The following is a 102,537-nucleotide window of genomic DNA, read 5'->3' as shown; positions in this document are numbered from 1 at the left end:
CCTTCCCCTACAGGGTGTATGTCCAAAGTTTTCAGTTTTTGTAAAAAGCAAATTTTGTGTTTGTATAAAGGCATAAGCTTGAATTATCAATTTTCTTCAGTGGCATGTAGAAAACCCTGTGAAAGAGCAATTTTTCTGAATTCTGGAAGACATGGAATTTACTGAATTTTCATTGAAAACACAAATAAAAGATTATCAAATTTATATATATAATTTTAAAAAATGGGTTTGAAATTGAAATTCAATGGTACACGGTACGGGCAGGGAATTGTAATTAGCCTGGTGAAGGATTTACATAAATTTTGCATTTTTGCACTTTTTGAAATCCAAAATAAGTGTTTCTAACCCTTTTCATAAACCTATCCTCCAATTAGCCGCCTAAGAGTAATGCGGATAATTCAATAAAAATTGCGTTCACAAACTCTGAAAATAAGCCACGTTATTTTTACGAGCGCCCGTCCTGAAAAAGGCGGATAATGGTCATGACAACTGGACACGCCCCCTACGATGCGGTTGCGTTGGAAAAGGGTGACCTTGTGACCGCACCATGGCAATTATCCGCATTATTTGGAAATGCGTTCATAAACTCAAAATCTTGTCCCGATGCTGCTATTATGCGGATAATAGCAGCATCAAAATTATGCGGATAACTCTTTGTCCTCTGATTTTATGACCAAATTATGCTGCTATTAGCCGCATAATTGGGTTTATGAAAGGGATATTAGACACCTATTTTGGATTTCAAAAAGTACTTTTGGTACTCAACGGTGTGTATCAATAAAAAGTTTACACTTTGAAAGAGTCCTGGGAATTGAAAAATATGCAACATGGTGATCATTTTTTGTGTGCATGTATTCCTGGGTTTGGGTCTCATCTATGAAATGAAAGTGTAAAACTTTTGACAGAATTTTACACTTGAGTGAGCAAGTTTATCCTTATCTTTATCACAGAAAACTGGGACTCACTACTCTACATGCAGGATACATATTTATAAACATCAGTCGCTTTGGACCTAATTCACAAAGGTGGTTTTGGAAACCCATGGTTGAGTCTATGGTTTATGCACATTTCCTGTATAAATTACGCTGCATATATATATATATATATAGTTTTTATTTTCTCGAATTTTCGACGGACGTCCGTCTTCTTCAGGAGAATATACAATGTGTGGTATCAATCAGAGAGCGCATCCTCAGACAGATGTTGTTATGATGACTGGCTGAGGATGCGCGCCCTTCACAGAAACATACATAGTAACGCTTGTTTGTTATCTAATTGTTACGTAACAATTAATATTGCGCAATAACATTTCTTGTTACGCAACAATAAGAAATGAGATGATAGAACGAAGATCAAATTGGTTAAGAGAAAATGGTTCTCTCGAAAGTATTAAGTACGGATATAATTATTGAGCAATAAGAGAAATTCCTGTGTGATACGATCGATACCAAACATCGTGGCGCTTGTCAAAGTATTTTTTTCTTTTTAAGAACGAAACTAACGAAAGAATGAATATCCGCTTAGGAATCCCAGATCTCGGTTCATACCATCACCCTCAAAGCTCCTACATTTAACAATAATTCGTAGTTCAGCGGTTCTTCTCTCGTCCGCTGATTTGTATCCTCCCCCAAATATGCACACTTTCACATCCGCTAACGAATGTCCAGGAAGGCAGAAATGTCTGGCAACAGGAAGGTCGGTACGTTTCTTCTGAATAGATGATTTGTGGTTATTGAAGCGCATTCGGAATTTCGTGCTGGTTTCACCAATATAGATTGCTTGGGGGCAACGTGCGCAGAGCAAACAGTAAAGCACGTTACTGGCATCGCAGTCATGTCTCTGCGGGTGCAGGGTAACATTCTTAGCAATTCTAATTGTGGTGTCAGTAACGATATGTTTACAGATTTGACATCTGGGTTTGTCACAAGGTATGTTACCTCTTGGATGCTCAGGTGTCGGGAGTCTGGTGCTCACAAGCAATTTCCTCAGATTGGGAGGTTGACGTTGAGCATGAAGAGGATTTTCTCCGACTATTTTTCCTAGCTTGGGATCTAGAGCCAATGTAGGCCATTCCTGCCTGACCTGTTTTACGAATTTCTTGGTATCGGGATGGAAAGTGGTCACTAGGGGCGCATCCTCAGCCAGTCATCATAACAACATCTGTCAAACTCTGAGGATGCGCTCTCTGATTGATACCACACATTGTATATTCTCCTGAAGAAGACGGAGGTCCGTCGAAAATTCGAGAAAATAAAAACTATATTGGCTTTGAAAGCATTACCATTTATCTTCAGCATATTTTGTTACTATTAGAGAAGCCAATACGTGAAACTTTAAGATATATATATATGTATATATAGATAGATAGATAGATAGATATATATATATATATATATATATATATATATATATACAAAAGCACGCATCAGCATTGGACATTTTTTAATATATATATACATATATATATATATATATATATATATATAAATGTGTGAAGCTATACATGTACAACAGCTTTGGCAACTCTTTTATTTAAATATTGTAAAGAAAAATGGATGAAGAGAACAATGGTAGACGTAGCTTAAATCAAGGTTCCCCAGAGCTATCTACCCTTTGGAAAAATTGGCTATGCCGAAAAATGTCTCTGCCGGGAATCGAACCCGGGCCCCCAGCTTTGAACGCCGGTGCCTTAACCACTAGACCACAGAGACGGGCTAGTGGCTAGGCCGACCGAGATCCGATTGACCGTCAGAAAGACAGATTTTCGACACTATACCAATTACCTTTGTCGGGTGAAGGTGGGTTTTGAACAATGACAAGCCGTCATGCCTCAGCTGGATCAAAGCTATTGCTTCGATACAGTACACGTATGTGAGAAAGTATACAAATGTGTGAAGCTATACATGTACAACAGCTTTGGCAACTCTTTTATTTAAATATTGTAAAGAAAAATGGATGAAGAGAACAATGGTAGACGTAGCTTAAATCAAGGTTCCCCAGAGCTATCTACCCTTTGGAAAAATTGGTTATGCCGAAAAATGTCTCTGCCGGGAATCGAACCCGGGCCCCCAGCTTTGAACGCCGGTGCCTTAACCACTAGACCACAGAGACGGGCTAGTGGCTAGGCCGACCGAGATCCGATTGACCGTCAGAAAGACAGATTTTCGACACTATACCAATTACCTTTGTCGGGTGAAGGTGGGTTTTGAACAATGACAAGCCGTCATGCCTCAGCTGGATCAAAGCTATTGCTTCGATACAGTACACGTATGTGAGAAAGTATACAAATGTGTGAAGCTATACATGTACAACAGCTTTGGCAACTCTTTTATTTAAATATTGTAAAGAAAAATGGATGAAGAGAACAATGGTAGACGTAGCTTAAATCAAGGTTCCCCAGAGCTATCTACCCTTTGGAAAAATTGGTTATGCCGAAAAATGTCTCTGCCGGGAATCGAACCCGGGCCCCCAGCTTTGAACGCCGGTGCCTTAACCACTAGACCACAGAGACGGGCTAGTGGCTAGGCCGACCGAGATCCTATTGACCGTCAGAAAGACAGATTTTCGACACTATACCAATTACCTTTGTCGGGTGAAGGTGGGTTTTGAACAATGACAAGCCGTCATGCCTCAGCTGGATCAAAGCTATTGCTTCGATACAGTACACGTATTTGAGAAAGTATACAAATGTGTGAAGCTATACATGTACAACAGCTTTGGCAACTCTTTTATTTAAATATTGTAAAGAAAAATGGATGAAGAGAACAATGGTAGACGTAGCTTAAATCAAGGTTCCCCAGAGCTATCTACCCTTTGGAAAAATTGGCTATGCCGAAAAATGTCTCTGCCGGGAATCGAACCCGGGCCCCCAGCTTTGAACGCCGGTGCCTTAACCACTAGACCACAGAGACGGGCTAGTGGCTAGGCCGACCGAGATCCGATTGACCGTCAGAAAGACAGATTTTCGACACTATACCAATTACCTTTGTCGGGTGAAGGTGGGTTTTGAACAATGACAAGCCGTCGGCCTAGCCACTAGCCCGTCTCTGGTCTAGTGGTTAAGGCACCGGCGTTCAAAGCTGGGGGCCCGGGTTCGATTCCCGGCAGAGACATTTTTCGGCATAGCCAATTTTTCCAAAGGGTAGATAGCTCTGGGGAACCTTGATTTAAGCTACGTCTACCATTGTTCTCTTCATCCATTTCTTTACAATATTTAAATAAAAGAGTTGCCAAAGCTGTTGTACATGTATAGCTTCACACATTTGTATACTTTCTCAAATACGTGTACTGTATCGAAGCAATAGCTTTGATCCAGCTGAGGCATGACGGCTTGTCATTGTTCAAAACCCACCTTCACCCGACAAAGGTAATTGGTATAGTGTCGAAAATCTGTCTTTCTGACGGTCAATCGGATCTCGGTCGGCCTAGCCACTAGCCCGTCTCTGTGGTCTAGTGGTTAAGGCACCGGCGTTCAAAGCTGGGGGCCCGGGTTCGATTCCCGGCAGAGACATTTTTCGGCATAACCAATTTTTCCAAAGGGTAGATAGCTCTGGGGAACCTTGATTTAAGCTACGTCTACCATTGTTCTCTTCATCCATTTTTCTTTACAATATTTAAATAAAAGAGTTGCCAAAGCCGTTGTACATGTATAGCTTCACACATTTGTATACTTTCTCAAATACGTGTACTGTATCGAAGCAATAGCTTTGATCCAGCTGAGGCATGACGGCTTGTCATTGTTCAAAACCCACCTTCACCCGACAAAGGTGATTGGTATAGTGTCGAAAATCTGTCTTTCTGACGGTCAATCGGATCTCGGTCGGCCTAGCCACTAGCCCGTCTCTGTGGTCTAGTGGTTAAGGCACCGGCGTTCAAAGCTGGGGGCCCGGGTTCGATTCCCGGCAGAGACATTTTTCGGCATAGCCAATTTTTCCAAAGGGTAGATAGCTCTGGGGAACCTTGATTTAAGCTACGTCTACCATTGTTCTCTTCATCCATTTTTCTTTACTATATATATATATATATATATATATATATATATATTAAAAAATGTCCAATGCTGATGCGTGCTTTTGTCACAATTCTTCAAATGGACACCTGTTACCATGGTTATCCACGCTATTTTATTTATGAGTCCACTGTTTTGAAGTTAATGTGTCCACTCTTCAAACAGTGGACTCATGAATAAAATAGCATATCTAAATGTAACCATGGTATCAGACATCATTTTGGCACACTGACAAAAGCGTGCATCACCATTGGACTTTTTTATACAATCGCCCTATACATGCTAAATTAAGTTTAATTTTATACAGGAAATCTGCATAAACCATGGATTCAACCGTTGGTTTTCAAAACCACCTTTGTCAATTCGGGCCTTTATGTCTACATACCTGTGCAGTATAAAAGATGATTTGCAAAGTCATTGCTTGTTTTGCCTATCGTCATGTACATTACACATGTGCTGGTAGCGGGAAATGGATCTAGAGTTTTATTATTAGCCTTTGGATTGTATCACTATTTTATTGTAGAAACTATCATGTACATTTGAGTGTTATTTTTACATTTACATGTAGCAATAGCGCTACAAAGGTCAGCCTTTCTATTAGATTGCTTTTATTTTCATTGTGACTATGAAGTATATAAGCCTATCTAGTTTCGATCTATTCTGTAATTAATCTGCATCACATGTAAGTATTTCAGTTGATATTTTTGTAATAATGCAAGGAAACACTACTATAAAATGTACAATTTAAAGTGTACCGTTTATGTTTATTGAACCAATTATTCAAGTTTATCTGATTTATGATATCGATCTTAAATAACAACTCTGTTCTTCAATATTATCCTTGAAGTGGATGTTTGCATCCAAAGGTCGAGTGGATATTTGCTTTCTGTGGTCCAAATGTGATTAAAGCTGTGTTCATACTTAATATTTTAGAGCAGAATTAGTGTTTGAAATACATGCAGGATTTTTCCCCCACCTAGATGTGAAGAGATCAGAGAAAGAGAGAAATAACATTTCTGCCACTTAAAAAAAAACTTACAGTGGCATGAAACTGAGAATTCACAGGGAAATCAATCTTTTTTAACAGAGAGCACTCATCTCCCGTTCAGTAATTATTAGGATAATCTAGATACTAACCCAGTTTTTAAATTTGAAACACCTTTCCAGCTTTTAATTTGTGTAAACACACCCAATGTCAATTTTTTTTGTGTGTGTGCCCTAATCACTTTGGCAAACTTTTACACCTGTACAAGTACATTGTAGGTCTGAAGACGCTGTAATAATTATATGAATGAAAACGGGTATCGATCGTTTCTTTGATGTAATCTTGGTTTTAGTTTGTATCCTCTCTCCGCTGATATGTAAGGTACAGTAAAGTTTTCTATACCTTTCATTTCATTCTGATGTGACTATCCCTATGTGTAGAACATACATGTATGTTTAACGTTCATTGTTGCTGTTTTTGTGAATATTGTTTATTAGCACAGGCTAAAGTATTTATTTGCCTACAGGTACTCATGTGTACTCAACTTGTTAGTATTTAGTTTTAATCCCTGAAGGCTATGTTTTTACTTTGTTTTGTGAGTGTACACCTATTTTTCCTCCATTGTTAATAACCTGAATTCTGTCAATCCCACAGTTCTTACAGAGACAATCTGTTTCCATTCCTGGGACCATGGCCGTAGGGTTTTTCCAAAAAGGGCACAGATTGTCCCTCTGGCCACTGATACAGGGGCATGGTGTCCAAGTAGAATTGGAATATTTCCATTTTTTCATTAAAGTCAAATTACTGCAATTAGGTTGACCAAAACTTGATACGAAATGCATGTTTATGTATTAAGATTCTAATGGGGGCGTCATGGTCTAGTGGTTATGAGGCTCGTCTTTCAATATGATGGATGTGGGTTCAATTCCCAGCCGTGGCATGTTTTCCTTCAGCAAGGAATTTACCCACATTGTGCTGCTCTCAACCCAGGCGAAAATGGTTGCCCGGTAGGAAGAAGAAATTCCTCGGATGCTTGAGAGCCTATATGGGCAGTGCAGCTAAAGGCGGAGTAATAATCTCAGCGCTTTGTATCCTCATGCAAAAGGCACTTTAGCTTTATTATTTAAAAGATCCATTCAATGACTAAAGCTTTTGTAATTAAAGAGAAATTCCAGTAGTTGCAGTAAACGCTGATTTCATGAGAAAGTCTGTTAAACCAGGCTTAATTGTCAGTATATCATCGAGGATCTAGATCTGGTACAGTTATGTACATGTACATGTAAGCTGAACTTTGTGAAATCTTGAAATCTATGCTGAAAAATTTTCACACTGAAGATCACCAACACAGATAGGCACACGTGGGACAGTGTACATGTACTAATATTGCTGGAATAAAGACCCGACGGAAGTGACCAAATCCGCGCTTATTTTGCTTATTTCTCAGCAATTACACAATTTCTTCCAGAATCCTTTGGCACATATTTTTTATTCATATAAACAGACACTTGGGTGGTCATTATATTAGATTCTGTCAAAAGCCATTTTGAGATCGTTACCAAAACTGGAATTTATCTTTAATGTTTTATGATACTGGAGTATAGTTCACATCATTGATCCTTCTTAAAACAAAGCTTTAGACAAGCTTTAACACTGCCGTGCCTCACCAATGCTTTAATTTTCTAAGTGTTAACTTCTTCAAGGAGTACACTGTATAACATTCTTATCTTTTTCTCTTTTTCATAACAGGAAATTGATCTGAGACAATTATCAAGAAAGAAGGTGTAAACCCTGGGCCAAGATGGGTTCCCTGTACCGCAGCGAGCAGATGTGCTTAGCCCAGCTGTTCTTGCAGTCTGAGGCTGCTTATGCATGTGTAGCAGAGCTTGGGGAGTTAGGCCTGGTCCAATTTAGAGATGTAAGTTCTCAAAAGGCGGTGCTGCATCATCCCTAGTTTGCTCAATCTCGAGATTTTAGCCCGATTGGCCCTCTTCGCGATTAATCTCGAGATTCAAGAAACCCTGTCTCCACCACCGCAAGAAGAGCGATTCCTGCTCGAGTGAGGCATCGATGCATTATGGTCTGACGCCTTGAATAAATAATCACGAGTGTGTCTGCATCTACGAATTAGCGCGATAATTCGTAAAATAGCGCGTTATTTTGCAAATAATTCCAAGTTGACTTGGGATTGCAATCTCGAGATGAATCCTACGAACTAGCGTGATAATTTCGTCTCCATTGCAATTAATCTCAAGATTGTTCAGATTGGGATAATTTGCCGGATCAGAAATAGCGCGCTAATTTGAAAACTCGGGATGGTGCAGACGGCCCTAAATTATAAGTTTGATTTTAAGTTTAAAAACTCAAACCTCATGTGTAGGTAAAAAGATGAATGTTGTATTGGTCAAATCTAGAATTCATGATCTGAAGTTGCCCAACGTTTGTAACCCAAATAATGATCTCATTTGTTAAGGTTCTCGAAGGTAATTTTACCTGACTGCAATAAAAAGAAAGCAAAAACGAAAATAGCTGTAAGGACTGATGGTTTTGGTGGCTCTCCAAAAGATCCAGTAAGGATTCTCAATGCTTTTAATATCAAGCATCTTGGTTTTGAACTGTTCAATAATGTGTAAAATAAGTCTATAGAAACCCATTAAAGTAAAAGTGAAATCGATTTGGACATAAACCTATCTCTTTTGAATTATAGACAGTGGCTGTGAAGTACTTAATCGTTATCTTTAATTGAAGTTTCTCTTTCTGTATAAAATGAATATGAATTTGAGATTCATTTTAAATGCATTTAAATTTAATCACATTCATTATTTCATCTTTCATCTAGAGTACTTTTTTGTTTTCTAAAAATACTTTCTAAGTGGTTTTTATATCATTAGCGATCAATTTGCTATTTACTGTACATGTACATGTATTTGATAATATAGGCACAGATAATTAAGTAGTATCTTTGAAATTTTTGACAAGCAATAAAAACAGGACTAGTTTGAAAAGGATGTCATTTGTCTCATGTCATGCACCCCCCCCCCCACTGCTGCCCCCTCCCTACCATATTTTCTGCCTTTTTATGTCGTTTTCACAAGTTTATTATTCATATTTTTGGGGCTTTTTGTTTCAACTTTCATACTTACTCCTTGAATCCAGATGTGAATGCTTTCCAGCGAAAATTTGTCAACGAAGTAAGGCGATGTGATGAGATGGAAAGAAAGCTACGTGAGTATGGAACACTTGATACTTCTTTTTCCCAATCAAACTACCAGTAGTGATAATATATATATTTATATTTAATGATGTGAAGAAATCTAGAACAGAAAAAAAATGGAAATTTGTTCAGGTAGTCTCTTTCAAGTAACATAAAATTCCTATATCTCTCTTCAAACTGACATATTCAAGGACTATCATGGACTGCTATGGTGATTACGGTACGGTACTATAGGTTTTGGTTCATTTGATATTATGATTCTTATAATAGTAGAAAAAAATCTTATAAAAGTTTTAAAATCAAAGTTCATCCTACTACAAGTCTTTTGTGATGTTTTTATAATAGGGTAAATGATAAATGGTAGCGATTTTTTTTTTACCTGATAAAAAGGGAGGACTGACGGCTTAAGGTCTTCTCCGAGGGACCTGGTAATGAGGATTCAAATTCCTTACCAAAGGGCACTAGCGCACGAAATGGGACTCGAACTCGGGTCACAAGAATACAAAACCCCGCTCTACCGACTGAGCTATCATGCCTCTAATAATAACTTATTTCTCACTATTCTTTTATCATCAAATTGTAGAGTATATAATGTGCCTATTTAAGGCCTCCAAAAAACAAATATTGTTGTTGTTTTTGAAGAAAAACTGAAGAAAACGTAAATACTTTGGGGAAAGTCAAACCGAATGCTCAGTTTCCCCATGGCAACCATGGGGAAACACGCGGGGACGTCATGGTCTAGTGGTTAAGACTCTTCTTTCAATCTGAAGGACGTGGGTTGGATTCCAAGCGTGTTTTCCTTCAGCAAGAAATTTACCCAGATTGTGCTGCACTAAAGCCCAGGTTAGGTGAATGGGTACTGGCAGGAACTTGGAAGTAATTCCTTAAAAAGCTGTGTGCACCGGAATCGGTAGACTATCTTAGCCAGGGTAATAAGGAGTGCCTTGAGCACCTAGCAAGGTGGATACGCATGCTATACCAAGAAATCCTATTTTGGAGAAATGCAGTATCTTGTATTCTTATGTAAATAGTTGTTTTGTAAATAGTCTTTATTCTCTTCCTCATTTTTGATTCTGTTTTGATTGTAGGTTATCTTGAGAAGGAGATCCTGAGAGCTGATATCCCTGTTCTGGACACAGGAGAGAACCCTGATGCTCCTGCTCCAAGGGAGATGATTGACCTAGAGGTATGAATGAGGGAGGTCAGGGTCCTGTAACACAAAGGTTAGCGATTGATCGTGAGCTTGATTTTCACGATTGTACATTATAGTCAATGGAATCAATTGTAGAAAAAATGTTCTACGATCATTGCTAAGTTTTGTGTTACGGGCCCCAGATCCAGCCCGACCAGGCATAGTACCCTTTTAGGGGCCAGTGTTCTTGCATAATAGCCGGCCTCTCAAAGCTATTGTATATCTGGCTGTATCCGTGCCTGGAATGAATAGGGCTTTATAGGGGAAATGGGAAAACAAGTAATACACATCATTTATAAAACAAGTGATTAACATTTTTGTTTTGTTAATCTTGGGTATTCGCATAAACATTCAAAAGCCTATTGCAAATTAGATTCGAGTGTGCTGCATTGCCCACAATCATAAATGTGCATCATTTTTTTTTGTTTCATAAGGGATTCCTCCTCATTTCTGCATTTATTGAAAATTCAATATATGAAACACAATAATCATAATGAATATAAAGAAATACAAAAATAAATGAAAGAATTACAAATTGTGACGATTACATAATTGAAGAATAATTTACATAGATATAAATGTATGTAAGTAATAATATATAAAACAAAATGCAGTGGCCAGCTATCTTAAGTAAAATGCTCGAGAGAATAGCAGCCAGAGGAAGGCAGCTACATGAAAACCACTGTAGAGAAAAATTCACGGGTCTATGATAATGATGTCACATAATTATTTGAAATGTTAAGAAAAAAAAAGGGGAGAGGGTATAGGGGTCAGGTGAAGTGGTGCAGATGTGGGTGCACGTGCAGGTTAGATTTTTACAAATACTTTGATACAAGAAACCTAATTGCTAAGCAAGTGTGCGCTTGACATGCTGCTAAAAAGCTATGAATCCAGTGACCAGGTGATAATTGTGAAGCGCTTTGAGCATTTGTAGATTGATATAGCGCAATATAAAAGCCAATTATTATTGTTATTATAAACCATTGTTATGTGTTTTTTTCCCTACCTCCGTTCCACCCCTCCTTACATGTGATGCAGGCGTGCTTTGAAAAGCTTGAGAATGAACTGAAGGAAGTGAACACCAACCAGGAAGCCCTCAAGAGAAACTTCCTAGAACTGACTGAACTCAAGCACATCCTGAGGAAGACTCAGCATTTCTTTGATGAGGTATGCCTTTTCTTTTCAGCTGAAATTATCACATTTATTCATACGTAAACTTGCTCGGTGGAAATGCTGCGGTGTAGTGGTTCAGACTCTCGCCTTGTAATCAGAGGGTTGTGTGTTCAAATCCCACCGCGGCCTATCGTCCTTTGGCAAGGCATTATTCCACACCTTGCCACTTTCCACCTAGGTGTTAATTAGGTACCTGGTAGGATGCGAAAGCTTTTCTTGTAGTGTGCCTAGTAATAGAGTCTTGAAACTCATGTTGAAATGTTCTCCAGTGAGCGGATAAAGTGCGTAAATTGTGTGCAGGCATGCTAGGATCCAATGACCGAGGTAATATTTACAATGTTAGTGATTAGAAAATTAAAGATTAAGTGCTCCATAAATGTAACTTTTATTATTGATTTAAACCATGGCCCTGACCTTGGGTGGCCTATTGATAGGCCTCAGAGCCTCTCTCATTGGTCTTGGTTATTTTCTGTACCCTTTTAAATATATCCCCCATTTGTGCATTGATATAGAAATGGGACCTATAGAACAGTGGCCTTGCCCAGTAAATGTCAAAATTTAAAGCCTGATAGAGTAGGGAGCACATACTTTGTGTTCAAGATTATGATTATGGACTTGGTGCCAGGCTTTAAGATTTTGTAATGTCAAGCAAAGGATCCTAGAATGTCCAAGGGACCTTCCATTGATGATCCTAATAGATATTCAATGATCATAAGCATAAACATAAATTTATATACTGCAGATTTTATATGAATTCAAAAAAATCGAAAATCCATATTTTATTGTTCGAAACAGAAATCCTCTGTAAATTTGTTTTGCCCAATTGATATTGTCCTGGCAGCCAATGTGAAGGGCCAGATCGACGTAGCTTTATCCCTTGTATTGTTGAATGCCAAACAGGGTAGCAGCAACTCCCATCTTTTAATATCTTTTGGTCTGACGGGGCCGGGGTTTGAACTCCTGGCCTTCCAGGTGTGAGACGGACGCTCTACTAACTGAGCCAGCACACTGGTTATACATTCAGCTGTGCTTTATACTCAAAGCTCTTTTTCCTTAATTCTAGATGCACACAGTAATTTTCAGAACGATATGTAAAGAGTTTTTAAATAGATTTGGAAATAGGCAGAGGTGGAGAGCTTCTTCAATTTTATGTCAATTATATTCCTGTCAAGATTTTCAGACATCCTTGTCACCCCCGTCCATAATAAGAGCTTTGATGATTAAAGATGACAATTGCATGTATATTAATTTCTTAGAAAGATATTAACCCGTTGACTACTGAATTTTGAAGCGCCCATAGGCTTTATACAGGGAACACCCGGTTCCACTAGGTAACGGGTTAGAGTAGACAAACAGTCTACAGGCATGCGTGTGACAGGATGAATTTTGAATTGACAATAATAAAAAAGGGATGAATTTAAAAATTTATCTTAGTCTTAAGGTTTGAAATTTGAAAACAGTATAAAACCAGCTAAATTATTTTTAGGCTACCGACTGTATTGTCTTTTTGGATGGATGTACAGTACATGTATTATTTGGGTAGAGTAATGAAAATCAATTTGCCTCTGTTTAAAACAGCACTTGGGTTTTTTTTAGTAATGAGTTGTTTATACGCACTTTCCCATGATTTATTGAAATATTCTATTTCTTCTTTGGCATTCTTACAGCAATTGCTGAGCTTGTCAAAGGTAATGAATTATCAAAAATCTCTGAGCATGTTTGTCTGAATATATACCACATGATAGTATGACTTTGATAAATGTTTCTGTATGAAAGAAAAATTTCGAGATGGCACCACTTTCAATTTTCAATATCATCATTTATCAGATTTCATAAAGATCTCAATCGATTAAAAATATCACATTTCTTCTATTTAATAAAAAACCGGTCATTTGCCAACATGTTCAGAGAGTCAATCTGTTTACAAATTAGTTTCTGTTATTTACTTTCATTTATAATTAAACAGAGACAAAATTTGAGTTCAGTTGCAATACTTTGATTTGGTACAGTTTGAAGGCTTTACTTACATTACTTCTTTCCTTTTTTAGCTCCCCTTACGGTTGAAATTCAATATTATGTTCTTTGTGGTTGGTTCTTATGGCTTTTGTGGTTGTTGTTGTTAATCTTGTCTCTGGCAAGGGGTATCCTTTAGGTTGCCTTGCATGATCTTTTGTTTTCATTGATGATGTTGTCAATGTTATTGAAGCCATTTATTGTTTATGTGTATAGAAGAATATGATAGTTTATGCATCATCAGCAATCTGTGGATCCTAGAAATAATGTGGTTGACTTGAAACAAGCATCATTCACTGTGCCCTTGTAATACTGTGTCTGGTCCTTTTCTCTTTAATAGATTACAATATTTCTGAAGGGAATAATTTTGTTTTTCCAAATTTGATAAGTATTGTTGGTTGTAAGATGAAAGCTCTTGACGAACATATTTCTGTTCTGCCCTATGTAAAAAAAAAGGATAAAAAATCTGCTACTTTAAAAGACTTTTTTTGTAGCAGTCTTTATAAATGTGGAGCAAATTGCAATATAAATGTACAGGTACTATGAAAGATTTCCCTAATATAAAAATTCATTTTGTTTATAGTCATGTGACTTTGTGTTCAAGAGGACAATAAATTATTCTTTAAAAGGAATAGTATGTTTTATATGATTTGTCATACTAAATGCATGATTGCATGGTTTTCTCATAATTCATTTATACTTTTGCAGATTTGTTTTAAAGTAAAGTCTTTTCTTTAAGATACATGTAGTCCTTTATTATTGATAAGAGACACCTAATCATCTCGTTATTATTTTTATGAACCCAATATTTTTTTTTAATGAAAGCGGGATATATCATCATTAGACAATATATGTAGATCTTATGAATGTGAGGGGGAAAATGATATTAAATCTGTTTGGAATGTTATACATAAACATTCAGACTTTTTGACAATGACCCGTATTCTGAACTCGGCTTTAAATTAAACCCTGGTTTAAAGTTGTGGTTTAACTATGGAGAGCCAATTGGGGCACAAATCCCTAACAGTACACATCCAATTTATTAACTCATATGACACCCAACCTGTCTGGGAATGATAACTGAAGTCTTTTAAAGTATTTTTCTTTGCTGTGAAAGCAAAGGAAGCAGAGTAGAAAACATAAGAAATATACAATATAAACAGAATGTTAGATTTTTGGGCTCCCCATAATGTTAGCACAGACTTAGACCATGGTCTAATTCAAACCTGACTTCAGAATACAGGCCTACGTGTTTTAAGTCCTATTTCTTAGTTCTTACATGTACATTCTAATTATAAATACAACTGAATTTGGAAATGGTATCCTTGTTCTATCATCATAGTAGGAATTTCATAAAATATACATGTAAGTATGTACATGTATTTCTGTGAATTGTAAATTGTGATTTATCTAGTAGATTAATATAAGTAGTTACATCATACAATCTAAGTTGAAAATAAAAGAATAGCCTTATTTTTTGGGATCCATACTTTCAGCAATTCATTTTGACCAACAGCTTATGGTATTTAGAAACATATTCCTCATACCCAACATATATGTATACACACTGTATGTTTTATCATTTGTTTAATAATGTAATCCGTCCCGGCGTCTCCACCAACTCACTATATTCAAGTACATGTACAGTACCTGTCACTCATAATTAGGAAATTTGGATACCAAAAAATAGGCTTAAAAAGGGATATTCACAAAAATTCAATATTTCAAACATTCATGCTAAATGTATATTAGCCAATAAATTGATATTTTAATTCTAAAGATCTGTGGCTGACAAAACAATTATGTGTTGGCAATAACAATGTGTAGTTCCGTATACATGTACTTGTCAATAGAGCCTTGTAAAGGCAAATGTGTGGCACTTTTTATCTGATGTATGTACATGTGTTTTCACTGTGAGAAGTTTGAAGACGATTAGATTTCACACTGATATCATGGGACAAAATTGGTTTTATAAACTGAAACTGAATCAAAACTCAGGAAAATTATTTTTTATACAAGCGGATTAACTAAGATTGATGTCCGTACTAGTACTTTTTTAAATGTAATTTCGGGTGACACAACATTTGCTCCTGCGACAATTGCTCTGGGCTTTATTTCGTGTAAGATTTAGGTTCAGGGTTAGGGTTGCAATAAGATTTTATTTTAGGGTTAGGTTTAGGATAGAGTATAATGTTAAATCCAGGGTTGAAGTCGGCAATTCCATTAGTGTTTGGAATTCACAGCAGAGTAATTGTCGCCAGAGCATATGTCATGGAACCATATTTTAGATCCTCCATTCATTGCACTTCAACTGACATGATTTATTTTCCATTTTCTTTGTACCCCACCCACTTCACGTGTCTTCCTTCTCCACTTGTGTCGTATACCTACTTTTCGTTCTAATACTTTCACAATGCCTTTAACGATTCTCACTCATCACCCCCCCCCCACCCCCACCCCTAAACAAAATATGTTGCATCATCACTGCCTGAATTAAAATGCTTGCATTCATTTGAATGACAATCACTAATTCATTTTAATTCTTTGTTTATTTGCAATTTTTATTTAACACGCATCACATGTTTCATTGACTGCACTAAACCATTTTTGTTTCCATTTTCATTTAAATGTTCGTGTAATGTTCCTTGCTTCATGTTTATTCTGATGAAACCAAATTGACAAATCTTTTGTTTCGTCCTTCTTATGTCATTCGTGTTGGATAAAACTATCTTCCACCTACTTATTTCATTTTCTTCTTTTTCACTGTTGCTTGTGTTATCTTTGAATCAATCTCTTATGAAACATTTTATTTTACTTTCATGATGGATATTCAAAATGTTTGAAATATATTTTACTTTGCATATCTGGTGAATTTCATCGATCTTGCTTTGGTCATTGAATCATCATTTCAATATCTCCTCTTTCCCTTGTTAAAATGGATTATGTGTTGTGAAATTCTGAACCTAATACTTCATACTGAATGCATACCTTCAATGCCATACATCTATAACTGCTCGGCCTTCTAAAACCTGCGTTGTGTGAATTAAAATACCATTCCTGGTACACTGCTTTAAGTTATGAATATTCATGGTATTGTGGTTTCACGTTAATCTCGATTCTTTAATCTTTATGCATCGTGGTATAAAATATACCCTGCACCTTGCTATCGGTGGTGTCTTGTGATTTTTTTTCTAATCATAATTTGTTTTTGGTGTTGCTATATTCTCTCCTCTACACACTCTTGATAAAACTGCCTTGCACTGTAATGTGATGCATATTGCTTTTGCATCTTTCTTGTAAAAAAAAATGCTTCCACCTGGTACTTCCTCGAACACACCTTTCCTTGACACCTTCCTTTTCCCCCTTCAATACCTTTGTTTGTGGTCTATCTTCTTGATGTACAATGTGTTGCCTTTTCATCTTATCTGTACATAAAAACACCCAAATGCGTCCAATCTGCACTTCCCAAAATACCCCTTTTATGCTGACAACTCACCCCCCCCTCGTGCGTCTGCCTCTCCATGGAAATAATGCACCACTCTTCACCTCCCCCAAAAAACACTTTTCCCTGTCCACTCCCACCCCCCCCCCTCCTCCTCCTGTACATCGATCCATTGGGGATGGGGCTTCCAATTCCTACCTGTGTTTGCTGCGGGTTCTTGCTTGTTGTCTGTGTGTCTTTCCGTATGTCTGTCGGATGTGTGTGTGTGTGTCTGTCTGTCTGTTTGTGTGTGTGGAACATTTCTAAACTCCAGGCTGAATTCCACCACCAGCAGATGCACGATGGAGACGGCATGGAGGAGGCCCACAAGCTTCTTGGAGACGATGGACCGAGGATGGGACAGCCAATGAGACTCGGGTATGTAACCAAATGATACATTAATCTGTTGACTACTGAATTGTATAATTCCCTTATTAAAGGCCACTGCACACCTTACGACTGTTTGCAATCCGATTTTGGAATAAATCACATTTTGCTCATTTTCTGAAAAAGTGAATGGAACATATCATTTTATTTGAGGTTAAAATTAATTGAAAGAATAGTAATATAACCATTTTGAAAGATTACAAGCTTTTATTTTAGAGTAAAGGCCAAATTAGTTTCAAATCCTAGGCAATCTTACGACTGCTATGACGTTATTACGACTAGATATTGAATTTGCTTTTATTCTAAGAAGGATGATAGCACAGTCACAGATTTGAACACAGGTATTCGTACAATGATTTAGAACATTACACTGTATGATATTCCAAGTCTCAATATTAGCATAAAATTCTACTACATTTTATTCTGAAATCTGGTCACAGACCAATCGTAAAGTGTGTGGTCGCCTTTAGAATTTGTAGGCTACAGTACAAGGACCAACTGGCCCTAACTTGCCACTTTGCTCTAGTTCTGCTGTTTCTTCTTAATTTCTTTTGTCCGTTTTTCTCACCCCAACATGAGCCAATCTCAGTGGAATTGATGAACAAAATTAATCAGAAAATAAGCATATTTAAAAAAAAAAGGATGGTACATGTGCATGTGTAAATTTTTTTTGCTCTCTGATAGTGGTCTAAACCTTTGGGCCCAAATTCACAAACATGTTTTCGAAACCATCAGTTGAACCCATGGTTTATGCAGATTTCCTGTATACAAATTATGCTTATTTACCGTACTGTATATTTAAAAAATGTCCAATGCTTATGCACGCTTTTGTCACAGTTGGCCAATTTGACGCCTGTTGCCTTGATTATCCACGCTATTTTGTTCATTTGTCCACTGTTTTGAATTAATGAGTCCTCTCTTCGAACAGTGGACTCATGAATAGATTGATGTTATTACATGTTGATATCTATTTGTTATTCTAAATTCAGATTTGTTGCTGGGGTGATCCAGCGAGAACGCATCCCCGCCTTTGAGCAGATGCTTTGGCGTGTCTGCCGTGGTAACGTGTTTCTCCGTCAAGCTGAGATAGATGCCGCCTTGGAAGACCCAAGCACCGTAAGTTGGAAACCATTTTCAGGTTTAGTATTGTTTGAAGCTAGTAAGACTGACAACATAATGATTGCTCTTTAGTCAAATATTCCTCTCTTGATTACTCCAAAAATGTATAAGGTTAAATTGTGGTTTTGAAGGAGGTTAGAATTCAGATTGGTATGACATTAATTTTGGTTAGAAAGTGTTATTGTTAAGCGCAGGGTCAAATAACTGTTTGGATTGTCAATAGATGTAATATGGTGTTTCTGTGAATGATTTGAAGTAAAATTTATTAATTATTGCAATTTTTAGTGCTGTCTCATACATAAAGGTACTACATGATTTTATCTTGGCATGTCTAAAACCTGAACCTCAAAAGAGATTGTTATTGTCCACTTTAATTGAAAATAGCTAAAGCTGGTCCAATGAATTCCTGTTAAAGCTAGCTTTAATGACTACATGTACATGTATCTATGAATTATGTTTAATTAAAATATCGTCGTACGCACCACGAACCGCCCTCTCTGGAATAGATACGGTGCGCTATCGCGATTTCACCATGAACCGTCCGCTCTGTTATGATGCCCACTGTAGCGTAAATAATTCACTTCAAGAAAATATAAAGATACGGGATGGAACCTGAACTATCAAACGAAGACACCGGTAAATAATTTGCTCTCCTTGTAGGTGCACTTATTGCTGGTTTTAAAGAAGCTTTTCTTTAAATTTGTTTTCTGCAAAACTGACTTTCGCATCGAAGTGCGCAGAGAGGACTGTTTGTGATGCGTGCGACGATATGTTAAAATGCAAGGGAGCATTTGATAAATTTCTTTATCGGTGATTTTCACTGACTTCTGTAGCTGCTGAAATCGTTGCATCTAATTGGATGAGAGCAAGTTATCATTAAAAAAATTGGTGAGAAGATCTTTGAAAGACTCTCCCTTGAGTAATCCCTATTGACATGATCTGTTTGCAGGGTGACCAAGTCCAGAAGTCTGTCTTCATCATCTTCTTCCAAGGGGACCAACTCAAGAGCAGAGTCAAGAAGATATGTGAAGGGTAAGAATAATTTGGGTGAAGGCGTAGCTGTACAATCTTTTCCTTTTACACTGGGTGATTTCAAGTTCAGTGTTGACCATTTGGTGTTGGTGTTAGGTCAATTTTTACATGATTATAACACGGAACATAAAATGAAGGTGGTCCCGAAAATTCACTCACTAGTTGTTGAGATGTCGATAATGTGATCTGGATCAGTTTTACAAACTCTGAATAAGTTTTAGAGCTAGGGGAAGTAATCCAAATTCCAACACCAACACAAACACCAAGGCCAACACCGGACTTGAAATCACCCAATGAAAGTTGGGAATTTGGTTCCATGACATTTGCTCTGGCGACAATTGCTCTGCTGTAATTTCCACACACTAATGGAACGACCAACTTCAACCCCGACTGTAACGCTATACCTCATGCTAAGCCAAATATAAACCCCTAACCCTATTTCTCTGACGAAATAAAGCCCAGAGCGACTGTCACCAGAGCAAATGTCGTGTCACCTGGGAATTCAAATCCCACCAGCGCTTATATTTTTTGGCGAATCACTAATCCGTATATGTCACTCACCACACTTTGCCCTTGTTGCACAAAAGAAATTCCTCTGGTAACTTGCTATCCAATAGTAATTTCTGTTGAATCCTTGATTTCGACTAGCATTTCAGCATTGATAGTTTGGTAGTTACCATGGATGATACAAAATGGAGCGTTGTGGCCCAGTGGATAAGTCTTCTGACTTTGAAACAGAGGGTCGTGGGTTCGAATCCCAGCTATGGCGTAATTTCCTTCAGCAAGAAATTTATCCACACTGCTGCACTTGACCCAAGTGAGGTGAATGGGTTCCCCGCAGGATTAATTCCTTGAACGCATGAGCGCTGAAAGGCAGCTCGAGCTAAAGCCGGGGTAATAATACTAATAACAACGTGCCTCAGAATAGAATATTTCAAGATAGATGGCGCTATATAAATGCCTATTATAATAATACTAAATTTCATGCAATGAAGCCCTGGGGTGTTTCACAAAGATTAAGTATGACTTAGAGTCACACTTAAATGCTGACGCGTACATAGTTTGCAACGCATAATGTAATTGATCAATGTGAAGTAGTGCACATCTTCTTGGAATGATCTGACCAATGTAGTCATGCCTTTTATTCTGTATGCGACCAGGCATTCAAGTGCGACTTTAAGTCCTATTTAAATCTTTGTGAAACACCCCCAGGTGTTAAATTGGTAGGTAGTAGGATATGAACATCAGTTTGATTAGAATGGCATGATTGTGCTTGTAAAATGGTGGCAACAACCACATTTGATATATTAAGTGGTTCTCAACACAGTATTAAGTAGTCTGCAGGCACAGACCGTGATTAACTGATAAACAAGTGAGTATTCTATTAATACAAGGCTAGCAAAAAATATATGAGAGGGACATTCTTTATACAAACCATTGGAAGGGACTGTAGGCTTCATATTCAGACGACTATCATCAAGTGAAGGGTTTGCACAGTAAACTATTACATACACTAAAGGCCCCTTTTACACCTGTTTTGAAACTGCCCCTTGGTCCAGACTTGTCCTAATTTTTTACGAAAAAGAGAATTACAGAGCTGCCAATTAGTGCTTATATTCAGTAATTTGTACTGAAAAACGAGAAGAGTACTGTGGTTCTACTTGCAAAATACTGATTTCCAAAGGTTCAGTTTTATGTGTTGTCCTATGGTATTTAACAATACTGATTTCCTAATCAAAATGCTATGAAGCGAGGATGTCGGTTGCCATGGTGTCATGGCAACCTGGTTCTAAACAAATGAACCCGGGGCCATTTCATAAAGCTGTTTGTAAGTTAGGAAAGGCTGGTGGTCTTTTGTTACACGCTAAACCATTGCCAATTTATTATACCATTTACCACAAGAAAGGATCACCAGTCGTTCTTAAAGTCGCTCTTACTTTATACAAACAGCTTAATGCAACAGCGGCCTGTTATGACTCTCATAATGATGGTAACAACAAGGGACAAAACACATCACCATTTTTGCAAATACAAATGTGTATAGACAATCGTGCAGCTGCTACTCAGTTTAGAACCAGCCGGTTCGTTGTCATGACATCATGACATCATCATGTCATGACGTCACACTTCGGTACTGTATGTTATTTGTTGATAGGTTCCGTGCTACCCTGTACCCTTGCCATGAGACCCAGGCAGAGCGAAGGGAGACGGCCATTGGAGTCATGACAAGGATAGAGGATCTGCAAGTGGTGAGTCCTGAATGATCTTAACTCCACTGTATCATCATCATTGAATTGAATTGAATTGAAAATTGAATTGAACCTATTTCATCATGATTATTTATTATCTTTTTTTTTTGCGTTAACATTTGTCATGATTACCACATGACTTTTAGGTTGAATCACATCCATTGTCATTACCATTCCATATCATCATTTTATATATATTTATGCATATAACATATTTATTGTCATCATTTACCACCAACACTTATATGTCAATTCAGCGTATGCCATTATCATTGTCTTCTTTATCAAAAATCAACATTCTCATGCATTACCTTACATGATTACCATTACCATCATCATCATCATCTTCATCATCATCTTCATCATCATTATCATCATCATCTTCATCATCATCTTCATCATTATCATCATCATCATTATTATCATCATCATCATCACATACCTGTCAAGTGGTCCTATGAAATTTAAATACATGTAGGAATATTCCTATTTTACTTATCTGAGAAGAAAAATAATAAACTCCTTGTATTTTGTTAATACTGCCATCTTTCCCCAGGTTCTTAGCCAGACCGAGGAGCATCGTCAGCGCGTCCTGGTCTCTGCCGCCAAGAACGTCCGGGTGTGGTTCATCAAGGTCCGCAAGCTCAAAGCCATCTACCACACCCTCAACCTCTTCAATCTGGACGTCACCCAGAAATGCCTTATTGCAGAGTGTTGGTGTCCTGTGTCTGATCTGGACAAGATCCAAATGGCCCTCAGACGAGGCACTGTAAGTATCACTCAGGCCATAGCGTGTTTATAGCACAGTCGGTAGTGTCCGCCTGTAGCAGAGATGCCAACCCTCCCGATTTCATCGGGAGGCTCCCGAAAATTCATCCCAACTCCCGCCCTTACGATTACCATCCTTATCCTCCCGAAATTACGATTTTTTTGCATTGATCAAATTGGATTGGAAGGACATACTATCGTCTGCTAACTTTAGCATGTAGTAACTCCATTACGTTCGCTGCTACTAAATTCTGTGTGAAAAGTAGACAAATAAGGAGCAGCGAAAAGCTGGTGCATGTGATATGCCCAACGGGAATCCACTGTGCACCAGGCCGGTAGGCCCGGCTAGCTTCGCGAGGCGTGTGCGCTCGCGTCCACTGGATTTGTCGAGTCGTGCGGTGGAATATCGGTGTGTGATTTCGGATTTCGGTGGGTTGATATTGACACGAAATGGCGGAAAATCAACAAAAGAAGACCAAGAAATGGTCTCAGAAGTATGAGATTGAATACAGTCTCCAGTACCTGTGTGTTCGGAAGTCGGAAAGAGGAATTTACCATACATTTTGCGCAATTTGCAGCGTGGACATTTCAGTTTAGCAGGGAGGTCGTGATGATAATTCGGAAGCACTTTCGTTCGGGAGCAAACGGCATAGGCCTACCATGGATAGCTCTATGGGCCTACGGACATTGCGATGACAAGATCTTCATGATCTTCGAGCTCCACTAGTACCCTGTTGTCTTTATTTCACCAAGCAAGGGACCAGCGCTGAGCTTTTCTTTACTGGATTTATAGTGGAACATAACCTGCCTATAGGCTATAGCCGATAGTGATATTGTTGATTATTGTTGTTGGACAGGTACTTATGACTTTTTTTTGTCCCTTCATTTTTTATTTACATGTGAAAATGCATATTTGATATTTTTAATGTTAAAAAAGTGGGAACAATGTTTATTTCAAAACATGTGAAATGCCTCAAAATAAGGGTCAGATTGCACCAGAGAGCATCTAGAAACCCAGAGCTTCCAGGGCCCTAAGGCGGGCCCTGGACCCCGGCCGCAAGGGTCGAGCGCTCCGCGCTCGAGATGTGCGCTACGCGCACATAATTTGGTGGCGGTTGCAAATCCTCCCTAATTCTGATTTCCAAAAGTTGGCATCTCTGCTGTAGAACCAAAGGTTATGGGTACGAGTCCAACCTGGGCAGATGACTGAAGCCTGTATTGTGTGTAAATGTGCCCCCCCCCCCACTGTTCCATAGATGGAGGCTATATTACTATGGAAAATACTCCATCCCTCTGATAGTATGTTAAACGGAAGCCTGGTGTAGAGGAGAGGAACCACCTTTGCACGTTTAGAACTCACTGCACTATTCGTCTAAGAGTAGGAGGAAACCTTGGTGTACATATAGTTGTCCACCTACACTCCCCCAATCAGTTATATCGGGAGGAGAGACCTGCGGGTCAAAGTGATTCGGTTCGCTTGTCGCCTCCCAGGCACAGGTGACACAAAACAAATAATAATAATCTATCAAAACGCAAAAAAATTAAGAACGTAGTATCCTAGGGATGATCTGCTTGATGAAAGCATTTTTTTTATTTTCCTACCTATATTTTAAATGCTTCAACACCAAAATTGCTGGATGGCCAGCCAATGTCATATTTATAAAGAATTTTCAAGCTTTATACAACACCTCATGGAATTTACCTATTTTAATGAAGCAAATCTTGATCGTTAGTCCCAATTTCTTTGCATTGGGTTTGTCAAGTACACTCTACAACATGTCTGAAATCAGTCGAAGGCCGTGGACTTCGATGCCCTATCTACCAGCCTCGATACCCCTCACATTGTCCTGAGATATTCAGGCATGATATTCTCCCGACTAAATTCGGAATTCTGATCTTTTTTGATAATTTTTTTTTCAGATTTTTTTTTCAATTTTTTTTGTGAAATCCTTTGCCCAAGAACATTCTCATGCTGTTTTTTACTGCTTTTTAAAGTCTTGTAATAAAACTATCGTGCAGACTCACCTCGAAAAATTACTTTTGATTTCTTTACTTTGTAAGATCGAGCTTGTAACCCTGACTGAGGTGCGTCGATTGGACTTCCATTTTTGACTTAGTGACCCTTCGCTATTTTCAGATTTTTTTCAGAGGGGAATATTATGCCTGGATTTTTTTGGCGCCCTTCTTATTTATGCCACTTTTAATATAGAAATATTATGTACAAATCAACAGCTTTGCCTAAAAATATTGATATAATAATGCCCGATTCACATCTCCAATTCAAAGCAATTTTGATGGTTTATTTTGAAAATGCAGGAGAGAAGTGGATCGACAGTACCATCCATCCTGAATCGCATGGAGACCAGTGAAGACCCACCAACGTACAACAAGGTCAACAAGTTTACCACTTGCTTCCAGAGTTTGGTCGATGCGTACGGCGTCTGCACCTACGGAGAGGTCAATCCAGGTCAGAGGAATGTTAACCCTCGTTCACTGTCAATTTAGTTTGAAATCCGAAGAAATTAAGAATTGAAAGCTCTACATCCTGTTGGAAATTTCTGTCACCTCTGTGGCTCTGTAGCCGTTAAAATTACAATATGTAGCCTGCCTCCCCAGTCTAGGTTCTTTAAGGCAATAAGAAGACATAACTATCTCCCAAAATGCCAATAGTAAACTTATTTCCTGAGAAAGGGTTACATAGTGAACTGAGAAGCCTCAACTGACGTACCGTAAGGGCACTAGTATTCAACCCGTTTGGAAAGTTTCCTCAAATATATAGAAATATAGAATTGACCTGAATTTCAGACCCGTCTTATTTCCAAGAGCAAATGCTGGTTATTCTTTTTCCGTTATTTTTTTCTTCAACCAGTCGACTGTGTGCACGGGCGATGGAATTATACGGCGATGTTTTTTGGCACTAGTATTCAACCCAGCGATGAAAGATGGCCCTGTCTCTCAATCTGCACTTGTCCCATCCAACTATGGACTAGACCATTTGAGATGAGACCAAACGGAATTAATCAAAGCCAGAGACTTACATAGACCTAGATCTAATTTAGCAATCTAAACCCTTTTGAGATTTGCTATCTTTCCTCACTAGGTTGAATACTAGTGCCCTTCAGTGCAAAAGGCCATCGCCGCATAATTCGATCCTCCGCGCATACAGTCGACAGATTGATAAAAAAAATACCGACGACAGATTACCCTGGAAATAACAAAGGTATGAAATTAAGATAAATTCCCTATTTCTAAATATTTTCGGGAATCTTTCGACATCTTTGAATTATGCCAGGTTGAATACTAGTGCCTATACGGTATGTATGTTTACTGTTCATAGAATTATTAGGTTTTTATGTTTTTCAGGCCTGTACTTGAAAATGACAAGAGTAGCTTTGTGGACTTTTTACTTGATATGAGGTGCATGCTCACCATGGTTTATGCAAGAATATAAAGGTTGTTTTTAGATAGATCACAAGAATAAAAACCGTGAACAATTGGTGTACATATATGATATCAAATCAAAAAAATGTAAATCTCAACATTTTGTTAAACATATTTTCATGATTTTTTTTCAGCAAAGTTAATGATGTTAATGACTTGTACCTGTATAAAATGCACTAGTGGTTATAAAAAGAAAGGGATTTTCTTAGATATGGGCAAAATTAGCAAACACAAAACCATTGGTTGAATATCCACATATGCAGTGATGTTTCTTTTGTTTGGTCTCTGTCTGCAGCTCCTTTCACCATTATCACCTACCCATTCCTCTTCTCCATCATGTTTGGTGATCTTGGTCATGGCTTCATCATGTTTCTCTTTGGTCTGTGGCTGGTGGTGAGAGAGAAGCAGCTTCATGCCTCCCTGGCCAACCATGAGGTAAGTGTTGCCTTTGGGATGTTGTCAGGTCCTTTGTCTCATTTATCATGTTTCTCTTTGGGCTCTGGCTGGTGGTGAGAGAGAAGCAGCTTTACACCTCCCTGGCCAACCATGAGGTAAGTGTTGCCTTTGGGATGTTGTCAAGTCCTTTGTCTCATTTATCATGTTTCTCTTTGGTCTCTGGCTTGTTGTAAGAGAGAAGCAGCTTCACGCCTCCCTGGCCAACCATGAGGTAAGTGTGGCCTTTGGAACTTTGTCAAGTCCTTAGTCTCATTTATCATGTTTCTCTTTGGACTCTGGTTAGTGAACAGTTGTATGGCCCCTGACCCATCATGAGGTAAGTGTAGCCTTTGGATGATGTCTTCAAGTCCTTTGTTTTATTTATCATGTTTCCCTTTGGTCTGTAAGTGTGACCTTTGAGTGATGTCTTAAAGTCCTTAGTCTCATTTATCATGTTTCTCTTTGTACTCTGGTCAGTAATGGGAGAGAAACTGCTTTACAACTCCTCAGACATCATGAGGTAAATACAGCCTTTTATATCATGTTTGAGTCATGATTAGTGTATGTTGTGTCAGATAATAATTATTACTCTAGGAGTATTTGATTTTCTATACAATGTACTGTACATTTAAACTTCTCAAAGTTGATATAGCTTTACCCAGATCAGAGGGACAATTCACTATTAATCGACTGAATAAATAAATGAAAGTTGAAACTTAATATATTCAGTAAAACTGGTGAAGAAAAAAGTGTGTTAAACAAAAAGGCTGATAATGATATAAAGTCTCTAGGGTTTATTTGATTCAAGACAAAGGGTCAGGGCCATTTTTAGGTCGATGCGTAACCTTTTTGCTGGCTTCATGAAGACCTATTTTGTTTCAGAGATCAGTGATTTCTTGTCTTTTTAGATGTTTGGCACTGTGTATGGCGGAAGGTACATACTGATGATGATGGGCATGTTCTCAGTTTATACCGGCTTCATCTACAATGACTGCTTCTCCAAATCATTCAACATTTTTGGATCGTCTTGGAATGTATCTGCTGCGGGATACTCGTGAGTATTAACATGTACCATTAACAGGGATGGTTAAGAGGCCGGCCTTAAGGCCACATTTTGCTAGCTTTGGCTGCAGGCCGAGTCACGCACACAAAGTCTCCAGGAGAGGGTATTTTTTTTCTAGTGGCCTTGTGAATCAGACTCGACTGACTTAAAGAGGCATTTCTCTGGCCTATTAGTAGTTCCATCTGAAACACAAACAGGAATGGTTCAAGGCCGGCCTTGGCTTCGGTCTGAGTCATGTATACAAAGTCTATCAGAGAACGACCTGTTTTTCCAGTGTCCTTGTGACTCGAAACTGCTAGACTCGACTCCATCCCTGGACACAGATACTTTTCTCTCCAGAGCCTAATGTTTGTTCTATGTTTAATAACAGAAAGAAAGGAAAATAGTATGACTACAATGAAGCAAAGTTTAAGTGGTTTAATCCTGGGTGCATGCCTATGTATTTTTCCTTCTTTCTTTCTTTCTTTTTTGCTTAATAATTGAGTTTGCTTATGGATAGTATACAGTGCAACAAACTTTAATCTAAGTTAGTACAAAGTACCTCTAACCTTAATCTAACTTAGTACACAGTGCAAAATACTTAAATTGAAGATAATACACAGTGCAACAAACTTTTATCTGAGGTAGTTAGCAGTGCATCAATCAAACTTTAAGATAGTACAAAGTGCAATGAACTCTTGAACAAACATTTGACCATGTTGCACTATTTTTATTGTTGTTTTCATGTTTAGTGATCATCTCCTAGAACAGGACATTTCCCTTATCTTGGATCCCAAGACCACTTTTGAAGGAGCGGATCCTTATCCGTTTGGAGTCGATCCAGTGAGTACTTTTGATTTGTCACCTCTTGAAGACATGGGCCTGTATTCTGAAGCTCGGTTTAAAGGGGAAGTTCATCCTGACAAAAAGTTTATTGTAAAAATAGCAGTTATTAGAATTCCAATTATTTAATTTGTGACGTCATATGCGAGCAGCATTCCTACATAGCGAATGGTAAAAAAATCAATGAAATGTCATTTTCTCAGAAAATTGAAAATGGTTTTCACTGTACCTTTTGTATATCAATAGACAAATCATTTCACACTGGATCATGAATAGAAAACAAAGTTAAGTCATCAGGAACCATACAAAATTGGAAATTCATGCATTTTATATTACATAACACATGGGGCAGCTGCTCGTTAATGACGTCACAAATCCAAAACTTTGAACTGTAATAACTTTTTTACTCTTTAACGGAATTTCCTCAAACCTTCACCAATATTTGTTACTATTTTTTCTGCTATTTTTACAACAAAGTTTCCTTCAGGGTGAACTTCCCCTTTAACTAAGACCTCGGTCTAACAATGTGCTAACATTATGGGAAGCCAAAAATGTCAAATTTTCCTTGTATTGTGTGTTTCTTATGTTTACTATACTCTTTCCCAGTTCTTCAGTAGTGAAGACAACTATGTCATTAATTCTTCCCATACAGTTAAGAATGATTTGAGAGTGATATGAGTTGATTATTTTTTGAAGTCAATATTTAATTTTGTATATAGTGTAAATACATTTGTGTTACAGTGTTTATATCTATATAATTTTATAGAATTTTGCTGATTATTTTACTCTATTTGTGTTTTGATAGGGGGTCTACATTTTACAAGCTCTGCTTTTTAGTAGGCCCCTCCACTTTTTTTTCATTTCATTGCTACGTTTCAATCCTGCATATGTTATGCATTGTTTTCATTGTAAACATGATTACGAAATGTACTTTGATGATTGTGGAATATGAACATATCAATAAATAAAAAAATAAAAGATACAGTAAACCTCTGCTGTTAGAGATTTTTGTCACAATTTGCTGTCCATAGTTCAGCCACAACTTAAGACCAGAATTTAATTGTTTTTAAACCCAATAGAATACGGACCATTGAGCAGACAGGGATGTAGTTGAGGCCACATCTTGCTGGTCTTGGTCTTGATCTCGGCTGTGTTCCTGATTGTAGATATTCATATGTCTAACTCAATAGAAGACTTTCATATATCTACTCCATTTATAATCAAAACATTATGGCCCATACTCAAGTTGGTTTCAATCAGTCCATTGGTACGAAATCATGGACTGTGCAAATTTTTTGAAGACATAATTACGCTTGTTGCACCATGTACTCTGAGAAAAGTATGACTATGATAGTATGCTTTTGATGAAGGGTGCTTAATTCATTCTTGAAGGGCGATAATACGAAAAATCTGCTTTATCCCTGGTTTTGAGCACTGGTAATGTAGAATCCACCATTGTGAATTTGGGCCTATGAATTTTCACAGTTTAAAGGAAAGAAAGACAAAATGCAGTACTTCATACGTTATCATGATTACCACGATTTCTTTCAATACATAATGAAAAGTAGGAAAACACTTCGGATTGTATTCATGCCGATGGCAAATCGCCCGACGATATGGAAAGTATTTCAAATGGTTCAATGATATCCAGATTAAAGCTTCTCTTACGGTTATACATCCCTCCAAAAGTTTCAATTGATAGTACAATATATAAATACTTCATATGAATGTATATATGTCCTGTAGAAAATTCAGTGTGGATGCTATGAGACAATAGTACTTTGTAATTTTACACAATCCTTACCAAAATAAAAGTAATATAGTCATTGATAACTAGATAACTCCTAAACAAAACACTTCAAAAAACATTTTTAACAAGGCTGGATTCTCCTTTAATTGGCTTTTATGTGATCTTATTTCAGATTTGGCAGCTGGCAGCCAATAAGATCAATTTCCTGAACTCTTTCAAGATGAAGATGTCCGTCATTTTTGGAATTAGTCAGATGTTGTTTGGAGTTTGCCTCAGTCTCTTCAATCATATGTAAGCAACAGATGTATAATGTTCAGAACCAAAGAACACTTGACCTTGTATACGTACATCTATCTTTGCGACGAGCCTGCGCCAGGGAATTCCTAGTACCAAGTAGGAAAGCAGCCAATAAGGCAAATATGTCTAAGCAAATGAAATTTTGCTCATCGTAGCCTCACTTTCTATTCTTCACTTCGTCTGAAAATCAGTTCTTGATCAAATTCTCACTCAAGATGAGGATGAAAGGAGGCATAACAATGGAACTGAAACCCTAAGAAGCTGTGGGTGTCAAAAATAAGGAATAGTTTGAAATTGGCTTAAAAGAACATATTTCTGGGGAGAATTAAATCATGAAACTTTAAGGCATGACACATGATAATGAACTACCCAAACATACACAGGAGAATAGATTTTTTTGACATGTATGCCACTGTATCATTTGAATTTGCTTTATATGCTATGTACATGTCTGCTAATGTGCGTTGATTCAATTGTAAATTGCTTTCAAACCCTTGTTAAAATTTAAAGTGCTGTTATATAAATACAATGTATTATTAATATGATCATTTATTGTTATTATTAATGATAATATTATTACCATTATTATTATTATTGTTAGGCCTGGGACGATTGTCACTTTTACCATTCGATTATTTCCTGAAAAAATAATCGAATGATTCGATTGTTCGTTGGAATCACGTCTTTTAAGTCACAATAGTTGACCAACTTTATGGTGACATCCCCCCCCATGAAGAAATCTCCATCAAAGTCACATGCTTAGCATAAATGAAAGTAGCCCCTTTCCCCCTTCTCCATGATTTTTATATCAAAAGAAACTACATGAAATGAGATTAAATCTTTCAGTTTATTGTTCTAATGAAAATCTTTCCTAAATCAATGCTGGTACTCTGGAATTATGCATGCATCCCTCCAAGTGCCACACCCCTGCATATGAATGAATCAGCCCAGATCAGCCGAGTCCAAAGCCCAAAGACGTAAACAACTCATTTATGAAATGTTCTTTGAGACTGACCCCAGGTGGAGCATTTCACTTGAAAAATTTCATCCCTTGCCCACACCATGTCCCAGCCCCCACTTGTGGCACTGCCCTACGATGCTACACATGTATTTAAAAAAATTATTTTGCAAAATATTTCATTTGAAATACCTTTCAAAATTACGATTTTTTATCATTTGAACCTACATGTATAACTGGGTCTATTTTTGGAGACTAGTCGAGAAAGTACCGGTGAAAGCGGGCACGTGTTAATGTTGGAATGTAGTTTTCATTGTGTGAGGGGGATATAAAAAAGGTTGCATTGTTTTGAAACATGAAAGGAATTCTCCGGCTCCCACTCTTATCTTTCTCTCTCTCTCTCTCCCTCACACACACACACACAGATGGGGAGGGGTCAATTTATTTCTGAAGTCATGACCTTTCCTGATAAGGGAACCACGTGCCTTCTTCTTTGTTTCCAAAAAAAGTTTCATTGGCTATCCGAAGGTCCAATCAGCTCAGTGAGCTGGTTGTGTGTTTACTTATTGTTTTGTGCACGCAGACAATGACTCATTTTGTGTATCGAGGGCAAGGTCGGGTGGGATTAACATTTTCGGAGCGCTTTCATGTTGATGTGTAACTGTGAATGTGATACAATCATTGATAATTTTTGAAAAATTACCTCAGTAACATCATTTTTAAACCTGTATGAAGTATTCAAAAACCGTTGTCATCATTGTTTTTTGTCATTTTGTTATTATTACTTGGGTATTCAAGTTATCCCAACGTCATAATCGGGATCTGCCGAACATTTGATTAGTGTAAATTTTGCTAATCGATTGGTGATTGGCGGCATGCCAATGGAACCATTCGATCAATCGATGTTTACTCCCAAGCCTAATTATTGTTATTAATATCATTTTGTTACTGAAATTATCAGCAGCAGCTTGCAAAGATGATATCCATTTGGGTCCGGTGTCACAAACCCGAGTAACTGATTGTTCAAGTTATTGTTGTACATAATGATTGCAAAGTATCGGTGCTACAATCAATTTGTGAACTTTGTGTGACAGGGACCTTGTTCGAGTGCAGGATACAGAATGCTTCTCGGAATGGCAAATCGGTATTATAATTGATAATGAGCTGTTGTAAATACCCGTTACCTTTCAGCCACTTCAAGAAAACCATCAACATCTGGTGCGAGTTTGTACCCCAAATAATCTTCATGGTGTCCATCTTTGGGTACCTGGTTTTCCTCATCTTCTACAAGTGGCTCTTCTTCAACGTATATAACATGCACGGTGCCCCCAGTCTCATCCTCACCCTCATCAATATGGGCCTCATGGCTCCGCCCGATCCGGAAATGTTCGAGGGACAGGTAAGCGAGCATCGACCACCAAAAACTTTTTCTAAAGTCTACGTCTTTGTTGCTTACTATGTGACCTGCCACCCCCCAAACCAACAATAAGTTGCCCAGAATGAAATCTGAGATTTCAATTGAGCTGGAAAAAGGACATCCTGAGCTTTAAAAGGACAGATACCTTGTCAAAATTGATTAGAAATAAACCACACAGGTACTTGATTGAATGTAGAGGAAATTGCAAGAGCCTCAAAGAATGAAGGAAAAAGAGACTAAATTTCAGGGTGCACTCAAAGGGGAATCCAACCCAAAAAAAAACCTGTTCTTATAAGAAAAAGAAAAATCAGACAAGTTGATAGGTGAAAATTTTAACAAAATTAGACAAATAACAAGATAGTTATGAATTTTAAAAAGTTGTAAATATTGGTAATCACTATACTCATGGAGACTTCAAATTGGCCGCTTATGTGATGTAATAGTGATGTAAGGCAAGGACTACTCTTCCATGTACTCCAATACATATTCTGGCTAAAATGTCATTTTCCCCCAAAGTTTTATTTCAGATTATATTTTTCTTTCATGAGGACATTAAACAACTCCTACCTGGGTTATATTTAGATTATTGCCCCAGGGGAATGGGTACTTGTAGGAGAAAACCACAAATCCCTGATGGGAAAGTTGTCCTTGCCCCTTGTCATAATTTACTTACCCAGTTGCCAATTTGAAATCTACATGGTATTAGTGATCTCAATTTTAAAGCAGCTATAACTTTCTTATTGCTTGTCCAATTTCTTTCAAACTTTCACCATTCTGTTTAATTCATTTTTCTCCTTCCCAACACAACATTCTATGGCCAAGGCTGGATTCCCCTTTAAGCATGAGATGTGCTCTGTGTGCAAACGCGGTTAAACTTTGAAGAAGACCAGAAAAAAGTGCTGTCATAGAAAATTTTGTATCTCATATTTTCCTTCACTTTACATCAAATTTCGGCAGTATAAAGTATTCTTTCATTTAAACTAAATTTTAGAAATTGCTTCTTGAAGACCAGAATACAGTATTATTTTTGCTATTTACAGAGAACCTTCCCTGCCGACCTATTGTTGGTTTGGGGTTGGCATGTCGTATATTTGCAAAGAGTATGTTTGGTGAATCCAGTCTCATCCTAACCTCGATCAAGAATGGACTCGTGACACTGATAAATTCGTGATTGGTGGACACCTGCTTCGACTGCTTTCCATTTTGTCTCACCCTTATGGTCTAATCATAGTTGGTCTACCTACCACTTGGTCTAATTACCATTTGGTCTAATTACCCTTTGGTCTAATTGCCATTTGGTCTAATTAACATTTGGTCTAAATGCCATTTTGTCTAATTGTCATTGGTCTAATTGCCATTTGTTCAAATTGCCATTTGGTCTAGTTACCATTTGGTCTACCTACCATTTGGTCTAACTACCATTTGGGCTAATTACCTTTTGGTCTAAAATGCCATTTAGCCCTTTCATCATAACTCTCCACCCGCTTTGTTCGATAAGAGTTATATACAGCAGACTGCCATGTTTGACTCAAGTCACATTCTATTTTCTTTTTTTTGTTCCAAATTTTCAGGCGGAACTACAGAAGTTTTTGATCCTCGTAGGCTTTGCATGCATCCCATGGATGTTGCTGCCTAAACCTTTGATTATGAGGGCACAGCATAACAGGAAAGTCAACAAGGTCAGTTACTTCACATTTATCGTGGTCAGTGATGAGGGTGATGATTATCATGGTGGTGGTGGTGTTGATGGTGATGACTATGATGATGACGGCGATGGTGATGGTGATGATGATCGGTGATGATGAGGGTGATGATTATGGTGGTGGTGGTGGCAGTGATGGACAGGTGACGATGACGAGTATGATGACAATGGTGTTGATGATGATGATGGAGATGTTGGTGATGATGATGATCGGTGATGAATATGATGATAATGATGATGGTGGCAGCGGTGGTGTTGATGACAATAACTATGATGCCAGCAGTTTTGGTGTTGGTGATGATGATGAAGATGATGAATGATTATGATGATGTTAATGATAAATGATGAGGATGATGGTGGTGGATTGATCACAACTTTTGTAAAGTAGGCCCCAGATATCTGTGTTTGATACCAACTTTTAATCTCTAATGGTTGGTAACTTGGTATATTCTATCTTGCTCAACCCAAACTTTCTTAACCCGTTGCCAACGGGAGCCGGCTATATACGGTTCCCTAAAACTCATTCATGTACGGGAGCCGTATATAGTCGGTTCCCCAAAGGCTATTACTCGAATCCATTTGCAGGCCTTAAAAATACAATTTCATACTATGTTTCTGCCTTTTCTGTGTTATAATTACAATGTCCATTAATTAAACTACACATTCCAGAAAGTTATACGTTTTTACCTTTTGTTTCTATAGTTTATAGAGCATTATAAAACGAGTTATGCTTCGATGAGAGTCCAATATTCGCGTACAGTGGGCATTGCCGCGATGAAAGCTTGATTTCAATGATTTTCAGTTTCGCAGGACCACGTATACACCGTAATCAATAAGAGAGAGGGAAAATAATGGGAGCAGCGAAATGCAACCCAAAACGCACGCAGAGCTGCGTGCGTGCGCTGATATGATCAACGATAGATCGAAAACGATCGACATGATCGATACTATATTAGATTGCTTTCTCTAAATGGGAAAACTTAAATCTTAGACCATGTATTGGAGCCCAGAGCCAGTTCTCCACCGGATAGGGGATGGGGGTGTTCATGGGAGGGTGGGGGGGGGGGGGTAATGACAAGGGCTGAGTTTGTGTTTGAATTTATTTGGGTGAGGAGGCCGAGGTGATGGGTCAAAAATATATATGCTGATGGCTTCAATTCGTTTAGGTTTTAATAATGATTTATTTTTGTATTTGGAAAATTTCTCTTATGTTTTTTATGTTTTTTATTTGACACTGGAAAAAAATCAATATGTTGGAATTTTCTGTAGAAGTTTCTTCTTGATGCATATATCATAATCAATGTTATTTATAATTATGTATTGGAAGATGTCTGACATTGTGTTTTATTGTAACATTCATGAAAATATTATGTTTCAAAGTTTTATTTGTTACATATATTTTATTTTGTATATGAATTGAAGTTGTCAATAAAAACTACTCAATACAAAAAAAATTGCTAGTGAGGTTTCAAAATGGCGCCGTTGGTAGAATATAGGAAGAAAAAAATCATGATTTCAGTTTATAACACATCGATTTTTGTTTTCTTCTTTCATTTAGGTGCATTATTTTGCCTCTTGAAAATGGTTGTCATAATATTCAACTTCATGAACTGATCAAGCTAGATCAAACTAGAAGAGAGTACACGACTTTAAGTTGATATCGATTTCTATAATCCTAAACAAAAGTGTATACAGCTGGCTATTGAGAATACCTCGGATCGTACATACACTCTATTTTGTTCTAACGATACGGATGGGGTAATTGATGGAGGCATGGCCCCCTTTCCTTTGAAAATAACAAAAGGGCATCCAGCGAAGATCAATAAAGTTGCAACTTACTAACAATGTAAACGAGTGACTTGAAAGGGAAGGATGTACGGATGAATTCACCCTTTGTCAGTTTGGTTTAACACCAAAGAGTGATAAACACCGTGACATAGGCATAATCATGCTAATGAAGACTAATATGTGTTATTTACGATGTACAAAGTATATGAAGCATGTTTTATCCATATAATCTCATTATATGAATATTCGAAAAATCTAAGGTTTCCCCGATTGATTTTATTCTGACGCATGTTATCGTGGTTTGGTTTGACCTGCATATAAAAAATGTGATGCGATAGGAATCCAGAGCATGGAGTAAATATGCATTCCATGGATATATTATTCGAGAAGATAGAGGGAATGAAAAGCAGAATATATTAAAATAAAATATCTATGTTTATGTCTGCAAACAGGCCTATAATGCTTTTCACGGAACAAAATTGATGTAAGCCGGGTAATAAATAAGTAGAGCGCCTTGATCACAATGTTTAGTGGATATTATATGAATTATTAATCATTATCATCATGCGGCTCGTTTTATTTTTTTTAATTGCTTGTTAGAAGGGTGCGAGAAAAACGGCATAAAGCATATTGTGATTCCATATATACGTCCATTCGGTTATTTGTTTTATTTTTAGCCGTACTCCATAGACCATAACAGACGCTCAATTTGGATAAAGATATGAGATAAAGCAATCAGTACATGAATTAATTAATAAAGACAATATATTGATTAATTAATTAGAGATTATATGTATCAGTCAATATGAGCTGGAATATGATATTTAGGCAGGCGAGAATGGCCTTTCTATGTATCTCTTTTTAAGCACGCTCTTCCTCTTACAGTTCTCTAATTAACTCGTTATATTTGTATTTTCATCGGAGCTCTTATGGATTGTTGGCTACAAGGAAAAAGGAAGGGGAGAAATACAACATAAGAATTATTTTAATATATCGAAATTCTGTAAAGGTGAATGTACCGGGTGAGAAATTATATACACTTGCGACATTTTAGAATTTTACTTTGGCAATGCAGGTTATCATTTTCAGAGTCCTTTTCCATCTTGACGAAATTGTATATTAAAACAAAGTGAACGCAGGAAATAATAATTTCCAAAAGGAAAGTTCCTTAAATGTAATCAAATCATATTGTCCGAAAATTTGACAGTGAGTGTGGCGAATCAAATAGGGGGGGTGGGGGTTAGACGATGGAATATAATTCATATGCACTAGAATTAGAAAAAAGGGGTATAAAATAGTAATGGTGTAACTTGGGTTGCGATTTCATTGCTGACCTCTATTTCCTCCCCCCTTTGCTTGTCAGAAAAAAAGTAAAGAAAAAGTAGCGCATTTATAGTCCCCTCCACCGAGAATTCCTTGGTTCACCGCCGATCTCTAACAAACAGATTACCAGCAAAACCGAAAATGTCTTTCTGGTCACACTCATTTTTTTCCATTTTAAATTGTCCAACATATACTTATGTTATTCTTTCTTGCATTTTTCCATGCATTACTAATCATTTGTTGATCATTAAATCCTTTGCACATAAATGTCAAGAAAATAACCACACACGTTCTAAACTAGTGAAATAAACTGAGAATTGAGTAAATCCACAATAAATAAAACGGATTGCAGGGACTTATTGTATATTCTTGGATAATGAAAGAAAGGCAGAATGTCTTGTTTATAATACAAATTTAATTACTAGAATCATGTGATACATAATATTCATTTTTTTACACAAATACATGGCAACGTCTCCTTTGGATTTTGAATTAAGGAAATAATTTGGAGTTTTTTGTTGAACATTTCTAGACGACGTAAAATCTAGACATCATTTGAAATTGATTATGTGCCGAATATGCCGGGCACCTATCCTAAAATAGGTTCTATTTTTATTATGGGTTGGGCTTGGAGGGCCGGGTTTGGACATATTTCTGTGATGACGAGATAATACTAAGAAGGGAAAAAATAGAGAGAGGGCCGGGGGCACGGAACAAGAAATGAAGAAGAGAGGGAGAGCATAACCCACTTGTCTGCGCAGTGTTGTAGTACATTTTTTTTTCGATTAAAAGCGCCTCGTATGAAATAGAACCCTACCCCCCCCTGCGTAAGCTACTGATTGAAAAGAAGGGAAAAAGTAAAGGGAAAATAGAGGAGAGTAGAGGTTGACTAGAGGTAAGGGGATTAGAGAGGGTAGAGGGGATGGCATTCAGCGAAACTGATTCTTCTTTCGGGCTGCGCCAAACAAACATGACAATAGCAATAATATTTTTCAATCGAATTAAACTAAATTCTTTTATTCTTTACATGTAAATATTCAAATGTTTACATAATATCAATTATAACAATTATAAACATTACTATCACCACTAACAATGATAATAACAAATAATAAAAGAAAATATAACAATCGGATAATAAAAATAATAATAATGATTTTGACAATAACAATGATCAAGATTATGAATATAATAATGATAAGACAAAGAAAAAGATAACATAAAAAAAGCAGACGAAACAGAAAAAAAAGATGAAAGGAGAAGATAATGGTGATCATGGGGGATGGGGTGGGCTAACTTAAATAATTGGATGATAAATGATAAATAATCTTCAAAATAATTGTCGTATACCACCTTGCAAACTTTTGGATTGGTAAGAACTGCTCCCTATCGAGAAGATTATGATTTCTTGTTCAGAAAATATTACTTGTATGCATATAAAGATATTTTGAAGATTCATGTTTTGGCGGACATACTTTTAAAAAGAAATATCATATTCTTCATTTTTTTCATTTTGCAAGAAGAGAAAAACAGAGAGAGAACAAAATAAAGCAAAATAGGATGACGGGAGTAAAAGAATGAGAATAGGTAAGAGAAGATAAGACGACGAAGAAAAAAAAACGAAAAGGAAGAAGCACAAGCAAAATCATAACAAGAATAAATAGAAGGGAAATAGAAAAAAAAAAACTTAGGAGATGGAGGAGGTGTAGGATTGCACAATTATCAGTGAAGAAGAAGGAGGAGGAGAAAAGGAAAAGGGAGCATTATAAAAAAGAAAAAGGAAAAAAGGAGGATTTCATTTGCAAGAGGAAACAAAGCAAGACTATATCAAGGGAGAAGGGGGGGGGTCTATAAATAGGAAGTATAAGAACAAAAAGATGAGACACAGATCGAACAGAAGAAGAAAGGAAATGAGGATGATAAGATAAGATAAGAAGAATATCGAAAAAGAAGAATATGAGAAGAAAAGAAATGAGAATAATAATTTTGATAATAATAAGATCGCAAAAGAAGAAAAGGAAGAAGAAAGGAAGGGAGAATGATAATATTATGATAATAGTAATATGCAAAAAGAAAAAGTCCAAGAAGAACTTCAAAACCCACATCACAAACAATACATTCTCAAAGAAGTCACTTTGTGCGGACATAATTATAGTTCTTGAGCGACAGGTGAGCTCTGAACTCCGTGCAGCCAAAACAGGAAATGAACTACGCATGCGCGAAAACTATCGATCGATCAATTCACTCATCGTGGATCGCACACACGCTTTTGTAATCAACGATCCAGCTCGCACGCACGGAACAATGGAGCTGTTCGAACTTGACATGGTCGGCTGATTAATCTCGTTTGGGGTGTTAGAACCTATTCTACTATGCCGTCGCGAACGGGTTAATTTTTAAGCGATCAAGATAGTACTATATTAATTGTCACATCAGCATACCCCAAGTATATCAGAGCTTCCAGTAGCACCAAATTTCAGTGATTAATGCTGAAAACAAGAATACTTCTGATGGTTTCATGTGAAACGCTGATTTCTAAAGTTTCAATTCTGTGTTCTGTGGCATTTCTTTGAAAATACTGATTTCCCCACCAAAATACTGATTTTCAGCTTTATAAGTACTGAAATGTTCTTGTTCTGGATGGCAGTGATGATATATACGGAGTTTCTTGTGCAATTTGAATTTGCTTGTACTGATGCTTAAATAAATCTGTCCTGGGGGGTGTTTCACAAAGATTTAAGTATGACTTAGGTCGCACTTAAATGTCGACGCATACATGATATGCAACGCGCAATCTTATTGATCAATACGCAGTAGTGCACATCCTCTTGGCATGATCTGACCAATGCTGTCATGCCTTTTATACTGCGCGCAACTAGACATTTAAGTGCGACTCTAAGTCATACTTAAATCTTTGTGAAACACCCCCCTGTATTCATTTGTATGTCCAGGCTGTCATGTATCGTGATGTACGTATGCTGTCTGGGAAGAGTGAGGAGACAGCCGAGGTGTTACATCATGATGAACTTGAAGCAGAAACAAGTGGTGCTACGCATACCTCTCCAAAGGATGAGGTGAGTAATGGCAAGCTTATCCGTTATAAGACTGGGGAGTCTGATTCAGCCTCTCCCCTTGACATTTTTCGCGATAAGTTTGCAGCACAAAATTTTTGACCGTGTAGCTCTCTGACTTTTTACTTTCAAGTGTTGTGCAACTTTTGAGACTAAAATTACGATCCCTGGGTACGCGATTCAGAAATTACACATTTCGTAAGTGCATGAAGACCCAAAGTTGCTCAAAAATATGAATTCGTGTAGAAATCCAATGCAAATAGAGTTTTTAGCCAAAATTCACTAATACATTATTATTTTTCCTTGTATCAATTTTATATTGTTTATGGTCAAAATAAATTCGTGGACAATTTCCATTGAAAAACTAATAAAAAATAAAAAGCTGAAAACAACAAAATACATAAGAAATTTAGAAAGCAATGAAGTACACAAGGAAATAAATGTCATTTGGAATTATTTTTATAAGTACATTTGACCGGATTCCTATAAAGAGTCTGTGAGCCAAAAGTTAGCATTTTAGGGGCATATCTAGTTAATTAGAGCAAAATTTTGATTTTATGCATAAATTAGCATAATTGATTACAAATAGATTTTTCGCAGAATTTGACTTTATAGTTTTGTACATTATAATTATAAGTAATTTGTATTATCGTGTATTTTTTTTCTTCCATCCAGTTTGACTTTGGAGAAACTTTTGTCTACCAAGCTATTCACACCATCGAGTATTGCCTGGGATGTATTTCTCATACAGCTTCTTATCTACGACTCTGGGCTCTCAGCTTGGCCCATGCTGGTAAGGCTAGAACTGATGTTTGTGGTGGTGGTGCTTTGTGGCAATGATGGGTGGTATAGTGATCGTAGTGATGATGATAATGGTGTTGCCGATGATAATGTTGTTGGTGGTTCGGTTATAGCGGTAAGAGGTGGAAGTGGTGGTTATGTTGCTGATGGTTGTTTGGATAGTGGTTGTGATTGTAACAGGATTCCCAGCCCATCAGGGTAAATTATTTTACTTTTTTCCAGTCAAGGAAAAATCAGGGAATTAATTAAAAATACCTCAAATCTGGGGAAAATGCCTTAAATGAGGAAAGAATCAGGAAATTTTGATCAGCCCAAAAGCCGAAAGCACGGTAGTCAGTCAGACTGTTACGGTTTTTTTTTTTGCATATCAAAACAACATCCATTGAATGACTGGTTATGGTGGTACTAATTAGTTTTACATTATTGTTTTTATACTAAAAATACATGTTATTCACTGCAACAACTTAGAAAACATGCGACACTGGAAATGGGTTTAAATAATTCAATTATCAGGGAATTTTTAAACTTCATCAGGGAATATCAGGGAAACTCAGTGAATTTTGTTTTCTTGAAAGGCTCGGAAGTGTTTGGTAGTTGGGATGTCCTAGTGTTGGTGGTGGTAGACATGGTGATGTTGTTGGGGACAACAGTGGCAGAGATGGAAGTGGCAATGATGGTGATGATTGTAGAGATGGCAGTATTGGTATGGGGATGTGATGGTAGTGGTGGTAATGATGCCATTGGTAGTGGAGGAGTGTTTGGTAGTTGGGGTGTGTTGGTAGAGGTAGTGATGTCAATGGGGCAACAGTGGCAGAGATGGAAGTGGCAATGATGGTGATGGTGGTAGTGATGACACTATTGGTATGGGGATGTGATAGTAGTGATGCCATTGTAGTGGAGGTGAGTGTTTGGTAGTTAGGATGTCCTAGTGTTGCTGATGGTAGACGTCGTGATGTTGTTGGGGGCAACAGTGGCAGAGATGGTAATGGCGACGATGGTGATGGTGGCAGTGATGATAGTGTTGGTTATGTTGGTGGTAGTGGCTATGCTCATGATGGTTGTGGTCGTTGTGATGATCTCTAAGGTTGTCGTGGTGTTAATCGTCATAAAAAATTATTTTGGCATTGGCCGCAATATATCTTACATAGCCTACCAAAATTAAGATGATCGTTGAATGTTTTCATGGTCAACATATACATGTATAGTCAAGTTTACAGACACCATGTAATAATCCTGAAAATTATTGTTCGTAATCTTTCTTGATTGATTGTTCATCCTAAAAAGAAATGTTGATTAACATTTCAAACAGTACACTTTGGTCGTCATCAGGATTTGAAAAATTGCAGACATTTCAAAGATTCTGTGTCGGGTCTATCAGGTAACCTCGCCTTTTGTTAACCTCTATTTCTTTTAGAGCTGTCTGAAGTGCTATGGAACATGATGTTGGCTATAGGTCTGAGAATGAACGGCTATGTAGGAGCGTTTGCCATCTGGGCCATCTTTGCTGTATGGGGTGTCCTGACCATCAGTATCCTCCTGTTTATGGAGGGCCTCTCTGCCTTCCTTCATACGCTACGACTTCACTGGTAAGACTCATCGCATCCCTCCCCCTCCACGCCTCCGCCGCCCTCTCTCCCCCCATATTCATTCATTTTTCCTTTCTGAGCCATCTGTGCTATAGACGGCTAAATAATGGCATCGATTCGGCAGACTCAGTACCCAGTAGGGTTTATTTAGTCAGACTACACCTCATGAATCATTTACGCTGGTTCGAGTCTCGCCTTGAACAATCTCTCTTTTTTATATCAAAAAGAAGAATTAAGGCAAGACTCTGAAAAATTACAAGTCCAAGATTTGTAGTCTGATTCAAAGCCTCCCACACAAACTAAGCCCTTATCGTATTGTTATGAGCCTGCCAAGTCAACGCCAATATAGTCTTAACCGCTATAGACCTTGTTCATTGATGTCATCATGCCGCCATCTCAGAGGCTGGAGCCATTTCCTTGCATGCATTGGTGATGTGCAACTGGGGTATCTCTAACAACTCCATTTTCACATATTCCTATGTCCTCTGAGGGAGGGGGCTATGGGATTATGACATTATACTGTTTGCATAAGGTCTATACGGGGTGTCTATCAATTTCATGATCAACATTTTAACATTTTCCCAAATGTTAGGATTTTAGAGAAATAAAATAACCATTGGTTAATAAGATATTAACCAATGATATAATCAATGATAATCATAAGATTATCATTGGTTAATAAATGATTGTGCGCATGAAGATATTGTTACGTCACAATGAAATTGCACTGCATATTAGTTGCCAGGAGGTGTGGTAAAAGAGCGTCAATTTATTGAATTTAAATGCGCTTGCACTATACGCTAGCGCATCTTACCTCATTACAAAGATTTCTTTTTTAAAAATGACAATAGTCAGGTGCCATGCTGATAATTTACAGGATTGCCATAAATGATGGTTATTAAAACATTTTTTTTTGCTTCGTTACTTTTTTGTCTCACCTGCATAGCAGAGTGAGACTATAGGCGCCGCTTTTCCGACGGCGGCGGCGTCAACATCAAATCTTAACCTGAGGTTAAGTTTTTGAAATGACATCATAACTTAGAAAGTATATGGACCTAGATCATGAAACTTGGCCATAAGGTTAATCAAGTATTACTGAACATCTTATTAGAGTTTCATGTCACATGACCAAGGTCAAAGGTCATTTAGGGTAAATGAACTTAGACCATGTTGGAGGAATCAACATCAAAATCTTAACCTGAGGTTAAGTTTTTGAAATTTCATCATAACTTAGAAAATATATGGACCTAGTTCATGAAACTTGGACATATGGTTAATCAAGTATCACTGAACATCCTGCATGAGTTTTATGTCACATGACCAAGGTCAAAGGTCTTTTAGGGTCAATGAACTTTGGCCGAATTGGGGGTATCTGTTGAATTCCCATCATAACTTTGAAAGTTTATTGGCCCTAGTTCGTTAAACTTGGACATTAGAGTAATCAAGTATCACTGAACATCCTGTGCGCACTTAAGGTCACATGACCAAGGTCAAAGGTCAATGAACTTTGGCCGAATTGGGTGCATCTGTTGAATTACCATCATAACTTTGAAAGTTTATGGATCTGATTCATGAAACTTGGACATAAGAGTAATCAAGTATCACTGAACATCCTGTGCGCACTTTAGGTCACATGACAAAGGTCAATGAACTTTGGCCGAATTGGGTGTATCTGTTGAATTACCATCATAACTTTGAAAGTTTATGGATCTGATTCATGAAACTTGGACATAAGAGTAATCAAGTATCACTGAACATCCTGTGCGAGTTTCAGGTCACATGATCAAGGTCAAAGGTCATGTAAGGTCAATGAACTTTGGCCATGTTGGGGTTTTTTGTTGAATAACCATCATATCTCTGTAAGTTTATTGGTCTAGTTCATAAAAAGTGGACATAAGAGTAACCATGTATCACTGAATATCTTGTGCGAGTTAGAGTAGTTTTCAAAGTCAGCACTGTTGCTATATTGAACTGTGTGATGCAGGTGAGAAGGCCAGAGGCATTCCACTTGTTTAGCTTTGTGGGGATATCCAAATAATAATAATAATTTTGGATGGCCAATTTTTGTGAGATGCGTAGAAATATTTTTACTCACATAAGAATGATACGGGATTCGTCTCAGACTCATCCATTATTGTTCTTCAGCTCGTACAATATTTCTTCGCATCCCACTCAAGGCCATCCAATATTCCCTAAATATTTCATAAGTTTGGCGAGTAAACAATTTGTATAGAATGGTCAGGTGTATGTAATCTTTTGACTCTAGCGAAGGCTATAGAAAACAAGTTGCCAACTAATTGGGAACTTGGCCTAAGGCCATTGAGATCCCCCTTTTTCTTGGATCTGTCAAGTTTCATCTTAAACTTTAAATTCTTTCATGCTGGAAAATGAATTGGAAATGATCAGTTTGATAATGATGATAATAATGATAGTAATCATTTAGTTTTTACAGAGTGCATTTTAGATCTCCAAGGACATTCAATGCACCTTAGAGAAATAAAATTATACTATATGAAGTAAAACAATCAAGATTACTTTTCAGTCACTATTGGCTTGAAGTTAAATTATGGACTCCATGAATTTACAACATACGCTTGAAAATATGAATTATGGAAAATAACATTGAACACAGATGTACTAAAGCTTTTTGACATGCACTCATCAGATGAATTAGCAATGCTGGAATACTCATTAAATTCGTATTTATTACGTCTTGCCTCTTTCCAGGGTCGAGTTCCAGAGCAAGTTCTTCAAAGGTGAAGGATACGCCTTCATCCCTTTCTCCTTTGATATCATTCTCCAAACGAACGAAGAGTGATTTCTCATCAGCATACATCTCAATTCATCTTATCCTGATACAGTCAAATCAGGGCCTCATGACATAATGCCAAACAATTGATCTTAGTGCCGATTTGTACAATTGATTGTATTAATTATTGTCTATGATCAATCATAGATATCAGCCTTATGATCAATTGCTAAGCTTTATGTTATGATGTCCAGGGTTGAAGATACAGTACATGACCCTGTCTGAATGGAGAAACTTACATTAGGGCCCTGTAACATAAAGCTTAGCGATTGATCGTGAGACTGATCGATTACATTGATTATTGTGTATGATCAATCATAGATACCAGCATTATGATCAATTACAAAGCTTCATACTGGGTCCAGGGTTAAAGATACGCGACCCTGTCTTAATGGAGAAACTTACATCAGGGGCCCGTAACATAAAGCTTGGTGATTTGTTGTGGTGCTGATTCCTATGATTGATTGCATTGATTGTTGTGTATAAATCAATCGTGGAAATCAGCTCCAGGATCAATCGCAAAGCTTTGTGTTACGGGGCCTGTCTATAAAGACCACAAGTTTTGTTTCCTTGGAATAGTTTTCCACATTTAAGACCCTTTTTGATCTACATGTGGTTTATACACATGTTTCATGGTAGTACAATGTGCTTTGCTATATAGTACATGTATTTGGCTTATACCACATGCTTCAAATTTGTGTAGGGCTACTTATCAATCAATTGTAGATCGTGGTTTGCAATAGATCAATCAATAGATTGATTCTGTCTTCATGTTACCTATCGCAGTTATCAATTTTAAGACCTTGACATTATGTTTTAAAGTGAACTATGACTTTGTGATGAGTGCCAAGTATAAAGGGGCTACAAAAGAATCGTAAAAAATAAAAAATAACCCGATTATGACACTCAAGGTTGTCATCCATTGCTCAGATAGTAAACTTAATGCAATTAGAGTGAATTAATTCACTGAGAAATCATGCAAACTGAGAGAAATGCCTGATGATCTCACATATATCTCAGATTGATATTGGACAAAATTATACCATGTTTTATTATTTAACATAAAGGTTTCACTTGATTGCTATCGGACAAAGTTGATTGCTTGTATTATGTTATATCCATGCTGGTAATATTCAATATAAAATGAATTGAGATAAAATAAACCACTTTTACTGATATCATCTTGTTGACAACCATTTGATCAATCTATGAAAATATATATTTTGATTACAAATTAGATATATTAGATACATGAGATTATACTATATTTAAAGAAAATATGAGGATTGTGTTGTCAGTAAGATGCTTTTGAAGCCAGTTTTCGATGTATTATATGTCTGGAAAAATATGGTATTATAAACCTTGTTTCTTCTTTTTCTTAACAGTAAGTATCTGTTGATTATCTTTATGTAAAATGCACACATTCACTGTTTGGGAGTAGGGCCAAGTCTGTATCACGTTACTTTTTTATGCTTTTGATTATATAGAGCATCCGTATTTGAGCTTTACTTTAAAAAAATTTTGAAAAGATACATTTGTGTCTTAGATTAGTAACAAAAAAAGACATTGCTTCTAATACTTGTCTGTCTTGATATTAAAATTCAGGAATTTGTGTGTGTATTTTGGAAATAACAGTATTTGTTTTTGGTCGAGATATATTTACATATATGTCCTACACTGCCATGCAATATATTGTATAAAATGTTGGCAGTATACATGTAGTTGGTATCTTATAAGATGACCAAGGTACAAAAAAAAATGTCATGGAATTACCCAACATAGAATATAGATGATGTGCCTGTATGAATTGGGACAAAATTCAGGGAATTTTTTTTTCAATAAACATGTCAGATTTTTTATTTGTGAATGCTGCAAATGAGATGTTGCAATATTGTTAATTTCACTTTGTAATGCTTCATTTTTGTTCCTGAAAAAATAGTAGTGCTGTGCGACTTGTGCCTTTTTGACAGTTACAAAGTTATTCCTTAAAGGTAAAAACAAATATATCATTTCCTACATGTAGGTTATGCCTTCAGGGCCCTTGACAAACTATGAAAAATAATTATTTCCATAAATAACTGAGGTATGTTGGTAATGATTACAGATTTTTTCAAGGTTTTGAGAACATAATAGTATCATAAGTTTGAATTATTAAGTATGTATCGTTGTTAGCTTATTTCACTGTAGTGAACATGATCACTATTTGTTTGTTTTTTTCATCACAAATTCTACATAAGGCTTTCTTGTTTTCCTTGATTGAATTTTCACCATTGTTTGTGAAATCATTAGTGAGAAAGTTGTCATTACTCAGTTACCACCAATTTTTAATCTCTTTGTATATTTCATGATTTACTTTAAAAACTTTTCCTTGACTTCACATCAGAATCATTATTAACTAGTGTAGCATAGGGCATCAATTTACCCAAGTGTCACCCCAACAGAATGTGTGGGATAATTTGATTTATTCTTTTCTGATAAGATTCCACAAATTATGCCAAGGCCATCTTTAAGTTATTTTTCAGTAACCAGACGAATGGATTGATTAGCTTAGCTCATTGAACACTGGCCAAGTCATACCAAAGATTTCAATAATCGGACATTCCATCTTTCTACTTAGAAACACGACTTATGAATGGAAAAGGGTGTGGATGACATACATATAATATGTTTAGCAGGGGCACTAGTAGCCCAGGGGGTGTTTTACAAAGATTTAAGTACGACTTATGAGTTGTACTTAAATGTCTAGTTGCGTGCAGTATAAAAGGCATCACCACATTGGTCAGATCATGCCAATAGGATGCGCACGACTGCATATTGATCAATAAGATTGCATGTTTTATATCATATATGCGTCAGCATTTAAGTGCGACTCTAAGTCATACTTAAATCTATATGAAACACCCCCAACTAATAAAAGCTGAAGTGTCTACAATAATATAATGAGAGTTTCAATATGTTATACCCTGTTCTTTTTAATGTACTTTTTATTCAAGGGATAAGGAGATACTGACGGGAAGATTTGATACGCCTGAATAAGGCATAGGGTTCGTCTAAACAAGTACTTCATGCACACAATGATTCAGATGTACTCGTTCTGCTCGAGAACTCTGCAGTGTGAAAAAAATTACTTAATTGCATCATAATTATTGGTATTATCTTTATTATGATCATATGATAAAGATAATATGAGGACATTACTGAAAGTACTGATTAATAAAGAGGTAATTTGTCAATTTGCAAAAGTTTGAAAATCTGTCTGTTGCATTGTTTTGTCATTATCTTATGAAGTGTTTTATGTAACTGAGATACATGCAATTGGGATGTAATGAGGAATGTGTTAATGGAAGAAAAGTGGATTATGTATACTTGTAAAGTCATTAGTGTGACTGGCCATCTGGGGGCAGGGTACCTCTCAAAATTCTGGGGGGGATTGTATCCATTAATATTTCATTTAGCTCTCTTTCTATATCAGGGGAATTTGATATAGTACATGCCACATAGTTATAAGTACTTCATTATAAACATTGTTTTAGGGCCCTCTTGCTTTGGTCTCACATTTTTCATAGATGGTGTGTCGCATTTAAAATCTAGTCCCCTTGAACTTTGGTTCATTCCACTGCAGATGGGGAAAAAAGAGAAAGCATAAGGGACAAGGGAGACAAAATGGGGAAAACAGAGACAGATAGAGGTGAAGGGAAGGAGATGTATGTAGAGTGAAAGCTGAATAAAGGAATATAAAATCTTCCACCGCCCCTGTCTCGTCTTCTCATTTCAAAGTTTCTGAAAACTAAAATAGTTAGTGGTCAATTGTCACCATTTTCGAAACCAAACATCAAAATATTTTTGATGAGAGAAAAAGAAATCCATAGGGTTGGGTTGCCGTTAGCGCTGCCATTGAAAAAAAATCCATGGGGTTTGGTTGCCGCTATCTGCCATTGCAAGGGTAGACCTTCACCCTATGTATGTAGTCATTTTTTTTTCTGACTTGTGTTTATCACAAATTATATTGAACTAGGGGTGGTGTATGTGCAATGGAGAGGAAAGGCACAATGCCCCCCCCCCTCCACACACACACACACTTCATGTATTTTATTGAATGGATGACTGGTAACATATCTGGATAAAAATATATTCACATGATGGGGCGAAATTTTCTGAAAACTATTTTTTTAAAAAGGGCATTGAAATTCTGTGAGAGTGAACCCCCCCCCCTCCCCCACCTCTCTCAGGTATGCTTTAAGTGATGAAGACTGGAAAAAAAATCTTTATCAAAACAATTGGGTAGAAGTGGGGCAAAGTGCACCAAGCCTTAGCCCAGATAGTGCAAGAAAAATATATTTGTGTTTTCCCCTTGTAAGGGCTATGGATATTGCTAATAAAGGCCCATTTGAGGATTCCAACAAAGGGATTAAATGCCTCTTATTTAAGTTAGAGCAAGGAGACTGCATTTAAACTGCTATCCGGAATCCCTTACTGGTTGTTTGAATAGAGCCTGGACGGCCTCCGGGACGGCCTTCCATCAGAGCCCGGTCGGTATCAACTTTCTTTTTCCATGTACATGTGGGAAGTCAAAGATACCGTACCGTACCGTACAGTAAATTGCAAATGGCGACGTGACAGACAATTTACATTTAACACGCAACATACCGCGTGTAAACTTGACTCCATTCCACATGAAATATTTTATCTATCGTTAGTTTTGCACCTTTTCCGCCTAGTATTCGCAGTATTAACCATTTAACCAATGAGGATCGACATATAGATCAAGTAAAGCTCAACTAGTGATTGTATGCCTAATAAAAAGCCAGCGATACTGATTCGGCCTCGGCTGCAGGCGAAGTCGAAGACAAAGTCCAAGAAGAAGGAGAAGCGCCTCGGAGGACCAGCCCGTGGGAACGACGTGGATATGCCACTGCCAGGTCCCCGTGGTCCAGGGCCAGGAATGCCTGGACTATTTCATCCTTCAGAAATGCAGCCGGTATGTAACTTTCTCAGTGAAACAAGCCATGATCAGTAGAACTAGACCAAAAGCTTCGGTCTCTGTTAATATGTTGGTTGTTCCTCAGTCTGATTCTGAATTCCGTTGCCATTGGCATGCATGGACATTGTTGGCTCCACTCATCAAAGACAAAGTTCAAACTAGAAAAAGGCAAATGAAATTATAAGTATAACTCACTTAGTATAAGTTATAACAGAGTTAGAGACCGAAGTCCTAAACTTCGTTCTAGCTCCATCTGTCTACACTACAGGCTACAAGTACAACCATGACAATGGCCAAATATTACAGGGCTCGACACTAGTGACGGTCCCAGACCGGTAAAAATTGCTGTCGGGCCAGTACTAGCCTAGTAGTAGATTTTCAGAAATACTCGAGAATGAATCGCACGTGTTACTGGAGTAGCATACAGTGTATAGCGTAGCCAGCCACACAACCCACGTGGTAAATTCTCTACTGGCTGCACGAACAAAGCTTGGCTAAACTCTGCCTCTGGCAGAAATCTCTCACAGAACTGTCAAAATTCACGGTTCATAGCTCAACTCATATTAGAAGGCTCTTATAATGTCCATATTTCCTAAAAATTGGAGTAACTTTGTCATTTGTAAGCAGCAAAAGAAGAAATTTTGACTTCTGTTTTGGTTCAAACAGATCGGGTTTCGAGTGATATCGTCTGAATACGTAATAGCCCCACATATGCATTTATGTGTGTTTTGATACACTCGGTTTCTGTCTTTCGTAGCTCTTTGAATTGAGCCAAAATGAAACTGATAAATTATTTATGATTATAGCTTTAGCTAAATTCTTCCTATTTTCTTTCCTTCTTTCTTTTCAATCTTTCTTTGTTTCTTCCCTCTCTTTTTTCATTTTTTTGTTACTGTCTTTTTTAATTTCCCCTTTTTTCTTTAATTTGTTCTTTCATTCTTTTTTTTTCTTTTTTGATATTTTTCTTTCTTTAATTCTTGAGTCCATCCATCCTATATCTTCTCTTCCTTTCTTTCCTTCTTTTTACCCTTTTCTTTCCTTTATTCTTTGTTACTTTCTTTGATTCTTTCTTCCTTCCATCCATCATTTATTTTCCCTTGTTTTTTTTTTTATTCTTTCTTTCAGCCCTTTCTCTCTTACATTCATTCCTTTCTTTCTGTCTTGTTCTTTCCATTTCCCTTTGTTAAATCTATCCTTTTACCTTTCCTTTCCTTTTTTTTGACTGCTAAGCTTGCTTCCTTTCTCTCCTTTATTCTTTCATTCCTTCTTTTCTTTGTCTCAGTCTTTCTTTTTAGCTCATCCAGCCCGAAGGGCAAGATGAGCTTATGCCGTGGCGTCCGTCGTCTGTCGTCCGTCCACAATTTCAAAATGCTACTACTTCGCCATTTCAAGTCCAATTTCAATTCTGTTTGCTTTATATGATAGCACTAGGTGGGGCATTCAAAACTTCTACACAGAATTTTTAAATTCACTAAATATGCTAATTTATGCACATTTTTCAAAATTAACATAAAATGCTTCTTTATTTGTTGACCGATTTTGATTTTTTTGCTTCCATCTGGTAGAGCTTCATGAGGTTCACCAAACTTCTACACAGAATTTTGAAATTTTGACCAGAACAATTTTTATGCTAATTTATGCATATTTTTAAATTCACATAAAATGCTTCTTTATTTGTTGACCGATTTTGATTTTTTTTTCATCCATCTGGAAGAGCTTCATGAGGTTCACCAATCTTGTACACAGAATTTTGAAATTTTTATTAGAACAAGTTTAATGCTAATTTATGCATATTTCTAAAATTCACATAAAATGCTTCTTTATTTGTTTAACGATTTTGAATTTTTTGCTTCCATCTGGTAGAGCTTCATGAGGTTCACCAATCCTGTACACAGAATTGTGAAATTTTGACCAGAACAATTTTTATTCTAATTTATGCGAATTAATTTATTAATTTTTCAAAAAATTCACTTAAAATGCTTTCTTCTTCTGAAAAGCTTTTTCTTCTTTAATTGTTGACCCATTTTTCCTTCCTTCACATCTATCCTTACTTTTTCTTTTTTTCTTTCTTCCTTCCTTCCTTCCTTCCTTTCTTGTATTCTTTCTTTCTATTCTTTCTTTCTTCCTTCCTTCCTTCCTTTCTTTCTTCATTTCTGTCTTGCTTTCTTTTGTCCTTCATTCCTTCATTTTATTTCTTTTTGGGGGGAATGAAAGGCTAGAAAAATAAACTTGCGCCTTTTTTTTATGTTTTCTTTATTTTGGGGACCAGTAGATTTTAGGTTCGGACCAGTAAAAATTTGAAAAACTGGGAATCTACTGGTCCGACAAGAATAGGTTGGACCAGTAGAAAAATGGGTTAGTGTGGAGCCCTGCCATATAATATATTTATGTTATTATGTATTAAGTTCGGATAAAACAGCGAAGTGAAGTTGTGCGACAGCCGAAGTAAGTCACTGTTTTTTCCCCTTTTAAGTTTATTTTCCCCGTTTTGGTGCAGCGAGCCGTCTGTGTACGAGGAGAGAGTTAAAAAAAAAATTTAATGTAAAAAAACTTGAACAGTTAGTGTAGAGGCGCACGGCCAATATGGGAGACTCTCTCCAATAAGGGTGACAATCTCCCATATTGGAGACTTGCAAAAGAAAAAAAGAAACAACACTAACAAAAGCATGATTTTTCCACCCAAACTTTTGTCCCACTGAGGTCAGAAGCCCGTTTGTTTTGTGTGTGGATGACAACAAAAATCCTTAGACAAACAAGAGTAGACAGTTAATTTCTAAACTAGAGGAATCTGCTTACCACATTTTTATTTGCCGCCAAGGTAATCCTTTTGAAGCAAATGTAAACAAAGAAAATTGGTCTCCCAAACTAGAGACTGTCTCTAAAATTGGATACCTAAATTCTTTATAAAAGTCTTTGATATTGGAGATATTCTCTCTCATGGGAGACAGTCTCCAATATTGGCCGTGCGCTTCTACTGTTGAAACAGACGGCTGGCAGCCGTCTGTTTCGAGGATTTTTTTTTAATTCAACATTTTAATTTTTTTCATTTCCCATCGGAAACAGACGGCTCGGGATCATGCAGCCGCCATTATTGCAAAAAAAATCCTGATGGGGCTCTTCGATTTTATAAAAATATATAAAAAGTTCTGCTACAATGAGCTGCAATTTTGGTGAAAAGCGGCTGCAGAGCGCTGATCGATCATTGCCTCTGCGCGAATGTATACCCGTTCCATAGGGATGCATGTACGCACTCACACGCAGGCTACCGGTTCAAGGACCCCCATTTTCACAGACATTTGTAGTGCCAAAGCCCGTGCCGAGGATTCTCCTTTTTTTCAATAAGCCCGCTCCAAAGCCCCCGTTTTTTGTGTAGCCCACGGCACATACCTACCACTTTTTTGGTTGAGTACCCCCCTCGACCAAAAATAATAGCGAAGTGGGGTTGAGATCGTGTTTTGTGGCTAGTATTTTGTTGAGATTTGTTAGTAATTTCTGTTTCTGTTCTGTGCAGTTTGATGAAAAATATGTTTTCCGTGATTTTCCGTTTGAAAAGACACTTTCAAAGGGCCGTCACCGTGAATTCCATGAAATCTCGGAAAATCACTGTGTTCCTACATAGTAGTGGGTATTATAAACTAAGAGAGAAAGGTTATCGCTAAGTGGCAAAAACAAGCGATTTTCGACAGAACTATAGATAAAGACGTTATCGATACAGCCCTAATGGTACATGTATGTAGGAGAGGAGACTGATTAATTTTTCTGCCATTCTCTTCTTTTTTTTCGAGGGGGGGTAAAAAAAAGACAAATTAGCATATAGCCAGAGAAATCCATGTGTAACTACCTTACAATGTTAAGTTACTATCGGAATTGCTGCTGCCTACCCCCCCCCCCCCTTTCCAAGTATGTGAATTTCTTATCTTTTGACAATTTGATGTAAAGTATTCTGTCTTAGACTTTTTTCTTCTCGGACTCACTAATCTCTTTGGTTGATATTCATCCTCCTTTTAAACAATTTAACTGGTTTAAAGATTTTCACCCTACATGTACTGTAAATGAGAATAGTTTTTAGGCTTACATTATTAGAAATAATAATATTAGATAATGAGAGAATAAAATGACAGAATGTGAGGTTAAGGGAGAGTGAAATTTGAAACCCTTGGAACAATTTGTGTGAAAACAGAAAAATCAGGGAAACAATCAATAAAATTAGTATTGCAAAGGATACATGTAAGTTCTTATTCAGTGATCAAGCATTAAGAAAAGCAAGCGACTCTTCATACATTTGTTGCTGAAAGATTATATGTAGGTATTTGTGTAGTTGCACAAGTCACATGCATCTTTAACAATTAACAGTGCCTGTTTGAAAAAAAGTTTTTGATTATCTGATTATCGTTATTGCCAACATGAACCTGGCAGACACAGGAAAAATCATATTTTTGTCACTTTTTACATTTTTTGTAATTAGAAATAGGTCTTGAATAACCTGACAAAGCTTTTTTAAAAAGTGCTTCATTGTGTTACGATGGTTATTCATGAAAATGGAATTCTCTGAAATTTGTTTCACTTTCACAAATACTTTTGCCATCCCATTAGGCTCAGCTCTGCTGGCATTGAGGCATTGAACCCCCCCCCCCCACATGTTCAATGTAGGTCATCATCCCATATGTTTAGCAATCCATGTAGTTAAAATGTCACTTCATTATAAAACCAAAATATGCATTCTCTTACATGTATATTTAAAGGGGAATGAAACCTTTGGAACAAATAGGCTTGTGTAGAAACAGAAAAATCAAAGAATAAGAATAAAGAAAGTTTGAGAAAAATCGGACAAATAATGAGAAAGTTATGAGCATTTGAATATTGCAATCACTAATGCTATGGAGATCCTCACATTGGCAGTGCGACAAGGATGTGTGATGTCACTGATGAACAACTTTCCCTTTGTTGGACTATAAAATACCCTCAAAATGTCTCTTTTTGCTTTTTCTTATGATGATACAAACTCTTTATCCATGATGTATTCTTAAAAAAATATGCATTACATGCCCTCATGTAGACAGAACACATGATTTATGGATAGATGTGATAAAAGAGGCAATTCTAGTGAAATATATACTAGAGTAATGGGGAGAGTTGTTCACAAGTGACATCACACATCTTTGTCGCATTGCCAATTTGCTATCTCCATAGCATTTGTGATCGCAGTATTCAAATGCTCATAACTTTATTTGTCCAATTTTTCTCAAACTTTTGTTGATCCGTTTCTTTGATTTTTCTGTTTTCACACAAGCTATCTTGTTCCAATGGTTTCATTCTCCTTTAATTTGAGCTCTATATGTATCAAGGAAAGCTAGATGCATGTTCATTTACATTCCATACATGCACATGTACATTTATGCTGTACACAGATGGTGACTCGAACGTGATATTGTTTGGGTTTTTTTGTGAAATATTCTCGCGTGTTACTTTGGATTATGTTTTTACAAACTGACAACTATAAAAATTTAACCTAAGTTTCAGTTTAATTTCAAGAAAATGGGATTCATTAGAAGAATATAGATACCTGTACAGCAGAGATGCCAAGTTCAAAAAAATGTAATGCGTGAGATTTTCATGACTCGACGTCTCTGTGCGCGCGCGGCCAGTACTTACACTCGTACGTTGCGAAAAGGTGCGCGTGCGCATGAGATATGGGCTTCAAAACCATGAGATGCACGCTATTCATCGCATCGTATCACGTACTAGCTGTGCGCTGACTGCACTTTTGATTCGTCTCTCCCTTGCCGGGCTAGACGCGAAGGCGGTCGGCCAGTCGTATAATCTGCCGAATAATGCTACTTTTTCTCTTTTTTTTCTGTCGGGTCCCGATGCGTGAGAAAAATGGGTGCCATGCGTGAGATCGTGAGACGGACCCTGAATGCGTGAGTCTCACGCACAATGCGTGAGACTTGGTAGCTCTGGTACAGTGTCAGAATATCCAAAATCTTATCTTTCAAATGATGGAAAAATAACATTACATACGTGTAGTGTACTGTATTATGTGAAAGTATTTTGAAGCACTTTAATATCTCAGAATCACCTTTTTGTAGCGTTATTGCTTCATGATGACTGCAACAATACATGTATGTATTATTTTACTTGTCTAAGTTTCTTCCTTTTTGTTCTTTCAAGTTTTGGCAGATAAGGCTGAGATGAAACTTCTCGACATCTTAGTGATTTCTTTGTCATATTCTATGTAATATATCGCTTTTGTATATTACATAACTTCAAAAAGTATTTCTTGCCCTTTTCTGACCGAATATATAGGCATGGTGTTTTCCAGATTAATTTGTTCAGCTACTGTACATGTACATGTGTTAGACCCTATTGTGTGTTTTTTAGGGATGATAGCAAGATTTATAGGAGATGCTTTTTTTTATATTCTGGTTTGTAATAAATTATCAATAATATTCCCACATTACATGTAGCTCTCTGAATTTTGATTACCGGTGACTTTAATGCACTTTATAGGAGTGCCAATCAGAACATTGCATGACTGTGTAGGATGCATTATAAACTTGACATTCCATGTAGAGATGATTTTTTCCTTTGAAACTTCTGTGGGAACTTCAGTTTGATCACGTCGGAGTTAACCCTGTATATGTTTTTATATCTCCCACTCTCCGACACATCTCACCATTCAGACTCTTTGACCACAACCACTGCACCCTTGGCATTAGACCCTATTGTGTTTTTTATTAGAGTGAGAACAATGCCAATGAATGCCTCATATGGCAGGAACGGACACTGTAGAAGTATTCGTTATTGTTTGTTTTTATTGAATAACCCATTTTTTGTTAGTTGTCAACTTTCAACAATCTTATTTTGAATTCTGATAAAGACTTCTGAAGTGGGGAGAACAAATCAGTCTTACAAAGCAATTTGAAGATGCACTGCTCTGTAGCCAAGTTTTATTTTGGCTTTGAAAATTGAAAGCATACCTTTTTTCATAAGTGGAAGATCCAGTGCTGAGTATCAGTATTGAATTTAAATACTTGTATCACACAAAGCCAAAGTTTATTGTATGGAAAAACTTCTACTCTCATTGGCTATCTAGACCAAGTGTGAACAAGTGGTAATTACTGCTTGATGGGAGAGTATTCCATTCCATCAAGGAGCTTCTAACACAAGGAGCTTCTAACAGCTCCTTGGTCCATGGAAAAGAAAGACTTTCTGTATGTTTGCTATTAGCAGTACTGTTTCTCTAGACCAATTCCCTTGGATGCTTTTCACTGTGGTCTTCTAGTCCAACAGGAGAACCTTGATCTCAAAGCCCTGTGACTCGCTACATTACCCATTGACTCATCTTTTTTTTACTTCTTGAAGGCTTCTGGTCATGGAAGACTTGGACAACAGTGTTCTGAAACCAAAGTCTTCTGTAGAACCTGCAATGACTTCTGCAGAACCAGCAAAATCCTCTACAGTAACTGCAATATCTCCTACAGGATTTTTAACATATCCTTCTATAGGAACTGCAACTTCTGCTCCAAGTGTACTTGGGTATTGGGCACTCACCAAGGTTACTACAGAACTTTCATTCATATGTAGGGTCTTCACTCTTCACAGATGTTCTGTTCATATTAGGAGGGAATGTTTCGTTGAATTACATTGTACCCTGTGCCTCTTTGGTCATACAATTTTAAATGTATTGATTTCCCACCATCTTTCCTGAAAGTGAAGCAAATGAATTCTTGAATATATAAACTGGTCATTGACAGACATCTTTTTTTTCTCTTTTTAGGGCATGATGCACCGAGATGGTCCTAGGTTTCCTGTGCATGATATGGGCGGTCCTGGTCCCGGTCCAAGAATGCAAGGTCCAGGCATGCCCATGGGTAATAACATGATGGGCAACCAACCCCCCTGGGCGCGACCTAACCACGGTCCTATGAATCAACCAATGCTTAACCAGCCTATGGGCATGGAGCAGCATCGGGAGTATGATGCACCTCCTATGCAATACGGCCAGGCACACCAACAACAGAGAATGCCACATCCGCAGCAGATGCCATTTCAACAGCAGAACCAGGGGGTTCGTCCAGCATTTCAGCAACAGGGTCCAATGCCGTTCCCAGGTCCTCAACAGCAGGGACCAATGCCACAGCAGCAGTTCCCTCCAAGCTCTTCACAAAGTGGTAAGTTCATCTGATTAACATGATTATTAAAAGGTCCTTTGGCAAACTTTTGGGATCATGTTAACTTTATGATTGAGTACATAACACTGGTCTTTACTGGATACTAGCACTTGTGTCTTTGTGAGACACTTTCAAGCACATAATATGCAACATTTAGCGCTTAATACAAATGTTTCTAAGCGCTGCATACTAATACCCCGACTTAAGCATGGCTACCATGATCGGGCGCTCAAGCATTCAGGGACTTCCTTCCTACCAGGTACCCATTTATTACACCTGGGTGAAGAGTGGCAAATGTACATGTAGATGAATGCCTTGCCAAAGGACACAAGTGCTGCAGTGGGATTGGAACCTCAGACCTTGTGGCTCAAAATCAGACTTATCCACTGAGCCACAACACCTTTACATGTGCATGTCACCTTGAGAGCTGCTTTTATCTAGAAACCCCTGATATTCTTATTTACTGTACCTATACCTTACCTGGGTAGAGTGTGGCAAATACAGCCCAATTCTTGCCAAAATACACTGATTTAAACCCTGCACCTAATCATGCAAAGACAGGGTATCCACCAGACCATGACAACTTCACATCTTTTATGAAGAAATGATTTTGTAGCTCTCAGAAAGTTCTTAAAAGTCAAGGATCATTGAAAGTTTATGAGAACCCAAGGTCGGGATAATGCACAAATCCATGATAGACTGACATGTGGATGTTGTCTGTTTCTCTTGCAGTCAACGTGACGCCGGGCTGGAAAGTGGGACTGTATGCCAGTGAAAACAGCAAGATGGTAAGAAGGATCCCCATTCCCTTATAAAATCCTAAATATTTTGACATTCATCCGTTTGCATGGTTGCGTGGGTTATGGATTTCACGTCTTGCCTCATAATTCATAAAGCAATATATGTACATACATTTGTACCAGTGTGTTTGCTCAGTTGGTAGAGCATCCGTCTCACAACCGGGAGGTCGGGAGTTCAATCCCGGGCCGCGTCAGACAAAAAGGCATAAAACGATGGGAGTTGCTGCTACCCTGTTTAGCGTTCAATGATTCAAGGGATAGAGCTTTGTCAATCTGGCGCTGCACAGTGGCTGCCGGGCCCACGATGAATTGGGCAAAATGACTTTTCGAGGTATTTCAATTTAGGAATTTCATTATTAACAATGAAATATAGTTTGCATATTTTTCATGTATTCTGATTGATATTTGTAATCTTTGCCTTGCCCACTGTGCTAAGTGGAGACTACATGTTGAGTAGTCTGCAGGCACAGACCCTGATTGGAACTTTGGTCAACAAGTGTGCCTCCATGCAAAGACTAGCACATGCAAACCTTGCTGGCTTGAGCGAGAGGGCCTTCGGTACACAAGGCATGAGTAGGCTGCACTTTCAGACCCTCAACTCGAGTGAAGGGTTTGCCCAGCAGACTAGATGTTGAGAGCCCTGTAGCCCATATCATATAATGTAGCAAATTATCAAACATTTAATTTGTATGCTGGATCGCATTTAATGATCTATGCAATCAAGTGTTGAAATCAGTCCTATGATCCTGCTCGAAGCTGTATGTTATGGAAGTGTCTTCATGATTGATACACATTTATTGGAAATGATATAACGAGAGTAGAATCTATTGTATATTTACATGTAATTCATGGGAATTAACCATGATTTTCATTGGTACATTTAATACAGAATTTTCAACATACGGTATTATAATGAACATATTCATAGTGTATATTCATAGTGTATAGTGTATATGTATAGTGTATATTCATAGTGTACATTTCCTTGGATTTTTGTTTTCACATAGTGCATATTGCAGAGTCTGAAATGAGAGACTACATGTAGATTCATACAGTAGTTCACTCATTTCAAGCTCCTTGCTCATTTATTATGGCTGCTTCTACCAATGGGATTTGGGAGTCTAATCTCCATGCTAAACTTGTAATTTGTAAAGTGTCGAATTTGAGTCTCTGCATGCAGACTACATGTAATATCATTATGTATAATGAGTCAACTGACATTTACATGTACATGTCAATTACATTCATATTTTTTGTAATTTATTGCAACATTATTAAAGGAAGAAAGTGCTTCTAACCACTTTGTTGCTAGCAAATTCTACCACCAGCTCATCTTGTTATCTTTTTTGCTGCTGAAAGCATGGCAGAGATCTACAGGGGGGGGGGGATTTCACAAAATAGTTCAGTATCTTGAATTATAAGTATTGAAACAGGAAAATGGTGTATGTATTTTCTACCTCTTTGACCTGAATACAAAATTTAAAATGGGATAGTTATTGTTTCCTCCTTGTTCACATGCCAACTGTGCTATTTTAGGCCTGATTTATTGTGATAGTCACCTGCTTGACCTTCTAGTTGAATAGTCCAAGGTGGCAATTGACGCCCATCTTGACCTTGCAACGGTTACGCTCTCTGTTTTCCTAGCCACTTCTGTCATTTGTATATGACTAGAATTAGCTTTGTTTCTTTTATCCATGTAGCAGTCTTTGAATTTGATACTGCTGTCAATTTGTTTGTATTGTCTCTTGTGTTCAAAGGTTGTTGTCAAGGCAGTTCTCGTCTTGAATCTAGCAGTGTATACATTTTAGTTTGTCCAAGGACAAGGTGTGTGTACATGAGGATGATGACAACGATGATGGTGGTGGTGGTGATGATGATGATGGTTGTGGTGGTGATGATGATGATGGTTGTGGTGGTGGTTATGATGGTATTGATATGGATAGTTAGTGGTGATGGTTATGACAACAATGGCGGTGATGATGATGAGATGATGATGGTGATGATGATGATGGTGATGATGATGGTGATGGTGATGATGATGATGATGACGACGATGATGACGACGATGATGACGACGATGATGACGACGATGATGACGACGATGATGATGGTGATGATGATAATGATGATGATGTAGGTGGTGCTGCTGCTGGTGGTGATAGTAATGGTGATGGTGATAGTGATGGTGATGATGGTAATAGTGAAGGACCTGAACTGTGATTTTCACCAACAAATTAATTCTCATCCAACCAGATCCAAGGACTTCAGGAGCTATACTAGCAAGAGACCCCTCTGAATCGTAATTTCTCAGTAATATTTAGCCTTTAAAGATCATCATATCTATTCATAATTGTTTATTATCTGGACACATTTGTCCTCTTTGAACTGGACCGACTTCCCAGTGGTACCAAACAAGAAATTAAATGGAATGCATGGATGGTGATGTCCTGCAGAGATGGCATTACAAGCATTCCTTTCTCTGTATCATCTAACAGGGAACCTATGGTCAGAGAATGATGATTGCTCAAGGGGCATCCTGCATTGAATTCCTAAAGTTTCATTTCTTGTATTATAGAAAGGCATACTTAAAGAGAAATGCCAGTAGTTGCAGTAAACACTGATTTCATGAGAAAGTCTGTACAACCAGGCTTAATTGTCAGTATATCATCGAGGATCTAGATCTGGTACAGTTACATAAACAGAACTTTGTGAAATCTTTATATCTACGCTGAAAAATGTTCACACTGAAGATCACCAACACAGATAGGCACACGCGGGACAGTCATTATTATTGCTTGAATAAAGACCCCACAGAAGTGACCGAATCCGCGCTTATTTTGCTTATTTCTCAGCTATTACACAATTTCTTCCAGAATCCTTTGGTACATATTTTTTATTCATACAAACAGACACTTGGGTGGTCATTATATTAGATTCTGTAAAAAGTCATTTTTAGATCGTTACCAATACTGGAATTTATCTTTAAAGTGAATATGGCATTATTGGCATACATGTTCATACATGTATATGTTTCCCCAAGTATTTTTTTGTCATTTGATAGTATGATTAGTGACCCCCCCCCCATAAAGAAAAAATGATAATAAAAAATAGAATAAAATGAAATGAGATAAAAAAAGAGAAATTGATATTGAATAATAAATAAAAAGAATGATAAAAATAGTAATAATAAATAAATGAATAGAAAATATATAAATAAGTACATGTAAATAAATAATGAATGAATTTTAATAAGCAATTGAATTTAAATGAATAATGAATGAACTATTTGATGAATTCATTTGTTTTTTATGGAGTCTGGGTGGGTGTATCATAAATCTGTAAGTCACAAGCGAGTGAAGCGATTTGACTAATGAACCTTTCTTACGGACTACATGTACATGTAAATCAACACCAATTCCATGGATGCACCCACTGGGACTGTTGTGTTGGATACTGCAAGCATGCCGAGCCGCCTGCAGTTTTAATAGGTCATTAGTGATAGACGTCATCACAAAAATTTATTTTGTCAAGATCTCTGAACGTCATTAGGAGGATTAAAGAGAGTGACCCATATCAGTGTCTTATTTGACCCACAGCATTCTCTGTATACATGTATATACATACCCATGGCGTCCGTACACACTAGGTGGTTTCAAACCGCCTCGATCAGAAGAATCCCCGTTAAATTACGAGAACTCTTTAGGCCAAAAAATACCCATTAATCCTGCATTCACACCGCCCTGAAACACACCCTTCGGGATAAGTTCCTGAAGTTACGAGCATGCGCAGTATGGTCTGATAAGCAGGCAAAGGGCGAGATTCAAAATCACTAGCCCAGCAGCCACCCACGGCACCCGCGCTCAACGACACGCTGGGCTTAAAGTTGCCGTAAATCGCTTTCACATTGCCAAAATACCTGCGACCTTAGAAAAATCCCCTCGAAAGTTCTCGTAATTTCGCCAAGTACCTACTATTTTAATAACGGGTATTTTCTTTCGGGGAAATTACCCATAGTTTGCTTTCACATTTATTACCAAAATACCTGGTATTTTCTGACCGGGGTAAATTTCCCGATCAGAGAATACCTGGAACTGACGAACTTCGAGGCAGTCTGAAACCACCCATTTTGTTTGGAGCCTCCCTCTAAATGTCACCATTTTGACACCTCATAATACATATGTGTATATACATGTAAGTATTTCCTAAATTAAAGGTCAAGTCCACCTCAGAAAATTGTTGATTTGAATCAATAGAGAAAAATCAGACAAGCACAATGCTGAAAATTTCATCAAAATCGGATGTAAAATAAGAAAGTTATGACATTTCAAAGTTTCGCTTATTTTTAACAAAATAGTTATATGAACGAGCCAGTTACATCCAAGAGAGTCGATGACGTCACTCACTCACTATTTCTTTTGTTTTTTATTGTTTTAATTATACAATATTTCAATTTTTACAAATTTGATGATTAGGACCTCCTTGCCTGAAGCACAAAATGTTAAAATAATGGAATTCCACGTGTTCAGGGAGGAATGAAACTTCATTTCACATGACAATGACAAGAAAATACAAATATTTCATATTTCATATAATAAAATACAAAAGAAATAGTGAGTGAGTGATGTCATCAACTCTCTCATTTGGATGTAACTGGCTCGTTCATATAACTATTTTGTTAAAAATAAGCGAAACTTTGAAATGTCATAACTTTCTTATTTCACATCCGATTTTGATGAAATTTTCAGTGTTATGCTTGTTGAATTTTTCTCTTTTTATTCAAATTAAGTTTTTGTGGCAGTGGACTTGTCCTTTAAGAGCTCGCATATACAATTTTGTAGCATGAATAAAATTTGAAAAAGTATCTTTTCTTTTTTTCCTCATTGTACATGTACAGACATGCTTGACCCTTTGTAACTTTTGAGAAGTGAAAACATTAATAGATTTTGAACAATTAGGATTTGTTTCCCCCAACTGTGGTACAGTGTACATGTAGGGGCAAGGGGTGACTGTTGGGAAAGGGGAAGCATAACAAGTTCATCCTTGTATACCAGTAAACAAACTTCTTCCAATTTAGAAACATTTTAATTACCTCATTTATCTATAAGTCATGAAACTTGTCATGACCTTTAATAAAAAGTGCTTTGTATTTGCCAGAAATTATGCTACAAAAACCAAATGAGTATTATGTAACAAATAATTCATTTTGGTATAACCTGTAGTGTTAAATGAAATCTTGGACCTTATCAAATTCAAGGAATCCCTTCTTTTGTATGTTTGACACAACACGCTAATTCTCTCAAATGCATTAACAAAAGCAGAATATCAATTATCATTATCATCTGCAGTTCATATTGCCAATATACTTTACACGATCTGACATATCACACATAGGCACCCACACAATATTAGTCTAATCCTGCAGAATCTTTATGAAATGTCCATGTTCATATTCTTTGTATTATCTTTGTTGAAACAAGAAAATTTCTGCAGCTGAAACTGGATACTACAAAGGCAATGATAGTCGTAGAGGATGTTGCAAGAAAGCATGTGATCAATCACAGATTTCTAATAAAAATTTACAAGTGATTTATTGGTTGATTGTAACAGATTTTAACATCCTGTTGCATAAAAATTTCAATAAATTTCATGACATTATGATTAGGATTGATCTTTTTTTCACCCGAAATTGACATGCGATTCTTTCAAGTTTCAACACCATGTTAGACTAAAGATAAGACCCCTTGTTCAATGGTCATGTATTGTACTCAACAAAAGGTCTGTAGTGGGAGACTACACTTTCCCTCAAAGCACAGCATCTTTGTGCGATAGATACATGTAAGATGGGTGAAAAGGATGATGGATCCGACAGATGCGATCCTATTAAGTTCAGAGACATGGGGAGAGACAGCTACAGAAAAGACTACAAGGGGGAATCGTAGCTCTATTTGGATGTACAGTAATCTTATTGTTTTGGGTAAGCCTAGTATTTTTCTTTTGCATTATTTCATGCATGGGCAGTTGTGGTATATGATAATTAATTGACTTAAAAGTACAGCTGATCAACCTATTCTAGTTGCTTCCAATTATAGATTTATCTTTATCTTTTGATCAGTAATACCAGGAGTTGCTACATGTATTTGTCATGGATAATTCTAATACATTTATTGTGTCAGTAGTTGTAGAGTAGTAGTAGTAGAAGTAGGAGCTCATTTGATTCTCTTGTTATTCTTTGGTAGAAGTACTAGTGTTTAAATGAATGTATAAGATTAAAACTGTAAAGCATCATCAAGATGGGTTACATATCCATGTAGGCCTACATGTATATGTTACTACATGTACGCGTATGTCAGGAAAGTGGCATGGAAGTTTGTTCATTTGCTTTGAAAAGCTCCCACATAAAAAATGGACTTACCTATTCCATAAGTAAAATTTCTTTTTAAAAATACCACCAAATAGAAAGGGACCTCATAAAACATTCTATAACAACTTGAGCAGCATTAAATGTTTTTAGATGCTCTTGCAGTATTGTTCCACTTCTTCTTTGGAAAGGTCCAAGGGCGTACTTTAAGTGATTACTGATTTTCAACAGTTATCAAAATTCAAACACAGGAAGTTGCCACATTTATACATGTAGCATTCTAGTGTTTTTTTATCCACACTTTATTCTAGTACCTCGATCACCCATCCACCATCCATCATTCACAATTTGACCCTATAAGGTAGTTGGAATGTACTACCAGTAATGAAAACAGGCTGGCTTGATTGAATCGTGGATGAGAAAGAATGCATTCAAGCGATTTCAATGGATGTGCAGAGTTTTTAGCATGTTTTGACATACGATTTGCAGCCAACAAAGTATTAAATTTGCTTGAATGTGATTATATTGTTAACTTCAAATCTTTGAAAAAAAGAACATGTTCTAAGGGTGAAAAAGCCAAGAGAGCCAGGGATCTGCAATGTTCACATTCACAGACAGTTCTGGGCCCCATTTAATTAAAGTTACTATTATAGTCATTTTGCTATCAAATGGTAGCTACCATGGTAACAATAATAACAGCCAATCAAAATCACAGGTTTCATTGAATTTTCATGTAGCATTAAAACAGGCAGAGTTTTTTTTTTTTCCGTGACAGTAACTTTTATACAACGGACTCCTGGGGCCCGTCTTACAAAGAGTTGCGATTAATCCGATCATCGCAACTACGGAAGCCAGCAAAGACAACATATGGAATGCATGTTTGTTCAAACAAAATTCTAGATATGAATGTATATCCATAAAGTCATAGATTTCTTAAACATTTTTATGTGTTTTCCTTTGTTTTACAAAGAACATATTGCAAATTTTCTGTAGAAAAATTATGACAGTGATGGACTTTCATAGAGTTACGATCAATTGGATCAAACGTATCTCTTCGTAAGACTGGGCCCTGATCTCTTGAGAAAAAAATCCTTTTTCATGTTTTCTCATGTCATCACGCAAATTAGATGAACCTTTTCAGTTAATTCTGATGTCTGTCTGTTACAAACACATGTGTCCAGTATTTGACACTGGTCCGATGGTACCAGAGTGGTCAAAATTGCAGTCGGGCCAGAAACTTTTCAGAAAAATCCACATTTACTGGTCCGACTTGACCAGTAAGTTTATATCTAACTGATACAAAATATATTTTCTTCTCTTTTGTAGATTATAAAAAAAGGCTCAGGTGTCTCAAAAAATGGTTCTATGAATTATGTTGTGTGTGTGTGTACTGTTTTGGGGGGAGTAACAAAACTCAATAAAAGACAGCAAAATAATATCAAGTCTTTTTTTATATTTTCCTTGATTTCGGAGAACTTGTAAATTTTAGGTTTGGTCCAGTAAAAATGAAAAAAAATGGGTATGTACTGGTCTGATATGATCAGATCGGACCAGTAGAAAAAAAGGGTTAGTGTGGAGCCCTGATGTATCTACATATATGCGTACATGTTTGCATTTGGTTATAAACAGCCTTTGATGCATCTGACCTGATACTGGCTTGCAAAGGGCGCCAAAGGTTCAATGTAATCATACACTGCTAATGATCATTCGGTCAAGTAATTATCCAGAGCTCTGATACTGCAAGTGATGATTGATAGACCTGTAATCATTCTTTTCATGCCTGGAAATTCCTTTTCATCGCAGACTGAGATTGTCTATAACTAGCACTTGATCTTTCACACCTACAGTGTATGTGTATTTGATTCTCGTGTTGTGAATGTGAACAGGGTTTTGAATTTAAACTGAATGGGAATGTTCCTATTGTATCTGGATTCACTACCCTTTCTTCACTGAATGAGAAAAGTGACTTGTATCTTGATTCTATACCCTTTCTTTCGTGAATGGAAAAGGGACTTGGACTTGAGAAGAGTTACTCTATAAAGTTTTTTGGGATGGTGAAAAGGGGACTTGGGCTTTAATTGGGATCAGCCACCCTTTTTTTCAGTGGAAGGGACTGTCTCAGAATTTAATCTGGATTTTAAATCGTTTTTTTCAGGAAGTGTGAAAGGGCCCTCAGCTATGCTTATACATCAATCCAAGTCCATCGAAGGCCATATTCATGGATGCTCTGTTGATTTGCCTTGGAGATTGGTCTTTGATATCTGTTATGCCCCTTTTTGTTGTTTTCCATTTGTGTTGGAAATATATATTTGATTTCCACTTGGTGCACTAGTGCCCCTCACTACCAGGTCCCTCAGAGAGGACCCTGAGCCCTCAATCCCCTGGTTGCTTTCTTACAAGTATTATTGAGCATCTTTTTTAGCAGTCAGGTGGAAAAAAAATCACCACCACCACAACTTGCCCTACTGCTGTGTATATAGGAAAGGTCCAGCCCAACGAAAAGTTGATTTGAATAAAAAGAGAAAAATCCAACTACATGTAGCATAACACTGAAAATTTCATCAAAATCGGATCTAAAATAAGAAAGTTATAATATTTTAAAGTTTCGCTTAATTTCACAAAACAATTATATGCACATACTGGTTGGTATGCAAATGAGGAGACTGATGACGTCATCCACTCACTATTTCCTTTGTATTTTATTATATGAAATATTCTAATTTTCTCCTCGTCAAGTGAAATGATTATTCCTCACTGATCATGCAGAATTAGCATTGTTTGATACTATATGGTCCAGTCAAGTTGGTCCTGTCAAATCTGTAAAAAAATGAATTATTACATAATTCAAACAATAAACAAAAGAAAATAGTGAGTGATAGACATCATTGACTGACCCATAATGTCACTGAGTTGTGCATATTCACTGCTTTGTGAAAAATAAGCTAAACTTTAAAATGCCATCTTATTTTACATGCAAATTTTCAGCACTATGCTGGTTTGATTTAAATTCTCTATGTGTTCAAATCAACATTTTTCTGGGGTGGACTTGACCTTTAAATACTTCTACTGAGCATTGAACTCTGATGGCATTTTATCCAGGCTGTCATATCAATTTGACTTTGTGGCATTGATATACATGTAGGACAAGACAGAGGATTAGTGTGCTGTATTGTTTTCAATCTGTTATCACATTCATTGGCACATGTACATGTATGTGTCATGTATGCGATACAATACATAGTTTTATACTGTCAGAAACATTTTCTCTGAACATGTTCACTGTACATGTACATGTATGTACTGTGTCGAGAGGTATACATATACCTGGTTTTCAAGTATGTATAGTATTAATTTCATCTATAGGCGTTTGTGGGTCAGGGGAGTCTGCACAGGGATTATTCTGCTTTTGCCCATTCCAAAGTAAAAAGCCATGACAGTATTAAACTGGATGTGCAAAACTATGGATATTACAGAAATCAGTGCTAAGTCAACAAACTAATGTGTAGAATCACACATTTTCATGGACAATTACGAAACTTTGAATAGTAGAGCTGCACATTCGGTCATTTTTAGGACTTTATCCATCTCATCTTTTTGTTTGCGCTGATCAGTTGAGTGAAAATCCTCATTGTAGTCTTCAACTTTTTGTATACTGTATATACATGTACATGTAATGTACAATTATATATTGCCAAACAGGTTTTATAATACCTGATCATTGAACTAGCCAACAGCTTTACCCGTGTTCATTATGTGATGTGTGTGTTGGTGAAGAGTATATGTTGATATTGATTCACTATCCATTCCTTAACTTTTAATAGATAACAGGGTTTTGAGATTTACAACAATCTAACCAGGTGACTGAACTATAAAACATTACCTAACTAGTCTTCTGCTTATTCGTTCATTTGAATGATTCCTGTGTTAGAAAAATAAACATGCAGCTTATGTCTTTGAAAATATTCTTTGTATTCAGTTAACAGAAGAAGTCATACTTCCAGGATTCCAATGACAATAGTGGTGATGTTGCAATGTTCAGATTGTTGCTCTGGCAGTGCAATTATTAGGATATTTTGTCAATTATTTTTGGCTATTTCATCAATTTTTCAAATACGTGTATATATTCAATTTTGTATGAATACACTTATATTTCGCATTTCAGTTTCTGTTTGTACTATTTTTCTAATTTCCAACTAGGCCTATTTCCATTAACAGTATGTGTTTCATTGTGTTAATGTTATGAATTTTGAAACTAACGATTCGTTTCCGCCAGGTTATGTCTATCAGGATACCTTCACTATAGGTGCCTGTGGCATACATATTGTCATATCCATAATAATATGAAATATGCATGTACATGTATCATATCTGATATAGACTTCTCCTTTTATGATGCAAGTAAGGTAATGAGCATTTGTCTTTTTGGAAAAATGTTTTAAAGTGTAATTTGAATTCTTGATGCTTACTTGCAGCAGCATAGTCCAGATGCTCCACCCCATGGAGATGATGATGATGATGGAAAGAAAAGAAAAGCAGCCAGCAAGGCCAGAAGAAGGGAGAGAAGGAAACAGGAGAGAGAAAAGCGGGAGGCCGAAAATAATGCAGAATCTGCTTTATGGGATGTTGTCACGTCCATCGTTAGCTTCCCCGGCGAGGGTGAGGAAGAAGATCGGGAATCCCGGGATCAGACTGCAAGAGATCAAGATCCAAGAGTTCGTGGATCCGGAGAACGAGACTTGATGGAACGGGAACTAAGAGAGCGAGAGTTACGAGATCGAGAACTCAGGGAGCGAGCCTTGAGAGAGCGCGAACTGGTGGAGCGACAAATATGGGAAAGAAATGTGAGAGAGCGCGAAATGCAAGAACAAGAATTGAGGGAAAGGGATTCAAGAGAGCAGGAACAGGAATCAAGAGAGAAGAAATTGCGAGAAATTGACCAGAGAACGCAAGATCCGAGGCAACGTAATCTGAGGGAAAGAGCCTCAAGCGAAGGGCCTCTTAGACGAGAGGAACATAGACCAGGAGATGGTCGGGATGATAGATTTAGAAGCAGTGGGAGTGATCGCAGGAGAGATGATGATGATCGAAGAAGAGATGACGGACGGAGGGATGATCGTGACCGAAAGAAGGATGATACCCGAGGAAGAGAAGAGGATCGTAGGAGGGATGAAGATCGAAGAAGAGATGAGGATCGAAGGAGGGATGAAGATCGAAGAAGAGACGAAGATAGAAAGAGGGATGAGGATCGACGGAAGAGAGAAGATCGAAGAAGAGATGAGGATCGAAGGAGGAATGAAGATCGAAGAAGAGGTGAGGATCGAAGGAAGGATGAGGATCGCAGGAGGGATGACAATAGAAGGAGGGATGACAGCAGAAGCAGAGGACAAAAGGAGACTAGCCCAAGTTCAAGAGATCGTCAACCAGGCAGCAGAAGTCAGGACAGGCACATCGATGACCGGGACAGTCGAGACAGATATAAAGATGGTCAGAAGAGTCGCAGTTCCAGTCGAGGAAATGTGAAAGATTCAGATACCAGTAAAAACCCTGACAGAGGATCATCCCAGCAAGGCCCATCGAAGGATCGAGATGCCTCAAAGGCCAGGAAACCTTTCATCGCCAGCCAGCAGTGGACGGGCAACCAGTTTCAAGAGACCTGGAACCAAGCAGTCTTACAGTCTCAAGAAGAGTGGGCCGAGAAAGCCAAGAAGGAAGAACCGACGAGCCTAGCTAATATAGCGAAAACCCAGGAACACGTTAAGAAGGCATTTAGCAAGGATGACCTGGTGCAGCAACCCATGGACATAGACAGCGATGGTGACGGACCTGTCTCACAGATGATTATGGAGGAGATGGCCAAGGAAACGGCGCATGCAGCTGTGAATAAAATCCGGGGGATCTTGAGGACAGCCGGGAAAGAAAACCAGAAAGAAGGAAACCAGAAAGGAGACAAGGTGAGTCAGTACTTCTCTATGTTGACCAAAGCTGTCTGTATTCGATTTAAATCATTTTATTTTACTTTAATGATGATATCAAGCTGAAGCCCAAAGACTTACAGAGCAATATTGCATTATCGAGTTAACCCTGTCAAATAATGTGCAATTAATGCTTCACATCAAAAAAGTGCTCCAGCAATTCTGCACAGCTCAGAATTTGGGCACACGTAGTATTAAAGGGCATAATGCCATCATTTTCTAAAACATAACATCAAATTTTACTGATTTATTGATTTTTCATAGTTACTGTATATTTAAAAGAAATGATAATGAATAGGGCTCATATTCTAGTAGCTTACATTCTGTGTGTTGGCACATATGGATCATTATATCAATCACTGGAAGGTCTGAACCTGGCATTTTGATATATGACAGAAAGGAATGTTTTCTTTCATAAAATGGCAACTACCTTAAACTGACATTGCACTCATAGTTTCTTATTTTGGCCCATTTAATACTGAAACACTCATGGCAACTTTTTGTTTTTGTTGGAGACAGTCGCATTTGTCTCTAACCTGTGTGGAAGTAATACACCATAGTACATCTTTTCAGTGAAACTACATTTACAGTCCTTTTTAATTGATTTTATTTATATCCACTTTCAAACGAGGAAGCGATCATAAACATTTCACCATGTAGGCCTGCAGTATGATATAGGCTTACTGTACATCTTCGTCCTCTTTATTCATTTCAGAAGAACCTTAACTTTCAGTGGACTGACAAGTCTAAAACAAAGGGTGACTTTAGGTGCATTATTTGCTCTCTAAACTTCACAACTCAAGCGGTAAGTTCCTCGTCTGTAAGCTTTCTTTATTAGAAAGCTGTTCTGGCTTGTAAAAGCATCTTATCATGACCGTAGAGAGTATGTGGATTGGTGGCACGTCATTTGCTCCGGCGACAATTTATCTGGAGGGCGTTTCATGAACATTTTTGTCTGACAAGTTGTCAGATCTGACATCTTTCCTTGATTCTGATTGGCTGAGAGGCGCTGTTCATCTGGCAACTGTCGGATAAAATGGGACTTTCATGAAACGCTCCCCTGGGCTTTATTTCGTCTAAGATATACATGTACAGTTGGGTTAGTGTTGCAATATAGAGATTTATGTGAGGTTTAGGATAGGGTATAGTCATTTTGTTAAATCCAGGGTTAAACTTGGTCATTGGTCAGTAGAGCAATTGTCGCAAGAGCAATTGTCGCAGGAGCAAATGTCACTGCATCAAGCGATTTGCTATACTGTGCATATAAAAAAATAAAAGGTGATCTGTAGAATGGTAATCTTTAAATATTACAATTAACATTTACCAGAATTCATTTAAAGGAGCACTTCCTTACCTTTTTATTGTTACCTCATTTGTGCCACTGGCACCATACATACTGTAGCTAAATGAATTGCTTTTGAATACAAGAGGCAGTTTTGACTAATCAATGATAACAATCTTAGTATGAGGTATTTAATAGGGTATCAATAGAAAGCTGAAGTGTTGCTCTTTCGTATTATTTCGTTTATTTTTGGCAAGGAAAATATTCAAAATGGGATGTTGGAGCAATTTCGGATGTGTAACTAGAAAACTTCATCTGAAATAGTAATAGCTTGCTAGATGTTCATTGTTGAGACTTCGTAGGCCTTGAAGTGAGAAGTATAATACAAATAGATAATCTTAAATGTACATGGACTACATGCCAAATCAGTAATCAATTTGATGGTTTCGAACTATCGTTTAATGAATTTAGGTTAAAAATGCTGTGTCAATAGTCAATTTGATAGTGTGCAACGATCATTTATTGTCTCACCTGCGAAGCAGAGTGAGACTATAGGCGCCGCTTTTCAGACGGCGGCGGCGTCAACATCAAATCTTAACCTGAGGTTAAGTTTTTGAAATGACATCATAACTTAGAAAGTATATGGACCTAGTTCATGAAACTTGGCCATAAGGTTTTCAAGTATTGCTGAACATCCTATTAGAGTTTCATGTCACATGACCAAGGTCAAAGGTCATTTAGGGTCAATGAACTTAGACCATGTTGGAGGAATCAACATCGAAATCTTAACCTGAGGTTAAGTTTTTGAAATGTCATAACTTAGAAAATATATAGACCTAGTTCATGAAACTTGGACATAAGGTTAATCAAGTATCACTGAATATCGTGCATGAGTTTCACGTCACATGACGAAGGTCAAAGGTCATTTAGGGTCAATGAACTTTGGCCGAATTGGGGATATCTGTTGAATTCCCATCATAACTTTGAAAGTTTATGGATCTGATTCATGAAACTTGGACATAATAGTAATCAAGCATCACTGAACATTTTGTGCAAGGTTCAGGTCTCATGATTAAGGTAAAAGGTCATTTAGGGTCAATGAACTTTGGCCGAATCGGGGGTATCTGTTGAATTACCATCATAACTTTGAAAGTTTATTAGTCTAGTTCATTAAACTTGGACATATGAGTAATCAAATGTCACTGAACATCCTGTGCGCGTTTCAGGTCACATGACCAAGGTCAAAGGTCAATGAACTTTGGCCGAATTGGTTGTATCTGTTGAATTACCATCATAACTTTGAAAGTTTATGGATCTGATTCATGAAACTTGTACATACATGTAAGAGTAATCAAGTATCACTGAACATCCTGTTCAAGTTTCAGGTCACATGATTAAGGTCAAAGGTCATGTAAGGTCAATGAACTTTGGCTTTGTTGGGGTTTTTTGTTGAATAACCATCATATCTCTGTAAGTTTATTGGTCTCGTTCATAAAAAGTGGACATAAGAGTAACCATGTATCACTGAACATCTTGTGTGAGTTAGAGTAGTATTCAAAGTCAGCACTGCTGCTATATTGAACCACGTGATGCAGGTGAGACGGCCAGAGGCATTCCACTTGTATGAATTTAGCTTTATAACTTACATGGGCTATTTTATGCTGAAGCAATAGGCAATTTAATAGTATAGAATGAATTTAGGTTAACTTATATCTGCAAATAGCAGTATTTTTGTCAAAACTTTATTCTCTGGATGTATTGTTTTTCGATGTTAACTACTGATAGAGTATCAAGATGTTATTGTGATAAAGGGAACACATACCCCAAAAAATTCTTTCTGCCAAAGATATATTTAAATATTTTTTTAATGTATATTTTAGGTTGTTTATGTGGTTTTCGGGAGAGCAAATATAAGAATGTTCAAATTAGTCCTCCTTCATGTGACATCAAGATGATAATGTAGCCATACCAACTTCAGGTTCCGTAACACAAAGGTTAGCGATTGATCGTACGCTTGATTTTCACGATTGATTGTACATTGTAGTCAATGGAATCAATCGTAGAAGAATGTTCTACGATCATTGCTAAGTTTTGTGTTACAGGCCCCAGATGTATTCTTATTTTCTATAACATTCTCATTACAGTGAAGGGAAAGAACAATTTTGTTTTTGTTGTGACAACCTGGTGATGATACTTGCGAATATCCTTGTGCTCTTGATGTATTTTTTTCCAATCTAATGTGTAGGAAACTACCATTTCTGTATTATTATCTTCCTTGGATGATTGTCAATACTTTTATGGCTTTAAGTGTCAACAGGTATGTAACTGTATCTGATGTCTGCTTCACTTTTATTTAGCTTTTCATAAAACACTGCTTGACCCCTGAGCATCTTGAGAAGCTCAAGGTTCGTCGAGAGAAAGAAGAAGCTCTTTTAGAGTATTACAACCGCCCTAAGAGTGCCAGCAAGGACAAGGCCAGTGCAGACCTGAAGCAAAAGGAAGATGCTAGCATCTCCAGCTCAAGAGGAGCGAAAGGCTCAACTAACTTAGACTCTCAAGGAAAAGCCAGTACATCCTACAGGAAGTCTGGTACGGTAGGTGAGCTGTTGGAGCGGCAACAGAGAGGGTCCAACCAGCAACCATCATCAAGGGAAAGGGAGATTGATGACTCTGTAAAGGAGTCTTCGGGAGGCCCTGCAACCTTGTCCAATGAAGAGCTGTCAATGATTGAGGCCATGGCCAGTCAGGAGAGTGAACAGGCTGATCTAATGGCCAGTCATGAATCTAGCTCCGTTCCTTGGACAGACAACACCCAATCTGCAAAGGAAGTAATAAAAGTTGATGACAGGTAAGATCCGAAGGAGAAAGCATTCTAAAAATAGCAGTAATTCATTAACAATGGTTAACTTTGCTTTCTCCTTAATCACTGGAGCGGGAGCAAATGAAACTCGACAAATAGATTTAGCCATTTCCAAATCAAGCATTACTGTAGAGTTCAACATTCAATAGATTGATTGTGCGTTCTAATCGTATGTTGATAAAAAAATGCAACATAATGGAACTTGAAGTTCTGTTTTCTATTTATACATCAGTGGTCTTGGAAAATTTCCCTTTTTACATGACCATGTCGATTTCTCTGTGGCTACATTACTTGTATCATTGCAGAAGTGATGTATAACTAGTCTTTATGGATAAAATAATGGAAGGACAAGACATTTATGGAAGGAGGATCAGCGGATGTTATAAATTGGGTCTCATATTTCATTGGCATCGGATTCAGATGTTAATAGGCTTGATTAGAATTCTGATTTTGCTTTTGTCGCACTTGGACACACATGTTGCCCTACAATATTTGCGTTTCCAGGGCTATTTTCTCGCATTTTGAACAGCAGTGATGACACTTCTCTCAATCTTTACAGTATAGTTATCCAGTGTGACCAAAGCTGTGTGAGATGGCACCATATATTATGACTCGTGAAAGTCAGTCAGCATTCATGGGGACCAGATTGTTACATGCTAACCCCAGACTTTGTGGAAAGCATAGGAAGTAGCTGTAATAGAGATACAGTATCTTTTGGGGAAGTACATGTACCAGCGAGAAATTCTTTGGCAAAGCCTACTTTGATAGCCTGTGGCAACTGTCAGGTTGAGAAAGTGAAGTAATGACCTTATATAGAAAGTGGAATTACATCACGTCTGCTGGTCATAAAATCTCATTTCCCACTGGGTGGTTTAGACCTGAATGGTGTCAAATTCCACACAATAATCTTCCTTTTAATATGCCAGATTTATCATAACTCTGTGGGATTTACTTAATGCTATCATGAGGTCAGAGACCGTGAAGCTGTGGTCTTTGAAAATCTCTGATGTTAAACAGCATTCTTTTTTAGTCTTTTATGACAGACATAGAGTAGACAAAAGCATATTCGCACAAAGAACAGTGTACAAGGTGATGATGCATGTACTCACTTTACAAATATAGAGTGAGTCAAAGCCACCTCTGTAATGCAGAATGGAATAATGAATGGTTTGCCAGGTTTTTATAAGTGTCTGTATGAATGAGGATCTCATCTCCTGAGGGGAGAATCTTTATAACTGTTTAGCTTCCATTGTCTGAGCACAGACTTTGACATATTCGTATTGGAAGTTTTCAATTTGTTAGAAGATTGTTTTATTTGATGCAGAGGCTGTCTAGACAATGAATATGGGTGTTTGATGGTGAATGATTTGGGATTTTTATCTTTATACTTTAGTCCCTAAAACCTAGAGTATTCATTCACTCAAGCGAATGATTGAACAGACTGAAAATGTTTAATGCAGAATTCTTTGTTCAAGCATACACTTTATCTTTGGAGGTATTGAAAATAGAACTTGCTGTTTTTAGGGTTGATGATCAAATTAGGTCATGCGGTGATTGACTACACTGTTCATGATTTAGAAAAGAAACACTCCCTTCATGAAAAAGCCAGTCATATGCAGCACCAAAACGAAAGATGCTTCTTTCGGCACAATATATGTCCTCTCTTGAGCCGGTCACTAATATATTTGTCATTGCAATCAGCCTTTGCGCTTGGGATACTGGTTCTTTCTGAAGTAGGGTCAAATTGAATATTTTATGAGAATGGTGTCGCCAACTGCGTTCTTGCATTATTTCAAAGATATCCAGTAGGGATTGAAGAAAGAATTGAGAAATCATGTTGTCCTGGTGATGTGATAGAAAGTGAAGCTGATGGCAATATTGCAGGGATGGACATCTTGTTTGGTCCTGATGATGGGAAAAGATCCACATAGAGTATCATATAGAACCATAGCAAACTGATTGAAGAGCCATCAGTCAGCCTATTAATCTCTTTGGACTCTAGATTCTGGTGTTACAACCAAACCAGTGATGAATATCGCAGGAAGTACTTTGAGAGTCAATCTAGAATGAGGGAACCCTACCCATCTGGATGTTGATAAAGACTATCAGGAGAAACGGCTGGTAAAGACCAGAGGAGTCGTTTGATTAACAATGACCACCAGAACTCTGGAGGAACAGCTGACAGTAGGTGAGCTGTTGGAGTGGCCAGAGAGAGTTCAACCAGCAACCATTCTCAAGGAAAAAGGACATTGATGTATCTGTAAAGGTGTCTTCTGGAGGTCCTGCAACCTTGTCCAATGAAAATCCTATGATTGACGACTGAGCCCATGGCCAGTAAGGAGAGCGAACAAGCTGATCTGTATTCTTGGTGATGTGAAAAAATGTGAAGCCGAATTTATATTTGTTGTAGGGATAGCCATCTTGTATTAGCACTTGGAGATTGATGATGGCAAAGGATCCATAATGTACCACAGAGAACTGTTTGACAGAAGAGCCAACAGTCAGTCTTTTGAGGATCTGTTTGGATTGTAGATTCTGGTGATGAACGAAACCAGCAATGGATACCACAGTGAACTTCTTTGAAGAGCAGTAAGGTCGAAGTCTGATGGATTCCTACCGATCTGGATGATGACAAAGACTATCAGGAAAACAAATTTTAAGGACTATAGGAGTTCAGAACTCTGGAGGAACAATTGTCAGTAGGTGAACCATTGGAGCAGCTACAGTGAGAGTCCAATTTGCAACCATCTTCAAGGGAGCACAAAATTGATGTATCTGTAAAGGAGTGTTCAGGGGATCCTGCAACCTTGTCCATTGAAGAGAGCTATGTGTACAGTAGAGGCCATGGCCAGTCAGGAGAGTAAACAGTCTGATCCATAGTCCTGGTGATCTGAAAGAAAGTAAAGCTGATGGCAATTATTTTTATTTTTACTGGTAAGGACAGACGTCTTGTATTTGCACTTAGAGGTTTGGCCCTGATAATGGCAAAGGATCCATTGAAAATCACAGAGTACTATTTGATAGAAGAGCCACCAGTCAGACTTTTGAGCTCTTTGGACTCAAGATCTGGTGATACAACCAAACCAGCATTAGATACCATAGGGAAAAACCTATAGGAGCAGTATAGTCGATGAAGACCGAGGGATCCCTACCCATCTGCATGATGACATAGATTATCAGGAGAAACAATTACTGGTAAGGACCAGAAATCAAGGAAAGCCTAAAGTGAAAGTTCTGCAAAGTGCACTAAAACACAGTAAAAACCGGTATCTTCTCAACCAAAAAGGTCTGCTATTAGTAACCATCAAGTAACCATGATGTCTTCACCAACATCTTGAAGGAACTGGAAGGAAAGAACCGTACTTGCTTAAGATAATGACTAGTCTACCAGATAGATTGGGGAGGATGTAACCCCCTTCGAACAGAGACTTGTGGCGATATACTCTCCCCTCTTCTATTCCATTCTAAACAGATTGTCTTGCTGTGTCAGCAACTATGCTTTCTACAATGTAGGTTTGATGAATCTTGTAGCCTACCAAGGGAGAGCTACCAAAACAATTCAAATTTCATGATTGTGAAGAAAAGAATGATTTCTCATGTCATAGATGACCTGTTGATGGAGAAGCAACCAAAAGATCCAGCAGAAACCCTATCAATATCTGCCATGATGGCTGTGGTGTGTGCCACTACTTGACACTGACCATTTTCTTTGTGCAGTTCGGGCTTGTTTTAAATGCCAGCAATAAAATGACAGGAGCACTATAAGCTACAAGTCATGACAGGACACTCCTTCCATGCTTCTGATGAGAAAGTTTATGGATATTGGGCTATGTGATCAAGAAACAGTCAGAATCAGAGACATTTAAGAATCCTGGCCATGGCAAAAATTCGGTAGATGACATGAAAGCTATTTATTGCAACACAAGCAAACAGTCATTGACTGTCCTACGGTAGATTCTACAAACTGGCTAGATCCTAACTGCAGCCATTGTGAAGGTGTGGGCTCTGTAGTATCGGAATAATCTTTTGCCACTGGGTATCTGAAAGGAGCGCAACCAATGGCATATCCACACGCTGTATAAAACTGAAGCTTCATCACCTGAGTTGCTGTATCTCCATGTTCTCGGCTTTATAATGATGTACAGCCATGATAGTTCTTACGATGTATCTGAAAGGCTTCGTGGAATGCATCTCTGTTACGACCATTGCTCTTTGCTTCCAGCGATTTTTCTTTGATAGTTCTGAGGACATCTAGATTTATCTATAGTTCTTCTGATGACTTATCTGGAAGGCTTTATAGGATATATCTATATCTGTACCTGTGCTTCATGCTTTCAAAGGTTTTAATATGCTAATTTCAAGGATGTATCCAAAACAACCAATATACAAAGTACTGCAAGAACTTATCTGCCTGTTAAATGCTTCTTAGGACACATCTGTACCTGGTGGCCCTGTGCTTCCACAGAGGTATCACAAGAAACATGGGTGTTCGGTGCTTCTGTGGTTGTATCTGCTTTTGGGCTGCATCTTCAAGACATTCTGTCAATGGCTATTGCTGTTTTCGCTTAATAATAGCCAATTCTATATAGCGCTCTTCCCAGAAATGGCTCAATGCACTTTACAGCATATTATTACCCTGGTCATTGGATTCATTTCAATCCCACACGAAAAGTGCACAAGTTCCACTCCCTTGGGAGCATTCCTTGCATTCATTGCAGCCTCATATGGCACTAGCAAGCTCAAACATACGATATCCTTCGCATCCTACCGGGTACCTATTTAGCAGCTGGGTCGAGAGTGGCAAAGTGTGGATTAATGCCTTGCCAAAGGACGTCAGTCCAAGGTGGGATTCAAACACACAACCCTCTGTTTACAAGGCAAGAGTCAGGACCACCACACCACGGCTCTTCCACAGTTATGACTGAACATCATTCTCCGATCGTATTGGTTTAAGAGAAATTGGAGTCATCCGCAAATGATTTTTGGGGGGGTTAAAACCAACCTTTAGAATAATACTTGAATCTTCTTTACCCAGTAGAATTATTGTTTTTGCTTAGTCCAAAAATGTTGGTGTTTTCTCTGTTATTGAAAACAGAACACTTTGAACAAATATAATAAATTCATTATACATTTCAATTTACTTGATTAAATATGACTAACCTTTTTACTTTACAGGTAAACAGAGATTTATTATTTCTCTTATGTAATTTATAGATATAGATGTCATCATGAATCATAACTATGATTACAATCTTTACTTAGGTGATATTGATAATTGCTTGATTTTTGGTACATTGATATTTCTCTGCATGATAACATAATACTTGCTTTTAAAGAACTATATATTTGTGCACTTTTTGAAGATGTTGAATTTATCTCTGGCAATCAGATTTGAAGTCAACTGTAAATCAAACTCATCTGGTATACTTATTGTTTGCGGTGAATTCTTTTTATAGATCTTCTTTATATCATCATCATGTGGACATCTTGGGTAATTTCCATCGTTATCTTTTCAATTTGAAATTATTGTTTCAATAATTTTGTTTATTATTGCAGCTTAAATTACCAGCGTACTCCCTCATAATAGAAACAAGGGATGAGAAATAAACCAAATAGATTTTTTTTTATTTTTGTACATGAGGCAACAGCTCCATACCAATTTTATTGCAGTTTATTTTCATTTCCCAACTCTTTGTTCTCTTACACCCCCCCTCTCTAATCTATCGCCCTCTATAGTTCTGGGTCCCTTGCCAATGAAGGTGACACCCATAGTCCATTGAAGGAAGAGGACATATTAAGTCAACATGAGCGTATTCCAGGGGTAACAGATAATGAGATGATCGGTAAGTACAGTATACATGGAAGCGCGTGCATGCAGGGCCAAATAATGAAGAGCCAATGGATATACTGCACCAAGGTCCGCAGGACCGAGTTCGGTATATCCATTTGGCGTGTTGAGCATAGTTAGGTCCTCTATGCACAAGAATGCGTGCATTGTTTGTTTTATACAACCCCATGTTACTGAGTTGCCCCAAATGCTATATTTTTTTCTAAATTCTAGATAATTCCAGACCTCGCACTATCCTGCACTCTGACGTCAGAGTCAGAGTGCAGGATAGTGCATTTTGGAAGCAATAGTGCAATTCGCTGAATATCATGTGATCCGATTTGGACAAATCAGATTACAGAGCATTCTTGGGAGTTGTATAATCCAGTCATCTCCCTTGAACAATCGCATGCAATTACAAGTCAGTACCGTATATTGCAATCTTACGGATATCAACCCATCTGCTTGGCAAACCCTTTACTGGAGTTAACCCTATTTAGACTGGGGGGAGAGGGCATCGCTTGTTGACTTTGTACTTACAAGTCTCGCGCAACTCTTTGAGACCAAAATTGCGACCCCTGGGTATTCGGTTCCAAAATTACGCAACATTTCATAAGTGCATGCCGACCCAAAATTGCTCAAAAAGATGAAGTTGTGTACAAATTCAGTGCAAATATTGTTTTTAGCCAAAATTCCTAATGTGTCATTATTTTTGCTTTTACTGATTAAAATCAATCAATTTTATCTTGTTAAAGGTAAAAATAAAGTACCCAGCAATTTCCACAAAACAATAAAAAACAAAGTCAAAATATAAAGAAATACATACATGTAAGAAATTTAGAAAACAATAACATACATGTGAAAATAAATGTGATAATGAATTTATTTTATCAGATTCCTGTAGAGTGTCTGTGAACCAATCAGCATTTTAGGGTCATTATTTAGTTAATAAGAGCAAATGCATAAATTGGCATAATTAATTTGCAATGAGATTTTTTGCAGACTTCGATCTTTAATATAGTTTTGTAGATTATGCCATGGGTATCGCATGTGCCAATTTTCGTCGCAATCCCGTGATCAACGGCCGAGATCATACCCCCCCTGTCTTCTTGGGCATTGAAATAGTCCAGTCTATTTAGGGTTAAGTGGTGTAAATACCGGTATGCAGCCTAAAATAAGGTCCCTGCCAATGACTTTTGTACAGAAATGCCTTTTCTTTCAGGCCAGCATATATGTCTGTGTGCATCAATCAGATATTGATAAGTTACGTCTTGGACCGTCCTTTACTGTCACTATCCAAAAGATGTGACCTGGGTTCGAACCTCTGCATCAATTTGTACATGTAATAGCTTAGATTACAGGCACATGTCACAATTCCCAGCAAGTTCTAATATGTGAAGACCCACTCGTTCTAATATTAATCAGAGTCTGTGCCTTAATTACAGATTAAGCATCTGATAGGTGTAAGTTTGGATAGTGTTGGAACTATGCCGGGGGGGGGGGGCCACTTACATTGGCAAGTGGATACCATGCTCAACCCCCCAAAAAACGTAAAAATGATGTCTTTTTCAAGATAGGGCACGTTACGTACGCAATGTGATAAGGGTGTCAAAAACACTCAAATACATGTAATGAAAAAAAGGGTATCTATTTTCACTAGGAAAGTTACATGTACATGTTTATTGTCAAATTTGGGAGGGTGTAAAAATTTAAGATAGAACTGTATTATAAAGGATGTATTTTTGCCCCAAGAGTCAACACTACGGCCCGAATTCACAAAGGTGGTTTTGAACACCCACGGTTGGTTTATGCAGATTTCCTGTATAAATTACGCTTAATTTAGCGCGTGTAAAAAACATGTCCAATGCTGATGCACGCTTTTGTCACAGTGCGCCAAATTGACGCCTGTTGCCATGGTTATTAACGCTATTTTATTCATGAGTCCACTGTTTTTATGCATGAGTCCCATATTTAAACAGTGGACTCATGAATAAAATAGCGTTGTTGATAATGGTAACAGGCGTCCATTCAGCGCACTGACAAAAGCGTGCATCAGCATTGGAATTTTTAATACATGCGCCCGATACGCGGTAAAATAAGCGTAATTTATACAGGAAATCTGCATAAACCATGGATTCAACCGTGGGTTTTCAAAACCACCTTTGTGAATTTTGGGCCTACGTGTTTAGAGTAGGATTTGTGGGTCTGTACTAAATTTTGTTTAGCAGCTACTGGCTCTGTTTTTCCGCTCAATTCTCAAAAGACTTGGCATATACATTTACTGGGGAATGAAGACGTGCAAAAAGCATTAATTGAATGTGTCAGAAACTGCATGATGTATTAAAGGCCACGGCACACTTTACAACTGTTCGCGATCCAATTTTGGAACAAATCGCATTTTGCTCATTTTCTGAAAATGCGAATTGAACATATAATTTTATTTGAGGTTAGATTTAATTGAAAGAATACTAATATAACCATTTTGAAAGATTGCAAGCCTTTATTTTGGAGTAAAGGCCAAATTAGTTTCAAATCGTAGCCAATCGTACGACTGCTATGACGTCATTACAACTAGATATTAATTGGCTTTTATTCTAAGAAGGATGATAGCATAGTCACAGATTTGAACGTAGGTATTTGTAAGATGATTTTGAACATTACACAGTAAGATATTCCATTCCAAGTCTCAATATTAGCATCAAATTCTACTACGTATATTCCAAAATTGAGTCGCAGACCAATCGTAAGTTGTGCGGTCGCCTTTACAGCAATTAGGCCATTGTCACAAAGCAGTGGTATTAATCGTGATATCCCTATTACTGTGATATTTTTTCAAGGCCTAAACTACATCATTCCAGTGACAGGCTTCTTCTGCAAGGTCTGTTCCAAGTTCTTTAATACCAAGAAACTGGCCTTTGAGGTTCACTGTAGGAGCAACAAACATCATACCAAGACTTTGGTAAGTACTCGACTTTTAGAGTCAAGTTCAAGTTTTGGTATAGAAATCTGATTTTTATAGGAAATGGCTAGAGGCAATCCTTTAAGTGTTTGTCATATGCCAGGATTCTTATTTAGAACAACAAAGTTTATTTCAAATAAATTAGATAATTAGTAAATTCTATTCATTTCATTGCCATGTGCTTTTCTTGGAATAGCTTGCACATGAATCAACATGTGGGACCACACTGTAAATGGATAGGTATTTTTCTTTTTTTTTATAATCTACATATGCTCATTTCTCTGTAATTGAATATTTTCCCTGAAAAGTCAATCGGGGAAATATTGTTTATTTATAGTTTTTACATGTATAATCGGTCTAAGATTTCTTCAATTCTACGACTTCTTGCTAGCTGTACCAGAGTTTATGTTTAATGTGTTATTGAAGGGGTTTTCATGACTATATCTTTTGCCTGATACACCATATCTTGCCCCCTCAAAATTTTTAGTTCATTACGTTACCGGATTAGACTATTTAGACAAAGGATTAGAATGTGGGAGGTGACCAAAATGTTATCATACATCTAGATCTGGTACATTAATGTAAACATGTCTTTGTAAAATTCGTCGCACGCACCACGAACCGTCCTCTCTGCGCACTTCAATGCGAAAGTTACTTTGGCAGAAAACGCATTTAAAGATTTTTTTTTTAACCAGCAATAAGTGCACCTACAAGGCGAGCAAATTATTTACCAGTGTCTTAGTTAAAAAAGTTCAGGTTCCAAAGTTTCATCCCGTATCTCTATATTTTCTTGAAGTTAATTATTTAAGCCACAGTGGGCAACGTAACAGAGAGGACGGTTCATGGAATAGATACAGTGTGCTTAACTTTCGCATCAAAGTGCGCAGAGAGGACGATTCGTGGTGCGTGCGAGGAATTGTGAAATTTTAACTCAAAATCGATAATTCTGATCATCACCAACACAGAAAAGCATATGTGGGACAGTGTATTTATATTGCTTCGAAAAAATACCTGACATTAAATGGAATTCCCTGCTTATTTTGCTAATTTCTCAGCAATTATGCATTTTCTTCCACAGCTATTTGGCACATATTTTTTTACTAATATATACAAAAACTTTGGTGGTAATTTCATTGGATTCTGTTCGAACTCATTTTGAGATAGTTACCACAACTGGCATTTATCTTCAAAGCAATTGTTTGACCTATAGAAGGTTGAATTCTCCAGAGTTCACTGAATTTGTTAGATGGAGAATGAGTGAATACCGATACATGCACTTTTTTCATGATTTTTTTTTCTTTTTGAATTTTCAGATCCGTAATCGCCATGAAAATCTCCTCATGCAGCAATTGGAGGCCAAAGCCAAGAAACTCTGTAAGTTCGGTAGTATATTCTTAGTTGATGAGTAAGGTTTTGAAATTTACCCATTTACTACCCCGGGACAGTTTCATAAAGCTGTTTGTATTAACGTAAACAGTGACTTTAAGAACGACCGGTGATCCTTTTGGAAGATGATTGAATGTTTATTGGGGATTATAAGGCAAACAGCTTTATGAAACACCCACCTGGGTAGAGAGTGGCAAACGTAGATAAATGCCATGCCAAAGGACTCGAGTGCTGCGGTTGGATTTGAACCCCAGACCTTGTGGTTGGAAGTCAGGAGACTTATCCGCTGAGCCGCAACACCTCTACACTACTTAAAACTGAGACAGACGGGTAGTTGTCGGTTATGTTCAGAATATTGAACTCTTCGAGACCCCACTGAAGGGAAATTATTCCCCAGACAGAGACCAAATATTTTCAGTTTCCCTTGAGGACAATCGCAACATGAAAAATTACCTCTAGCTAGATTGATCCCACCACCCTCAAAAGGAAAATACCATCCATTGCTAACCAGCACAACCCACCCACTCCTTAGGTTAACCAATACAGAGGATAATCACACCCAGACACATTGGCCCGAATTCACAAAGGTGGTTTGAATCCGTGATTTATGCAGATTTTGTGTATAAATTAAGCCTAATTTAGCGTGTATTGGGCGCATGTATAAAAATGTCCAATGCGGATGCACGGTTTTGTCACAGCGCGCTAAATTGACGCCTGTTACCATGGTTAGATACGCTATTTTATTCATAAGTCCACTGTTTGAAGAGTGGAGTCATTATTCAAAACAGTGGACTCATGAATAATAAAATAGCGTAAATAACCACGGGAACAGGCATCAATTTGGCGTACTGTGACAAAAGCGCACATCAGTATTGCAGAGCTGCGAAGTAGTACTGATTTTCCGTATTTAGTACTGAAAATATAGAAGAATACTGATGGTTTCATGCAAAATACTGATTTCTTAAGTTTCAGTTTATGTGTTGTCTAATGGTATTCCTGTGAAAATATTAATTTCCTCACCAAAATACTAATTTTCATCCTTGAAAATACTGAAATGTTCTTGTTCAGGTTGACAGCTCTGGTATTGGACATTTCTTAATATACGCAGTAAAATAAGCGTAATTTATACAGGAAATCTGCATAAACCACGGGTTTTCAAAACCACCTTTGTGCATTCGGGCCCTTAGGACAATTTTTTTTCTATTTTTATGGTTACACTCAATAGCATTTCACAACTGCAGTTACAGGGCTATCCACATACTGCTGGTTTAGAGACCGCCATATAATACAGGTCTCAGTAGGGTAACCTGACCATGGAAAGCTGAATTTGTGATCTTCATCTGCAAGTGGTCCTTCTTTAGAGGCAGTGGCTATAGCAAGTTTGACCGTATAGCCTATTTTTTTTAAGTCAACCATGACCAAGTTATTACTTATTTGCCTTATAACTAGAATATTGAATTTCTGAGAATTCTGAAAATGGACGATTCAAAGGGTATGTGTAATTATTCAAGGGTGATAGGCTGTAATGCTGTAGATCACCCTCTACTAGGAATAGTTGCAATTTATATAACTACATGTATATCTGTCCTGTGCATCAAAACAAATGAGTTTTTTATTTCTCTCTCACCATTGTTTCTTGTAGCTGACAAAAAAACTCCAGAAGAGTCAAGACCAGAAGTTTCTGGTTCTCCCCAAACTGTTACACCAAGCAGCAGCAGTCAGGTGACCGTTGGCAGAACTCAGATAGTGGTCCCCCAACGCCCGAAAGACCAGCATTTAACCGAGGTCTTGATGAAAGAAGAACTGATAAAGAAGATCACAACATTCCAGGAAGAGGCACAGAAGAATGGGATGACACCAGCACGGCAGCGAGAGATTGAAAAGCTGAGGAACCAGCTTCGAAGCCACCAGGTTCGAGAAGAGAAAGACAGACAGGACAGAGAGATAAAGCTCCAACAGAGACTGCTGGAAGAGCAGCAGAAGAGCGAGGAAAAGGCGAGGGAGATGCGGGTCTTGGAGATGAAAATGAGAGAGGAGCAACGGAAGATTGAGAAGCTGAAGGCTCAGGAGATGCAACTGGAGCAGCTTGCAGAGAGGGAACGTGAGAGAGAAGCACTGATGCAACAGAAGTTGCTTCAGGAGAGGCTTTTACAAGAGCAGTTACAGGTGGAGCTGCAGCATGAACAACAGCTGAGAGCAGAGCTTCTTTTGCAAGATAAATTGAGAGCAGAAGATATGTTGTTCAGGGAAAGGTTTGCTGCTCAGCAAAAGTTGCATGAAGAATTGATTCTTGCTGCCAAGCAACAGCAAGCGCAGAAGGTGATTGAAGTCCATGTACAGCAAGAAAGAATGCTGAGAGAGAAGCTAGCTCGCGAGGCGCAGCTTGGCAATATGAGAGGTCAGGGACAGATGTCACAAGGGCAGATGGTTCAGAAGCAAATAGCACAGGAGCAAATGGTTCAGCTACAGAGAGCACAAGAGCAAATGATCCAGGAGCAAAGGGTACAGGAGCAACGGGTTCAGATGCAGAGAGCACAAATTGCCCAGGAGCAAAGGATGCAAGAGCAAAGAGCTCAAGAGCAGAGGGCTCAGATGCATAGAGCACAGGAGCAGATGGCCCAGGAGCAGAGGGAACAGGAACAAAGAGCTCAGATGCAAAGGGAACAGGAGCAAAGAGCTCAGATGCAGAGGGAACAGGAGCAAAGAGCTCAGATGCAGAGGGCACAGGAGTTGATGGCCCAGGAGCAGAGGGAACAGGAGCAAAGAGCTCAGATGCAAAGGGAACAGGAGCAGAGAGCTCAGATGCAGAGAGCACAGGAGCAGATGGCCCAGGAACAGAGGGAACAGGAGCAAAGAGCTCAGATGCAGAGACAAGAGCAGCAGAGGGAACAGGAGCAGAGGGCCATTGAAGAGCTTCGTGCCCAGGAAAGGAGAGTCAGAGAAGAGGCAGAAAAGAAAGAAAAAGAAAGGAAAATTGCTCTTTTGAGGAAAATAGAAGAACAAGAAAGAATTCGAGCTGAACATGAGAGGAAAGATAGGGAGGAAAGGGAAAGGAGATTAGCCATGGATAAAATGAGAGAGCAAGCAGAACAAAGAGTTGCTCAAGAACTGAGGGAAATAGAACTTAAGGAACAAAGGGACAGAGAAGCTAGGGAACAGAGGGAAAGAGAAGCGAGGGAACAGAGGGAAAGAGAAGCGAGGGAACAGAGAGAAATAGAGGCTAGAGAACGAAGGGAAAGACAAGCTCAGGAATTGAGGCAAAGAGAAGCAAGGGAATTGAGGGAAAGACAAGCAAGGGAACGGGAACAGAGGGAACGACAAGCTCGGGAACTGAGGGAAAGAGAGGCCAGGGAAAGACAAGCTCGGGAATTAAGGGAAAAAGAAGCAAGGGAAAGACAAGCTCGGGAATTGAGGGAAAAAGAAGCCAGGGAAAAACAAGCTCGGGTATTGAGGGAAAAAGAAGCCAGGGAACAGAGGGAAAGGGAAGATAGGGAGCGAAGGGAAAAAGAGAAGAAGGCTGGACAGGAAAAGAGAGACCGTGAAATGAGGGAAACAAGAAAAGCATACAACCTACCTCAAGAGAGCCATCCATCTAGAAGCACCAGGAGTTCCTCTCGCAGAGGTCGATCCCAGGATTCAGGTAAACAGTCCCAGAGTAGGGAGTCACGGAGCAAAGACCCAACTTCCAGCTCGCGGGAGCGAAGCAGGAGCAAGGAGCCAAAGAGCACTCCTGCAAAACCCTCCTCCAAACAGACCCCTGTCGCAACTCGAAGCTCCTCAAGGCTGTCATCTCAACAAAAATCCTCCAATAAATCAGATGTGATTGTAATAAAAGATAGCCCCGACATAGAACCAAGAAAGACCGTCGTAGGTGAGGATCTTGAAGGAGATATGGGTGATGATTTTGAAGGCGTCATGGGAGAAGAAGATTTCTTTGATCTTGGTACTCTTGGCGAGGGATTTGATGTTGTTGATGAGTATATTGGATAATCTTTATTCCATTTTTTACCTTATGTTCTCATAAGCTCTGTGATATTCACTTAAACAAAAACAGAATGCAGCTGTATACACCATCAACTTGGGAAAATTTGAGACTATAAAGCGTTCGTAGAATTTGATTTACGTAATAGAAGATATTGCTCTCTTGAACCTTATTTCTAGATTTCAGAAGACCTCTTTTCTATCTGCTACAGCCTCCTGTCTTGGTCATGGCCCGCCAACACCAAAGGCAAACACAGAATAGAGTGGTCATTAGAAAACCTAATTTCAGTTATCAGAAGCAGAAAAGTTCTGGTGCTTTGGCCATTATACTATTTAGTATGTATGAAAGTGTAGTGAATAAGATACTAGTATCGTGTAAATAATTCTTGCTTTTATCACACTTGAAATTAATTTAATATGAAATTTTGATGGGTATAAAAGCCATCAGTATTTTTTATTTCTTTATTCTCTCTTTGCCAGTTGGACTCCAATTATATTTCATGAGCGTTGTAAATATGTAATTGTATTGGGGAGGGAGTTATTTTGTTTTGTATGTATGTTAAAGGGGTTATCATTCAGTTGTGTCTATTGACTGAATATTTGAATGATGGAACATGAAGAGGGAGACCAAGTTCTATCAAAAAAGGTATCTAGTTTTAAGAAATTATTTTTAAAGAGAAATGCCAGTAGTTGCAGTAAACACTGATTTCATGAGAAAGTCTGTAAAATTGTCAGAATATCATTGAGGATCTAGATCTGGTACAGTTACATAAACTGAACTTTGTGAAATCTTGAAATCTATGCTGAAAAATGTTCACACTGAAGATCACCAACACAGATAGGCACACCTGGGACAGTCTATTATTATTGCTGGAATAAAGACCCGACGGAAGTGACCGAATCCGCGCTTATTTTGCTTATTTCTCAGCAATTACACAATTTCTTCCAGAATCCTTTGGCACATATTTTTTATTCATGCAAACAGACACTTGGGTGGTCATTATATTAGATTCTGTAAAGTTATTTTGAGATCGTAACTAAAACTGGAATTTATCTTTAAATCTAAAATTCTACAACTACAATGTTCATAAAAATTTATTGGTAGGGTTTGTCTATGTTGATAATGTGAACTTGGGAATAAATTTCAGCATTATTATTGATACCATGTTTAAAAAAACAATTATTTATTTTTTTTTTTTTACTTTTTGGAATGGGGATTTATCTTTATGCAAGAATTTCAGAATAATCAGATATGCAAAATGCTTTAGATACAACAGAGTCTGTTTCAAAATGTTAAACTCTTGGTATTTGTTACCTCGGAGAACACGTGTTATCCTGAATTCATACAGGTTGGTCTAAGATGTCAAATTTTGCAGTTCACCGAGGGAAAAGAAGATATTTGGTCTTTGTGGAAAATTGGTGAACCGGGACTGCAGGTCGTCCCAAGATTCGGAGCTGACGAAAAATTGCAAATGTGTCGTTTGTCCAGAGAGTAGGACGTCACTGCTGTTTTGATTCACAGACTTTCGATAAAGACTGCTTTGTGGTGAAGGGCTTTGGACAATAGATTCTCAATGTTCCAGGAAGCATCTGCGTAGTAATCACGTTCAAGTGATAATAATAATAATAGACAGTTCTTGTATAGCGCATAACACATTATAAATAACGTCTCTATGCGCTTCCAAAGGACTTGGATATTATTACCCTGGCTTTAGCCCCGCAGCCTTTTACAGCGCTGGGGCATTTCAAGGAATAAATTCCTGCCAGGTACCCATTCACCTCACCTGGGTGGAGTGCAGCACAATGTGGATAAATATCTTGCTGAAGGAAACTACGCCATGGCTGGGATTTGAACCCACAACCCTCTGTTTCAAAGTCCGGAGACTAATCCACAGGGCCACAACGCTCCACAAATTATTCGATTCAAAGTGATCCACTTTGAATCGTGGGTAAAAATACCCATTTAGATAAAATGCCAATTGAACACCGACATGTGAATAAATATGCATAAGTCAAATCTCGTTGGGACCGCAGAAGTGTGTTTGACTTACGCGTAATTTAATTTGGAAGATTTGACTGACACACGTTGTGCATATTCTGGTCTTTAAAAAAAAAATGCTCTGACTTGGGTTTTTATTTGATTTTTGGAAGATCGACTCATGCCGAGTCTTACTGAAGGTGACATTACTCACAAACAAAAATGTTTATTTATCTTTGTTAAATTTTTCAACAAAAGAGGATTTCTTTACCCTGGGATTCATACTTTTCGTACAGATATGTTTTCGATGAAAATATCGATGACCATGACTTAGACCAATACCATCCAAAATGAATGTACCTCTCTCTGCCTCTCTCACTCTTCAAGTGTGCTTGCATTTCTGATTTTGACATGTACATACATTCTCTACTGTTTGTATTATGTTTTTTAGAATGCCATGGACCTCGGAACTTAACTTTGTCTTTTTGTTTATTCAATATTTGCGTTCATGATTTTTTTCTATTTGTTATCTCACTGCTGCAAGCACAATCATGCTTTATGAATACAAGATACCATCCATGGTAAGAAGATCATTTCAAATTGCTGAAAACGACAAAAAAGACAATGAATGAATGTATTGATAACGTACTATGTGTACAACATTCATGTTTAGCTCGTCTTAACAATTTCATGGAAACTGTAATAAATGTTACACGAAATTTAAGAGGAAACTGACCTTTTCTTGATTGATTTCACATATTTTTATCACATGTTTGAATATCTCCCTTCCCTTCACCCCTATGAAGATGTCTTTTTTTAGTGAAGAAATTAGTAAAATTGGGGTAGCATTATAATGATGATGATGATGAAGTAGTGATGATGGTAATGATGGTAGTTGTGATATAAAGATGATAGTGGTGTTGGTGATGATAACTGATAATAGATTGATTATTGTCCATGGCTGTAAAACCCTTAGCATGATTAAGCCACCAAGAAACATTTTACCATTTATAGACTGACCTTTTACACTATAATGTGTAGTTTACAGTGGTTCAAAATATCCATGGTTGCAAAACTGGTAAAAACCATTATGATGATGATGATGATGATGGTGATGATGATGATGATGATGATGGTGGTGGTGATGATGATGAAGATGGTGGTGATGATGATGATGATGGTGATGGCGATAGTGATGATGATGGAGATGATGGGGATGATGATGATGGTGATGATTAAAGCGAAGACAAAACGTGAATAGTCCTGTAGATACATCCACAAATCCAGGATTTTTTTTAGGGGGGGAAGACATGGTGCGTCTAATTGTCCTAAAAATTGGACAAGCAAAAAAATGGTTATCAGGCCAGAATGGAGGGCATTTTGTCTCTCCAAAAACTTGACAAGTAATTTATAAGAAAAGGTCGTTTGCCTTCCCCCTGGATCCATGCCTGGGATGGGTGATGGTTGTGGTAGTCGGGGGGGGGGGGGGGGACATTTTACATAGTGAAATTGGAAAAGCAAAAAAAATGATTTCCATTATAAAATGAAGGTCATTTTATCCTGCGTAAAAAGAAGAGGGAAAATCCTTGTGTATGAACCACATTCCAATTTTAATAATTCGCTGTGACTCTGAAAGGGTGGGGGCACACTTATGTATGAACGATAGGCCTATATTTATACATAAAAATCAGTAGTGGTGGTAGTCGTCCCATTGGTGATCACAATCATTAGGCAAATTTCACGAGATTAAGAAATAATTTCTTTCTTATCCACTTTTACAGAGGGTACAATTATTTCTTAAGGCACATTTTTTTCATTACATCACAAAATGGGAAGGATTAAAAAGGGCACCAAATGTTTCCCAGGACAATAAATGGGCATTGGGGCAAGTCGTCAGAACCTAGCCCTTTCATTGCTTTTGATGAACAGATTATAGAATTTAAAAGGATAAACATGATAAATGGAAAAGATAAAAGACATTTTTATCTTAAGTCAACAATCGAACGTATATTGTAATGCAGGGAGACTACTACAGGCGTTCACCTTGTTCGGATGCCGTTTTCCGGAGGGGGGATATATTCCCCTCCAACTGCAACTTTTTTGCTTTTCAATTTTACATCAGCACTCCCACTAATTTTTTGTAATAAATAAAAAAAGTATTTTTAAAAACTTCATAGGGCCCTGGATAACCCATTATTTAAACCTGAAATTCAACATTTTAAGCAATTTTTATAAGATGCGTATCTTATTTATTTGTCAATGCAGTACTGGCCCGAAAAGACACCTGTTTAGGATTGTTTGCAGTGACTTGCAGGCGCGGATCCAGGAGGGGGCCGAGCCGGCCCCCCCCCCCCTATTTTTTGACAACCTGCAGAAAAAAGTGTACTCTTTAACTTGATAGAAACTACGAAAAACAGAAAGAAAAGTAAGGTATTACAACCATGATGTGAAATTTACATGCAGCCTCGTAACGGCCGGCCAGACCCCGAAAGGAAACAAGAAAAGGGTGAGGGGAAGAATCGGAAAAAATTCGCTCGCGCTCGCATTGCCTGTGTAATGAATCACATTCAAGAGGGTTAAATGACACTTAATATATTCAGTTCTTATATCAATTTGCACACAATATTTTAGCTCGCACACCAAGCTTTCATTATTTTGTTTGATTTACACAAATTGCTATATAAAAATTTTCAGGCTCGTGCTGCGCCCTCGCATTGTTTGATTTGTGAGATATCTATCTTCTGGAAATTCTTTCAAAAATTTGTCAAAATGCTCCTTTATCTGTTTATCATGTCAGTATATCAAAAAAATTAAGCTCGTGCTTCGCGCTCGCATTTGTTTTAGACACACAGCTTGTTCTTTTTTTAAATAAAAACGCGCTTAGACTGTCCAGTTTTCAGGTCGGAATATCAATTATTTTGAGCTCGCACTCATTATTTGATCATTGGTGATACTTTTCACGTTACTATAATAAAATTTCGGCTCGCGCTTCGCGCTCGCATTGTTTACTTGGATACTTATCTTTGTTCATGATTATAAAAACTGCTCAGAATCTTCAGCTCTAAGGACATAAAATATCAAAGAATTTTGGCTCGCGCTTCGCGCTCGCATTATATATTAAGACCACATGAGATACCTTATCTTGTTTATAACAATAACAACTAACATATACTTAAAACTTCAGTCTTTTTATAGGACTACCCCCTGAAAAACCAACAAAAAAATCAGATTATAGCGGCCAATCGAGAAAAATTTTGATGAAAATATTTTTCGCCCCCCCCCCCTATTGGCGAAAGGTGGATCCGCCCCTGACTTGTGAAGATGATACATATCTCACCAGCTGAAAAATGTGAGAGCGAAGCGCGAGCAGAAAATTTAAATATTCCGAACGGAAAACTTGACATTCTGTACTAGGAACATGGTATGTAACTAAACAATTAATGCGAGCGCAAAACGCGAGCTGAATAGTTTTGATATTTCTGACCTGAAAACCTGACATTCTAAGCACTTTTTTTAACCAAGATGGGTATCTTTCCAAATAATATCATTGATGCGAGCGCGAGGTGAAATTTTTTGATAATCCGAAAAACTGGGCAGGTAAGCATTTCATTAAAATAATCTTGAATAAAATAATATAAGAGCTAAAAGTGCGAGCTGAATTCCTTTTTGGCATTGCAAATCACTTCTAATAATCTAGTAAAAGCATTGATGCGAGCACGAAGCTCGAGTTGAAACTTATATCCCGAATGAAAAGCTGAACAGTTTTAGCAATATATATTTCGTATATTTGAATATGTAGTAAAATAGGCAGAAAAACGAGCGCGAAGCGCAGGGTGATTTTTTTTCATTATATTTTTTTAGATTTAGACCCCAATACGGACATTCTTTAACTTTTTGTAAGTATGAAAAATAGTTGTTATCTCCTGCACCTTTTGTAATAATAAACTTGATGCCTATTCAACTGACAATTTTGCAAATGCAAAGTGATGAAAATATTTTTATATAGGCCTATTGACCTGAAAGGGGGACGTTTCATGGACTATTTTGTGGAAATTCATGAAGAGGATGGTATCTGGCTAATCAAATAATGCAAGCGCGTAGCGCGAGCTGAAAATTTTGATAAATATGCAGCTATTTTTAAAATCATAAACAGGATGCGTAAATGACTAAAGCCAAAAAATAATAATTATGAAAACTTTAACCGCGAGCAGAATAATTTTGGGAATCCATCCCAAATCAAAACTTATTTTTAGAGGAAAAGAAAAATCAGACAAATTGATAGGTGAAAGTTTGAACAATATCGGACAGACGATAAAGTTATGAATTTTTAAAAGGTGTAAAAATTGGTAATCAATATCCCATGGAGACTTCAAGTTGGCCGCATATAAATTATGTGATGTCATAGTGATTGATGTAAGGCAAGGGCTACTCTTCGCTACTCTTCCATGTACTCCAATACATAAAATGGCTAAAATGTCATATTCAAAAGTCATACTTCAAATTATATTTTTCTTTCATGAGGACATAAAACAATATACTATCTGGGTTATATTTAGATTACTGTCCCAGGGGAATTGGCACTTAAGAGAAAGTCACAAATCCTGATAATTAATCCTTTCCCCCTTGTCAGAATTTACTTAACCCAGTTGCCAATTTGAAATCTGCATAGTCTTAGGGATCTCAATTTTAAAGCAGCCATAACTTTCCTATCGCTTGTCCGATTTCTTTCATAATTATATTCACAATTCTGTTTAATTTTTCTCCTTTCCAAAACAACATTTTTACCAAGGCTGTGTTCCCTTTTAAAAACAGGGTTGTTTAAATGCAAGCGCGAATGAAGTTTTCGTTATAAAGACCTGATATTTTTATTTTCCAAATATTCCCCTCACTTTGTTTCATTCACTTTTCTTACGCCTTCTTTATTTCTTTCTTTCTTTCCTTCTTTACTTATTTACTTTCCTTCTTTCCTTCTTTCTTTCTTTATTTCTTTCTTTCTTTCCTTTTCCTCTTCTGTCCATTGTTCCTTTTTCCTTTCCCCCTGTTTCGTTTTTTTCTCCTCCAATAGAGGTGCCGCCCGCCCCCTGGATCCGCCCGTATGGTTTGAAATTTGAAAATAGAAATCCCCGTAATAATAGATTAGTTTATTCAATTTATATCAAGTGCCCTTGTAACTTGTTAAGGATTCAACCTTCTTCCCCTATACTATCCCCTATTGTTATGCACAATATTAAGGACTGGGACTGAATAAACCATTGTTAGGCTCCAGTGCACTCTCCCTGGCTTAACAGGTGAAACATTTTTGCATTGGGTGTGTTGCCTTACCAAGCATTCAGGCTTCACTATCTGCTCAGAAGTCAAACAGGGAGGACCTTTGGGTCAATTATTGGTTCAGAAATGCTATTGGAAAATTGAAGTTTTTAGACTTGAATTAGGACAGATAGCGCTGCATTTTCCGTTTCAAGCATCAAGAACATTACTGCTGACAATGAGGCCTTCCTGATGATTTCCTGCCTTGAGTCACAGACGTCAAACTGTAAGTGAAAATGATTTTGATTACTGTTCATTTTGTATTATGATTGTGTCATTGAGAAAAGCCTGAGTCAAGGTCATTAAAAATGACCATTGAATTCTATATAAAAGAGAAGATTGTTAGTTTATACTAAAACTATCTCCAATTTGATCAATGTCATGTTAATTAATAATTAATATGAAGGAGTTGAGTTGTTCCTAGCCAGGCTGCTTCTTGAGAGTAAAAATCATTTGCTAACGTATGCTTACTCTCAATGAGTAAGCATACGTTAGTAAATGATTTTTACTCTCAAGAAGCCGCCTGGCTAGTTATTCAAGGGCACAGATTTATTAACCTTGGAATCTCAGAAATCGGAAAGGGTTTTGTAAAAGAAATGCTTTTGAGGAAGGAGTCATTTTCTTGTGTAAAACATTTTGAGGACTGATCATGCTTGTTAATCAGTTGTGAGATAAAAGGCATATGAGTATTATGAAGATTGGAAGACATGTATAGGGAATTACCTGTATGAATATTGTGAAGATTTACAGATACTATTCCTTAGATTGTTTCATTGTTTATAGTTTACCAGTCGAGAATTAATCTAGGGAAGTATATATATATCAATATTGTGAAGATTTGAAGATATTATTATTCCTTAGATTATTTAGGCATTATCGTGATATTGGGGACCACCGTTCACTTCATACCGCATACATTCGTAATTCCGAAGCTTCGTAATTCCGAAGGTTCGGTTATTCCGAAGGTTCGTATTTCCGAAGGTTCGTCAATCCGAAAACGAAATAAGGTTCGTAATTCCGAAGGTTCGTTAATCCGAAAACGAAATAAGGTTCGTAATTCCGAAGGTTCGTTAATCCGAAAACAAAATAAGGTTCGTAATTCCGAAGGTTCGTCAATCCGAAAACGAAATAAGGTTCGTAATTCCGAAGGTTCGTTAATCCGAAAACGAAATAAGGTTCGTTAATCCGAAAACGAAATAAGGTTCGTTAATCCGAAAACGAAATAAGGTTCGTTAATCCGAAAATAAAATAAGGTTCGTATTTCCGAAAATGAAAATAATTCATTTTGGTAATTTGGTAACAAAAACGATGTTGTCATAACCAGATTACACGATATTATGCAATGATAGTAATAACGATCGATGATGTGTGTTGGGGCCAAAGCATGTATTTCATTAAGAATGGCGCCCTGATCAAGCATAGGCTAATTTCGATTTTATCTGAGCAATTGCTGCCTATAAGCAAATGGTTTAATTAAATTAATTAATAGCAGGGGATCAAGTGTGTTGGAAGCGTGCGAGCAACCTCTAGATAATAGGATTTGTATTGGAGGGGATGTCATTTTTAATAACAGCTTCTGCTGGTAATAAAAATCAAAATAATACTAATAATGATCCTTGTGAGATGTTTAAAGCGCGAATCGCAAGCTGAAACTAGTAGACATTTCATGTAACAAGACGTGAAGTGAGCATTCGGAGCATTTTTTGTAATCGTGAGAAAGATGTGTATCTTTCTAAAGAATTAATGCGAGGGCGAGTTGTAATTTGTTTATATACTGACCTGGGGCCCGTTGCATGAAACTTTTTACCTGAGAAAACTCAGGTTGTTTTTACAGGAGTTTTTGCCCTGTGCTAAAGTAATTGGCGGAAATCAGACTAACCTTAGTTTTCAGTTTTTACCAGAGTTTTCTCAGGTAAAAAGTTTTATGCAACAGGCTTCAGAAAGTAATCTTTTAAGGACTGCATTTAGTGACTCATGAATAGAATATATATCTCACGAACTAAATAATGAGAGCGCGAACCGCAAGCTTAAAATTTGTGATATTCCAACCTGAAAACTGGACATTTCATACTTCTTTTTTGTAACCAGGAATAGAATGAGTTCCTCAATAAACAATACTTGATGCGAGCGAGAAACGTGAGCCAAATTTTTCCGATTTTCCAACCTGAAAACTGGACATTCTATAGCATTCTTGTAAAAAAAAATAATAATAGCTGGGAGAATAGTTTTCAGAACTGAAGTGGCTTCCCTGGGTAAATGATATCTTTATCAATATCATCATTCTAGGCCCACATGAAATTTCCAAAAGTTTGAGCACGTGATTCGCTCGCAACATCTCACAAGGATGCCCTTTTCACAGTATTGACCAAAAAGGTGAATTTTACATCTTCAGATTTGACTTTTTCCTCCAAACCGCTTGCTCTCTACGCTTGCAGAAATGAAACGTAAATATATAACTTTAGCATGTTTAGTGATCACTTAAAAAATTGTGCTCAATTTAGTTACTACAAAAACACACAACCTCTTTACACAGATGATAATCTAATGGTGAAAATATCCGTTTGCACCAAATTGCCCCTATTGGCCCCCTTTTTTTTACTTTGCCCCCCCCCCAAAAAAAAAATACGTTCCGCCGCCATTGGCTAAAACACGCATCGTCTTCATGGCTAACTGCAAACAGTTCTTAAAATGTCCCCTTTAGATCAGATCAGAGCTTAAATATTTAACAATTCTGTTCGCGCTTCTTGCAAGCAGTTATTATCTAAATTTAGTTACATAGGCATCTCGCTTTGAAGATCACAAACATATTGCCCATCATATTAACAAAAATATAGCTCGCGCTCGCATTATTTAAAAAGGGTTTATCATGTTATTACATATTTACTTTATTTTATAAGGATAAAGCTAATTATTGACTGTTAGGACTACCCTTTGAAAGAAACAAACAAAAATCAACTTTAAACTGCCGATCAAGGAAAATATGGCTAAAAAAAAATCCCCCCCTCTATTTGACGAAAGTTGGATCCGCCGGGAGGGAGGCAGGGGGCATCAAAAATGGAATAAAAAACAGGGGAATTAATATTTTCCAAAATGGGAAAGTTCCTTTTTCAAAAATAAATATGCCGTTTTTCATGTTTTTTTCGAAATAAAATACTCTTTTTAAAGTATACAAGTTAAGTTAAGTTTTCAGGCTGGAATATTGAAAAATTTCAGCTTGCGCTTCGCACTCTCATTCGATTGGTGAAATATGCATCCTAAAGAGGTCACTAAATGCTTTCTTTAACAGGTTCCTTTTCTGGTCAGTATGTTTAAGCTCGCGTTTTGCGCTCGTGTTAATTCTTTAGTTAGATGCACATCTTTTTAATGACAGCAGAAATCTGCTCGGATTTTTAAAAACTAATTTTCATTTTTTATTGAAATAACCTAAAATTTAGCTTGTGATTCACGCTCGCAACACCTCGCAATAATGCCATTTTAAGAATAACTGACCACAAAAAACGTTATACAACTTCACCTTTGAATTTGTTTTACCAAGCCGCTCGCTCATTATACTCTCTCCCGAAAAATAAAGCCTAAATATACATTTTGCCATAATAAGAAGTCACTTCAAAAAAGTTATTCTCTACTTAATCACTATCAAACAGACAATGACTTCAAGCAGATGATAATCTTAAGGTGAAAATATCACCACAGTCCCAATTTTGACGTATGAGTTTCATTTTTTGGCTTTACCCCCAACGAAAATTCGTTCGGCCGCCCTTGCCTTCCCATCCTCATATGATAATTGAACGGCAACAGTGTCCCCCGCTCCCCTTGCCTCTGCTTTCCCGGTTTTCATTTTTCGGATTAACGAACCTTATTTTGTTTTCGGATTAACGAACCTTATTTTGTTTTCGGATTAACGAACCTTATTTCGTTTTCGGATTAACGAACCTTCGGAAAAACGAACCTTATTTTGTTTTCGGATTAACGATCCTTATTTCGTTTTCGGATTAACGAACCTTCGGAAAAACGAACCTTATTTCGTTTTCGGATCAACGAACCTTCGGAATAACGAACCTTTTTTCGTTTTCGGATTAACGAACCTTCGGAACAACGAACCTTATTTCGTTTTCGGATTAACGAACCTTCGGAACAACGAACCTTATTTCTTTTTCGGATTATCGAACCTTCGGAATAACGAATCGTCGGAATTACGCCACAAATGTTCGGATTAACGAACCCTTTTTCGTTTTCGGATTAACGAACATCGAGGTATAGGCAATTTACGTGTTTCGGAATTACGAACCTTCGGAATAAAGAACCTTCGGAATTACGAAGCTTCGGAAATACGAAGTGTAACCCTTCATACAGCAGCGCTTTATTCAGTCACACGCACGGTTCCCTATTTCCACCTCCATTCACTTTGTACATAAGTGCGCATATACAAATCGACGAGTGGTTCCCAAAACCACGATTTGGCCATTATTTATAGTTTGGGTAAGGTTTGTTTTTAGATGGGTTCCAATTCCACTGATCGTTCCACTGGTCGTTCCAATTGAGTTTAGTTCCAACCGCCGTTCCAGTAGCCGTTCCGGTCCCATTTCCGGATCCACCATGATTAGGACTGCCAAATCCCGCTATGGACAAGATTTGTAATGAGAGTCAGAGGGAAGACAGATCCGTCGTCGAATGATGTAACTATTTAACAATTCGTCAGTATCAATGAACTTTGAACTGGAGTGATTATTTCACAGCATAAAGTGGGTTACTTTGTGTACTATTTCAAAAACTTATATTTTATATTTTATT

The 102,537-nt window shown here is 37.5% G+C and overlaps 2 protein-coding genes across 4 annotated transcripts; both read left to right on the top strand.

The window, feature by feature from the left end:
- The first annotated feature begins 9,141 nt into the window (after nucleotides 1–9,141).
- Nucleotides 9,142–49,123, top strand: LOC121428854 (V-type proton ATPase 116 kDa subunit a1-like). Its single transcript, XM_041625719.1, has 19 exons — nucleotides 9,142–9,215; nucleotides 10,293–10,390; nucleotides 11,435–11,563; nucleotides 17,359–17,441; nucleotides 18,440–18,566; nucleotides 19,519–19,601; nucleotides 21,757–21,850; nucleotides 22,407–22,619; nucleotides 24,935–25,085; nucleotides 26,355–26,494; nucleotides 27,403–27,548; nucleotides 28,289–28,379; nucleotides 30,302–30,420; nucleotides 32,576–32,783; nucleotides 34,373–34,480; nucleotides 40,566–40,688; nucleotides 41,361–41,478; nucleotides 42,901–43,072; nucleotides 45,800–49,123. The coding sequence occupies exons 1-19, from the start codon at nucleotides 9,200–9,202 to the stop codon at nucleotides 45,888–45,890; spliced, it is 2,310 nt and encodes a 769-aa protein (XP_041481653.1). The 5' UTR covers nucleotides 9,142–9,199; the 3' UTR covers nucleotides 45,891–49,123.
- A 1,331-nt stretch (nucleotides 49,124–50,454) lies between these two features.
- On the top strand, nucleotides 50,455–90,952 carry LOC121429139 (trichohyalin-like). 3 transcript variants are annotated; one of them, XM_041626062.1, is made up of 10 exons: nucleotides 50,455–50,859; nucleotides 58,643–59,036; nucleotides 59,769–59,824; nucleotides 70,670–72,145; nucleotides 72,882–72,971; nucleotides 75,806–76,296; nucleotides 82,045–82,151; nucleotides 84,973–85,094; nucleotides 86,408–86,468; nucleotides 88,123–90,952. In XM_041626062.1, exons 1-10 carry the CDS (start codon nucleotides 50,671–50,673, stop codon nucleotides 90,468–90,470), a joined length of 5,334 nt encoding a protein of 1,777 aa, XP_041481996.1. In that variant the 5' UTR covers nucleotides 50,455–50,670; the 3' UTR covers nucleotides 90,471–90,952. The 3 variants fall into 3 exon arrangements, with proteins under 3 accessions (XP_041481996.1, XP_041481995.1, XP_041481994.1); XM_041626061.1 differs by having other exon boundaries at nucleotides 70,667–72,145; nucleotides 72,885–72,971; XM_041626060.1 differs by having other exon boundaries at nucleotides 50,456–50,859; nucleotides 70,667–72,145.
- Nucleotides 90,953–102,537: the final 11,585 nt, after the last annotated feature.

The sequence above is a fragment of the Lytechinus variegatus genome, chromosome 15 (assembly GCF_018143015.1).
Source record: "Lytechinus variegatus isolate NC3 chromosome 15, Lvar_3.0, whole genome shotgun sequence".
In the NCBI taxonomy this organism is placed as follows: domain Eukaryota; kingdom Metazoa; phylum Echinodermata; class Echinoidea; order Temnopleuroida; family Toxopneustidae; genus Lytechinus; species Lytechinus variegatus.
This window is presented reverse-complemented; position numbering and strand designations above follow the sequence as displayed.

Excerpts from the sequence above, each read along its gene's own strand:
- LOC121428854 (XM_041625719.1), top strand. Across the intron at positions 17,442-18,439 it reads GGACAGCCAATGAGACTCGG|ATTTGTTGCTGGGGTGATCC; the intron begins GTATGTAACCAA and ends TTCTAAATTCAG. Across the intron at positions 26,495-27,402 it reads CCTCCCTGGCCAACCATGAG|ATGTTTGGCACTGTGTATGG; the intron begins GTAAGTGTTGCC and ends TTGTCTTTTTAG.
- LOC121429139 (XM_041626060.1), top strand. The coding sequence starts at position 50,671 with ATGCCTAATAAAAAGCCAGCGATACTGATTCGGCCTCGGCTGCAGGCG. Across the intron at positions 59,037-59,768 it reads TCCAAGCTCTTCACAAAGTG|TCAACGTGACGCCGGGCTGG; the intron begins GTAAGTTCATCT and ends TTTCTCTTGCAG. Across the intron at positions 72,146-72,881 it reads GAAACCAGAAAGGAGACAAG|AAGAACCTTAACTTTCAGTG; the intron begins GTGAGTCAGTAC and ends TATTCATTTCAG.